The following is a 121,164-nucleotide window of genomic DNA, read 5'->3' as shown; positions in this document are numbered from 1 at the left end:
CAGCACCTCAAAAAGAGCCACCGAATGAAAGAACGACTGACTGAACTCTAGATCCACCCCATGAATCAGTAGGGTGTGGTGGCAATGGTTGAAGCTTCAAAGCAAACAAGTCAGGATTCAAATCCCAACTCTATCACTTATTGGCCTTAGGCAAGTCACTAAACCACTCTGAACATCACTTTGCTCAACTTCAAAATAAAACTGTACATATTTTATTTTAAAAATGCCTGGTGAGGGCTTCCCTGGTGGCGCAGTGGTTGAGAGTCCGCCTGCCTATGCAGGGGACATGGGTTCGTGCCCCGGTCTGGGAAGATCCCACATGCCACGGCCTGGCCCGTGAGCCGTGGCCACTGAAACTGCGCGTCCGGAGCCTGCGCTCCGCAACGGGAGAGGCCACAGCAGTGAGAGGCCCGCGTACCGCAAAAAAAAAAAAAATGCCTGGTGGAGTACCTAACACATGGTAGGCATGCGGTGAATGACAGGAAGTATTACTATCTATAGCATCCTCCTGATCCAGCTGTGTGCTAGCAAGAAAATGTTAGCCTGCCTTGTTTTTGATGAACTTGTGGTGGCTCCCAAGGATCACTGTTTTCTTTTCTAAGTGCTTTTAAACCATATGTTGAATAACGTGTTCTCCAAATTTGCTCGCCATCAATAGTCAGACTGATTGGTGAAAACAGAATTTGGTCCAGCTCCATGCTCCTGGGCCCTCTTCAGATCTCCAAAACCCTCCCAGCCTTTGGCCACGATACAGGCAGACAACCCAAGAGTTCATCATCTCAACCAGTGCCTCCCTGCTCGCCTCCCCTCTGCTGTTCTCTAAAGTCCCTCCCTGCCTTCCCTTCTTACCAGTGGAATTTCTGCCCTTTCAAGCCTAATTCTTTCTTCTCAACAGAGCAGAATGAAGCCAACACCAACAGAGCATCTCCCCCTTCTCTCTTCCTCTCCTTGTTACTCTCACCCTTTCTGCTCCAATGGCAGGCCTGCCTCATCTCATCTTTCTTGCCAAGAACACAACTTTCAAATGCATTTTGCCTGCTCTGGTTTTGCAATATTCAATTCTGGAGCCTGCCTGTTCTGGCAGTTCTGGGTCTGGGTCGCACCCTTTGTACCTCCCCATCTTTCCTCCCCTTCCTCTTACAGATATCTGATTTATACCTGAATTTATCCTAGGGCTTCCTAGGCGGCCATATCAGCCTTTTCAGACTTTTTATCTCCCTCATTAGGATTTTCAGAATTTCACAATAAGAGACTCCCATCACCCTAGAAGGATCTTCCCATTTTAGAGCTTCTGTACATGGAATCTTATATTTTCCCTGATCTGGGGGAAAAAAAAAAGGCGTCTTAAAGCCTTTGGTAGGACTTTAGATTTAGGTGGTACAAATAGAGAGAGGCTAACGGGATGGGCAGGAAGACAGGGGAATGAGGAAGAGCAAGCAAGTGGGTTGTATTTATGTTCTCAGTGAAGTCAGTGTATTCAACAAACACCTACTGGGAGGATGGGGAAAAGGAAGTGAGATTAGGAATGGGGCTGGAAGATGGGAGGAGGGTGGCAGGGATAGGAAAGAGAGTGGGAGAATTAGGAAGAGAGGATGGGATTAGGAGATAGGCAGAAGGATGAAGGCAGATGGGGTACATGGTGGTGGAAGAGAAGATGCTGGGAACCCCCATAATATGAGAGTGGGTGGTGGGCTGGTGGGAGGACAGGAGTCAACTCACTTCTTCTCCTGAGTCTTCTTGATAATGAAGGCGATTAACTTCTTAACCAGCAGGATGAAGATGAGGAGCCCAATGACCCCGCCCACAACGGCCAGGATGATGAGTGTCACTGTGTTGTCCACTTCCTCCACTTCATGGCCAGAGCAGGGAGAGAAGGGGGGTGGAAAAGGGGAGCAGGAGTCACCATGGCAGCCCAGCAGCTCCAGAGCCTCCAGCCTGGGCATCTGCGACATGCCCACCTCAGGCAGGAAGCAGGAGAAGCTAGAATATGGCATCAGGCTAAGGCATAACAGGAAGACGGCCTTCTCCCCCGACACTCTGCACACACGGCCTCCCGCAGACACCCACACAAGTTCTGGAATAACTCAGACTCAGGGACCACAGCACCCAGGTTTGACTTGACCCTCAAACATGAGACTTTCATTGCCTCTTTCTAGGTCTCCTTTGCCCATGCAGAAAAAGTTGAGAATCTCCTTGTGACATCTTTTATGTGATCAGAAGACACTGGAGCCAGGTAGTCTGGATTTCAACTATAGGATTCCATGGTCACTTACTAGGTGGTAACCTAGAACTGGTCACTTAACTCTTCTAGCCTCAGTTCCCTCAACTGAAAACTGAACCCCTGACTTCCCAAACCTTCTTCACCCACAGTCTCCCCCATCTCTGCTGAGAAAACTCTATCCTTCTAATTGCTCTGGCCCAAAACCTTGGAGTCATCCTTGACTCCTCTCTTTTTTCAAACCCCCATATCCAATCCACCTGAGAATTCTAATGGCCCTAACTTCAAAAATTCCAGGGCTTCCCTGGTGGCGCAGTGGTTGAGAGTCTGCCTGCCGATGCAGGGGACACGGGTTCGTGCCCCAGTCCGGGAAGATCCCACATGCTGCGGAGCAGCTGGGCCCGTGAGCCATGGCCGCTGAGCCTGCATGTCGGGAGCCTGTGCTCCGCAACGGGAGAGGCCACAACAGTGAGAGGCCCGCGTACCGCAAAAAAAATAAAAATAAAATAAAAATTAAAAAATTCCAGAATCATGAGCATCTCCTCTGTAGAAATTCCACACCATCTAGGGAGCAGTGGACCCTCAGGCACACAAGAAACACAGCACGATCAGGATCCTTAAGCAGATTTCCTTCCTTTTTCTCTGTTTCTGCACCTCCCTAGCCTTCCAGGCTACCCCCTCGAAGATGCCCACCCAGGCTAACTCCTCCAGCCCTTTCCCTAAACACCTCCAGTGTCTGGGATCATGTGACATCCTCATCACATGCTTCCTCGTTGTCTGTTTCACCTGTGTCAGACTGAAACCCCACCAACTGGGACTTAAGCTCCAGAGGGAGAGATCATTCTTATCAATCTGTTACCTGTGCCTCTACATGCTTTGCCCCTGTTTCAATTATGTGTTTACCTGTCTTCTGTCCTACCCTGACCTGTCAATTCCTTGAGAAAGAACACTGTGTATCATTCATAACACTCTTTGGTTTGATGCCTGGCGTCCAATCGGCTGTCGCTAACAGAATACACAAGAGTAGTAATAATCAGCACATACAGAGAACTTTACGAAACACTTCCATGTAGCTTCTGTAACTCTCACAACAACCCTAAGCGAATGCAGATTTTACAGATGAGGAAAACAAGGCTCAGAAGGCCTAAGTGTATATCACAAGCTATTCAGGGGCAGAATAAGTATTCAAGCTAAGTTATTCACGCTTCCAGATGTAACTCCAGTAGTTCTTGAAAGCATAAAATGAAAGAAAACACCAACGTGGTCCAGTTCACCATTACACTGAATTGGGTACCCACCCCCACCCCTGTCCTTCCAACTTTACTGCCCTTGTCCCAGCCCTCACTGCATACGTTTATCAACCACTTGGAGGAAGATGGTGGCCTGGTGCTGAAGATAATTCTCCTTGGGGTTCTTCACGTGGCAGGTGTATTTGCCCGTGTCGCTGAACTCCAGGTTCCTCAGCAGAATGGAAATATTGTTCACTTTCTCCTTCACAGAGCCCTCCAGAGTGATGCGGTCCTCATCTTTCAACTTCACCTTGGGGTCTGACTTCTCATTCTTCACAATCCCATCTATGAGCTGTGGGGGGAAGAGGGGAGCAAGGAGGCAGCCAAGAAAGAATCAAGGTCCTTTCAAGAGTCATGACATCACTCCAGCCCACTCCTTGGGTATCTCCCTGCCCAGGTCCAGGAAGAGCCCTCCCCCGGTGGTTTCCTTCCAGTATCGATAGCTCTGCCTGTCTAACCTGGATTATACTGGCTTCAGGCTAAACCCACTTTCTGTTATTAAGGTCTCCCTAGAATGTAGCATGCTTTTACTGTTCTCTTCGTAAAAGCCTTTTAAGTAACGAATCCTGCAAATACCACACTCGTTTCCCTCTGTCACTCCCCCCAGCCTCTGCTGACGCCACATCCCATCTGCCTGAATTCTGACCCTCCATCAGGACATGGATCAATCCCACAGCACTGTGCATTGGTACCCTCTGAATTCAGCGTTTAATTACATCCAGAGTTGGTGTCTTGTGACTTCTGGTCCCCTACTACATTGCAGAGTGAGTACTCAATAAACACCTGCTGGCTGCTCCATCCCCACCCGTGGCCACAGCCCTGGCCCCTTCTCTTCTCCAGCTTGCCCTCCCATCCTTCCAAGGCCTGTTCCCCAGCCCTCCTCCGATTTGGACTCTTCTCATTCCCCCTCTCCAAGTCTTCCAAAGGTCTTGTCTCTCCTGTTTTTTATATTAAAGTATTAATTTTTGCACAAGCTAACCACGTTTCAGGTATTTCTTCAGACCAGACAGAGGACTCTAGCCAAGAATTCCAACAGACCCCAAATTCTGGCAACACAATCTAAGCATCCTTCCCACTTAGATCCTTCTAGACAGGCTCCGAAAAGAATACTGGGAGAAAAGGTGACAAAAGGTCCTGGGGACCATCACCGTGGGGTCAGTCCAGAAATGACCAGAGCCTGGGATGGGAGGCAGGGGTGAGGCGACAAGGAATGGAGGAGGATCTGAACTGTCCTGTCCCCTCCCCGCCTACTTACAATCTTGAATGTATCACTGCTGTTGTAGGACCACCAGAAGCGCAGGTTCTCGAAGCCAAAGCAGCTGGTGAAGGTGCAGGGCAGCAGGATCTCCGTGCCGTTGACGGCGTAGATGGTGGTGGCCTTGCCCACAGATACCTCCAGCGACAGGGACACAGGGACCAGGAAGAGACCTGTGTGAGGGGCACCACCTTCCTTAAAACCCCGTCGGGGGCTTCCCTGGTGGCGCAGTGGTTGAGAGTCCGCCTGCCGATGCAGGGGACACGGGTTCGTGCCCCGGTCCTGGAAGATCCCACATGCCGCGGAGCGGCTGGGCCCGTGAGCCATGGCCGCCGAGCCTGCGCGTCCGGAGCCTGTGCTCCGCAACGGGAGAGGCCACAGCAGTGAGAGGCCCGCGTACCACAAAAAAAAAAAAAAAAAAAAAAACATCGGAACCTCCAGGCTGGAGGCCTGGAAGGGACCTCTCGGACAGGGTGGAGTGGCTTGGGCAGGCAGGGAGGTGTCTATCACCCTTGGTGTCAATATCAAGAAGATGGTTCTCTTTACTTCAACGTACACTGCCTGGGCCACCGCCGTGATTCATTCTCCCGCTTGGCCTGAGCTGGATGGACTTCCGAGCCAGTTAGCAGCCCTTGGGGCATTCTAAGTGACCACCAGGAGTCACCCCAACCCAGGAAAACCAGGCCCCTGCCTCCGTGCCGCGAGTCCGCGCCCCCTAACCTGCGGATGCTGTTCCTGCATCGCCCCCAAAGGCAGGACCCGCGCCTCCCGTTCGCGCTGGGAATTTCCCCGAGGGCTGTGCGCGGCACCCCCGTTACGTTTTCGGGATTGGGGGTGGGGTATTGGGAGACTGAGGAGGTCTCGTGAAGTGAAGAAGAGGAAAATGGCAATCGCGGTCCCTGGACACGGCCCAGCAGCCACTCATCACCGACCCTGGCGGCTCCCACCGGCCCCAAGGGGCGGAGAGGCAGAGGGGCGCCTCGCGCTGGACGTTGCTGAACCACCGAGCGGGACCCCGAGAAGAGAAGGGAGACAGGGCGGACCGGGATGGCATCCGGAGGGGTGGGGTGGAACAGAGCACGTCTGGGCATCGGTCAGCAGCAGCGAGAACCGAGCGGGTAAGGCAATAACGCAGAGAAAGTGAGGGCGGAAGACCCTTTGTGGAGGCCGACTGCGGGCAACCAGGTGCACGCAAGCGGGGTGCCTGGAGAGGGCGCTGCACACTCCGTCCCCTCGTGACCCGAAGTGGCCCATCCTGCCCCCCACTCCCCGCAGCCCCACTGCGGCCTCTTGTCCTGGGAACATCCCCCGAGCCCCACACCCGCGCCCCTGCTTCTTTCCCACACCCTCGCATCAGTACCACCCCTGCCGCTTGAGCAGGTGGCAATCGCGAATTTCCACTCGTGGCCTCCGGGCCCTGCCTCATGAGTTCTTGTAGGGAAGCCTGGTCCTCCTGTCCTACAAAGTCCTTGAGGACAGTCCACCGTACCTCAAGGTCATGGGGAAGAGGGGTGTCAGAATCAGAGAGTAGCTCTCCTTGCCCCTAGATGAAGCAGGCACCCAGGCTCACCCTGGGTGAGGACTCAGAGGGAGTCCTTCTCAGGTTTCCAGTGACCCTGAGAATAATGACCTTTCCCTGGGCCGGGATGCTTGCTAAGGCTATGTGTGACTGTAATCTCATATCACCCTCTCCTCACACCTCACCTGTAAGGTGGTCTTATTAATCACATTTTACAGGTGGGAAAAATGAAGCTCAGAAGAGCAAAGTGCCTTGTGCCTTGGCCAAAGTCATACAACTTCTAGAGGCAGTTGAAATGTGAACTGGGGTCTGACCCCAGGGCTAGTGGGCAGTTGAGAGCATCCATCTGGCTGCACCAACTCCTATGCCAAAGTTTCCCCAGCATCTCTTCCCAGACTGTAATTTCTCTCAACTACTTGGACCTCCAGCCTAGGGCTCCCAGGGTGTAAGAGCTAAAGGATCCAGACTGATCCATGTTACAGACACTAAGTTGCCACTGCCTGATTTTAGAGACAGGACAACAAAGACCTAAAATGGGAGGAAACTTGGCTGAACTGACTGGCTTTAGTGGCCGAGCCACTTGAGAAACCTTCTCAGGCCAGGTCAGCTCCCAGCTCTAAAGGCAATTCCCAGAACTGCCCTGGTTCCCAAGACAGCCAGGGTCAGTCTTTGTTTTAAAGGCCACCAACCTTGCTCTTTCTCCCATTCCACTCTCATGGAAGGACCTCTTTTGTCAAACTTAATTCCCTCATGGAACATCATAAACCAGCTTCCTCTTGTTTTGTCCACATGAGATAATGATGCCTGGTACCACCTGGGCAATGCTTTTTAAATAGGGGAGGGGGAGTTCCCGGCAGTGGGGAGCTAAGATCACACATGCTGCGCGAAGCCAAATAAATAAATAAATAAGAGGAGCTCCAAGGAGAGCTGGCAGCCCAACTGTGCTCTCGGGGCCCCTCCTCAGCTTCTTCACGTCCACTTCACTTCTGAAGGCAAAGTGGACTGCTCTTACCACGAAGCTCAGAAATAACACCCCGTCTCCAGGATCCCCTGCCACTGTCAACAACTGCTGATATTTACTCAGCAATTACTATGTGCCAGGCATATTTAACCTTCACATCCACGCTATGAGTGGTGTACTGTAATACCTCCCTATTACAGACATGGCAACTGAGCATAGAGAGGTTAGGTGACTTACCTAAGGTCAAAAAAAAAAAGAGACATTTCTAGCATCCCAAAGCCCCAAAGCAAGAAAGTCCTTGCTTACATCCTAAAACAGCAGGGTTTGCCCACCTGCTGGGTTCCAATTAGTGCCAAGAGGTCATTTCAATTAGCCTTCATTCTTTGATCAGCTCCTCTGTGCCAGGAATTGTTCTAGAGCAGTGGCTTTCAAATTCACAGAGCGTCAGAATCACCTGGAGGGCAATTACAGCTAGCTCTGCCGAGGAGTTTCTGATCTAGCACATAGAACGGAGCCTGGAAATTTGCATTTCTAAGAAGGTCCCAGGGAAGGCTGTGGTCAGGGATGACACTTAGAGAACCACTGTGCCAGAGGATTTCTACCTGTTCACTCCAAGTTTTATTAGAATGCCAAAAGGTAGGTATCATTTTTCTTATTTTACAGGCAATGAAACTGAGGCTCAGAGAGGTTAAGTCACTTGCCCAGGGCCGCATAATAAATGGTGAATCTGAATTGAGCACCTATTATAAAATAGGACAGGCATTTTACATGCACTGTCCCATTTAATCCTCATAATAATCCTATGAGGTAGTTAGTTATTATTTTTATCCCCAATATACAAAATGAAGAAAAGAGGCTGAGAGAGATTAACCTGCTCAAGGCCACACAACTGGTGAGTGGAATACGCAGTGTACAGACAGCACCCTGCTGTCCACCCCTTTGTGACGGTGCCTCTCCAAGAGAACAGTGCTATCAGGGCCAAGCTCTCCTTAGCACTCTTGGTTTTCTTTTTATCTCTCCCCTTCCCCAACCCCCTGCCCCAGAGGTCTAGGGACGGGAGCCAGACATGAGATTCCACCCTCCAGCCTAGAAGATGGCCTTCTGATCGGAGATCCCAGCTTTGCTTCTCACCCCCTACCGCCCCCGCAAACCAAGGAACAGAGTGCAGAGCTGTGACAGGGAAGCTCTCGGGAGAAGGCAGCTTCCTGATGGCTACAGTGCTCCCTTGGGGCCTGAGCACATGCTCCAAGGATCACCACACCGCCAGCCTCCAGTTCCAGTGTTCGGGATCCTGGGGAAGGTGGCGGGGAATGCAAGTCAGGGGCCAAATCCCTCTCCCCAACCTCAGCCAGAATGGGCTATCCAAGAGCACCAAAGATACACATCAAAAGTGAAATTATTTGACTGCTTTAAATAGAAGCAAAAAAAAAAAAAAACGAGAAAAAAAAAAGTCCAGAACAGAGGAGAAAAGTATTTCTTTAAGGTCTGGCTGATGACAGTGCACATTTCTGCCTGATTAGTGTGTGCCTGTGTGGATGACTTAACTCTAATACACTCGGAACTCCCTGACTCCCAGAGTGAAGCATTACCATTTCCATCGTAGCCTGGAAGGGACAAAGGAAAGGCATGTTTCCACGGAGAAGTTCAGAGCCCTGCCCGAGTTAAGGCATCAGAGAGGCCAAGCAAGCCTGGCTTCTCCACAGCACTCCCTCCCAGCAGGCAAAAGTCCTGCCGGCTGTGTCTGGGAGACTCGTGCACAGGAAAGCCCAGGGGCCTGCCTCTGGTACCTTCTCCCCTGTGAGCCTGAGCTAGGGGGAGAGGAGGGAGCAGGGGCAGGTATAAATCCACTAGAGGACCCCGAGAGGTACTTCAGCAGGATGACCGAGCCAGGGGGGATGGGTCAGCAGACACAAGGCAGGCCTCAATCTGCCCGCTGACCTTGAGAAAGTCAGAGGTACCACAGCCCCAAACCAGGGATGGCTGTCTTTCCTACCTTCTGAGCTTGGTATAAAGCTAAAACATGAGCTTATAAAACACAAGAAGGGGGCTTCCATGGTGGCGCAGTGGTTGAGAGTCTGCCTGCCGATGCAGGGGACACGGGTTCGTGCCCCAGTCCGGGAAGATCCCACATGCCGCGGAGCGGCTGGGCCCGTGAGCCATGGCCTCTGAGCCTGCACGTCCGGAGCCTGTGCTCCGCAATGGGAGAGGCCACAACAGTGAGAGGCCCGCGTACCGCAAAAAAAAAAAAAAAAAAACACACACAAGAAGGGCTTCAGTGACCAAGGCACCCCAACTTAATGACCAGTGTCAGTCAACAATACCTCCAGGCCATTCACATGCTGTTTTATACTTTCACCTTGTATTATTTCTTGGAGGTAATTATTTCCATGTGGTTATTTCCTTAGATAAAGAAGGACTTCCTTTGCTTTGTCCCAAACTAAACTCTTTAGAATTTCTTGTGTGTGTTTCAGACTGAGGGCCTCTTTCTGGCATCATGGGATTGATGAACAAGTCCTCCTACTCATGATCTTGTGGAATTCAGTCCTAAGCCCCTAAGCCTTGCCTTTGCTCACTGAAAGACCCTAACCACTGAGCCACTCTCAGAGCAGCCATTTTCTTTGCTATTTACTGATCGGCCCCTTCCTATATCATCTGGGTGCTGCGGTTTCGTCTAAGGATTGACTCAGGCCACCCATTTAAAGTAAAAATGTGTTTGGTACATGCAAATGTTATCATTAAATACACCGGCAGGGATCTCAGGGCTACCATCAGACATTCCAAGGCAAATGCCAAGGCGGAAACATTCTGCCACCTTTTCCCACATCCGGGGACAGTGACACCCACCTTGGGGTGGAGGGAGGAAAGAGGGGCAGCGTGGCGCCCTCTCTAAGTTTAGCTCCCAGGGCTCTCCTGGCAGGGCAGGCGGAATCACAGCTGCCTTTAATAAGGAAGCTGATACACTCTGGCCCCCGGGGGAGTCAGACAGGCTCAAAGTTAGAGCTGGGAGGCAGAAAGTGGGCCGAGGTCAGCAGAACAAGACCCCTCCTGGGGTGCAGGCCCTGGGGGCCGTGGGGGGGTGGGGGGCAAGGCTGAGCCAGGAAGGACCCTGGGCCCAGAGACAGAGGAAAGATTTCAGCTCCCTCTCCCTAGGCAAACTGCCTCCTTCCCGCCCACACCCAGGGGCTTTGCAGGGATAGAAACATGCCCCTGCGACAACACTGGATGCTCAACAAAACCAGCTTTGCAAACAAGTCCAAGCAGAGTGTCCATCCCTCCTCTTGCAGGCCACGGAACGGGTGCGTTGGTGCAGCCAGCCCGTGGCTTATGCAGAGAGCCCTACACCCACAGCAACAGGGCAAAGTGGGAGGATCTGTACCTGGGGTCTACTTAGCACGCTGGTCCCACCAGCCACGGCAGGCATTAGGGCTTGGGAGACCCCACAGGCCTGCATCTCCAGAAGAAGCACAAATCCCTGGTTGCAGATTAAAACCTGGGGTCTTTCTCCATTTCCCCCCTTTCCCATCTTCTTCTCCATGAACTCCTTACTTACCCTTTCCTTTATCCTTCCTCTGAGTGGGACTCAGCACCCTCTCCTTAATTGCCTTCTCATTAAACAAGCCCTTAATAAATACATACCAAGGGAAAGAGGGTGGGGCAACACAGCACCCTCACAAGTGATAATTACACAGAGATCACAGTAATTAAGCAAATCAGGGAACAGGAAGGGGTGGGTAGGACACACACATTACCAGTTACATGCTTAGGAAGGGACTGGCACCCATTTTATCCCCAACTTCGCAGTTGAGGATAAAATGGCCATGGCCACAGTGGGAACTCGGGCTGATCAGGGATGGGGTTAGGGGCAGCTAGTGTAGAGTGGCACTGTGCCTAGCCCATGAAGAGGAGCCTCAGTCCTCACAGAGGCCCACTTCCTAGGGTCACTGTGAAACCAGCACATCTGTGCCTAAGGTACAAGAGAGAACACCAGTGACTTCTATCCAGCTGTGGGCATGTAATAAAATCAGTGGCTCCTGAGTGCAAGACATACTCTATCCCCCCTCCTCCACCAGGTGCCAAGTCTGCACACAGATTACATTTGCAGAGGCAGCAGTGACCGCCCTTAAAGACTCCTGTCTCCCTGTTTTCAGCCCAAATGCCTACATGGTGTGCCTGACCCGATGAGCGGGGAGCTGCCAAAAGCCAAATGTGACAAATATAAACAGGAAGCGGTGCAGGTGCCAGAGATGGAGTCGGCTTACATTGAAATCCAACTATAATTTGTGAGGCGATTACATTCTGGACTAATAAATATCTCCCAATCTGTTGGAGTTTGATGCTCAAAACTATCGTGTGCATATTAATAGATAATAATCTGTTCCTTCTGTGTCCTCTGGATGTGCCCCCTCCGTCTTCATACTCATACCAAAAATGAAGAGCCAGGAGCAGGTTAAACAGGTTCCCCCACCACCACCACCCCCATGGAATCTTTACCTAAGAAGAGAGATAAGATCCTTCCTAAAAGGGGGCTTGGGGAATTCCCTGGCGGTCCAGTGGTTACGACTCCGCGCTTTCTCTGCCAAGGGTGCTGGTTCAATCCCTGGTTGGGGAAATAAGATCCCGCAAGCAGGCGCGGGCCATAAATAAATAAATAAATAGGGGCTTGAACTGTCCTCCAAGTCCCTTCAACCCCAGCCAGTCTGCAGGGAAGGCAATGGGCACTGGGGGAAGTAGAAAGCAGAGGAGTCAAACAGAAAAAGGACCAGGAGGAAGGGGAGCTCCCCCACCCCCAAGTGGTGCACGCTACTGCCTGGGCAACAAGCATCCAAGTTGCAAACGGCTCTGGGCAGAGGTAGAAACCAGCATCCCAACAATCACACGTTGGGATGCAAACCCACCTGGCATCCCCTACACCCAAGGCAAAGACACCGTCCCCCAGCACGCTTAAACCTCCGAACACTGGGCCCCAAGATTCAGCTTTAGAAGCCCGGAGCTGAAGGCACCACAGACAGCAAAGAACTAATCTCGGGGCTGGCTGGCCGGATGGGGCAGGGGACGGCGCACGGTCCCCAGGGAGCTCAGCAGTCCGAGCCCGAGTCCGGCAAGAAGCGGTGGCCGCGATGCTCATTCTGTGCCGCACTCCAAAGCCCACCCCGTCCAAGGCGCTGCTCTTCTAAGTGTCTCCTCCTCTGGGGGACGGTGGGGGAAGGGTGGGGGGAAGAGGCAAGAAGAAACCAAGCCGGGGCTGCCTTACCCAAAAGGCCAGTGCCCAGCCATCTCGCCCGGGCTGCACCTCGGTGCCCAGCCCCGGGCATCGTGCTGTTCTCTGCGGAGCGCACCAGGGGCGCGGGGACAGGATACACAGGTCACAGCCGCTCGCAGCCCTCGGTCTGCAGTCGGCCCCGAGGCTGCCGGGGAGCCGTGCGCCGCCGGCCGGGGCTCGGGAAAGTTGGCGCGGAAAGGGCGAAGAGGGGGAGGGAGGGAGAGAGAGGAGGAGCCGGCTGCGGGAGCAGCCGCGGAGGGCAAGGGGAGGAGAAGGAGGGGCCCGAGGAGGAGGACCCGGAGCAGGAGGACCTCCGAGCTAGTGCAGAGGCGAGCGACGCTGCTCCTCTGCTTTGGAAGCGCTCCAGCCGCAGGAGGGGCGGTGGCCGCCGCGGAGCCCGGGGCGCCCCCGCCTCGTGGTCCCCGAGCCCCGGGAGCCTGCCGTACCGGCCGCCCCCACCACCACCCCTGCTTCCGCTCCGGCTCGGGCTGGGCGGCTGCGGCTTCGCACTGCAGGGCCGCCCTCAGCCGCGCGCATCATCCCGTGCGCTGAGCTGCCAATTAGGAGGATAGTTTGGGGAGGAGTAGAGATGGAGCTTTTCGGGTGTTGGAAGGCTGTGATGTTCTGCTTTGAGGAACACGAGTAGGGTAGCGGCTCCCTCTCCCGGGGCCGCGAAGGGACCGCTCGGATGCCCGCAGCCAACACTGCAGCAGCCGGCGGGCGTGTGCGGGCTTGCCCGCCGCGGCCGCCGACCCGCGAGTGTACAGCCTCGCGGAGCCCCGCTGTGCAGGGTCCCGGGAACCCGGCTTCCAACTGTAAACTGCCCCCGTCACCGCCCACCATCCTCTCCCACTGCTTCATGGACTCCTCGAAAATCATGATGCTCCTGGTTAGGGAATCGGCCAGATATCACCGATCGGGTCCAAGCCCCGCTTCAGCCTCCCGCGGTACCCCTATTTCTCATTTCTCCCACCTAGGCCACCCCCCCCTCAGACCCTCCCCTTTTACCCCCCTCCAAGGGTGTCCTGAGTCCTTCAGAATCCTGGAAGACTCCCTTGGCCTCGCCTCCCTTTTGGGGTGGGGGTCGAGGAGCCCAGGGCAGGCGTCCGGGCCTGGGGGGTCACAGCCAGGTCAGAGGGCTTTTTCCCAGACCCTCTTGAGTTACAAGTGACTAGTGCTACTTGGGGTGGTTTGGTGACTCATGTCTGCTATCCTCCTCAGCAGCCCCTTCCCGGCCATCCCAGCCCCCTCCCGCCACCACAGGGCCTGTCTGAGGTCCTGACCCTCCAACCTTTGCCTGTCTGGAGCCTGGTTCAGACCTGGAAACCTACTCCCACTTCATGGCCTGACCTCTGCTACTGCCCCCGCACCGCCCACCTTCTTAACCTGGGGTCCCTGGGGGGCTTCAGAGATCATGGACCCCTTGAGGTTGTACTGGAAATGCTGAATGTCTCTCTTTTTTTCCAGGAGAGAGGCTTGCTCAGTATAGCTCTGACAGTGGGATAGGGGCTCTGGAGTTAGGCACTGGGGAATCAAGTCCCAGCTCCAGCGTTTATTGTCGTATGACCTTGAGCAAGTTATGCAATCTTCTGCAGCGGCTTCCTCTGTAATATGGTGAAAGTGATGATATTCACCTCATGCAATTGTTAAGAGCAATGCCACCCTTAGACCTGGGCAACAGGGGCCTCAGCCCTGGGCTCCTGAGCTTGGAGGGCCTCACTCTGGCCCTCCTCTGGCCCTACGCCTCCTCACCGGAAAAGTGGTTCCTGGGACAGAAGGGAGGGTAGTCTATCCACCTCCTCTTCTAGACCATGCTCCGAACATCCGGGACCCTGGAATTCCCTGTTCACATGACCCGATTCCGAGCAGGCCTCTTCCCCGGGTCAATCCTCTCAGGAGTTGCCCATGCCGGATGTGCACTCACAGGCCTAGGGAGTGGGCAAAGGGCAGCTGTTTACAGAGGGTGGGAAGCGGATGGAACTTGACATGCAGGTGGAGGGTTCCCAGGCGTGCACGAGAGACCCTGTCCCAGCAAGACCAGGGAAGAGTGGACCAGGGAATGGCTTTTGGGCCTGGTCTTAAAATTAAGACTGAGGAAAATTCATCAAAGGTGGAGGATAATAGATGAGTTTTAACACTTCGTTATCTTGATTCATAACTTATATTTAGACATATATGTAATTATCATTTGTGCAGTTGCCCCAGGCCTCACAAACATCAGATGTGGACCTATGAAGACTGGATGAGATATTATCACACGTAAAAGTGCTAACAGAGTTCTAGGTGTAGGGTCAGCCCGCAGTACATTTCAGCTCTTATTATTCTCAAAGAGGTCTAGGGCCCTAAAAAGGTTAAGACTCTTCCTGTCTCCAAGTTTGCACGTTTTCCCCCTCCTTCTCCAGGAGGTCCCAGACACCAGATCCACAGGGCCAGACATCTACACTGCCCACTTTATTTTTACAGCAGGGGTCAAGTTTCTCAGAGCCGGAGGCTGATTTGAGACAGGAGGTGAGCCAAAGGGAAGGAAAGTGACCCCTGCCCAGAGAAAGGGGAAGGGAGGGGACAGCAGTCACTGGATATCTTTAGACCCTGGTGACACGAAAAGTGCCAGCTTCCTCCGTGCCCTCCACCTTCTCAGCTGCCTCGCTGCTCACCAATTCTTGGAGCCAGAAGGGTCCTTAGGAAACCCACACGCCTCCCAAATGAAGAAACAGGCCCAGAGAGGTAGAATGTGTGGCCCAAGGTCACAGAGAAAGTGATTCTTAAAGTCAGAATTAGAACTTCCCCCACTATTTGATTCCCTCCCTCCACACCCCCAGCTTTCCTCTAAAGAACATCATGAGGGTTCCACAGCTGGGCAGAAAAAGTGCTTGAAAGATGCATTAGCGGCTAGAGGAGTTTTACATTTAGAGAGCACTTTCCTCAAAAATTCTCAAAACCCTAGTCCATCGATCAGATGGACGGGCACTTTGGCTCTTTCTCCTCCTCTGGCTGGAAGTCCCTAGAGGGCAGGATGGTGGTTTGGACACAGCCCCGCGCTGTGCCCAGCAGGCTGGATTCGTGGTGGTGGGGTCCTGCACACTCAGGTCTTGGGCAGCCTGGCTCAGAAATACCTTGAAGAGCAAGTTTTCAGGGATGCAGAGATGGACTGGACCCTGAGCCAAGGAGCTGCCAGGAAGCTGTTCTCAGGTGGGAGGAGATAGGGCCTAGATTTAAGGGGAAAGGAGATTTTTCCAGGGGGGTGGGTGTGCGGGGGAGGGCTCGGGTTCTTTGAAGCAGTTAGTCCAACAGTCGTCTCTGAGACCAGGCAAGCCTCTCGGTTCCTGCCCTCCGCCTCCACCCCGGGCCCTCCGGGGAGCAGGATGGGAGCTAGGAAGCAGCGCAGGTATGAGGTTCAGTGTGTGGTAGGGAAGTGGCTCGGGCAGAAATGGGGGCAGAGCTCCAGCTCCCAGCCTCCGGGAGTTGCTTTTACCCAGGAAGGTACTCAGCCCTGGGGGTGGTCCCACCTTCCACCTCCACCAGGGCGGGTAGACGGAAGATTCCATCTCCTGTCAATTCTCAGAAAGCTAGCCAAGACCCCGGCAGGGGAGGAAGGGAGAGCTCCGGTGAGGTCTCCAGAGCTATTTTGAGAGGAGTTCCTTCTAAGTAATAAGATCCTGGCAGGGAGCCTCCTCCTCCTCTGGCTCCCCTATTGCCCTTGCCCTTGCCTGCCTCTCCCCCTCCCCCATAAGCCCTCTCGGCTCCTGTCGGGGCATTGCAGGTAATGGAGCTGGACAGCAGCCGCGCTGACCTGGCTCAGAGAGGCAGAGGAGAGGAGGCTCTGCAGGGATTCCCCCCCCACCGCAATGTCCCCACCTCCCAGCCCCTCTCCCTCTGACCTCAGATCACTCAGATCGACACCAGGAGCTTATAACCCTGTTATAAACAGGGCCCCAACCTCAGGACAGTGGAACTGCAGGAGCCGGGATGCTCTGCATACAGTAACTTAAAGTTGAATGCTCCCAAATCCTTCTGCCTCTGGGGTTGGGGTTGGGTGGATGCTACCTGGCCAGGCGTTTGGGAGTCTCCTTCTAATGCACCTAGGTCTGTTCCCTGCCCATCCCGACTCACCATTCCTGCCCTCCAGCTCAGTGCTCACTTGCCTCAGCCACAGTCTCAGCATCCACTGAAGTTTGGCTGGTGCTGAGGGGGTTAACAGGACAGCATGCACCAAACCAACCCGCAGGCACGTGGCCCAGCAGCCCAGCAAGGAACCAGTACTGGCCCCCTTGCCCGCTGCTCCCCAGCCCAGCTCGCATCCGACTTGGAGCAGCGATGAACTCTTCCTGAGCTCTCCTCACCCATCTCCGCTTTCTCTAAGGGCTCTGGGCGCACCTCCTCCATCCCTCCCTTCCTCTTTTTCTGTTTTCTGCCAGGTTCTTTCCAAACATCCTTTCAGGCAAAGGGGGGTGGGGAGCCCCAGACAGATGAGCTCATTGGGGGGAGGAGGGCAGAGGGAGGAGGGAGCTAAAACATCCTGACCAGAGAGATGCTCACTGGACAGTCCCAAGCTGGAGAGGGGCATGTGCCCCCTTGCAGGAGCAGGCGTCTGCTTCCCTCACTGCAGCTCAGAGATGGGGTGAGTCCTGGGCATCCCTTTATTCTGGGCCACTTTGGGGTAGGGCGTGAAGCCCCATGGCAGGGTCTCAGCCACCCTACCCAGCACCCCAGAGCTGTGTTTACCTCTGTGTTTCGTGGATTACCATGCCCCACCGCTTGTCCATCATGGGAGGATGGGGGCTCAGGAGGGCTGGGGGTCGGAGGCACTGGGAGGGTTTGTCATTCATTGTAGGGGGACTGCCTAGTCAGCAGAATGGTTAGACGTCCTCCTGGAACCGTAGACCTGGTCCTGCCGCTGAACTGGGCACTAGGACAGACTGACCAAACCAGAAGCGTAACATGGTGCCGAGCGCCAGGCAGGGCTCCCCGAGCGTTCTGGTCCCATCCGCTCTGAACATTTTAGTGTGAGGGCAGCGGATCTTGCAAAGTGAGAGGAGGGAGAGGATGTGGAGTAGAAGAGGAGATGTGGCGGGGGCAGGAGGTCAGGAGACATGGCCAAGGGGGAGGGAAGAGGCAGGGGAGCAGGGGAGAGTCGGCCTGGAGTGAAGGGGAACCTGGGGACGGCGGAGTGAGACACAGGCCGAGGAGGAGGCGTGGGGATGGAGACAACTGGTCAGCAGGTGAAGAAGGGGTTTTGTAGGTTTTCAGAAACCAGGAGAGGAGAGGGTGGCCAGCGGGGGCCAGAGCTGTTTGCACAGAGCTGTGGGGTTGGGGGTCAGTCCAGGCAGGAGGTGGGATGTTAGAGACCCACTGGGAAGCCTTTGCCTCTGCTTCCAGACACTTTGGCCCATCTCTGGCTGCCCACAGTCATTTTGAGATTGGCTCCCAGTCACCCTTCCCCCACCCACTCCTAAGTCTCTGGGCTGCAAGAGGCCAGTTCCCTGACCTTTCCCAATCACAGCCGGATGTGATTGATGGCTTTGGCATCGCTCCTCCCTGGGTTTGAATTCTCTGCTATTTTCTAACTGTGTCACCTTGAGTGTACACATAACTTAGTATAACAGGTCTCCTCATCCGTAAAAGTGAGAAAAGAATGCATATCTGGGGAGTTGTCCTGAGTACTGTCAGCCGATACACATAGAATATTGAGCTCAGGGCCAGGCACAGAGTAGCTACTCAGTACATGGTGGTCATCCTGATTAGTCTAGCCGACTGTCACTCACCCTGCCACCACCCCGGCCCCACCCTCTAAACCCTTTGAGGCTGGATATGAGCCCGCCCATCCCACTGCCCTTCTCAAGAGCATCAGCTCCTGTGGAGAGCCCACAGGGTGTGAGCCTGCTATGGGGCAAGGATGGGAAGGCTGAAGACTTTGACAAAGCTGGGAGGGTGAAGGGAGGACAAGACTGAAAAGATGGTCGCCATTCTCTAAGGTCTTGTTTGAAGGAGAGGGTAAGCTTTGCCCCAGCTGGAGGGTCAAAGATACAAGTTAGACTTGGCCTGATCTTTGGAAAGAAGTTCCTGAGGGCTCCTAACTCCGAATTTCCACCCTCTTCCAGCCTATTTCTCACTGTGAATAGGGGCTCGCCACCTACCCTCTCCCCACCACCATTGCTAAGTCAGGTAAAGATGAATAGGGCAAGCAGGTAGAAGAGTGCAGAGGCAGCCTGGGGTAGAGCGTGACTGAGTAACAAGGCAGAGGGACAGGAGTTTGCCCATTCATGTGTCCTGTTTATCTTCAGGCAAGCAAGAGTTAATCCTACTCCTATCATTTGAATCCTAAAATGAGGGCTGCAGAGGGCCATTGTCAGTAAATTTAGAAAGCGTCTAAAAGTATGCCCTGACATATGAATCTTCTCGACAACACCCCCAAGCTATGCTTGAATACCTTCCGGGATGGGGAGCTCATTACCTCAGAGAAACTCAACTCCCTGCACAGCTCTGACTTCCACTGGATCAATATCTGCCTCTGTCCGCCAGCCCTAATGCTTCGCTTTGGGGCAGAATGGGTCAAGGCGAATCCCTCTCCTTGTGGCCACAGCCCCACCCGCTGTATTAGCCATCAGCTGTGACACACACTTCCCCTCCAGAAGGAACACACCCCTTCTTTTGCCCATTTGCCCACGGGAGGGTCTCAGTCTGTTGAGGCAAACAGTTCTAGTCCTATGCCACCTGTTTACAGGGAATTTGTCGCAGTTGAGAAGCAGAGGCAGCTGCAGTTGGGATAAAAGTGACTTTGCCAAGGCTGTAAGGGACAACCCTTCTCCTGGACTCCAAAGTAGCCAAGCTGAGCACCCAGTGTCCACTTGTCCCCCTTCCCAGCACCTCGTGGACTCTCAAAGTCATTGTTGCCAGAGAAAAGGAGAAGCTGCTTCACAGGCTACCTACTCCCAGCTCATCTATTCCCACCACCTCTCTCCCACAGTCTTTCTCCCTTTTCTAGGCAGAGGCCCTCCTCAGCCCTGCAGAGGAGTGCGGTCCTAGGCTAATCTGTTTTAGGACCAAATTTATGGGCCATGTCACGATGCCAGGATACAGTTCTAAGATGAGCTTCCTTCCCCGTGGCTCTCTGGAGCTCTCAACCACTGGGTGGCCGGAGCCTGTCCTAAAAGGTGGTTGGTGCCCTGCGCATCAGCATGGTAGCAGGCAGCCAGGAATGACTAGAACCTGGCAGGCTTCAGGGTCAATTTCACCACGGCCATCCAAGAAGGGTGCCCGCAGAGCCCTGCCAGCATGGACCTTCTGAGCCAAAGGAGGAGGGCAGGAGACCTCAGTGGGGACCCATGCTCCTGTGCACCCAGCTGCCCAACCCATATCCCACCAGGCACTGCCCCAGCTTCCTCTCACCTGAAGTTTTTTAGCACAACACCTGCAAGATAGGAGGGAGACAAGTGGCCTAAGATGGACCATATACAAACCAGCATGAGGAAAGGCACTCTACTGTGGTGTGGAATGGGACTTGGAATGGAGACTAAAACCAAGCTCTGTCATTAGCGTACTGTGTGACTTTGGGAGAATTACTTTCCCTCTCTGAACCTCAGCTTTCAAAACTGTGCCCTTACAAGAAGCATGGGGGCCTCTTTTTGTTCAACTCAAGCCCACTGGGAAGGGGCAGGCAGAAGCCTGGGCTGGTGTGGGCTGCTGTGCCGAGCTGTGCCGAGCGCTAGGCTCAGACGGGCTGTGGGCTGTGGGAAGAACAGGTGGCCTGGAGCCAGCTGGGAGATCCTGGACTGTCCTTGACTCATCTTGTGGCCTTAAGCAAATCACTTCCCCGATCTGGTCCTCAGTTTCCCCTTCAGGATAATCAGGAGACTTGGCCAAGTAGTCCCCGGGATCCCTCTCGTCTCTGATGTTGTAAAGATCTACTCTTCCCCCTCCCCCTCTCCTTTTGGGCCTCAAAACCTGTCCTAGGGACTCTGAGAGGCTCCGCATACAGACTACTATTCCGGGGCAGCCGGCCATGGGCAGGCCGATGGCTGTGCCTGAGCCCTGCAGGGGCTCCGGCGGGAAGCAAAGGAGCGGTGGGAGTGGAGAAGCACCAGCACCTCAGGTGGGGGACACAGGAAGCCGGTGAGCAATTCTGAGTTGCAGGGTGGGAGCTAGCCCTTCCCGCACACGGCAGCTTCTTCCTCAATCAGAACTACCTCACCAGGCCCCAGGCAGGCTGGGCCCCAAAACATCAGTTTAGGGGAGACACCTGAGCCCAACCCAGTCCTCCCAGAAGCCAGGACCTGCTCCAAAGTGTCCTCCAAGTGTTCTGGGGGAAAAGCCTTGGACTGAGTTAGATGCTGGTTCCACCGGGAAGGAACCAGCCAGAATCTCCAGCACCTGAGTCCACATCCCCTGCCTCAGTTTCCTATCTGTTAAGTAGGGAAGCATCCTCTCTGACATCCCATCCTTGGAAGGACTCAGGGGCTCCGAGGGCAGACATCCTTTTAAACCAAGGTACCTTTGGTTCTGTCAAATACCAGCCACCTCTGTTTAATGCTGCCACCTTCTATCTGGCTTCTTTCTCGGGTAGCAGCTGCCGGCATTAGGACTACGAATGTTAGGCTACTCCTAGAATATTCTAAAATGCATCTGACCACTAAACCAGTGGTGAAGGTCTCTGGGTTACCAGGGAGCAGGCAGAAATGACAAAGAAACGATGAGAAAAGTAGAAACCAAGCACTTCAGCATTTCCTTGCATTCAGAAAGCTGAGGATTTTCTTATCGGGTGAGCCTCCTAGGCAAGGGTGTGTGGGTGTGTGTGTAAGAAAGAGAAAAATGCAAAGAGATACAAAACCAGAAGGCAAGAGAGAAAAAGACTGGGTTGTCTGGGAGAGCAGAGTCCCTGGGCCAGGTGGTTGCCTTTGGTGCTGAATTGAGGGCCGATTCAGCAGCACGTAACTAGGATAGAGCAGTTCGCAGATGGGACATGAGCGGCCTGATTCTTCCCTGCAGCCACCCTCATCCGTGAAGTTGCATGAGGGCCGACTCTGCACCAGCTGTCAGCTATTTCTCTTGAGCCCAGAGCAGATGAAACAGATGTCTGCCTAGTCAGACACAGCTTAGAAACAGAGGGAAGGAAGGATGGCCCGTCCACCCATGGAAAGAATAGACATCATCGGCATGACGGTTAGCCTTGGGGGCATAAAGGGTTGTCCTCTTCCAGAAATAACCAAGAGCCCTCCAGGAAGTCGGTGTTTAGCCACCCTGTCCCCAGGGTGCTTTCAAGGTGGATGGAGTCCCCCAGGATTCTGTGAGGGCGATGAGGGAAAAAGAGGAAGCATCTAACAAGGGGGGAGCAGAATGATCTCATCCTTGATGGGGACCCAGCAGTGTCAATGGCATCTCCAGGAAAGGAACAACAGGACTCCCTGTGACCATCCTGGCACCGCCTCAACTTGCCCCACTCTGCACCCCTGAAAAAAGTCACACTCCAGGGATGTTCAGGGGAGACCATCTGTTTATTGCAGCCAATAAATCCAAGCAATGAGACAAACTGCAACAGAAACAGTCTGCTCCCCAAAGCAGACACATCACAGCAGTTGGGTCACAGAGGACCATTTCAGTTTCTCTCTCCACCACCTCTTCCATTACCACAGAGCACATAAATCCTAGAAAGTGCATAAGTAGTTGTGTTTTCCCCTCCAAGTGCACAAACAGCAATAAGAACATTCCATAATTTGCCTTTGGTGAATCAACTCAAAACACTGAGAAATGATTGTTTCCCCCTCCACGTAACCTTCAGGGTGGATGTAGTGAGATGTTTTATATTTGTATATATAATATATCTCTACCTATATATAGACTATGTCCAAACAAGCATCAGCAAGCTTCAATAAAGGAAGACATCAGCAAGAGGCACAGCAAGAGACACAGGCTGTCTATCCTTAAGACGTATGTAGGAAGAAAAATGTCTCCATTCATCACCCGTTCCAACTGCACCAAGCCATTCCTATGGCCTGGGACTGTCTTTTGGACCTGGCCAGCATTTTCAATTGTCCATCTGCTTAACCTGACCTTGCAAATACTTACCAGCCTAACCTCACCAAGGAGACTCACAGGGAGAAATATGGATCCAGCTTTTCCTTTTTTTAAGTCGGGAATAACTGTGATTAGTCCAGAGCTAGGGGGCAGATAGCTATTTCCAAAGCCAGTTCCAAGGCACCTCAAGGCATTTCAGTCCTGAAAAAATGTGCTTTGTTCTTATCAGCTAAATCCCATGGGTTGGCAAGCCCATCTCTCTTTACAGGGGCCCTTAATTAGGAGAAAGGGACAGACAGGGGGTTCCAAGAGAGGAGGAGAGGCAGAGGCAGTTGAGAAAACCAGCAGACAGAACCCAGCAGAGCGCAGTGATGGGAACATGCAGCCAGAAGTAGGGCTTGAGCCCCACGGTGCAGGAAGAGGTATACACTAGAAAGCAGGGTGCTGTGGAAACATCTCACCAGTCTCCCACCTCTACTCACAGAAGCCCCATTTTGTTCCCAGCCTCATTGCCCTGGGGGAGGCAGCTCTATGAGGCCTCTGGAAGAGACTCTAAGAGGCTCGGGAAGAAAGTGCATATGAGGATGTGTACCTGAGACAAAGGTGGTTCCTGGCCCATCCCCATCTGCTTGGGCGCCTGAGGCCCCTGGAGAGGCGTTGCTCTCCCTAGGACCCTCTAGGTCAGGGCAGAGAAAGGAAGGAACCCAGAAGTCTTGGGCTTCTTTATAGAGAGCTAGGACTTCTTAGAATAAGCCTAGGGAATCTTGCAAACAATTTCCCTAAATGTTATGAGTCCTAGAAAGAGAAAAGTTCCCAGCATCCACACAGATCCTCACTCATCCTGGAAGAGGAGGGCACTTAAGAAGTTGCCAAAGAGTGAAATCTGCAAGCTGCAGACATGTTATTACAACCACCCTTGGTCTCAGCTGGAGCGAGGGTGCCCACTATCCATCTCTCCCCTCTCAGCTGGTTGGCTCCAAGGATGGGCAATGTCCACCTACCCCAGGCATCCTGGGGGCTTAGCCCACCCCCACTGGCAGTGTGTTGATTGGCAGTTAGGTACTGATGGGCTAGAATTTCCAGGTGAGCTGGACTCATCCCACCCAGGAGCTCTCAGGCTGGTTGCCCACCCTCCACTCTGTGCCCACTCTGTCTGGCCTCTCACCCTCTTCCCTATTGCATCTTCCCTCTTTCCTTCCTTTCCTCCCTTCCCAGGGCCCAGATTCTGGAATTTCTTCCTTTTTCTCCTACTCCAGCCCTGGAAGCAGTGGCTGCAGAGGTGGAATTAGATGCACACACACAAAAAATTCATCTTGGTCCCCACAGTGCTGACCTAGCAGTTCCCAGCTCTGTTATGGCTTTGTGTGCATCTCCAGTACCTGGCCCAGTGCCTGGCACATAGGAGATGCTCAATAAATGGATGTTGAATTGAAGTGAATTAAACTGAGTCGCCCATATGCTATTACTCTCTCCCCAAAAAGGCCATCTGCTGGGCAGAGGCAGAGAGGGGTCCCAGAAGCTGTCAGAGTCCCATCTCTACCCCATTTCCCCAGACTCCTGCCCTGGGCTCTGACCCCCTGAGCCCAGGCATGGCCTGAGCTCTGAGAAAGGCTGGGAAGTGCTGCAGAGGGTCAGCCTGGGGTGGACGTGGGGCATTCCAGCAGCTCTGCCCTTCCACTCCCATCACCCCATCCCTGCCTCAGTCACAGCCTGGAGGGGCTGGGCTCCAGGGAGGTGAGCAGGGCTGGAGTAGCTCACCTCCCTCTCCTCACCTCCTTCATCTCTCTGTCTGCAGAGGCCCCTCCCACTGGGCAAAGTGTGGCTCTATTCATCCAAACTGGAGACTGAGGAACCAGAGGAGAAGCAGGCCGCTCAGTTGTGAGTTTGAACGTCAGTCTCCCGGTCTGTAGTATGGGTGACTTGGCTAGCTGATCTCTGAGGATCTTCCAAGGCAGTTTCTCTCTGTCTCTCTCCCGCTCCTAAGGCTTGAGCAATTCCCTCTTCATGTGAGTAAAATGGCAGTAAAAGTTGGCTCCGCACAAATGCTACTTTCCTCCCCCCAGAGAGAACTGTCGGGGCAGGGGAGGGTGTGACATGGCTCCAGATGTGACATGGCCACAGGGTCTCAGAGGCTACAAGGCTCCCCTCATGCTTCCCTCAGGGCGAAAAGCCAGATGAATCCCTGCTGCACACCTACTCCTCTGACGTGGCTCCCACCCCCTCCCTCCTTATCTCCGTACCTCAGCTGCTCCTGGCCCAGGCAATGGTGGCCACCCTGGGGGAGAAGGCAGTCAACCTTGAACTCCATTTTACAACACAGTCCCCAGCCCCTCGTCCCTCAGCTAACTTTGCAATTGTCTCCTGTGAGTGGGTAGCTGTAGTGAAAAATGACCACCACCTGGAGAAACACGACTCCCCGCCCCCCACGGCCTAGCTCAGCAGCCCTTTGGTACTTTCCCTGCCAAAAATCCCAAGGGCTTAGCAAGCCCACAGAAACCCAGAGGCTTCTGTGGTAGCAGCTATCGAAGGAGAAAGGTGAGAGCAGAGCTCCCTGGGCCAAGGCTTGTCTCCAGCTGCCTCCAGCTTCCTTCCCTTCAAGGCCCAGGAAATGCACAGTCATCCCTTCAACACACACCCCAAGTTATAGGAACCCATCACCACCCCCGTGACAAGGCTGCCCAGGGCTAGGGGCAGCTCAGAGAGCAGAGGCATGCCACACCCCAGGCCTTCTAGAGGCAGCCAGCAGAGCCCCGTCCCACCTGCAGGTCCCCTCTGAAGCTGCCACCAGACCAGTCCACGCACTGGGCAGCCTGGACAGCTGGCCTCCTCCTCCTCCACTGCCCACCCTCCCCCTTCTCTCTCTGCGCCCCTCCCACAGGCCTCCTGCCTCTTCTCAGAGGCTGGCAGTTTTGAGCCCGCTTCTCCCTCCCCCCAGGGCCCACACATCCCAGACGCCAGGGCAGGTTTCTCCAATCAAAGAGAGGTGAGTCTCTCTTGGTGCAGGGTGGCGGATACGAAGGGAGGGGTGCAGGAGGCCCCAGGTCAGCCCTGGGATCCTGGTTCGAGAGAAGCACACCAAGAGAGGGTAGGCGGGGGCACACTGTGCGGGGCGGAGGGTGGGAGGGAGACAGGATGCAAGGGAGGGGCTGCAGGGCCTCCGCCCGCCCGTTACTTGGTGCCATCGTCCGCGTTGCCCTCTCCATCCGTCTTGCCCTCCTCCTCCGTCTTCAGGTCATCCGTGCTCAGTTTCTGCTCTTTTTTCCTCCTCACACACTTTACTACCATCAGCACCAAGATGACCACAGCCAGAAAGCCCCCGACGGAGGCGCCCACGATCACGGCCACAGTGGAATCCCGCTCAGGGGGCTCTGGAGAAGGAGAGGAAACAGACCCGCTGAGCCCTAGGGCTGGAAGAGGGAGCCTTGTCCACTGGCCCCTGCTCCCTGCAGTAGGTGTGGGGTGGTCCTGACTTTACTCTCCTCCGTGGAAAGCACTCTAGTCAAAGCAAAAAATCAACCCAGGCCATGGACCTCTAAGCGCCTCACCCACCCCATAATCCCAGGGCACCTAAAAGCCCCAGGGGAGGGCAATATAATGCAGTATCCAAGAGGATGGACTTTGAGGTCAAGTGGACCCAATTTGAGTCCTGATTGTACTATTTATTAAGTGTGTGACCTTAGGTACCTTACGTAGCCTCAGTTTCCTCATCTGTAAAATGGGAATAATCATAGTACCTCCTTCATAGGGTTGTATGAGGATGAAGTGAGATATTGCATCTAGAGAGTTTAGCCTTAGCTGTAACTGAGACATAGCAAGTGTCCAATAAATGAAAGCTGCTCTTGGGATTCTTAAGATGGTGATCACGCTGGATAGCATCATCAGGACTCCCTGAGACATAGTCCTCAAGGACGGGAAGGAGTAAAACAGATGTCTTCCACCCAGCACATGCTGTTGCTCCCACCCCTCAGGAGGGCACAGCCTCTCCCAAGGAGCCCCAGCTAGTCCTGCTGGAGAGTAGCTGGGTGGGAACGGGCAGGGCCCCCCAGCAGCCCCTCACCTTCCATGAGGACTTGCAGATAGATCTTGCCGTGGCCACGGTGGCGGTCGGGTGGGTTCATGATGTAGCAGTTGTAGGTGCCCTCATCCTCCAGCTGCACGTTTCTCAGTGTGACTGACACGTCATACTTGCTGGGGTTCCCTGAGAACTCCACGCGGTCTCGGAACCGCTCCAGCTTCAGGTTAATGATCTTCATGCGGAACTGGAGAAACTGGTGGGGGGGCAGGAGGCGAGGGACAGGATAGGGGGCTGGATGAGCAAGGAGCTGCAAGGACAGCAGGATGCTCCTCCTCCCATGCCCCCTTTTACCTGGAAGAGAGGCAGTCACCTCTAGATCTCTGCCACCCTCCCAGGGCCACCCAGGCACCCAGCACACCTCTGCCAATGCCCTCAGGAGCAGATAGCCCACCAGGGTATGCTAGGGTCCTGGTACGGTGCAGGGGCAGGTGGTGGGAAAGGGGAGCTTCATGCTGTGGGGCTCCTGCCTCCCCACCCCTGCCTCCATCTGAGAACTCACCATCTCCTCGGAGCAGTTACTACACTCCTGGTAAGTCCAGTTCAGGGAGAACTGTTTGTGGTTCACGGTGTAGCAGGAGTTGAAGGTGCAGGACAGGCGGGCATCAGAGCCATTGAGGACGTTGAGGGTGGTAGGTACTGTGACTTCCATGCTTCGCCCGGGTGGCACTGTGGGAAAAGCCACAAGCTGGTGAGGATTCTGGCAGACCAGGCCAGGGAGGGGGCAGAGCGGAGCAGGGCTAGGACAGCTGGCGGGGCCCCTCATGGCTGAAATCACGGGGTAGGGTGGAGTGGGGTGGGCGAAGCTCCTGAGCGGTAACTGATGTGGCCCTTGGGGTGGAGAGAGAGCACATCGTCTGTCAAGCCAGGGACAGACAGATGGCCTCAAGCCTTCCCTCCACCTGGCTGTCCTGCCACAGGCCTGTCATGGCCACCTGATGGCTTGGACAAGGGGCCGCACGGTGCTGGCCTCGGTTCCCCCTTCTTCCCACCACTTTCACCCATCTCGGCTGAGCCAAAGCCCTTCCAGCTGAAGCTGCAGTGTCCCCCGGGGGCAGGCAGCCTTGAGGACAGATGCAGATTCAGAAGGCCTCGCTCTCTATACCGCAGTGCAGAGTCAAGCCGTATGCCCAGTCCAGCCCAGTCAGCCCCCTTCTCTTCCTCAGGCTCCCGGCAGGGACAGCAGATGAGCAACGGGAAGGAAGAGATGCCCCAGAAGAATAGGCACAATTCGAAGGGACCAAGTGATGGGTCTATAAGGACAGGAGTCCTTTTGGAGATGCCAGGCCTGGACACACCACAGCAAGGAGCTGATACAGGCTGCAGGGACAGCAGGGTGCAGAGTCCTCTGGGGAGCACTGGACCTGGTCCAGGAGCCCTGGGTGTGTGGCCGGAGAAGGCCCATCCCACTCTGACATTCCAAGCAGGACGGAGTCTAGGGTGAGGGGAGTGAGCCACAGCCCTCCCAGCTGAAGCTGCAGTGCCCATCCCACCCCCTGCCCACAGAGGGGCAGAAAGCCTTGGGCACAAGACTTAAGGGGGTGCCCACCCTCAGGGTCATGCAGACACCTCCTTAAATTTTGCCCTAGGCACTGCGCTCACCTCACCCTAGCCCTGGGCTGAATTCTAAAATTCTCTGCCAATATGGTCGAAACCTCATCCCAAAAGATGAATATTCTTTATAAAGGAGAAGCAGTAATGCTCAGTATCAATCATTCATTCACTCATTTACCAAATATTTATAAATCACCTCCTGTGCCCCAGGCACTTAGTCTAAGCCCCAGGGATAATTGCTATGATGGAGGCAGGCAGAGATACTGAAACATGGAGCCTATATTCTAGGGAGGGGGACAGACATTAACAGGGAAAAGAAATAACGTAACTTTAGCTATTGATTCACAGGCAAGGGCTGTAAAAAATAAAGCAAGGTGCAGGGTGTGTTTGACATCGGGTGGTCAGGGAAAGCTGCTCCAAGCGGTGCCCTGTAGGTGGCTCCCCACTAAAGTGAAGGAGTGAGCCATTTGAAATTTTGAAAGAATCCAAGGCAGCAGAACATCAAGAGGAAAGTTCTAGAGGTTAGAATGAGCATCACGTATCTGAAGCACAACCAGCAGAGTGATCAAGGGGGCAACTGGAGAGAGCTGAGGTCCCAGAGTTAGGCCAGGACCAGGCCACTATCCTTCTGAGTGAGAGAAGAAGCCGCTAGGGGACGGCAGGGGGGCAGCTAGGAGGCACGGAGACCCCATTAGATGTGGTTCAATCCCAGCTCTGCCTTCTATCGGCTGGGAGAACATGGGCAAGTTTCTCCATCTTCTGAGCCTCAGGCCCCTCCTCTGTAAAACACAGCTGATGATACCTACCTCCTGGGGTTACGGTAATAATTAAATAAGATAAAATATGTAGGGCTTCCCTGGTGGCGCAGTGGTTGAGAGTCCGCCTGCCGATGCAGGGGACACGGGTTCGTGCCCCGGTCCGGGAGGATCCCACATGCCGCAGAGCGGCTGGGCCCGTGAGCCATGGCCGCTGGGCCTGCACGTCCGGAGCCTGTGCTCCGCAACGGGAGAGGCCACAGCAGTGAGAGGCCCGCGTACCGCAAAAAAAAAAAAAAAGATAAAATATGTAAAGCAAAGGGTAGGGGAATCCCTGGCGGTCCAGTGGTTAGGACTCAGCACTTTCACTGAGGTGGCCCTGGGTTCAATCCCTGTTGGGGGAACTAAGATCCCGCAAGCTTCAAGGCACAGCCAACAAAAAATACAAAAGGGCTTCCCTGGTGGCGCAGTGGTTGAGAGTCCGCCTGCCGATGCAGGGGACACGGGCTCGTGCCCCGGTCCGGGAAGATCCCACATGCCGCGGAGCGGCTGGGCCCGTGAGCCAATGGCCGCTGAGCCTGCGTGTCCGGAGCCTGTGCTCCGCAATGGGAGAGGCCACCAAAAAAAAACAAAACAAAATAAAAATAAGGCAAAGGGTAGCCTAAATTCTCCTCAAGTTCTGCCCCCTAAGCAGGAAGGGCTTCTGGGGCAGTCTCCCGGCAGGGGCACGTTGGAGCCTGACCCCTCAGGGCAGCCCCTTGGAATTCCCCCGGATTGCACAGGGCTCGCGTTTTGCAAAAGATTTCATTGTGCAAAGCTGCCGGGCCCCACCCCAGGAACAGCACTGCAGCTTGGAAGCAGGGACAGCGAAGCCCTTCTACTCGGCTCATCCCTTTGGATGAGTGGCCAGGGCCAGTAGGCAGGACAAGAGCAGGAGATGCTCTGAACTGCTGGCCAGGGAGGTCAGGACCCGGCCCTAGATAGAGGGACAGGCACACGGCTCCACCTGCAAGGCCAAGCTTCCAGGTGTGCTGAAGTGCTCGTCAGGGAAATAGGAACGGGAGAGGCTGAGCGGCGCCCCCAGGAGAACAAAGCCCAGTTCCCATCTCCTCACCCTCAGCGCGTTATGAAAGCACTGAGCACAGCGCCAGGCGAGGAGGAGGTGCGCTGCAAATGCCATCTCCGCCCCCGCTCTGCAGAGGCGGAGGTATCTTCAGGGAAGGAGCCCGGCAGGGCCTTGTCCTGAGCTTACCTCACATCCCAGGAACACCTTGCTTCTCTAGCACCTTCCCTGGGAAGGTTCTGCGACCTTCCTAGGGCACCTGAGCAAAAGGAGCCTCCAAGTGGCATTAGGAAGTAGGTCCCACACGTCTGGCTGACCCATCCCTGCCTCTGTCCCGTCCCAGGCCACAACATCACTCCAGAGACAGAACTTGAACCCTACCAGGAGCTCCCTCCATCTTGAAGGAGCGAGCACTCTGCTGTGCGGGAGGGCAGGGCCCCGGGGAGCGAGGGGGCTTTTCTGGCCGGCAGGAGGGGTCAGACTGAGAGGTGCAATGCGGGTCCTTCCCCGCATCCCTATGGCACAGCCTGCAGGAGGCACCAGGCGGACACGTGTGCCCTCTAGTGGTCAGAGAGGGCAACCGTCAAGTCCCAACTGCAGAGAGAGGCACAGAAGTCACCAAAGCAGGGGTTCGGAACCTCAGGAATTGTAGATCCAGCGCCATCATCTTACCAGTGAGGAAAGTGAGGCCTGAGAGAGACACACGGCAGGGAGGGACAAGCCGGGTTCCGAATCACGGCTCCTGACTCCCAGTACAGCGCCCACTCCCGCCTGAGGTGTCCCAGGGTCCCAGCTCAGGGCAAGGGCCTTAGGCCTTTCACCAATCCAGGCCCTCATTAAAGAGGAGGAAATCATCATGCAACAAGGACAGAGCTGTGAGCAAAATCCTGGGCTCCTGAGGAGCTCTGCTGCTTCGGGAAATTAGCCGAATCCACGGCTAGGGCCACAAAAGGACTTCATAGTAACAACAGGGTGCTTACTGTGTGCCAGGCGCTGTTTACACACCCTACAGATATCACCTCATTTAATACAACAACCCTATTATCACCCCCACTTTCCAGGTGAGGAAATGGAGCACAAAGAAGTTAAATGAATAGCCCAAGTTCACAGCTGGTAAGTGACAAAGCTAGATTGGAACCCAGGCTGCCAGGCTGCAGGCTCTAGACAGCAGGTTGAGGGGTGGAGGCTGGGTCAGGGGGTGAGTTTTGTACCAAGGGGTCCCAGGGCTCAGTCCTCCTGCTGTCTACATGGCAGGTCCAGCCCCCATGTCAGCCCCCAGCCAGTCAGGCTGGCCAGAGGGGAATGGTCTTCTTTAAAGGAACCTCCATACAAGGGGGGCTCGCAGTCTTCCTGGTTGTCCCATTTGGGACCAGGTCTGGAGCCTGAGTCTCTGATCTCCAACTCACAGAAAGGCAATGATTCAACAAGGGTACCGTAAGGATGTGGCTTTTGAGCTCAGTTCCAAAACTGCACCAATGCCCAGGGCCCCTCACTCTCTCTAAGACGTATAGGGGCACCTCAGGCCCCATGTCATATACTTTTCTAACTGGCCCGTCTTGCAGAGATCACAAAAATTTGCTCATCTCCTGTCAAAGGCTATTTCCTACAGAGACTAGAAGTTAATTCTCTTCACGCCTCTTTCCAACCCTACAGCAACCTATGAGGTAGGTTAATTTTCTTCTTGGTTAAAAAAAAAAAGAACAGAGTTTGTCTAAGCAGAGAAATTAGTCCCCACCCTTCTGGAGCACGCTGTGTCCCAGGGCAGCCCCTGCCACCCAGGTGACTGTGACACGCAGCCCAACTCCTGGGCTGCCTTACCATTCAGACCCACTGCCTCAGGTCTCCCTCCCAGGCCAGGCCACCCCCATGCAGCCAGGTGAGCACCTGTCCTTGTCACCCCTCACCCCCAGTCGCCATTGGCTCCCTGCTGCTTTCAGGATCTCGTCCAGGCTCCTGGGCTTCTGAGCCCTTTGCCATCTGGGACCATCCAGCATCCCAGCCTCATTTCCTGTCCTGCTTCCAACCCTTCACGCTTCCTCCACTCCAGTGGCCCCGGAGTTCTTACTTTCCTGAAAACGCCGCCTTCTTCCACTCCTCCATGCCTTTGCACGTGTTTTGCTGCAGGTTGGAAAGCTCATTCACCCTGCTGCCCCCTGAGCCCTCCTGCTTACCCCGCAGATCCCAGCTAACAAGGCATCGCCCCCGTGGCAGCTTCTCCAGTGCCTGTGCCCTCTCCCCAGACCGGGAGGTTTCTGTCACTCCCAGACCGGGAGGCAGAATGGCATAGTGGCCAAGACCAGCACTCTAGAGCCGTGGTCTGATCTTAGGCAAGGTGGTTCACCTCCCAGCACCTCAGTTTCCTCATCCATAAAATGGGAGACAACAATAGGCCTACCTCCTGGGGCTGTTGTGAGGATTGAATACTAAAACATAAAACTCACAGCAGTGCCTGGCACATGGTCAGCCCCCACCAAAGGCTAGCTGCTAACAGCACATGGGATGCTGCATTACTATTTTTTGTTTAAGTTCCCTAGTCCCTCGGGAGGCTCTGGGGAGCTGATTCTTATTTATCTTGGCATCCCTGGCCCCAGAACAGCATGTGACACACAGAGGGCACTCGATAAAAGTCTGTAGAGGGAAGGGAAGGCGTTTTCCCCTGTGTGTCCGTGTGCACTGGGGTTGAGTGAGGACCAGACTCCACTTTCTAAGCCTCGCCTAACATAACCCAGACTTTGGTAACCAGGCCAGTGACCGTGGAGCCAAGAGTTTTGAGAAAAACTCTAAGGAAAACCAATCATTTGGATTGCTTCTAACTGAAAACTAGTCTCATCTGCTTCTGTCGTGTGTACAGCACGTTGGCCAGCTGTCCCCTGTCCCTTTGTCAGCTCTATAGTCATCCTCACAAACCCAGGCCCTGTCTCAGTCCCCTCCCTTGTCACTTGGGACATCCCTCCATCTTGGGGACTGATGCTGCTACAACCACCAAGGTTCCATTGTCCACTTGAGCCCTCGGCCTTGAAGTACCAGGGCATGTCTCATCACAGCACCAATCAAGTTCAAGTTCAAGGTCCCTACTCCTGCACCCTCCCCCCATCCAGGTTTGCAGAGGCTTTAGCTTCCTTCCACCACCGCCTCACAGCCCCCATGCCCTGACCTCTTCACCCTAGATTCCATCTTCCTCTAAGCCACACCCTGGTCCTGGTCCCCGAGCCCCCTTGCTTTCTTCACTTAGATAAGGCCCTCCCTCCCGCAGAAAGCTCTCCCTAACTCCCCAACCAGGTTGCCTGTCCTCCATCCTCATTTCCTTGCACACTGGTCACTCACCCAACTCCCCTCTTTTGCCTGTTCTTAAGATTCTTTGATCCAAATGATTGTTACTATAGCAGCATCATTTCTTAAATATCGGGGGCAGTAGAATTCAGTGGTTAAGAATGGGGTGAAGCAAAAATAAACTCAAAATGGATTAAAGACCTAAATGTAAAGCCAGACACTATAAAACTCTTAAAGGAAAACATAGGCAGAACACTCGATGACATAAATCACAGCAAGATCCTTTTTGACCCACCTCCTAGAGAAATAGAAATAAAAACAAAAATAAACAAATGGGACTTAATGAAACTTAAAGCTTTTGCACAGCAAAGGAAACCATAAACAAGACGAAAAGACAGCCCTCAGAATGGGAGAAAATATTTGCACTGAAGCAACTGACAAAGGATTAATCTCCAAAATATACAAGCAGCTCATGCAGCTCAATAGCAAAAAAACAAACAATCCAATCCAAAAATGGGCAGAAGACCTAAATAGACATTTCTCCAAAGGTATACAGATTGCCAACAAACACATGAAAGGGTGCTCAACATCACTAATCGTTAGAGAAATGCAAGTCAAAACTACAATGAGGTATCACCTCACACCGGTCAGAATGGCCATCATCAAAAAATCTGCAAACAATAAATGCTGGAGAGGGTGTGGAGAAAAGGGAACCCTCTTGCATTGTTGGTGGGAATGTAAATTGATACAGCCACTATGGAGAACAGTATGGAGTTTCCTTAAAAAACTAAAAATAGAACTACCATACGACCCAGCGATCCCACTACTGGGCATATACCCTGAGAAAACCATAATTCAAAAAGAGTCATGTACCACAATGTTCACTGCAGCTCTATTTACAATAGCCAGGACATGGAAGCAACCTAAGTGTCCATCGACAGATGAATGGATAAAGAAGATGTGGCACATATATGCAATGGAATATTACTCAGCCATAAAAAGAAACGAAATTGAGTTATTTATAATGAGGTGGATGGACCTAGAGCCTGTCATACAGAGTGAAGTAAGTCAGAAAGAGAAAATCAAGTACCATATGCTAACACATATATATGGAATCTTAAAAAAAAAATGGTCATGAAGAACCTAGAGAGAATGGACTTGAGGATACGGGAAGGGGGAAGGGTAAGCTGGGACAAAGCGAGAGAGAGGCATGGACATATATACACTACCAAACCGATAGCTAGTGGGAAGCAGCCGCATAGCACAGTGAGATCAGCTCGGTGCTTTGTGACCACCTAGAGGGGTGGGACAGGGAGGGTGGGAGGGAGACGCAAGAGGGAAGGGATATGGGGATATATGTATACATATAGCTGATTCACTTTGTTATACAGCAGAAAGTAACACGCCATTGTAAAGCAATTATACTCCAATAAAGATGTTTAAAAAAATGAATGGGGTGAAGTCAGACAACCAGGGGTTCAAATCTCAGCTCCCCTTAAACTACTGTGACCTTATTGGGCAAGTTACTTAACTTCTCGTGCCTGTTTCCTCATCTGTAACGTGAGGATCATAATGTATCTGCCCCATATGGTTACCAATTGCCGTGAGGACTAAACAAGATACACAGCGCGTGGGCAAGTGAAAAGAGCTCATAAAGGGTAGCTATTATTAAGCACTTGCTATGTGCCAGACTCACAAAAAACCCAGGCAGTAAGTATTCTCCAGTTCACCCAGGAAAGAACTGAAGCTCAGAGGGGAGTCACTTGCCGATAGTATGAAGTAAATGACAAAGGTGGCTTTAAACCCAGATCCAGTCCAAGGCTCATGCTGGCTCTACTGCCTAAGCTTCCCTAACACTCCTGCTCTGTTGTTAATATGTTCAGTAACTCAGCAAAGCTCATAGGCCTTATCATGCAGGCTGTCAGGGGCCCTGGGCTGTCTCTAGCACTCCAGCCCAATATCCAGCACAGCATGCCAGAGAAGGAGAGAAAAAGAGGGAGAGAGAGACTTTGTGGTGGGGAATATTCCCACTGACAGCCGTTGGACTGGATCCTCAATTGCTATGCCAGCAATGAGTAAGTTTAAGAGCAAGAAGGAAACTACCTATAAAGCAGGCTTGCAAGAAGGAAACTACCTATAAAGCAGGCTTGCAAGAAGGAAACTACCTATAAAGCAGGATCCCTAGCCCACCTACCCACCAGGAAGTCCACGAGTGGCCATGTATGAAATTAGCATTTGGATCTCTTGACAGTCGGCAAGGTGGGGCTGGACAGTTCGGAGACATGATCCAAAGGGCCACAACCACACTCATGTGTTCCTTTTTTTTCTTTCTTTTTTTTTTTTTCTGATCCCTTCACCTGTCTCCTCCTCCACTCCATCTGGCCCAAGCCAGAGAGCTTCTCCACCAGTGCCTGCTTCAGCAGTTCTCTTCCCAATGCAGAGATCATTCCTCAAGCCTGCTTCCCACCTACGCCTCCACACACTGCAACAAATCCGTGGTACAGATTTCCAGGAAGCCAGACCCAGACTCAACTTTCTGCCCCCCTACTCCCCCGTACACTCTTTTCTGATATCCTAAATCCACCAGATTCCAAAGATCAAGGTTCACAGAAGAAGCCCCTTAAGGGAGCATTAAGTCCCGGGAGATCTGTAGCAGCTAAAAGAAAAAATCCATGAAGAGGCTCTGCACATCAGCCTACCCTCGGCCCCCAGCCCCACATACGTCCATTTCAGGGAAATCCAAAGAAAAATCACCTCCCTTGACAATGACACCTCCGAGGAACACTCAGATCCCTTGACCCAACGTTTCTGCGACCAAGTCGTCTCAGCGTTATGCAGTCCCCAGCCACATCTCCCCCCATCCCCGCGCCTCCCTTCCCAAGGACAACGCCGAAGGGAAGCTCAAGCGATGTCTTCTTTGCTACCCCCGGCCCCCATCCTCCTCCTGTTGCGGCTGCACTTCTGGACCCTCAGGAGCATGCAGATGTGCAGTCTAACTTACCCAAAGAGAAAAAGAGACTGAGCCCCGTGAGACTGAAGGCAGGGCGAGGTAGCCAGGCATCTTTGTGCATTTTCAGAGACTGAGATGTTAGTCGGGTGGGATAGGGGAGAGGGTGATTTGAGGGGCCGAGGGCTACAGGGGAGGAATGGTTAGATGCTAAAAGAAAAATGCACGGATGTACTTCAAAGACACATACAACATTAAGGAAGCTTTATTTCCATCTCTCTAATATGGCCGGCTTGTATGTTGCTGCTAAAAAGAGAGAGGGAGTGTGGAAGGGAGAGAGAAAAAAGTGGATGGAGTAAATTTTGTGGTTGGTGGATTTCGAAATGCAGGTGGCAGGGCATAAAAATTCTGTCTGCAAAGAGCAAAGTTCCTCGGAAATTTTTACCCTCCAAAACCAGAACTAAAGCACGGCCTGCCTTTCTTCTTCACTTGGGTGATTGTTGGAGTTGGAAAGTTGTTTGAGGAACCCATTTATTTCAAAGCTGCTGTGAGGGGTGAATTCTTTTTGTCATTTAAAAACACCCAAAAAAGGAGATGCTAATTTTTATTTGGTTTGAAAAGGGTTCAGGGAAGTGAGGTGAGAGACTTTCAGGAAGTAAGAACTTCCTCATTTTTCTAGCATTTCCACTGAAAACAGAACAGCAGGTTGGTGTCAAAATACCTAAGAGCTCTTACAATCATTTGTAACATGAACTTTTGGGGAATCCTGATTCAATCAAATCAACAGTAAAAAGACATTGTTGAGATAATTGGGAAGAAAATAAATATGGACTGGGTGTTAGATTATATTAATGAATAACTCTTGATTTGGTGTGTGGGGGGGTGGCGTTAAAAATTTTTTGTGGTTGGGACTTCCCTGGCCATCCAGTGGTTAAGACTCTGTGCTTCCACTGCAGGGGGCGCGAGTTCGATCCCTGGTCGGGGAACCATTATCCCGCATGCCCCACGGTATGGCCAAAAAAAAAAAAATTTTGTGGTTATGTCCTTTAACATCTTTATCTATTATACCCATTGGAGTGCTTATAGGTGAAATGATACGATCGTTGAAATTTGCTTTAAAATATTCCAAGAGCGCTTCCCTGGTGGCTCAGTGGTTGGGAATCCACCTGCCAATACAGGGGACACGGGTTCAAGCCCTGGTCCGGGAAGATCCCACATGCCGCGGAGCAACTAAGCCCATGCGCCACAACTGCTTAGCCTGCGCTCTAGAGCCTGCGAGCCACAACTACTGAGCTCGCATGCTACAATTAAAAAATATATATAAAAAATAAAAAAATAAAATATTCCAAGAAAAAAAGTGGGGGGGAGGTAGGTGACACAAGACCAGATGTTGAAACTTGTTGTTTCAACAGATGTTGAAAAAGGGAGAAAACAATAGGCTAGTATCACAAGTAGGAGAACTTGGGGTGGAGTACCCACGTGGCCCTAAGCAGATAAGGTGACCCCCACTCCTCTGGGGAGACATTTGAGGAGAACACAGGTTCTCACGCAGCCACTACCTGCACTTGCGATGGGCCACTGATACAGCAAGGAGGGAGCCACCCACATCCTAGAGCATTAACTCTGTGCCAAGCCTTTAAAAGTCTGTACTTAATTGTAAGCCTGGAAGAGGTGATTTCTTCTCTCTTTTTTTTAAATTGCAATGAGGAAACAGAGGCTGACAGGGCCTAACCCACTCAAGTTACCTAGGATGGTTAAGGGCAGAGTCAGAGCCAGGACTCAAACTGAGGTCTGTGTGAAACACTGGGTATGTCCAGTATTCCACATCACCTGTTGCCAAGGGGAGGAGACACGACACCTTCCCTTGGGTTGTTTAGAGACACAGGGAAGAGAAGACTGGACTAGATGAAGCAAGGGGCCTCTGCGTGTGTGTGTGTGTGTGTGTGTGTATAAAAGAAGGTGCTAAGAGGCAGGGCATGGAGGAAACAAATGAGAGGCCAACACAGTGCTTGGTTCAAAGCAGACACTCAGTAAACAGGTGCCGCATAGCTGCACGGGGGCACCCTGAATGAACGAATGAATGAGTTTGGAGAGGAGTGAGCCATCGTCCACATCATCGTGAAGGCAGTAAAATCCTCCCGAGGCCACTGAGGCTGTCCTAGGCTGGGGAGGAGTGAAGTGGGCCACATTTGGGTGGCAGTTGCTAAAGGCAGAAAGGCGGAGAGGAGGCCTCTGTGCTTCTCCACACCAGAGGTGGATGTCCACGCCTGGATCCTGCACAGACTCCGTCGCCAAAGTTTCTCTGTCACTTCACCGGAGTCTGGCTGCAGCTGGCTCGTGCATTCACAGAGCTCACAGCCCAAGGGAAGGAAGATCAGAGAAGAAGAGATGGGGCAGCCTAGGGAGAAAAGTGTCTTCCGGTTGCCACAACCCTCAGGCCCCAGGCCTCCTCCGCTGGCAGCAGTGGTCTGGCTCGCAGGTGTGCCCGGAGGGATAGATGGGCACCAGCCCGTGCCCTGGCTCCCGCACAGCCCCTCGGCCAGGTCTGCAGCACCATGTCAGCCCGAGAGTTTTGGTTTGACATAGCCGGCCTCCTCCTTTTTCTTAATGCAGCTGAGCGTGCCTGTGAGGCCCAGGGAAACTGATTACCAGGCTCACTTGGTCTCACACTGGGTCCAGACGCTTCTGTTTTGGGGACATCTGAGACAAGTAGGGGATCCAGAAGTTCCTTTGCCTCTGTCCAGAATTTGGCTAAGAGAAACCAAGTATATGACTTTATAGTCTTGGTCCAACTCAGCTCTCTCCAGGACCAAGGGTCAGAAGGCGCCAGATCAGGGGAGAGACACCCTGGCAGGGTGAGTCAGGAGGAGAGCTACCCCAGAACCTCCCCTCAACTCACGTGGGCCTGCAGATGCCCATTTGCTCCAAAAGAATACGCTTTCCCCAGGAGCCAATAAAAGCCTGGGAAGCAGAAACTTGAAGAGGTATTTTGCAGAATGAAGACACCACTGTTGAAGACTGGCCATTTGGGAAATGAAGCCGTATTTTCAGCATTTCTACCCAGTGCCATTCATCTGTGAAGATTTTATTAGACAACACTCAATTACCTACCCTGCTGGGGAAGACTGTTACAAATAATCTAAAGGAAGGTAGTTTCCTTTTGCCTTTGGAATTTGTGGTTGAAGCTACAAAGAGCTTCCCTAGGTACCACCGCCTTACTGGACCAGCATCCTCAGCATCACCTGGGATCTCCTTTGAAATGTACAGTCACAGGCCCCACCTCAGACCCAAAGAATCAGAATCTGCATGTTTAACAAGATCTTTAGGTGTTTCTTGAGCACAGTAAAGTTTGAGAAGTAACACCTTCAGCTAATACTAAAAGGTTTGCATCCCAGGAGCAAGGGGCAAGGCAGAGGCCAGGTTTGCGGGGTTGGGGAGAAGGCACCAGCAAGCAGGAGCTAACTTAGGGTTAAATGGGCAGAGCAACCGGCGGCCTGCTCAGGGATAACTATCTCACTCTCCTCTCTCCTCTGCCCGGGCCCTTCCCAAGCCATTCCACACCAAGCGAGGTTTCTCTTACCCCGCACAGGGCTTCACATCATGGTGTCTCTGCCTTTGCAGTTTCCTCTTCTAGGAATGGCCTTCCTCCCTTGTCTACTCAGCCAGCTCCTAGTCCTTCAAAAATCTGCTACAAAGTAACCCCTTCTTTGTCGTACCTACATACCTCTCCTCTCTCTGCTGCTGTGACCCTGGGTCCATTCACTCATTTATCAGTTCCCTCAGTCAACAAACTCAAATATCTATTTAATGTCCCCTATGTGCCAGACACTAGGCTAGAAACCAGAGACCCTGAAACGAGTGATATACAGCTCACCCTTTGAGAACTTACCTTCTAAATAGGGAGACAAATGTATCAATTCCCATCTACAGTACACCTGGGTTGCCCGGGTCAGGGAGTATTGTCATTTTTTGTTTATACATCTTATCTCCCCAACTAGACTGTAGCTTCTTAAAGACAGGGGTTGTGTCTTATTCTTTTTAGTTTGCGCTGGGCCACTACTGGTCCCTGAGCAGATGAAAATGAATGAATGAATGAATGAATGTCTATTTTACATCTGGGGAAAGAGCAGAAACTCCATCAGCCTGACCTTCCACAGCCAAAGTGTGGTAGAACCAGGACTGGGAGCCAGGTCCAGCCACTCCACACCCTAGGAATTCCACTCAACAAGGGACTGTCCCACATGGGGTCAGATGCTGCAAAGCTCACAGAACAGACCTAAACAGGATCTCTAAGAGTTTAAGATCTCTCACAGAAAAGAAAGCCTCACACCCATGAAACAATTAGAGAACATCAGAAGATAAAATCTGGTAAGCGTAGAGGCATCTAGGAAGATGTGAGAAATAGATCACCCAGGCGAGACTCAAGCAGGGCCTTGAAGGAATGTTGATTTGGGCAGGCAAGAAGGAAAAGGGAATTCCAGGCAGGGGAACACCAAGAGCAAAGGCTCAGAAACACAAAAGACAAAGGTATATGGAGCAGAGGGTTTCTGTCATGGAAAAAAAAAAAAAATGAGAGATGTGGATGGGTAGACAAGATGGCACCCAACACCCAACCTCAGAAGGCCATGAACATATGATGTGGAGTTCAGACAAGGGCTTTGAAAGCTCTGGGACAAGTAAATCACTATTGCTCTCACCATCTATGAAATAAGAAAGGGTTTAGCTTTCTGAGAAAACTCCAAGTTCCCTTATTTTTTGATAAAGAAGGGGTGTTTCGAAAGTTGGGCTTTATAGAAGTGGTAATGGATCGCCTGATCTCCCTTGAGGAAGACCAAACCACATTTGCAAACCAGCTGGCCAGGACAGAAGGTCAGGAGTCTTGAGAAACTTTGTTTATTCTCAGTAAGAAGATAACTGGTCTGTGTTGGGATAAAACTTGCAGCCTAAGGTTCTTTGGGTCTAAGCAACTGAGCCAAATCAGTGGCAGTGTGACCCCTTACACACACACACACACACACACACACACACATACACACACACACACAGAGCTAGTGTTTTATAAAAGAAAATTGCCAGTACAGACATGCAAGCATATGGACTAGCCAAAAGGAGAAAGAGCGGGGTGGCAAAGAGAAACAAAAGACCAAAGGGCTGGCGGAAGGCTGCAGCCTTTAATAGGAGGCACATCTTCTGCAGGTCCACAGTGGACAGACAGGCTGAACTGTTTTCAATTCCAATAGCCAAACTCTGAGGGTGCCAGATTATCCATGATTCTTGGGTGGGCCCACCCCCTCTACCCTTATGCTGCTTTCTGTTGGCAAAAGCTTGCTTGCTTCTGGAAGCCTTTGAATATGGGAGCATCTGGTGTCCTAGAGACTTAAAATACTACAAATTTGAGTAACAAAACTGCTTGGATCTACCAGGAGATCCAGCTTGCTCTATCTCCAGCGGTTTCATACCCTTCAGAATGTCACCCCTTGGAGCTATGCAAAGCCCTTCCCTGAGCTCAGCTTCCTAACTCTTTCTTTGAATGGGAAGAGAGACTTAGGTATTTAGGGTTGCAAGGGCTTCCTGCCCACAGAAATAAAAATTAGTGGGAGATGGGGACTGAATCATCAGAAGACTAATCCACTGGGGGAAACACACTGGAAGAGGATGGAGGGCCCAGACCAGGCTCCAGCCCCTAACTGACCTCATTGAGTCCCTACAATATATTGTCTATCTGGGAAATAGCCTCAAAGAATTGACATAAACTTTGCAATACTGAAGAGAGAGTAAGAGGCAGAGCCAAGATTTAAACCAGGCCTATTTGACCTTGAAGCCATTCCCTACGCCATATGCCTTCATGGCCCTGGATTTAGTAGACAACCACCCCTAGGTGAAGGGCATGAGGGAGCAAGCAGGTCTTTTCCATGGTCCCCTGCAAGGCTGTTTTGGTTTGGGGCAAAATTATATTTGACAGCTGTGGACTTGCACTCTCAACTTCGACTCCATGCCTGTGTATAAGAGGAAGATTTGTGGAGAGGTAGGCTTGTGGGAGAGAGGTGGGCTTCTTCTTCCTCCTCCTTAGAATGGAAGCCAAACCTTGGATGAATCAAATTCAGATTTGATGTGGGCAAGTCAAACTCTGGAGGGGCATGCCCACACTCCCCGGGGGAAAGCACCCTCTGCAGGAAGGAACGTATGGAGAAGCTGCCCAGCCCATCCTCCAGCTCTTATCCCAAGTATCCCCTTCCACCCAGAACAACAGATGTACAATCAACATCCATCCATCTCACTAGGTATCCTGAAGTTCATCATCCTATGAAAACAATAATTGAGGAAATGGAAAAGGGCCCCTTAGCCCAGGAGAGCATGTTACCTTATAGCCCAGAAATGAAACCACTTCCTCCCCATGAACTCTTAGTATATGAAAGACTCCTCCTCCCCCCTCTCCTTATCCTGTCAACACGTGTCCCCTCTCTGGTATGTCTTGGACAGGATATTGCCTTCAATCCACATACTGTAAATTATTGACATACTCCTTATTGAGAGCTGACAGGTGACAGGGAAACATTTAATGACTCTTAGCCATGGCTGAACAAAAAGAGGCTTCAGGCCTCCAAGTGGAGACCTGAGAGCCATTGGTAAAAGAGAAAGTTAATGATGAGTGTGTTATAGAGGGTTCTTGATATTTGCAGAGTTAAGGAAACTCTTCAAAAATGTAGCTCCACTTACAGCTACATGTAAAAGAATGAAATAAGAACACTCCCTAACACTATACACAAAAATAAACTCAAAATGGATTAAAGACCTAAATGTAAGGCTAGACACTATAAAGCTCTTAGAGGAAAACATAGGCAGAACACTCGATGACATAAATCACAGCAAGATCCTTTTTGACCCACCTCCTAGAGAAATGGGAATTAAAAACAAAAATAAACAAATGGGACCTAATGAAACTTAAAAGATTTTGCACAGCAAAGGAAACCATAAACAAGACGAAAAGACAACCCTCAGAATGGGAGAAAATATTTGCAAATGGAGCAACTGACAAAGGATTAATCTCCAAAATATACAAGCAGCTCATGCAACTCAATATCAAAAACAAACAACCCAATCCAAAAATGGGCAGAAGACCTAAATAGACATTTCTCCAAAGAAGATATACGGATTGCCAACAAACATATGAAAGGATGTTCAACATCACTAATCATTAGAGAACTGCAAATCAAAACTACAATGAGGTATCACCTCACACCAGTCAGAATGGCCATCATCAAAAAATCTGCAAACAATAAATGCTGGAGAGGATGTGGAGAAAAGGGAACCCTCTTGCATTGTTGGTGGGAACGTAAGTTGACACAGCCACTATGGAGAACAGTATGGAGGTTCCTTAAAAAACTAAAAGTAGAACTACCATATGACCCAGCAATACCATTACCGGGCATACACCCTGAGAAAACCATAATTCAAAAAGAGTCATGTACCACAATGTTCACTGCAGCTCTATTTACAATAGCCAGGACATGGAAGCAACCTAAGTGTCCATCGACAGATGAATGGATAAAGAAGATGTGGCACATATATGCAATGGAATATTACTCAGCCATAAAAAGAAACGAAATTGAGTTATTTATAGTGAGGTGGATGGACCTAGAGTCTGTCATACAGAGTGAAGTAACTCAGAAAGAGAAAATCAAATACTGTATGCTAACACATGTATATGGAATCTAAAAAAAAATGGTCATGAAGAACCTAGGGGCAGGATGGGAATAAAGACACAGACCTACTAGAGAATGGACTTGAGGATATGGGGAGGGGGAAGGGTAAGCTGTGACAAAGTGAGAGAGTGGCATGGACATATATACACTACCAAACGTAAAATAGATAGCTAGTGGGAAGCAGCCGCATAGCACAGGGAGATCAGCTCGGTGCTTTGTGACCACCTAGAGGGGTGGGATAGGGAGGGTGGGAGGGAGACACAAGAGGGAAGAGATATGGGAATATATGTATATGTATAACTGATTCACTTTGTTATAAAGCAGAAACTAACACACCACTGTAAAGCTTTTATACTCCAATAAAGATGTTTAAAAAAAATCTAAATTTAGAAAACCCATTATAAAAAATAAATAAATAAACAAACTCAAAATGGATTAAAGATCTAAAGCTAAGGCCTGACACTATAAATCCCTTAGAGGAAAACACAGGCAGAACACCCTTTGACATAAATCACAACAAGATATTTTTTGACCCACCTCCTAGGGTAATGAAAATAAGAACAAAAATAAACAAATGGGACCTAATGAAACTTCAAAGCTTTTGCACAGCAAAGGAAACCATAAACAAGATGAAAAGACAACCCTCAGAAAGGGAGAAAATATTTTCAAATGAATCAACTGACAAGGGATTAATCTCTAAAATATAACAGCTCATGCAGCTCAATATCAAAAAAACAAACAACCCAATCAAGAAATGGGCAGAAGACCTAAATAGACATTGCTCCAAAGAAGACATACAGATGGGCAACAAGCACGTGAAAAGCTGCTCAACATCATTAATCATTGGAGAAATGCAAATCAAAACTACAGTGAGGTATCACCTCACACCAGTCAGAATGGTCATCATCAAAAAATCTGCAAACAATAAATGCTGGAGAGGGTGTGGAGAAAAGGGAACCCTCTTACACTGTTGGTGGGAATATAAATTGATACAGCCACTATGGAGAACAGTATGGAGGTTCCTTAAAAAACTAAAAATTGAACTACCATATGACCCAACAATCCCACTCCTGGGCATATATCCGGAGAAAACCATAATTCAAAAAGATACGTGCACCCCAGTGTTCATTGCAGCACTATTTACAATAGCCAGGACATGGAAACAACCTAAATGTCCATCAACAGGTGAATGGATAAAGAAGATGTGGTACATACATATACAATAGAATACTACTCAGTGGAACGAAACTGGGTCACTTGTAGAGACGTGTATGGACCTAGAGACTGTCATACAGGGTGAAGTAAGGCAGAAAGAGAAAAACAAATATTGTGTATTAATGCATATATGTGGAGTCTAGAAAAATGGTATAGATGAACTTATTTGCAAAGCAGAAGTAGAGATACAGATGTAGAGAATAAATGTATGGATACCAAGGCGGAAAACGAGGGTGGGATGGATTGGGAGAGGGGGATTGACATATATACACTACCATGTGTAAAATAGATAACTAATGAGAACGGAATGTATAGCACAGGGAGCTCTACTCAATGCTCTGTGGTGACCTAAATGGGAAGGAAATCCAAGGAAGAGGGGATATACGTATACATGTGGCTTATTCACTTTGCTGTACAGCAGAAACTAGCACAACATTGTAAAGCAACTATACTCCAATTTTTAAAAATGTAGCTCACTTAAGATTGGATCAGAAATCAGAGACCCACAAAAGACCTGCTCTTTATCCAGGCCCTGAATGGCTAAGAGGAAAAAGTGGGATGCAGAGAATGAGGAAGGCCCTGTGGCAATAAAGACGAGGAGATCCGAGCTGGGCCCAGACTAGAAATAGGAGTTCAGAACCAAAGGATTTTAAAAACGAACCTCATTAAATCTTACAATAGTAACCCAAAGGTAAGGGAGCCTCACATTTCAGACCAAGAGTTAAATCAGTGGCTGTCCACTTTGGCACCGCCTGAGTGTCACTTTTGAAAAAGGCAAGTGCCCCAGCTCCACCCATGAATTCCAAACCAGAACACCTCTGGTGGAGTCCAGCCAAGAGCCACCAGCCACACTGATACCCAGCCAGAATCAAGTAGCACTGCGTTAAATCAAAGAGCTGTATTTATACCCCACTTCCAACCCCATTCACCCCCTCAAAACTTTCCCAGGCCTCAAACCAGTCCCCAGTGTGTAAGTCACAGCGGGGCTTTCCTCCAGTCACTTCAATTGTTTCAGGAGTTCCAGACCATAGATTCCTCACCAAGACTCCACTTGCCCCTCAGCCAGGGTAGAAACACAGGATGATTTCCACAAACTGCATTTATTTAGGGATAATTGGCCAACGAAATCGTTTGGGTTGGTTTTTATCTCTGTGATTCTTCCCTGTAACCATCCACAAAGAGCACCGTCCAAGCAGAGGGTCTGACCTGATGGGATGCTTGAGGCCGCTGGGGCAGCTCAGTCAGGGTCCCCAGGGCCAGTGTCCCACTCCAGAGGGACCAAGTCTGTGCTCCCCCTAATCAGGGCCTGTTCCTCCAGAGCTGTCCCGTCTCTCTGCCAAGCTTCAAGCCCTCCATCTTCAGCCCTTTGCCCAAGCAATGAGGCCGGAGGAGGACTGGGAGGGCAGGGGGTCTGACATAACTGGTACATGGACTCAGGACACAAGGAAAAGAGAGTCTGCGTCATGGCCAAGGGCAAAGGGAACTTCCCCTTCTTTTCAAAAGGCTTGCTCTGTCCTGGGCATTCCCCCGTCTGACTTTTTGTCAGATGGGCTAGTTGGTGCTGACCCCAGAGAAGGCCAAACTGGGTGCTGTGGGGAGAAAGAAACAAAGCACATTTGTAAGAAGCGTTTCAATCATAATAGTTTCCATTTATTGAGCTCTTTCCATCTGTCTGGCCCAATTCTGAATTTCACACGCACTGTCTCATTTGATCCTCACCACCCGAGAGATAGGTTTTATTATTCCCATTAAGGATTAGGAAACTGAAGTTCAGAGAAGCTAAGTTACCTGCCTAAGATTGAGCTAGCTTCTAAGTCAGGGTAAAGATTTGGACCCTGGTGTGTCCAACTCCAAAACCTGTTATCTTAACCATTGTACTATACAGCCTCAGAAAGGGGACACGGCGTGGTGCCCCCTTCATTTAAGTAAATTTAATCAAGAAGCAAAGGTTCTTTGTTACCCTGCTCTCTTTCAGATAACACCTCCCTACCTGAGGTCTCAAACAAGTGGTATGCAGGCCAGAATTCACCCACGGGCTTGTTTAATTTGGTACATAGTGTTTTAAAATAACTTGACAACCCCTGAAGGACTTTGAGTTTGTGGCCCTGGCTTCTCATCACACTCGCTTTATTGAAACCGTTTCAAGGGGACAGGCGTGCCATTTTCTGCAAAGTTTCAGTCGCAAGCACCTGGCAGTGAACATGGGGAAGCTGGCTTGGAAGCTGGCTTTGGAGCTGGCTTTCCCTCCTCCATCATCTCTGCGCCAAAGACTATCTGCAAACAGTACCACCCAGGTGGCTGACACACTCAGCAGCAGCCACTGTGCAGCTGTATCAGCAGGTCTCTAAGATGAGGTTCTGGCAGTTACTGTAGCATCACATGGCTATAACAGGAGAAGGATTGGGGGAGGGGAATGACTATATTCAACTTCAGAGGGGAGCTTATGTTTCCCTTGGTGGAGCCAGGCCAGGGCTCTGATCTCACACTTCCCTGGCAGAACCTTTCTCTGCTGTAATCATCTGGAAGTCATGTGTCCTTAGCGCTGGTGTGACAGGAACAAACAGAAGCCATCATCCTATAAGCAGAGGAGGCCAGCCTTCCTGAACCCAGCAGAACACGGCTCCCTCCATGGCTGGGGTGTCTATCATTAGTCTACAAATAGCATCATAGCCCTCGCCAGCTCAGTCCTTTTATCCTTATCCCTACTCACTACACAGCCAGTGTCTTTTCTAGGTGCTGGACTTCCCTGGAGAGTTGAGCAAAGAGAAAGTAAGAATCAGACTCTGTATTATTACATGAAATTCAGCATGCAGCCTTGCTAGCAATTAGATTATGTCAAGGTATAATAAGTCACAGAATTTAAAAATCTAAGAGTTGGAAGGCACATTTTGAAAGGAAGGAAAACTATCCCTTGTGACACGATGCTTGTGCAAGGATCTTACAGCCCCCTCTTTACTATGCTGTGTTAAACCAGTATTGTACTGATGAGGCAGAGATCTTGCCTACCCTCATGAAGGCACTTCCTTTTACCTCTAAGATCAATCCTCTCCAGCCCTAGAGATACTCATAATACGCGAAGTTGGTTATAAGGACAAGTTTGATATTACTTTTCTATCCAGCAGAGCTTCAGCTTCTCACCCTTTCCTACTACCTAGAAAAATCTCTGCCCTCAGCAGAGTGGCCTCCCCAGGGGACCTAGCAATGTGCATCCCCCATGAGTTTGCCATATCCTTCCCAGCTCCTTTTCCTGCCTCCAGATGCATGGCTTGGCTGGACCCAGAATATTCCTCACCATGGTCATGTAGGTGGCCTCCGACTTCCCACTTGATTCTTCATCAGTCACCTCTTGCATGGTTATTGAGGAGTAGATATGTTTCTAGAGGGGAGAAAAACATGTAAATATTCCTAAAACTCAACAAGTCTTACATACCAGAGAAAAGGCTATCTACCACTCTTCAAGGGGACAGGGGTCCTCCAGGGCATCAACCACCAAAATCAGTAGGTCAGAGGGTTACTAAGAGCTAGAGAATTATCATAGGTCATGATAATCCAGTCCTCAGACTTCCTGGAAATTAAGAAAATTAGCTCATCAGCAAAGAGCACTATCTTAAGAACCAAATTCTTTGGTTCAAAAGTCAAACATCTGGGACTTCACTGGCAGTCCAGTGGTTAAGACTCCACGCTCCTAATGCAGGGGGCGTGGGTTCACTCCCTGGTCAGGGAACTAAGATCCCACGTGCTGCATGGCGTGGCCAAAAAAAAAAAATCAAACATCTTCGTTTGGATGGGCATTGAGGTAGCAGAAGAAAATTCTTATCTTGCCAGATTACTTGTACTTTGTGATTATTTCCTCCTCATTAGAGTCATGGCAGGACGGCATTCAGCAGCAGCTAATTGTCATCATCTCTTCCAGAGGGTTTATATGCCAGGAAGAGCCCTCACTGAACTTCACATCTGTGAGGTCAGAGGTACTATGTGACTCCTATTCCTGGCACTATTTGGAGAAGTGATATCATCCATTGACAAAGTCTTGGACTTCTGGAGTCCCCTGCACTATGTTGTGAGAAAATCCTACTCTTGGGTCACAAACAGCCCAAAAGGTGGAAAGGTAAATATTATAAGAGGAGTTTTTCAAAGGAAAGAGAGAGAGAGAGAGAGAGAGAGAAAGTGAGAGAGAGGGAGGGAGGGAGGGAGGAAGGAAGGGAGGGGGAAAGAAAGGAGGGAGGAAGGCGGAAGAAGGGAAGGAGGAGGGAAGAAAAGAAAGAACAAAAGGGGAAAAAAAGAGTTCAAGGAAACTAATCCATTTCTCAGTCCCTGGTAGCAATTATTTACCACAAACTAATATGGTTGAAAAAGTTCTTGATCCTCTCTTTCTAAAGGTCCCCGGATATTTAATCTGAACAATTAACTCCTTCACTTAACTCTGGAATGGATCATAATCATCCTTTATATGGATACAGTGCCTCATAGATTACAAAGCACTTGCCTATCATCATGTTATTTGAACCTTATAACGGGGCAAATATGTTTGTCCTTAAACTCATTTTACTGATGAGAAAACTGAGGCTCAGGGAGGTGGCAGACCTGGGCTTGAACTAGGACTTTCCCAGGGCCCTCCAAGGATGTACTGGGCTGCTGGACTGGCCCTGTCCGCCCCATGCCACTCACTCTCCCAGGGACTCATTGCAGTGATGGAGATTTCCTGAGCTGCTGCTCTGTGCCAGGCACTGGATGCGCCGAGACATAATGAGACACAGTTCACAGGGGAATGATAAGGACACCACCTGGATCCTGGAGCAGTCTCCACCTTGCCCTCACTGGGCACAGCAGCAAAATGGCAGAGTTCTTCTCTTACCTCTGGATTTGCCTTCTTTGTGTTCTCCAGGTTTTTGACCAAGGTCGTGGAAGCTACTGAACTGCAAAGGCATGAAAAGCATGTGGAATTACCCAGCCAGCACTGTATATTCAAGGGTGACAACATGAGACCACACAGAGTTTTATGAAGAGAGAGACCCCAGGTTAGGAATTACTCCCAGACACCTACAGCCCACGCTCCCCAGCTCCGCTTGATATCTGAGAGATGCATCTCTTTCACGGAAAGCAGAAAAGCATCTGGAGATAGTTTAGGCTGAACGACAGCTTCAACCTCTCTATTGTCACACTAACAAGTTTTCTGTCCATAACAATTTAAAGTGAATTAATAGAGAGGGGCCATGGGATTCGATTTTATCATTTCCGAGGACTGGGAAAATGGAGCTGAACCAGCAGGGAGCAGCAGAAGCTCAGCGAGACACCGGTTCAAAGGCTCCCGGCTTCTTTCTTCCAGGGAGGATGCCAAGCAGAATTATCCCCTCAAACACCCAGGGCTGGGAGCTCTGGCCCCTTCCCTGCCCTTGGCCTTTGATTGCTTGACCATCTGCCTTCTGCATTTGTCACTAAATAGGCTTCCTTTTTTTCCTATTTTGTCCTAAGGTGGAGCGAAGAAAGAAAAATAACAACAACAACCAGGGTTAAAGCTAGAAAGGAATGTACATTTTTTTGTCTCAGAGTAGAAATATTTTAATCATATTTTCTGATTATAAAGTTATATGCTCTGATTGTAAAATAACTCAAATAATACAGAAATGTAGACAGTCTGAAGTTGAGGTTCCAGTAAACCCCCTACCCTCCTAGCACCCAACTTTCCTTTTATCCCAAATAGCACTATTAATATTTTAGAATTATCCTTCCAAACCTCTCTCAGTGCAAGCATAAGTATACTCACACAAAATATATTTAGTATATATGCTGCTGAAGAGAGAATTACATAATATGCTTTTTTATTAAAATGAGATCATACTATATATTGTATAATACTACTCCTTGGACATCTTTCTCCATCATTACATACAGAGCCATGCGGTATTTCATTGAATGGAATACCAGTTTATTGAATCATTACCTTTCTGACAGACACTGAGAATGCTTTCAGTTTTTAATTATAATCTTTGCTACAGCAACCATGTTTATGCACAAGTCTCAGCACATCCGTCTGACTATTTCTTTAGAATAAACTAGTAGACAGACATGGGAGTGCTGCTCTTCATTTTGAGGGAAACTGAGGCCCAGAGCAGGGAAGTGAGCTGAAAGGGAAGCCAGGTTGTCTAACTCTCGGTTCAGTGCTGTCCACATGCCGAAAGCAAAGACCTTCAAGTTCAAAACCAAGTCAGTGAGCCCCTGGGGGGTCAAGTGCAAACCTAGCAGGCAGCAGGAGTTTCTGTACAATACATGTCCCATGGGGAAAGGAGTCCCAAAAGTCATCACTACTCAGTCTTAATGGGGGTTCTTGCCCATTGACACTATTTCAAAAAGAGAGTCAATTTGCCCTAGCAACATAGTTCATCAATATTTGGATAAACGGAAGGATATGAGCCTGTCAACAGCCAGTGAAACACTAGAGCCCGTGCCCAGAGCATCGGTGTATTTCTGAGGTACTGGTAGAATTTCAAGCCTTTAAAAACACATTTCAACAATAAATAATTTAGGACCTGAGGCCATTCATTCAAAAGTAGCTTCTCATAATTAAAATGTGGTCCTTCAGATAAAGCCACTGACAACCCTCAAAATCTGAGCTTCTCTACGAAGTATATACATACTGTGGATAATTCAAAAATCGTTTCTCTCAGGCATTGAATAGCACCATTATGGTTCTTGCATAAGATGTATACTCTTAATTGTGCTCTACTTGGACCAACATTTGTAAGTCTTTGTAATCTTTGTAAAATGAGGATGGTGTGGGAATGTGCAAGGCCTTTCAGGATAACAGGGAGCAAAGGGGGTGGGGTCGCTATACAATGACGTCTAATGTGGTAACCACAGATGATTCTGGTTTAAAACACCCTCTTCTGTGAAAATGGCACACTTAGAGCCTTATCACTCTCTTCCACTTCGGGCTAGAGGCATCTCCAGCCCCCCAGCCCAAGAGATGCGAGCAGCCCTGTACCTCTTATTCCCATAGGTCCTCTTCACAATCAATATCAGAACAGGAAGCAGCAGGATAGTGGCGCAGATAATCCCCACAATGATCACCAGCTGATTACCGCCCAGGATCTCAGGTCCGAGGGTTACTGAGGTCACCAATGCTTGGGAAAGGAGAAAAGTAATGACAGGGCCTCAATATTCCAGAAAAGAGCTGGGAGCCTAACCAGTTCTAGACCAAGTAGCAACAGCCACGTCAGAAGCGGGAGGAGAAGGTCAGACTCCACTCCATGTTGAAACACTAGGACTCCAGCTGTCCCCATTAGACTGAGAACCAAAGTCCGCTGACACACCCCACCCCCACCCCCAGTTACTGTTAAAATGTAGATTAAGGTCGGTGGGAAAAGAGAATATCACCTCACCTACAGTAGAGTTTCCTTTCACATTAATAATTCTATCTTAAAATGTGGTTTACCAAATGACAGAAATAACAGACATGTTAGAGCCTGCTCTAGGCTACAACACTCAGCCCCATAGTCATGATACAAAGTAAAGCACTTCCACCCTTATGGTACCCTTCACTCATTTCCTCAGTTCACTCTGAACATACACACCAAACACCTCCTGGGTGCCAGATATCACTAGGCACAGAAGATGCAAAGACAAATAGTGCATGGTCCCTGCCTTCAAGGAGAGAGACAATGTAAACAGAAAACCACAGACTGCTTATAGATGCTTTGAGAGCAGTCCATATAGAGTACAGAGCAGCATAGAGAAAAGGGTACCCAATTCTATGGGGAGCAGAACCTGAGAATTTGTCAGCAAAAGTTTTAAAGTTTAAGCTGAGTCTTAAAGGAAACATCAAGGTTTTGTTGGCAAAAAATATGGGGAAGGATGGTAGGGACCTTATACCCAAGGTCTGGAGCTCTTAGTTGCTTTTAGGTGACAGGATGGTGTTTTTAGAAACTAGCAAGAGTTCCATGGGTCTGGTTCAAAGGTTGTGTTTGTCGGTGTGGCGGGGAATGAGGCTGGATAAATAACAGGATGTAAGTCATGAAGGACCTTGATTATCTCAATGAGGAGTTTGGATTTTTTTTACGTAGGAAACGGAGAAGACATTGAGAGATTATAAGCAGTTGAGATTTGTTACTGAGAAAGATGGCACTCAGAGCTGCATGAAGAATGAGGGGTAGTGACTGAGAATGAAAGCAGAGACTTGTGAGGGGCCTACAGTCCAAGACAGGGATGAGACAGCCAGAATAAGGTGGTGGTGACAGATGGGAAAGAAGGCAGATCCAGTCAGTAGTAGACAGGCATAAAAAGGAACGAAACTGAATTATCTGTAATGAGGTGGATGGACCTAGAATCTGTCATACAGAGTGAAGTAAGTCAGAAAGAGAAAAGCAAATACGGGTTGCTAATGCACATATATGGAATCTAAAAAAAACGGTATGATGAACCTAGCGGCAGAGCAGAAATAAAGACGCAGACGTAGGGAACAGACTTGAAGACACAGTGGAGGAAGGGGAAGCTGGGATGAAGTGAGAGAGTAGCACTGACATATATACACGACCAAGTGTAAAATGGATGGCTAGTGGGAAGCTGCTGCATAGCACTGGGAGATCAGCTCGGTGCTCTGTGATGACCTAGAGGGGTGGGATAGGGAGGGTGGGAGGGAGGCTCAAGAGGGAGAGGATATGCAGATATATGTATACACATAGCTGATTCAATTTGTTGTACAGCAGAAACTAACACAATATTGTAAAGCAATTATACTCCAATAAAGATATTTTTTTAAGTCAGTAGTAGAAATGACAGGACTTGTTGACTTGTTAGACTGGGGGTCATGGGAAAGGGAAGAATCAAGTACAACCCCCAGGCATCCAGTTGGATAACTGTGTAGATGGTGGTAGCATTAACTGAGATGGAAGAGATGGACTGGGGAGAGGTGAGAGGGGTAGGTTTGGATATGTTGTATTTGAGTATTTGTGGAATATTTGGGTGGAGCTCATATAATACATAGAGATAGAGAGATGCATAGATAGGCAGACAGATCAAGTTGTATGTAACGTAGAATATATTGAATGTATATAGAACAATACTACTGAGGTAGAGAAGGTCGAGGATGTGCCATTAGAGTACCATTGGTGATCTACGCTAGAGTAGAGGAAGAAGCAGAAGGCTGAATGCAGTGTGCTATCAATTAATGGGAGATGAGATAGGAGACACCATGTCCAGCCCTTTAGCAAGCTATCTGGCTGTGTAAAGAAAGAAATACATAATGTATTGTGGGGAAGGTTGCACAACTCGGAATATACTAAAAACCATCAAGGTGTACACTTTAAATGGGTAAATTGTAAGGTATGTGAGTTGTATCTCAATAAAGCTGTTTCAAGAAAAATAAAGATATAGGATGAGAGCTAAAGGACACAAGGACACAGGTAAGAGGAAGAGTGAAGTGTATGTTTGTGCTGAGTGGTAGAAGCCCTTGGAAAGTACGAGCTTAAAGAGCCATGCTGGGGCTTCCCTGGTGGCGCAGTGGTTGGGAGTCCGCCTGCCGATGCAGGGGACACGGGTTCGTGCCCCGGTCAGGGAAGATCCCACATGCCACGGAGCGGCTGGGCCCGTGAGCCATGGCCACTGAGCCTGCGCATCCGGAGCCTGTGCTCCGCAACGGGAGAGGCCACAACAGTGAAAGGCCCGCGTACCGCAAGAAAAAAAAAAGAGCCATGCTGTGAGGATCCTAAGAAGGAAGAGAGAGCACCACCTGAGCACAGGGGCTCAGATAAGCCCTGGGTGGAAGGGAGCTCAGGATGGCAGGGCAGGCATGAGGATGGGAGCAGATGTAGGTCCGTTTGTGGGTGGGGAGGGCTCCAAAGTTGAATGAGCTCCCGCTAATGGCTTCTATTTTCTCTGTGGAGTGGAGCTAAGACTTCTGAGAGTGAAGAAAGCCATCTGTCTGCTTCCCTCTCCAGCTGGGATTCTTTGCTATTGGCAAGAAGGTGCCTCCATAGACTTAAGTCTCTGGCCAGAGGTACTGGGGTGTGTTGCACCCTCACCTCTATCCCTGCCCCCAACCAACCACAGCCAACCCCTGGGTCCCTAGCAAAAGGCAAAGTCCACAGGCCACATCCTGACTGCTAACTGGGTTATGGTTTAACTTTAACTCCTCACTTATCAACCTCTATCAGTCAACACAATTGAGTCTTTACTCTCCTACACACCAATGGCCTTAATACACAGTGTTTCGCCAGAATACAGAATCTTTGATCAGAAAACCCCTCTGTTTTTGGTTTTGGCCCCTTCCTGTTTTCTCTCTGTTCTTTGCTGTCTCTCACCAGCTCGGGATCATCTTCCTTTCCACTACAGAGCATAGAGCATCTCCCTTGAAGCCAAGTCAAAACAACTCCAATCCATCTCTGAGCTCCTGTACCTTTAACTTAGTATATTACACTAATGATGAGTGAGGTCTGGCAGAGGGGTGGTGTTCACTCAATATTAGCTTTTTTTTCCTTGACCTGCCAGCAGGGAAGAACTAGGGTGAGGCCAATAAGGTGCATAAGGCACCAAATTTAAAGAGGTATCACTCTCAAGGTCATGCAAGTACAGGGTACAAGTGCTTGGTAAGTGCTGGGCTTATCAGGGTCAGGCAAGTACAGCACCTGAGAGTAATGCCTCCTTAAATTTTGCACCCTGGAAGCCTCTCAAGCCTCACCCTAGTCCTGGCCCTGCCTACCGGCTATGAGGTCCCTCCTCCCTCTCCAGCCAAATGTTAGATACTTCGAGGCTCTTTCAGGATCACGTGCAGCACAGTGGTTGTCTTGACTGTCAGGTTCCCCAGGTGGATACTGCAGGTGTAGCTTCCTCCATCAGACGCCTTCACTCTGTGGAGCATAATGGAGCCATCATTGCGGGAAGTGTCTCCCACCAGGTTTACACGGTTCTGGAAGCGGCCCCAGTTCTGGGGGTATCCCATGGGTGCCTTGAGTTTGGGGTAATAGCGCAACACAATCTCCTCCTAGAAGGGAAAGGCAAAACGTATGAGACTGAAGGGCTGGGGTAGAGGGGCGTGGGGAAGGTTGCGAGGGGAGCTCTCAGGACTCACAGGCTCTGTGTGTGGAAACAGTAAGGGTATTATCAGAATGTACGAAGTAACACAAATCCATGGACACGCGTGTCTGCGGGCACATAGTTGTGCAGGACGCCACCAAACCACAAACAACTCTTCCATCTCAAGAGAGGGATGAGGAAAGTGGGAATGAGGGACTTTCAGTTTTTTGCACTTCTCCAGTAAAAAAAGTAAAAGTACACCTTTACTTTTTATGACATATCCAGTTGGATTTCCAATAGGCACCTGAAACATGTCTAAAACTGAACTCCAAAATTCTCCCCCAAACCAGTTCCTTCTTATCCATCCCATTTTGGTAAATGGCAACGTCTTCTTTCTTAAGCTCTGGTTAAGAATCTTGGAGTCATCCTTAACTCCTCTATTTCTTGAACAACTCACATCTAATCCCACAACAAATCCTCTACCCTCGAAATACATCCCAAATCTAGCCACTTCTCACCTCTTCCACAGTCTGGTCCAAGCCACCATCTCTCACCTGGATTCCTACAAGAGCTTCTCAACTTGTATCCCTCTATACTCCCCACTACAGTCTATTCTCAGCAGATGAACCTTTAGAAATATAAGTTAAATCATATCACTCCTCTGCTCAAAACCCTCTAACAGCCCTCCATTTCTCCTAAAAGTACAAAGTCCTCCATGAGCTGCCCCACCCCCATCTCCTCTCTGACTTCATCTTCTACTGGCTTTTTCCTCACCTACTTGGGTGACTTCACTCCAACCACACCAGTCTCCTTGCTGCTCCTTGAGTACTGGCCTCAGGGCCTTTGCACTTGCTGCTTCCTTTGCCTGGAACACTCTTCCCCCCTAGACAGATGCACGGTTGCCTCCTTCACTTCCTTGAGACCTCTGCTCAAATGTTACCTTTTTGGTGAGGTCTCCCTGACCACCTACATAAAATAACAACCACAAAACCCTGTTTTCTTGTTCTCCATAGCTCTTACTATTACCTGACATATCATGTATTTATTTCTTCATTGTTTTACTATGTATATCGCTCCATCTTTTTTTTAACATCTTTATTGGAGTATAATTGCTTTACAATGGTGTGTTAGTTTCTGATTTATAACAAAGTGAATCATCTATACATATATATATATCCCCATATCTCCTCCCTCTTGCATCTCCCTCCCACTGCTCTAGGTAGTCACAAAGCACCGAGCTGATCTCCCTGTGCTATGTGGCTGCTTCCGACTAGCTATCTATTTTACATTTGGTAGTATATATATGTCCATGCCACTCTCTCACTTTGTCCCAGCTTACCCTTCCCCCTCCCCGTGTCCTCAAGTCCATTCTCTATGTCTACGTCTTTATTCCTGTCCTGCCCCTAGGTTCTATCCCTCCATCTTGATTGTAAGTCCCCCATCAGGGCAGGAGCTTTGAGTATTCACTGCATAGCAGATGCTTTAAGAACACTTGTTAAATAAATGTGTTGGAATTTTTTATAAAGTTATATAAATATTATTATTTTTAAAAGCTTTTAAGAAAAGGAAATGGGTATACAGACAGAAACATGAATGAAGAGACCTGGCTTGTCTCTTGTGATTCAAATTCACAACCCAACATGTCAACTCTCATCCTATTTTCTGCAGTGTCTCAATTGGTGGATGACATATAAATGCATGACGAGTTCCCAGAGGTGAATCTGGAACTACATGTAATTCCCCAGACCCCACCATGATGCCACCATTTCTTTTTTTGTTTTTTTTTGAATTTTTGAATTTTATTTTTTATATGGCAGGTTCTTATTAGTTATGTATTTTATACATATTAGTGTATACATGTCAATTCCAATCTCCCAATTCAGCCCACCACCACCCCCCGCCACTTTCCCCCATTGGTGTCCATACGTTTGTTCTCTACATCTGGATGCCACCATTTCTGACCCACTCAGCATATAGGAATCAAGTGAATATAAATGACTTTTTGTAGGGATGACCTGGAATATGTCTTCATTTATAAAAGTTAAATCTTTTCTAAACTTTGTACCTTAACTTTTATTAACAATAAGTTACCTGAGATGTCTCTTACAACACACCTTGACTCATCAGGATATCACCATGCCATAGTTGACATCTACTGGTCTAATGAACCAACTTGCTGTTTACTACTTCAGAGTTCCCATGAAGTACTCCTCAACCTGGCCCTCAGGACCTACTAATCCCAACATTCGAAGCATCCATGAAGACAAAGAAAATTCCCTCCATCACATAAATGGGGCAATGGGGCACAGAAGAAAACTCACAAAAATAACCCAAATAAGAATAAGAGGGCTTCCCTGGTGGTGCAGTGGTTAAGAATCCGCCTGCCATTGCAGGGGACACGGGTCCGGGAAGATCCCACATGCCACGGAGCAACTAAGCCCATGTGCCACAACTACTGAAGCCCGTGCACCTAGAGCCCGTGCTCGGCAACAAGAGAAGCCACCTCAATGAGAAGCCCGCACACCACAACAAAGAGTAGCCCCCGCTCGCCGCAACTAGAGAAAGCCCAAGCACAGCAACGAAGACCCAGTGCAGCCAAAAATAAATAAATTAAATTAATTAATTTTTTTAAAAAAGAATAAGAATGCAAAATGGTCTAGATGATCTTATTTGCAAAGCATAAATAGAGACACAGATGTAGAGAATAAACGCATGGATACCAAGGGGGAAGCGAGGATGGGATGAGCTGGGAGATTGGGATCGACATATATACACTATTGATACTATGTATAAAATAGATAACTAATGAGAACCTACTGTATAGCACAGGAACTCTACTCAATGCTCTGTGGTGACCTAAATGGGAAGGAAATCCCAAACAGAGGGGATATATGTATACATAGAGCTGATTCACTTTGCTGTACAGTAGAAACTAACACAACATTGTAAAGCAACTATACTCCAATAAGAATTAATTAAAAATAAAAATTAAAAACATTTTTTAATTTTAAAAAAAGAATACGAATGCAATTGTGCTTATGCCTAGCCCATTGCTTTCCTGGCTAGGCCACCAAAATCATCCCCCTTGCTATCCCATGGACTCTACAAAAAGGGGAAAGGAGAAGAAGAATTAAACTAAAATGCAGTGGCCAAGTCATGTACAAATGCTTTACACCAGCTGTCTCCTGTGTGTGTCTTGACAACCTGAAAAGCTGAGCAGCAGCAGCATCTACTTCTTCTTCTTTATCATCTTCATTAGAGTCATTTTTCCCAACCGGAAGGTGAAATTGCCCAGCCAAGTGGCTGAGCTGAGAGGCCCAGCTTTGCCAAGGTCCAACGCCCAAGCCCTCACAACACCACCACATGGCACCTGCTGCCTGGATTCTTGATCTCCCCACTGTGTCCTGACAGCATCGGCCAGGGGCTTCTTATACACAATGAGGGTTTCTCCTCCTTACCTTGGTGTGTTCTCCTGATGAGAACATCCAGTCTACCCTGGTCATGTGTTTCTCTTCTGTGCTGTGGAAAACACATCCCATCTGAGTCGAATCACCCACATGAGCCGTGAGCTCTGGGGATAAAATGGTAAATCAAGTCAAACTCAAGGTATAATCTATAGAAGCCAAAGAACTTCCAGAAGAGATCATATTTAGCCAAAGATACTCAACAGTAAAATTAATGTCACCACCAAATACTACACACTTTCCCTCCACAGATGATCCAGATTATTCTGTGTGGTCAAAGTACTCAGAGGTCTCTCACTCAAATCCACACAATACCCCAAGGATAAGACAATACCCTCTAGCTACCAACATACACCAAGTCTGAGGGGTCCCACTGACTTCAGTAAACACTTTCTGGTTCTCTTTAATTCCTTTCTCCTTCTCCTTTTCTAGAACTTCTCCCACAAGCCCCAACTCCACTTCAAGCTTGTAATAAAGAAAGTACAGAAAACCTTGAAGCCCCCCACTTTCTGTTCACCAACTTAGATACCCACACCTGCTTAACATAAACAGGAAGTGGAAAGTTATATAACTCTCATTCTTATAAATAATCCACTGGCTCTCCTAGCTGAAAAACTGAATCATGGGTAAGTCTCTTCAATTTCTTTTATTCTTCTACAAGTTGTCTTAGGACTTGCTTAGGACAATTCTGGCTAGAGTACAGGTCACAGGACTGCTTGCTAATTAGGCCAAGGCAACAGACAGATTTCTTCTTGGCTTTTCTTTCTGTTTTAATCCCTGCCCCCACTTCCCCATCTGCTCCCCCTTCCCCTGCTCCTGGCTTTCCAACACATAGTCTCTTCCTCCTGCGTATTTGTATAAGCAGCTGACCCCATCATATGTTTGCTGCTTTAGTCATTTCAAGAAGTCCCTGAAAAAGAAAACAATTAGAAAGATGCTTCTGATTTTTCAATAGTGCTCTATACAAATCGACCACAAGTCAATTAAGAAAAGAAAGGCAGGATGATATTTAAGGGAGACACAAGCCTAGGTCTTAACTGGACAGAGTTCCTTCAAAAGAGCATTAAGCGGAGCTCATAAAGGAACACAGCACATCAGCTAACCTTTTCATCCAAATTGTGTCCCTGGGAGAACGTTAACTTCCCACCCAGGAGGAAAGACGCACAATGGGAGGAAAGCAAAAGAAAATATTATGAACTCAAAACTCTATGGAGGGAATTATTTTGGAAGTAATAAAAATTCACTGCAAAGAATACCAATAGGGAAGGAAACACCCTCTAAATCTATGAGTATATTAAGAATTGAACCCTATTTTTTAAATGTAATAATAAGAACTGAACATTCTGAGTTCCTTCAACACACCAGGCATGTGCTAGACACCTAGGATATCACCTAGTCATTACAATATTTTGAGATATGCACTATTACTCTCCCATTTCACAGAGGAAGAAAGTGAAAGAGCCCAGAGCTTCATGGCCAGTAAAAGGCAGAGCCAGCACTCAAACCCAGGCCTGAGTGAAAACAAAGCCCACGCTTTCTCACTCCCTTTACTGTTACCACCGCACACAAGTGGAAGGATGGCTGATTCTAGAGCAAAAATGTGGGAAGTTAATATTATTTTTATTTGTAAGAAAATGGTCTATACCACTGAAATTTTGTTTCCCAAATATTAGGAACTTTCTCTAAATTAGGATTTAAAGCACTGTTGGGTGTGATTCCAAAACATGGGCTTTTAATTATTTCATTATATTGCCTCCCTTCTAGAATCATAGAACTTTATAAATTGAGAAGAGATTAGAATAGAATAAAAATAATAGAGTAATGAAGTTAGGGGTCCAGAAGCCACCTAAACTCACATACTATACGACCTACCATGTGCACGAATCCCTTCAATAAGAATATTTTCTCTCCTTGAACGACATATTTTCCAAAATGTTAAACCAAACTCAAAACATTGTTCAAGCAATTCATCTGATATGAAAACTTTAATTCAATTTTGAATCTTAAAAATGAAGATCATCTGACTGAAATTATATGCACAAGTTTGAATAAAAATTAATTTTTGTTCTCTTTATACTTTTCATTAACTATTATACAATATATCTATATAGTATAATTATATAATCTGTGAACACACACACTCAGATGCCTTAAAATCCTTTCACAGAATAAAATGGAAGCAAATTCCTAAGAAAGAAAGAAAGAAAGAAAGAAAGGGAAAGAAAGAAAAAAGAAAATTGTCTATACTGTTTAAAATAAGAACTATGAATAAAAGAGTTGAAGTAGTAGAAACACAGAAAAATTACAAACTGAAGGATAAACTTTGTGGAGGAAATCTAGATGAGTTTTCACATGGAAGGAGATGGCCACCAGGCAAATGGTCAGGAGTTAGAGCTATTCCCACGCTGGCTGGAAAGGAAAAGTAAATACAAGTTGCTCCACTGGCTACTGGGAAATATCTGACTACCCCTAAAATTGCTCTAGCCTGCTCCCATGGACTCAGTTCTTAAAACTGCCTCCTTTGGGCTCCTTCCCTCTGCGTCTCTTCTAAGCGGGAATAGGCACCCATTTTGTAGGACATGCTTGTAGTCCTCAGGCCCAGCATCAGAGAACAAAGTAGAAAGGGGTAACTCAAAGATAATCCTTGGGGGACACAGGCAGTTGGTTCATTTCTTCTTCCTGGAGAGCCATACATTTAAAATCAAAAGAAAAATGCAATTGAAAAAAATTAGGAAAAATTAGGAGAGAGGCCAGAGGCCACCTTCTACAATTCCTTCTACCATTCCATTTTTTAGAAGTCAGATTCAAGTGAGGGATGCTAATTTAAGAATTTCCTTCATTTGACAAATGTTTACTGAATGCTTACTCTATGCCAGGCATTGTGTCTAGGGCTGGTCATGGGACCAAGAACACAGATCCAGGTGAGCAGGGGAGACACAACTGAACAGGTGTGTTGAATATCACCAGAGAGGAGGACAGGGTGCTCCAAAGGAGCTCACTGAAAGAATGGACCTAACCTAGCTGGCAGGGAGAGGGGCGTCTAGATTCTAGTTCACTCACTAAACAGCAAGCTCTCCTGAGGCCAAAGACTGTTCCTTCTATCTCACACTTTTAAAGAATGTATCTAATTCTTTGGTTTTCAAACTTTTTAAAGCAGCAGAATTCTTTCTTCAAACAAATCTTATCTGGCAGCCCAGTGAATACAACAGGAAAAAGGAAAAGGACTTTGGTTGTAGTGGAGGTGGAAGCCAGAGGTCCTGCCCAACTAGATCCTCTATCAATCCCCTGCCCTGTTCTCACCCTTTGTGTGGCCCACCAGGTTCCTTGGACCTTGAGTGTTCTATAGAACATGTTTTTTAAAACCAACAATCTACTGAAGCCATTTATAAATGGGAACATGAGGTCCTAGGAAGTCAGAGAGATCTGCTCATTTCTTTTATATCCCCCAGAACACCTAACATAGTTACCTACAAAATATGGACACGACATCAACATGGATAACTGATGGGAAGCATCAGGGTATAGTGAAAAACACATGGACTTTGTTGACAGAGGTACCAGGGTCCAAGTACTGGATATGCCATTTAATAAATATATGTCCTTAGGCAAGTCACTTAATCTCTCTAAGCCTCAGTTAACTCATCTGTAAAATGAAGAGGAGAATACAGTACTTCCTTCACAGCATTTTCATGAGGTTGAAACATGTTAAAGTAATAATAAAATAATGATCATCATTATTTTTATTTTATTGAGGACTCACTCCGTGGTAAGTACACAGCACAATGGCTGGCACTTGCTCAACAAAATCAGTTCGCTTCCCTCACTGCACACCAAATCTCTTGCCCCTTCGCCCTTCTCTGAGTAAGCATTTATGTACCTTTGGGCTCCTCTGGCAGTACACGCAGGACCACTGCTTTTTTGAACACCAGGCTCTCCATTTTGAAGCGGATTTCACAGGTATAGTTTCCCTGGTCAGCCTCTTCCACATTTTGCAGCAGGAGAGAACCGTCATGGTGTAAGATGTCCCCCACCAAGCTCACACGATTCTGGAAACGCCCCACAGGCACACTGATGTTGGCATAATAGAAGAGCACGTAATCATCCTGGAGGGCAATACAATATCAGAGAAAATGTAAAGTCCATGGCACCAGACCCAGGAGTCTGGACTCAAAAGCCCCTGTTCTGTGGAGGCAGCATAGTCATCAACACCACTATGATCAAAAAGTACTTGGGGGCTTCCCTGGTGGCGCAGTGGTTGAGAGTCCGCCTGCTGATGCAGGGGACGAGGGTTCGTGCCCCGTTCCGGGAAGATCCCACATGCCGCGGAGCGGCTGGGCCTATGAGCCATGGCCGCTGAGCCTGCACATCCGGAGCCTGTGCTCCTCAATGGGAGAGGCCACAACAGTGAGAGGCCCGCGTACCGCAAAAAAAAAAAAAAAAAAAGTACTTGGTATCCAATTCATCATCAACATCATCATCATCATCATCATCATCATCATCATCATCATGTGCCAGGCAATACACTGACTTGCACAAGGCTCTGTGGCTCATTTTGTACAAAGACAACTGGAGAAACAGGGTCAACACATTTCCATTTCTTACAGTTTAAGGTAAAATGTAACACCCACTCTGAAGATCACTCTGGGGATTCAAACTCACAACTTTTGAAAAGCATCTCCCATCTTCACCCTGTGTTCTGCCATGGCCTCCGCATTCAATGGCATCCAAATGTAATCCCACAGACTGGCTGTTGTGAGAATCCCCAGCATGTTGGCTGTTACCGCTGTCCTTTCTGCCCTCCTCCAGGCAGCTTATCATAAGGCATGAGAAGGAGTCGTCAACAGGGAATGGTTTACGGACTGGGAGGGGGAGCCACGGGGAATTCTTATTTTCACTTAGACCATGGGCGTTTCCCTCTTATAACAATAAATAGTAATAAACATTTGAGTGACAGTCGCATTGTAGGGATAACATGCTCTGAGCTACAAAAGCAACATTACATTTGCAAACGTTGGAACTTTATTGTCAACAATATATTACTGAGGACATATTTCGCAAATGATCCTGACATACAAGTATCTCCACAGAATCTCAGATGAGGCTTAATACACTGTTTCCTAATCCAAAGAGCTCCCGTGAAAGGCCTTCACTCAGCCATGCTGAGTCTGCTAATGCCAACACTTTAAGCAGCCATGAAGGAGAAAGAGATGGTTCCCCAGCACATAAATGGGTCACTGGAGTGCTAAAAGAATCTGCCCCCTCCCCAAAGAAGAGATTACTGTGACACCATTCCTGTGCCTAGGCCATAACTCTTTTTGTCTAGACCAATGCATTTTCACTCTTCTCACCCTCACACCCACCTATGCTACTCTACAAATGGGAGAAATAGAGGAAAGGAACTAAAGAACTTTATGTGCATGTCTCCCATTAGTTTCTCAAGGTCCTGAAAAGTAAGCATTACCATTATTATAATCACCTTCATCTTCACAGATGGGGAAGTTGAATGTCAGAAGTTTGAGTAATTTACCCAGCTGATTACACAGCCAAGAGGCGAGACTAGGAGGAGGCTCAGTTCTGGCAAGCTCCAGAGCCCAAGCTCCTGCAACCCCATCTCATGGCACTGGATGACCTGATTCTCCCTCTCCCCACATTCTGACACCATTGGCCAGGGGCTTTTAATACACAGCAGTGTTTCCTCCTTCTTACCTTGAAGTGCTCTCCTGATGAGAATATCCAGTCTACCTTGGTCACAAGTTTCTCTTCTGTGCTCTGGAAAATACATCCCAACAGGGCTGAATCACCCACATGGACTGTTAGCTCCGCGGAGGAAACAATCAAGTCATTCAGGCCCAAGGAATAACCTACAGAAGTCAAAAAGGCAAGAGGAGGCATCATTCAGACAAATACACTCAACAACAAAAATTAGTATTAATCTCCAAGTATATGCACCTTTCCACCCCAGATGACCCAAGGTGGACAAAGTATTCAGAGGCCCTTCATTCAAACCAGCATGGCATTCCCAAGGGTAAGAGAAACACCCTGTAGTTCCCCCCACGTAGCTCAAGTCAGAGGGGTTCTACAATCTTCATGCTATATAGATGCTAACTGGTCCTGTGCTCCTAGCCAGTCCCTTCCCCTTTTCTAGAATTCATCCCTGCAATCTCCTTTCTAAAGAAAGAAGAGAGGGAATTCCCTGGTGGTCCAGTGGTTAGGACTCTGCGCTTTCACTGCCGAGGGAGGAGGTTCAGTCCCTGGTCAGGGAACTAAGATCCTGCAAGCCACGTGGTGTGGCCAGAGAAACAAAACAAAACAAAAACAAAAACAAAACAAGAAGAAAAGAGAAGGGAAACCCTGAAGTCCCTCCTTTCAGGTCATGAATTTAGACACCCATAAACAGGAAATGGGATGTCTCTGGCTCCTAGTTTCCCACCCATTCCCTAACTGAAAAACCAGTTCACAGGTATTTTTGCTTCCCTCTGCTTTTCTCCTTCTTTAGTTCCTTTACAAAAGCTTATCTCTGAATTTGCTGGCTGATTCTGGCTGTAGTGCAGGTCCTTGTAATTAGGCCAGTACAGAGCACAGCTCCTCCCTTGAATTTCCTTTGTGTTTGCCTTCTCCCCACCTCCCTCCTCCAGTTCTGCCCTCAGCCCTGGCTTTCCAGTCTCTAGGGTTAGCCCATGCGGTACCCCTCCACTATCTGTCCATTGCTCAAGTAATTTCTCTTTTCCCTTAAAGAGAAAACCATTTCTAAAGAGAAAACCATGACATGGATATTTCTGTTTTCACAAGACATGCTCTATGCAAAGAGATAACCATAGCAAGAAAGACACATTTAGATGCTGGCCGGTTCCTATCAAAGCAGAGCCAAGTGAACGAATTTGGGAATAAACAGAAAATGTGCCAACCTCTCCATCCAAGCTGTTGCCCCGAAAGAAGAGTGTTAACTTCCTGCCCACAGCAGGCAACACGCAGTGGGGAGGACGTGAAAGAAAACATGAACTCTCCACCCTCTGGAGGGAATTATTTTTTGAAAGAAATCAAAAGTACCTGCAAAAGCGACCTGGAATTTTCCTGTAAGGAAGAACTGAGCAACTTTAAGTGTGGTTAAAGGTATAAGAAGCTTATTTAATGTAATATGAAGAGCACTGTCTGTAGAATTAAATGAGTTTGCCAGAAAGCAAGAGCAGCAACCAAAGCAAAGAGAAACTTATACCTGATGGGTAACCTTTGTACAGAAATGGCTGAAGAAATTGAGACTTTCTACAGAGGAGGAAAACCTCTCCACCAAGAAGTACAATACCCCCTGATGTCACCAGGCCACTCCACACGGGGTTGGATTGTTAAGTCTCTGGATGGAAGGGCAAAAACCTGCAGGCTGCTTCACCCAGGAAATGTCTAAATAGCCTCTGAGATTTTTATAACCCTGATTCTATGGGGAAAAAAATTCTCTAATACATACAAGTTTCATGTGTGTGTGTCTGTCTGACTGCATGTTTGTGCACATGCTATGTTGCCTGGAATTAGAGCAAAGACAATTCTTTTGTGCACTTTGCTGAGTCAGTGTTTAGGTCACCATTCAAAGTTTAAAAAACTAATAATAAAGAGAAAAATAGAATAGATAAACAACAAGGTCCTACTGCATATAGTAGGAACTATAGTCAATATCCTGTGATAAACCATAATGGAATATAAAAAAGAATGTACATATATGTATAACTGAATCTCTTTGCTGTACAGCAGAAATTACCACAACATTGTAAATCAACCATACTTTAAAAAGACAAAAAAATAGGGACTTCCCTGGTGGCACAGTGGTTAAGACTCCATGCTCCCAATGCAGGGGGCCCGGGTTCAATCCCTGGTCAGGGAACTAGATCCCACATGCATGCCACAACTAAGAGTTCACATGCCACAACTAAGGAGCCCACCTGCCGCAACTAAGACCCAGAGCAACCAAATAATTTTTTAAAGTTTTTTAAGAAAGAGAAAAAAATTAAAAGCCATGAGAGCAAAGCATCTAATTAACTTATTCTTCCAACAGAGCTATATCCATGGGATAAAGAGAAGACAAGGGGACAAAAGGATGAAAAAGTTAGAAAGAGATGGGATTAGCAAGAAGAAGCAGCCCTGAGCACTGTAGAAACAGGAGACTCCAACCTGGTCTGCTGAGCCAGCCAGAGCAGGCTTTTTAAAAGTGGAGCTTAAGGAGAAGCCTGAAGAATAAGGAAGGCTTAGGCACGCTCGCTAGGGTGAGGTGGGGAGAGAAGGTTCCAGGCAGAAGAAACCATCCAAAATTGGGAAAGAGCTCAGTGCATTTGAGGAACTGCAAGAAGACTAGTGTAGCTAAAGCATGAAAACAATTACAGAGATTCTGGGGCTCCCTCTGGTAATTTCATTTCCTGATCTGAGACCAGCTATGGTTTTAAAGATAACAATTTAAAGTGCAGGAATACCAGTGAGAAACTATCTTTGTATCCCATAGGAAGGTCCTAAAATACCCAGTCAGGACCCAAAGGCATTCTGTTTCTAATAGCAGCAGAGGAATATTCAGCTTTCCAAGAAAGAGTCTCCTACTTGGCTTCTAAAACAGCTGTTGCAGCAAAACGGCTGTTTCAACAAAACTATGAAGTTCCAGGTTGGGGTTTCCATTTTCAACAAAGCAAGGGGAAATGAAAATATATAAAACTGGCTTCTGAACATGCATGAGACTTACAAGAAATCAAATACCCTCCTTGGTCCCTTGGTTTCTACTTACTGAGTAACACTGTCATCAGGATGAGTTTCAGTGGGTAAAACATGCTGCTCTCAATTTTTCAACCTTAAAAGAAAAAAAATGTCAGAAAATAGTGTCAAGAGAAGTTCATTAATTTAACAAATCAATGGAGAGTTCTTCTGTGGGTCAGCCTCTGTCTGAGGCACTGGGCTGCAGCATGTAGCAAGGAAGACAAGGTCCCGGCTCGTGAGCAGCTTGCACGTTGAGGGGCGATGGAGAGGGAAAAAAAGCAGCAAATGAATGAATAAGAAACAGTGGATGCTGGTAACTGCTATGATGAAACAAAACAGAGTGGTGTTTGGAGAGTCACTTGCGGGCTGCCTCAGACTGGCTATAAGGGAAGATTAGATGAAAGTTGCTTTTAAAGAGAAAAAAAGCAAACAATTCCAGGATAGCCTTGAGATGACAACCCTAGACAATCTACAACCTGAGAGTTTCACATAAACAAAAGATTACAGGATACTCAGCCTGAAATTTTTACCTATCTCTCCAATTCAATTAAAATGACTACCTTTAAATATATAAAGAATGTTCTGGACATGTAAGAAAAGAGATATACAAATACAAGGAAATTTTTTAAACTCAGTTATGACACAAAGAAGCCACATGAAAGGTCCACAGTGAGATTTTTTTTTCTATTTTCTTACTTTTTTAGGCAGGATAGCATGGATAGAATGAGAACTGGGTTGTGCATGGGCAAAAGTACTTTTAAAACATCTATATTATCTCTGTGGTATTAATTTCACTGCATCCGCCAGCTCCTGGGAAAGAATTCACTGTCTGCACAATGCCCTGCAATTTTCTTAACAAAACAGAAGAACCCTAACTTCAAGGAGTTACAATTCAACAAGCCTTGGGTTCCTACCTACTACTGTGGCTGGTCTCAGTCATGATCCCTGCACCCCTAACATCTTGGAGTAATTCCACCTCAGAATATGCTAGGAGGAAAGGTCTTCTTTGTGTATTAACATCATAGTACCCTACCCAGCTCTGCTGGAAGTCCAGCACGTATGGTGGCCATTTTAATGTATAAAAAATGATTACCTAAGAGATTTTTAAAAAAATAATTTGTCTGTTTGATGTTTGCTGTTTTGTCTTTCTTTCTGGCTGCATTGGGTATTCGTTGCTGTGCACGGGCTTTCTCTAGTTGTGGCGAGCGGGGGCTACTCTTCGTTGCAGTGCACGGGCTTCTTATTGCGGTGGCTTCTCTTGTTACAGAGCACGAGCTCTAGGTGTGCAGACTTCAGTAGCTGTGGCACACAGGCTCAGTAGTTGTGGTTTGCGGGCTCTACAACACAGTAAGAGATTTCTTACCTGTATTCTAATCAACAAAGTCCTCTATCTGGAAAATCAGGGTCAAACTGTTTAAGGTGGCCCTACCTAGGTCTCACTTATGCAGAAAGTCCATTGACCTTGCTGAACCACAGTTTCCTCGCCTATAACATGGGGGTAACAACACAAGGATCAACTGTGATAATGCAGATAACAGTGCTTTGAAAAATAGAAAGCATTACCACATAAGATCCTATTTTTATAGCCTAAAAGTCAGATAGGAAACAGAGTTTGTAGCTTTAGAGGAGATTTTGGGTTCTGAGAATCTACCTTTATGAGAATGGCAAATGATGAATCAGAATGAACTGGAAACATTTTAAGTTTCAGTTCTTGAATTCCATTACAACAATGTAGATAACAATTACATTGACTCAGATATACCAAAAGTCACATTAAATTTCCCCAAATATGAGTACTTTTAATGAAAATACAAGCTCTCTCTCAGGATAGCCACAGCTTTATTCCTGCTGCATGACACATACCTTACCCTACGCATACATGGGTGAGCATGATAAAGGGCTTCCTTAATATCATAACTTTAATTCATCATATCTCGGATATCTAAGATCCCTGTTGTGTTCTGGATGAATTCTTCTCCAGGGAGTTGGTTGTGCTCCCTTCACTGCCCAGCAAACAGCTCTCATATATTCCCCAAAGCAGTGTGCCATTTGCATAGAGGAGTAATCATTGATTACAGTGTAGACTTATCTATACTCTCAGGGGCAGGGTCATATGTGTCTCATTTATGAGTGTCCCACGCCCATGTCACAGTATCAGTGAAGTGCCTGGCATATACTGGACAATAGCTGATAGCTGCCAATACAACCATCAAACTGAAATCAACTTAATCATCATGCAAATGCACCACTCTATTCTAAGAGGAAACCGGTGACCCCAAAAAGACTCTGAATCTAGTCACCAACCTCAAGACACACAGAGCCACACCCAAACCATTTTCAAACAAATTCTAAGAAATGTGCAAAAATCTGATAAATAGAAGATACCCATTTTCAGTCCTAAGTACTCAAGTGTACCACTAGCACTCTGTGTGAATGAATAGAGAAGCAATGATTTAACATAAAAAGCATTAAGTTTTTAAAAAATTCTCTTCCCAGATCAGACATTCCATTAACTAATTCTTTGATATTTGGGAAACCACTCAGTCTCCCCAGGCCTCATTTTTAACATTAAAGGGTCGGACTTTTTCCCCCTAGTTAATATAGCACCACACTAGAAATCAGTAGTGGATACTCAATAAACTAGAGAAGGTAATATGCCAGGCACTGTCTGAGCGCTCTGCACATTAACCAATTTAATTCTCACAACCCCCTATGAGGTTTTACAAAGGAGGAAACTGAGGCACAGATTGGTAAAGTGACTTGCCTAATAACACAGAGCAAGTGGTGGGCCAGGATTCAAACCCGGGCATTCTGGATCAGAGCCTGTCTCCTTACTAGCCTGTACTGCTCTTCCATGTGTGTGAAAGTAATCAATGTTTTACAGCAAAGCTTCCCTGAACTTCATTTACCAAAACAAGATTAATCTGCTCCCCCTGACTGAATGCTCTTCCCACTCCCTTCCCCTAGTTAACTGCTGTTCATCTTTCAGATCTCAAATTCAATGTAATTTCCTCAGGAAAACCTCTCCTGGAACCACCCTTCCGAGGGCAGACCTAGCCACATGTTTTAAGAGTACCATTTCTCTTTCCTTTAGGGCATTTGTCACCACTTCTAATTATCTATTTACTTATATGATTGTTTGATTAAAGTCTTGCTCTCCACCCTCACCCCCATGAGGTCAAGAGCTGTGGCTATGGGCCAGTGCATCTCCAACACCAGCGCAGGGTAAGACCCAGAGTGGGCGCCCAGGGACCACTCATCAGATGAACTAATAACACCTAACCAGGCCAAGAACACTAGTCAAATTTCAAGATTCCTAGTTAGTTGGCAAATATTCAGAAATTCCTACCATATAATACAGATAGATAGATATTACACACATATATATATATAGTTCAGAATTTTATCATTCAGATATATAACTCAGAATATATATATATATTAATCTCAGTCTCTAAAAATCTAACCAAAGCATTCAGATGCACCTTCAGCACCTTGACAGACTCCAATTGAATCCTCAACTTAGCCTGCTTCCTTTCCCAGATACTGACTTATCTCTTCACCAGCATGTTCTTGAGATAATTCTGCGTAGTAAGTTATCTCACGTGTTGGCCAAATGTTTGGACCTGAGCTTATGGCTCTTTCATAGTATAACTCTTGGCAAATACCTTCTATCACTCCTGGGGAGTTGTAAGTATCAGGATCCCCTTTTCCCCAGTGTACAGGAATTGTTGTCCTTGGCACAATTATAATAGAAAAAAAAGATCTTCAGAAAAGAGACTCATGACAATGAGACTACAACACAGGATGTGGAAATGACCCCCAAATATTACAATATTACAACACAAAATAAGGGAGAGGCACTCTCTCTCTCAGTCAAAGCATTTGCCCCTAGTGAGGACAAGCAACCACTGAGCACACAGACAATCTCACTGCCCTCCCTCACTCAGGCAGCTGCTCTACCTGCAATGCTACCCCTCAATTTACACATCACTGTGTACCTCCAGGCTTTTGGATGTTTTTAGGTATACGAGTCCACATAACCACTCTGAGGCATGAACCTCTTAAAATTCATCCTTGTTTTTCCTTCCAAGACCATTTAATACAGACTGGTAGGTTACATGGCTTCTTATAATACAGTCTCAGTTACATCGGTCAACCCTGTACTTGAAGGGGACCTTGAGAGTCATTACTCCTGCTCCCTCCTTTAGAGTGGGTTCTATCTAAACCATCCTACTTCATCTTTCCTGAGATCAGGGCTATGCAGAGGGTGTGGTAAGTATGGACAACAGGCTAGCTCTCTATGGAGGTTTAACTTCCTGACTTCTTAAGGTTAAATATTGGCCTGTCTAGGACTGGGAGAAGAGAAACAGTGCAGGAAGAGTTCTGCCATGAGTCCAAGGACAGCTAGTCACAGCTCTACCCAAAGCCACAAGCAACTTAAAAGCTAAAGCCTTGAAGAAGGAGTAGGAACCATTTAAAGATGCGTAGAGCAGGTGATAAACTAAGATGTGATGTGAGAAAACATGGAAGAAGGAGTAAGCACCATAGCTGAGTTTGAGAGTGTTCTGCTGACTAAGGACAAATCTGATGTGAGTTCATTTTGAGATTTCAATGAAGATCATAGTGTAAGGCGGTTGCTGAACTCAAGCTGTGTTAAACTGCCTGACTGCCCTGCTTTATTGTTTGTAACTAGAGCCATGTGGCTGACAGAGTCTTTGTGCTCTGATCGGGTGTCAGGCCTGTGCCTCTGAGGTGGGAGAGCCGAGTTCAGGACACTGGTCCACCAGAGACCTCCTGGCTCCACGTAATATCAAACTGCGAAAGCTCTCCCAGAGATCTCCATCTCAACTCTAAGACCCAACTCCACTCAAAGACCAGCAAGCTATAGTGCTGGACATCCTATGCCAAACAACTAGCAAGACAGGAACACAACCCCACCCGTTATTAGAGAGGCTGCCTAAAATCATAATAAGGTCACAGGCACCCCAAAAGATACCACCAGATGCAGTCTTGCCCACCAGAAAGACAAGATCCTGCATCATCCACCAGAACACAGGCACCAGTCCCCTCCACCAGGAGGGCTACACAACCCACTGAACCAACCTTACCCACTGGGGGAAGACAACAAAAACAACGGGAACTACGAACCTGTAGCCTGGGAAAAGGAGACCCCAAACACAGTAAGCTAAGCAAAATGAGAAGACAGAGGAACACACAGCAGATGAAGGAGCAAGGTAAAAACCCACCAGACCAAACAAATGAAGAGGAAAGAGGCAGTCTACCTGGAAAAGAATTCAGAGTAATGATAGTAAAGATGATCCAAAATCTTGGAAATAGAATGGAGAAAATACAAGAAACAGTTAACAAGGACCTAGACCAAACAAACAATGATGAACAACACAATAAATGAAATTACAAAATCTCTAGAAGGAATCAATAGCAGAATAACTGAGGCAGAAGAATGGATAAGTGACCTGGAAGGTAAAATAGTGGAAATAACTACCACAGAGCAGAATAAAGAAAAAAGAATGAAAAGAATTGAGGACAGTTTCAGAGACCTCTGTGACAACATTAAATGCACCAACATTCAATCTATAGGAGTACCAGAAGAAGAGAAAAAGAAAGGGACTGAGAAAATATTTGAAGACATTATAGTTGAAAACTTCCCTAATATGGGAAAGCAAATAGTCAATCAGCTCCAGGAAGTGCAGAGAGTCCCATACAGGATAAATCCAAGGAGAAACATGCCAAGACACATATTAATCAAACTATCAAAAATTAAATACAGGGCTTCCCTGGTGGCGAAGTGGTTGAGAGTCCACCTGCCGATGCAGGGGACATGGTTCGTGCCCCAGTCCGGGAAGATCCCACATGCCATGGAACAGCTGGGTCTGTGAGCCATGGCCACTGAGCCTGCATGTCCGGAGCCTGTGCTCCGCAACAGGAGAGGCCACAACAGTGAGAGGCCCACGTACCACAAAAAAAAAAAAAAAAAATTAAATACAAAGAAAAAATATTAAAAGCAACGAGGGAAAAGCAACAAATAACAAACAAGGGAATCCCCATAAGGTTAACAACTGATCTTTCAGCAGAAACTCTGCAAGCCAGAAGGGAGTGGCAGGACATATTTAAAGTGATAAAAGAGAAAAACCTACACCCAAGATTACTCTACTCAGCAAGGATCTCATTCAGATTCAATGGAGAAATTAAAATCTTTACAGACAAGCAAAAGCTAAGGGAATTCAGCACCACCAAACCAGCTCTACAACAAATGCTAAAGGAACTACTCTAGGCAGGAAACACAAGAGAAGGAAAAGACCTACAATAACAAACCCAAAACAATTAAGAAAATGGTAATAGGAACATACATATTGATAATTACCTTAAATGTAAATAGATTAAATGCTCCAACCAAAAGACATAGACTGGCTGAATGGATACAAAAACAAGACCTGTATATATGCTGTCTACAAGAGACCCACTTCAGACCTAGGGACACATACATACTTAAAGTGAGGGCATGAAAAAAGATATTCCATGAAAATGGAAATCAAAAGAAAGCTGGAGTAGCAAATTTCATATCAGACAAAATAGTCTTTACAAGGGACAAAGAAGGACACTACATAATGATCAAGGGATCAATCCAAGAAGATATAACAATTGTAAATATTTATGCACCCAACATAGGAGCACCTCAATACTTAAGGCAAATGCTAACAGCCATGAAAGGGGAAATTGACAGTAACACAATCATAGGAGGGGACTTTAACACCCCACTTTCACCACTGGACAGATCATCCGAAATGATAATAAATAAGGAAATACAAGCTTTAAATGATACATTAAACAAGATGGACTTAAATGATATTTATAGGACATTCCATCCAAAAATAACAGAACACACTTTCTTCTCAAGTGCTCATGGGACATTCTCCAGGATAGATCATATCTTGGGTCACAAATCAAGCCTTGGTAAATTTAAGAAAATTGAAATTGTATCAAGTATCTTTTCTGACCACAACGCTATAAGACTAAACATCAATTACAGGGAAAAAATCTGTAAAAAATACAAACATATGGAGGCTAAACAATACACTAGTAAGTAACCAAGAGATCACTGAAGAAATCAAAGGGGAAATCAAAAACTACCTAGAAACAAATGACAATGAAAACACGGTAACCCAAAACCTTTGGGATGCAGCAAAAGTAGTTCTAAGAGGGAAGTTTATAGTGATACAATCCTACCTCAAGAAACAACAAACATCTCAAATAAACAACCTAACCTTACACCTAAAGCAATTAGAGAAAGAAGAACAAAAATACCCAAAGTTAGCAAAAGGAAAGAAATCATAAGATCAGATCAGAAATAAATGAAAAAGAAATGAAGGAAACAATAGCTAAGATTAAGAAAACTAAAAGCTGGTTCTTTGAGAAGATAAACAAAATTGATAAACCACTAGCCAGACTCATCAAGAAAAAAAGGAAGAAGACTCAAATCAGTAGAATTAGAAATGAAAAAGGAGAAGTAACAACTGACACTTAAGAAATACATCAGATCAAGAGAGATTACTACAAGCAACGATATGCCACTAAAATGGACAACCTGGAAGAAATGGACAAATTCTTAGACAGGCACAACCTTCCAAGACTGAACCAGGAAGAAATAGAAAATATAAACAGATCAAACACAAGTAATGAAATTTAAACTGTGATTGAATATCTTCCAACAAACAAAAGCCCAGGACCAGATGGCTTCACAGGCGAATTCTATCAAACATTTAGAGAACAGCTAACACCTATCCTTCTCAAACTCTTCCAAAATATAGCAGAGGGAGGAACACTCCCAAACTCATTCTACCAGGTCACCATCACCCTGATACCAAAGCCAGACAAAGACGTGACAAAGAAAGAAAACTACAGGCCAATATCACTGATGAACATAGATGCAAAAATCCTCAACAAAATACTAGCAAACAGAATCCAACAGTACATTAAAAAGATCATACACCATGATCAAGTGGGGTTTATCCCAGGAATGCAAGGATTCTTCAATATATACAAATCAATCAATGTGATAAGCCATATTAACAAATTGAAGGAGAAAAACCATATGACCATCTCAATAGATGCAGAAAAAGCTTTTGACAAAATTCAACACCCATTTATGATAAAAAAAAAAACCTCCAGAAAGTAGGCATAGAGGGAACTTACCTCAACATAATAAAGTCCATATATGACAAACCCACAGCTAACATCATTCTCAGTGGTGAAAACCTGAAACCATTTCCTCTAAGATCAGGAACAAGACAAGAATGTCCACTCTCACCACTATTAGTCAACATAGCTTTGGAACTTTTAGTCACAGCAATCAGAGAAGAAAAAGAAATAAAAGGAATCCAAATCAGAAAAGAAGGAGTAAACCCGCCACTGTTCACAGATGACATGATACTATACATAGAGAATCCTAAAGATGCTACCAGGAAACTACTAGAGCTAATCAATGAATCTGGTAAAGTTGCAGGATACAAAATTAATGCACAGAAATCTCTTGCATCCCTATACACTAATGATGAAAAATCTGAAAGATAAACTAAGGAAACACTCTCATTTACCACTACAACAAAAAGAATAAAATACCTAGGAATAAACCTACCTAAGGAGACAAAAGAGCTGTATGCAGAAAACTATAAGACACTGATGAAAGAAATTAAAGATGATACAAACAGATGGAAAGATATACCACTTTCTTGGATTGGAAGAATCAACAATGCGAAAATGACTCTACTACCCAAAGCAATCTACAGATTCAATGCAATCCCTATCAAACTACCACTGGCTTTTTTCACAGAACTAGAACAAAAATTTTCACAATTTGTATGGAAACACAAAAGACCCCAAATAGCCAAAGCAATCTTGAGAAAGAAAAACGGAGCTGGAGGAATCAGGCTTCCGGACTTCAGACTATGCTACAAAGCTACAGTAATCAAGGCAGTATGGTACTGGCACAAAAACAGAAATATAGATCAATGGAACAAGATAGAAAGCCCAGAGATAAACCCATGCACATATGGTCACCTTATCTTTGATAAAGGAGGCAAGAATATACAATGGAGAAAAGACAGCCTCTTCAATAAGTGGTACTGGGAAAACTGGACAGCTACATGTAAAAGAATGAAATTAGAACACTCCTTAACACCATACACAAAAATAAACTCAAAATGGATTAAAGTCCTAAGTGTAGGGCCAGACACTATGAAACTCTTAGAGGAAAACATAGACAGAACACTCTATGACATAAATCACAGCAAGATCCTTTTTGACCCACCTCCTAGAGAAATGGAAATAAAAACAAAAATAAACAAATGGGACCTAATGAAACTTAAAAGCTTTTGCACAACAAAGGCAACCATAAACAAGACAAAAAGACAACCCTCAGAATGGGAGAAGATATTTACAAATGAAGCAACTGACAAAGGATTAATCTCCAAAATATACAAGCAGCTCATGCAGCTCAATAGCAAAAAAACAAAGAACCCAATCCAAAAGTGGGCAGAAGACCTAAATAGACATTTCTCCAAAGAAGATATACAGATGGCCGACAAACACATGAAAGGATGCTCAACATCACTAATCATTAGAGAAATGCAAATCAAAACTACAATGAGGTATTACCTCACACTGGTCAGAATGGCCATCATCAAAAAACCTACAAACAATAAATGCTGGAGAGGGTGTGGAGAAAAGGAAACCCTCTTGCACTGTTGGCGGGAATGTAAACTGATACAGCCACTATGGAGAACAGTGTGGAGGTTCCTTAAAAAACTAAAGATAGAGTACCATATGACCCAGCAATCCCACTCCTGGGCATATACCCTGAGAAAACCGTAATTCAAAAAGAAACATATACCACAATGTTCACTGCAGCTCTATTTACAATAGCCAGGACATGGAAGCCACCTTAGTGTCCATCGACAGATGAATGGATAAATATGTGGCACATATATACAATGGAATATTATACAGCCATAAAAAGAAACGAAATTGAGTTATTTGTAGTGAGGTGGATGGACCTAGAGTCTGTCATACAGAGTGAAGAAAGTCAAAAAGAGAAAAACAAATACTGTATGCTAACACATATATATGGAATCTAAAAAAAAAATTGTTCTGAAGAACCTAGGGGCAGGACAGGAATAAAGACGTAGACATAGAGAATGGACTTGAGGACACGGGGAGGGGGAAGGATAAGCTAGGACGAAGTGAGAGAGAGGCATGGACATATATACACTACCAAATGTAAAATAGATAGCTAGTGGGAAGCAGCCACATAGCACAGGGAGATCAGCTCGGTGCTTCGTGACCACCTAGAGGGGTGGGATAGGGAGGGTGGGAAGGAGACACAAGAGGGAGGAGATATGGGGATATATGTATATGTACAGCTGATTCACTTTGTTATAAACCAGAAACTAACACACCATTGTAATGCAATTATACTGCAATAAAGATGTTAAAAAAAAAAAGCTAAAGCCTTATCACCGTCATCATCATTATCATTATCATTTACTCTTTTATTATGAGCAAGTCTTCCTCCTTTTTTCTCTGAGCATCTTAACACAAGTTACTCTACACTACAGAAACGAAACGTGCCCCATTAGACTACCTTATGGCAGTCCTCCTGCAGAAACTGACAGCTCTGTGATTGTGGTCTCACAATCCAAAAGGATCGCCATTAAATGAATACTTTTAGAACCAGCCTTCTTCCGAGTGAGAAAAGTTCAAGTCACTGTTTAAGAAATACAAAGAAACTGCTTACCTAAGATGAGGAATGCCAGGAGAAGCAATGCACTGAGCTCTCCCACAACTGCAGTTGCCAAGTCCAACTGAAGACACTTCTGTCTGCACAGAAGTTCAAGCTCAGAGCAAACCAATGCGTGCATTCTGAGTTGGCTGCAGAGACACAAACAGGAACCTTTAAATCAAGGTTCTTGTTTCAGTCATCTGGCCTATTACCCACTTTTTATTTACACTTTCATTCTAAAATGAGTTAACAAATTCACCTTACTGAGGAGAGCCTCATATTCCAGACCTCTGCAGGTGTCATCTCCCCTTCTAGATTACAAACTCTCCAAGGGTGGGATCTCAAATGGTCCCATGCAAACATGCTGAGAAAGAAATCAGCCTCTTGCAAACAAAATAAATTTAAGATTAACACAAAACATTTTGCTCTGTATCTAAAATACAGCAACCTTTCATTTTTTTTCTCTCAACACAGAGGGGCAATATAGCCAATCACTCAATCCCTGCTTCCAAAGATGTGCCTGCCCAGTCCTCCAACTCACCACCTGGGCATGTCAGTCTCCACTGACCATGTGATATCAGCATTTCTAGAATACAAGAAGCATTTTCTTCCCCCAGAGAATACTGTGGGTGACTAGATAAAAACTCAAAGCTTCTTCACGTTGAGGTATCTTTTGCTTTTAAGTCGCCACTTCAAAATAAGTGTTCTCAGTGTACATGCCTTCAACCTTGCCTGCACTGGCTTGACTTACACATGGGCATACTTGTTTTTTGGAACTTGTCCTGTATCATTTGAAAAGTTGTTGAATGCTTGCTCTTTACCAGGGTTATGCTGCATGGTTCTTGAAAACTGGTGTGCTGATAAGCCAGCAATTGAGTAAATACCCCCACCATGGCCTATTTCAAGCTACCAACACTTTAACAATTGGCCTGCAAAATTCCCAAAAATTTAACAATCAGCTCTTATGGTGTGAGTTGGCTGCAGCACTCCTCGGAATCTATGCAGATTCTTGCTGGGGTACAGCTCAGAGATGAATGGTTACGTGATACTGAAAATCACAAACCACCCCCCTTCTCTTTCACAGGACAGCTCTCATATAATATGTAGATATACACCAAAAAGTAGCTAGAAGTTGCAAAGAAGTTTATTAACTGTGACGTGGTAAAGATCTCAAGAGTTATACGTCTGTGTGCATGACCCAGTAGTGCATACCCTCCTACAAAAACAAACAAACAAAAAAAAAACACAGTGAAATGCAGCAATTAACAGTCCAACACTGGAGTCAAAGGGTTGGAGCTGCCTCGTCTTGCAGCAAAGTTCTAAATTGTGCATTAAATGAGAGTCTTGGTCCATGCCCTACTGGTCTTCTTACAGGTCCCCTTTGGAACCATAACTGAGTGACACACAAGAATATTCAGATTCAGGATTTGGCCGCCAGAATTTTTTCTAAACAAGGACGTGCAACAGCCCCTCATGAAGCACCAGAGTCCAGATTGAGAGCTGCAGAGAATGTGCCCCCAAGAAGCTTGAGGTAACAGGCCACATGGGAAACACAAAGCACTTTATAAGTTCACATTTGGTAACAAAATTAAGAGTTCAATGGACAAAACTCATAAGGTAATGTAACCCCAAGTAAAGACTTCAGCAGGCAAAGAAAAATTCTGAAAGGCTTTTAAGCCTCTCTGAAGCTTTCAGAATTCAATTCCCTTTCTAGACAAGGCTGGTCTCAATACAATGTGATAAGAACTCATGGAGCAGCAAAAAGAAAAATAGAATAGCACCTTAGAAGATATTAAAACAGTAAGTTAAAAAAAAGAAAAAACTTAATCTTCCTTCCATCCTTAAAAGGCATGTGTCCCAGCACTGCTTTGTGCTCCTTTGAAGAAAAAAAGCTGTAACCCAGACCTCAATATAAGGACTGAAGAAGGATACTGAGAGCAGCCCTAAGACTGTGATAAACATATCCCACTGTATTAATCCTCATAACATGCCTGAAAAGAAATTACAAGAAAACTCAGCCAAAACTCGTTCTTTATTCAATGGGATGTGACTTTACCTGGGTTCCTATAACATCATCTCTTTCTCAAAGAAATGAGGATCCACAAAAATTTCACCTCACAGGTAGATCTCTATCTTCAAATGTCCTAGAGCCCAAATTATTTACTTTCATTGCTCAAATTGTTTTCCTCTCTGTGTTGAGGTGTCAGATTGTCTCACTAGATTGGCCCTAGACATTCACATACTTAACAAGTGGCCCAAGACTGTGAGATTTAACCACTGGAAATGTAGACCGCCAATCTTGCCTTTGCCTCTTCTTCTTTATATGACCAGGGGTAAATCATAACATCTATTAACTAATCAGACTCTCTAATCGATGGACTAGATTAACAAAAGAGGCCAGGCCAAATCTATGAGAACTGATAACCCAAATTTTTAAAAATAGATCTTAGCAAAAAAATATACAAGTGATTTTTGTACAGCATACAGTGTACTATGCTATAATATGGAAACCTCCGGAGCCACCTAGCAAAAAATCATGGAAATGGGCTATCCTGTTAAAAAATCAAAGATGGGAAGAGAGGATAATTTTTGTCTCTCATAATTAAGAAGTGAACTCTATCCCTCTATTACAGAGGACTGCACAGTCAACCCTTCCTGATATGTCATACATTTTTTTTAAATTTATTTTTATTTTTGGCTGCGTCGGGTCTTCATTGCTGGGCTTTCTCTAGTTGCAGTGAGCGGGGGCTACTCTTTGTTGCGGTGCACGGGCTTCTCAATGTGGTGGCTTCTCTTATTATGGAGCACGGGCTCTAGGCGGGCTCAGTAGTTGTGGCGCACAGGCTCAGTAGTTGTTGCTCATACATATTTCTTAATGGCTTATAGAAAATCCCATGTAAATTAAAATTTGAAATATGTTGCTGCAGTAGAATGGAGGAAGCTAATAGAAGGTATCAAGAGAACAGAAGGAGGAAGTATAGGTTATTCACACCCTCACTTCCTTATCTCAAATATTATGCAAAAACAATTTGTAAATACATTAGTTTGCTCATATTTTCTGCATTTTAGAAATCAAACAACTTTTGAAGAACAGCATAGGTTAAAAGACGATTTCATTGCAAATTACTGGTAAAATAGTCTACTTAGCCCCACTAAAAACCTTTTGAAGAGTTTTTCTTGCCTCTGATCTGAAAAGTCAAGAAGGAAATCATAAATCAGTCAGCTGTAAGAAAGTAAAATAACAAATTGCACCTAGTAAGACAAAAGAAAGGAATCCCTCTATCTCATCATTTCTTTCCTTAATTGTAAACTGAATGCACTTTAACACTTTAAAAACCCAGTCAAAGTAAACCACTGACTCCCGAGCCTACCAACTCTAAAAAAAAACTGGGGTTATGCACTCCAAGCCTCCCAAACACAATTGATGATGAGATAATTAAACCAACGAGTATATGCTGTATGCTAACTCACAGCTGAAAATGTTCATGGAGCAAAAAATAAAGAATAGCTATCCCAGACAAACATTTTGCCTGGGAGCACATCAGGAAGCTCCAAGCTCCATTTCATTAAATATATGTACATATTTGGCATCAGCAGTGTGGCCAACATCTAGGATTCTCCCTCAAAAAATTGGAAGAAAACATGTAATACATTCGAGAGCAAAGGCAAAACAAAAAGTATCTTTCTATTTAGGAAAAGAATTCCTGCATTCAATTAGAATATAAGTTATTAAAAGGGGTAGTTATGAGTTTCTTCTGAGAGTTTTTGAACAGTTTATAAATACAAAAAGAACATTTCTTCAATAAATAAATGGCTCCTAAAGTCTTCACTGATGGCTTCCAGAATTCTCCATCACTACTGTCCAAGCCAGCTCCACTTCTCCAGGAGGCTTTAGCTGCCAGTGGAATGGGATATTTTCTGTTATTAGGTGACTCTTCTTCTATCATGCAGACTTTCATCAATATGCCTCTTCATAGTCCGAATCCTGGAGGGGAAAGAACAGTAGTTGTGGTGTGTATATGAAGCACAATGCCACAGTCAGAATTCAGGCAAAGACCACACGTTAGGGTCCCCCAAATGGAACTTGGCTAGGGGAGACATCAACAGTGAAATGGCACTGACTCAACCCACCTAAATTCCCAAGAAGCATCATAGGACCTCATTATAATTGGTATCTATTGGGCTAATTTCTGCTTTGAAACCCTAAGGGTTCCCTTTTCCTTGGTGACTATTTTTTAAAACCTCAATGCACATGAAAAGATGCCCGTCTGTAGCAAAATGTGCAAGACTGTAGCTAGGAGTTTAGGCTAGGAGTCAGTCTACCTCTGGGTTCCAATCCCAGCTCCACCCCTTGCTGGCTATGTGACCTTGAGTAAAGTTATTTAACTTCTTTAAACCTCAGTTTCCATCACTGTGCCTGGCAATTTGTAAGCACTCATTCATGATGAACTACCATCACTATTATTCTTATTCTTATCTTTATTGTTCAAACTTGTATTCATTACTTCTAAGCTCAAGTAGGCCATTAGTACTACCTGGCATACCCCATTTCTCTAGTCCACTCATTCTCCTAGATGACTATTTTCATATCTTTCCCTCTTTCTCCAAACCTCCAACACCTTCGGCTCACTTCATTCTCAGCTGATGACCTTATTTTCTCCCATCATTGGGAACAGAGAAACAGTCAGTAGGGAACTTCCACAAGCTCCCATCATATTTACCCACCCACTTGCATCTGGGCCCACCTACTTGGCCTTCCTTACTCTTCGTATGGATACATTCTCGCTGCTTTTATCTAAGGCCAACATCTCCACTGGTGCACTAGATCCTGAAGTCACTCCAGCAATCCTCCCCCCTCTCCTGTAACATCAAATTTTCCTTTTCTACTGGCTCATTCCCATCAGCATACAAATGTACTGTAATTTCTCCCATCGTGAAAAGAAGAGCAACTCTTGACACACACCTCTCTCTACCTATTGCCCTATTTCTCTCCATCCCTCCACAGCAAAACTCCTTGAAAGTGTCATTTATACCCACTCTCACCAATACGTCTCTTTGTATTCTTTCTTGACCCTACCTCGGTCAGGCTTTCATCCCCACTATTCCACTGAAGCTGCTTTTGCCAAGGCCGCCAATGACTTCCACATTACCAGATCATCCAGTAATCAAGTCTCAGTTCTCATTTTACTTGACCTGACTCAGGAACAATTGACACAGTTAATCACTTTCTTTTCCTTGAAACGCTTTCTTCATTTGGCTCCCAGGATACAGAGCTCTCCAGGTTTTCCTCCCACCTCACTGGACATTCCTTCTCAGCCTCCTTTGATAATTTCTCCTCATCTCCCCCATCTATAAACCTTGGAGAGCTCCAGGGCTCAGTTCTTTGAGTTCCTCTCTATCTACTCTCATTTCCCTGGTGGAAATATCTCTACCAATCTCTATATACTAATAACTCCTAAATTTATATCTCCATTCTAGACCTCTCTTCTGAACTCCACACCCATATAACCAATTGCTTACTCCACATCTCCACTTGAATGTTTAATAAGTATTTCAAATTTAATATATCCTAACTCAGCTCCCCTAAAGCTTGTTCCACCCACAGGCTTGTACATATTAGAAAGTGGCAACTCTGTTCTACTAGTTGCTCAAGTCAAGAACCTTGGATTTATCCTTAACTCCTCTCATTCTTTCACACACACACGCAACTCGTCAAGAAGTCCTTCTGGCTTTACCTACAAACTATAACCAGAAAACAACTGCTTCTCACCACCTCCACCACCACCACCTTGGTCCAAATCATCACCCTCTTCCCTTACTTGCATTATTGCTAAAGTCTCTTAATTGCACTGTTTCTGTCATGGTCCATCACCACCTGTTTTCAACAGAGAAGCCAGAATTATCCTTTTAAAACATACATCGGTTCAAAGTGTTCTCTTCTCAAAAACTTCCAGTGGATTCTGTTTCATTAAGAATAAAATTCTAGGGCTTCCCTGATGGCACAATGGTTAAGAATCTGCCTGCCAAGGCAGGGGACATGGGTTCGAGCCCTGGTCCGGGAAGATCCCACATGCCGCGGAGCAACTAAGCCCATGTGCCACAACTACTAAGCCTGTGCTCTAGAGCTCGTGAGCCACAACTACTGAACCCACGTGCCACAACTACTGAAGCCCGCGCGCCACAACTACTGAAGCCCGCGCGCCACAACTACTGAAGCCCGCGCGCCTAGAGCTGTGCTCCACAACAAGAGAAGCCACCACAATGAGAAGCCTGCGCACCGCAACAAAGAGTAGCCCCCACTCGCCTCAACCAGAGAAAGCCCATGCACAGCAACAAAGACCCAACGCAGCCAAAAATAAAATAAATAAAATAAAATAAATTTATTTTAAGAAAAGAATAAAATTCTAGGTGATTACAATCACTATAATGTTCTATAAGATACGACATTATCTCTCTGAAGAAATACTATTCTTTGCCTTGCTCACTTCATTCCTGCCACACTGGCCTCTGTGCTGCTCCTAGAACATGCCAATCATGGCCTCTCCCCAGAGACTTTGCACCAACCACTTCCTCTGCCTGAAATGTTCCTCCATGATAGCCATGTCGCTTGCTTCTACTTTTAGGTGTTTGTTCAAATATCATTTCAGTGAGGGTGTCCCCAACCATCCTATTTATTTATTTATTTAGGTCACACCTTGTGCCTTGTGGGATCTTAGTTTCCGGACCAGGGACTGAACACGGGCTCCAGCAGTGAAAGCACAGAGTCCTAACCACTGGACCTCCAGGGAACTCCCCCAACCATCCTATTTGGTATCATACTCCCTTATCCAGCCATTCTATCTCCCTTTCCTATTTTATTTTTTCTCTACAGCAATAAGCACAATCTGACATACTATATATTTTACTAATTTTTAAAGATTTAGTTTGTTATTGTTTGTACCCCAATTTAAGAGAAGGTAACATTTCAACTGTGTCTCAGACGACGAGAGTTTTCCAGGAATGGAAAGAATGTAATTTCTTCTGAGGGCAGGGATTTTTGTCAGTTTTGTTCACTGTTGTTTCCTAAGTACCTAAAATCACAGCTGGGGCATGTCAGATACATGCTCGAAGAATAACTGTTGAACAAATCAATATCTGAAACGTGGACAATAATCTTATGAACATTAGCTTATTTAGTTTTTTTATTTACTTAAAAAATTTTTTTTATATTGGAGTATAGTTGATTAACAATGTTGTGTTAATTTCAGATGTACAGCAAAGTGATTCTTTTTTCTTTGTTTTTTAATTTTTATTTTATATCGGAGTATAGTTGATTAATAATGTTGTATTAGTTTCAGGACATTAGCTTATTTTTTGTTATCAAAATATTCAAATCCCAAAGGGTTGGAATTAGATCCTATCCACTGGCACTATCAACCTTTCTCTCATCTTACCTATAATACTCAAGTACGTGAGAGAAAGAGAAAAAGGAACACTGTGGTGAGTAATTGGGCTGCGGTCGTCCGGCCAAATGCTGAATTTGGCAGTAAGTACAAAGAAGGCTCAAGTTTAGGGCTTCCCTGGTGGCGCAGTGGTTGAGAGTCCGCCTGCCGATGCAGGGGACACGGGTTCGTGCCCCGGTCTGGGAAGATCCCACATGCCGCAGAGCGGCTAGGCCCGTGAGCCATGGCTGCTGAGCCTGCGCATCCGGAGCCTGTGCTCTGCAAGGGGAGAGGCCACAACAGTGAGAGGCCCGCCTACCGCAAAAAAAAAAAAAAAAAAAAAAAAAAAAAAAAAAAAGAAGGCTCAAGTTTAAACCCTGACATGACAGGTATGCTTTGTATTAGATCATGAGTTGCTTTTGACCTGTTTCCAACAGTACCACATCAGAGAGTCTCTCTCCCTCCTAGGATCCTGGAACAGCTACACAAGCCTACCAGTCACAGCAAGCACCCAAAGGAGAAGGGATGACAGTTTTCTGAAATGTAAATAAAAACTCAAGCCTTCCAACATGGGTATTTCTTATTGACAAACGCCATCAAGTCACCTAAAAGTTTATACCACTCTAGGGCTTCCCTGGTGGCGCAGTGGTTGTGAGTCCACCTGCCGATGCAGGGGACGCGGTTCGTGCCCCGGTCCGGGAGGGTCCCACGTGCCGCGGAGCGGCTGGGCCCGTGAGCCATGGCCGCTGAGCCTGCGCATACGGAGCCTGTGCTCTGCAATGGGAGAGGCCACAGCAGTGAGAGGCCCACGTACCGCAAAAAAAAAAAAAAAAAAAAAAAGTTTATATCACTCTAAATTCCCTGGCGAAAACTGAGGCTCAGAAGAAAAGTTCAATTTAGGGTTTTAGGTTCAGCCAGTCCAGCCAGGTCTCCTAGTATGACCTCAGCAGCATAGGACACTCCTCTTTCAGGATGTTCCCTGTCAGTCAGCAGAGGCTGCCTATGCAATCCCCTTCCCTAACCTAAGGACACCACTCTCTGCCTGTAAGACAGAAAATAAAATAATGGTTAGAATTGGTGGGGGTCCCCTGAGACCAAAATGCTTTGGGGAAAGACCTTGGCTCATACTTTGCTTTAGACCTATCTTCATATCCTCTGCTGCCTCTGAGGGTGAAGGATTTCATTAATTAAGCAGGAAAATGAAGCATGAACAGCAAACAGAAGAAATGGCATGGACTTACCAGGCACTCGGCACAACGGACACAAAGCTTTGCCATGCAGTCATCCTTCTCCTGGTCAGAGCTGTAGAAAGAGGACAAACCAAATGTGAACAATCACTATCCTCAGTGTGGTAGAGCAGTTAAGAGGACAAGTGTTGAAGTCAGACAGGTCTGTTTTTAAATTTCAGTTCTGCCACTTACTAGCAGGATGACTGGGCAAATTACTCTAAGCTCCAGGAACTTACTTCCTCATCTACAAAATGCAGATATTACCAGCTACACTTAAAGGGTCACGGTTAGGAGTAAATGCAAAATAAACACATGTAAAACAGGTACCACAGTGCTTGGCACATAGTAAGTGCTCAATAAGTAGGAGCCAGTCACAGTCGTTCATTTAGAAATGTACTGAGCACCAACCATGACAGAGGCATTGTGCTGGCCTGGGGATAAAGACATAAATAAAACATGGTCCCTTGAGCTCATTTTGTTAGAATACAATGTGGTAAATGTTTTCATAGAGTTAAGGTCAAACCGCTGTGGCAGCAAAAAGGAGGGAGTGATCAGTTTTCCCTGAAAGAGTCAGGGAAACTCTTGAGAAGCGGACATTTCATCAGAGTCTTGGAAGATAAGGAAGAGTTTTCCAGGCAAACAAGGGAAGGAGGGAGGGGATGCTAGGTAAGAGGAAAGCATGTTGAAAATTTTTAAAAAGGCCTAAATGAGTATAGTATGTTTGGAGAAGGAAACGGCTCACTGTAGTTTGGAATGTGGAGCAAATGAGAAGAAATGGCAAGAAACAATGGGACTTAGGGTTAGATCACAAAGGATCTTGTTAGACCATGCTTCGAAATAGACGTTTTAGTATTTTTACCAAGAGTTCTGTGCCTTTTTGTGGGGCCACAGATTCCTTGTAAAGGGCACTCTTACTCCCATTAATGTGCACATGCACACACATGCACACACACACGCACACACACACAGAAAGATTTTAGACTCTCTCAAAGTAAGACTTCTCTCCCCAGGTTAAGAGCCCCTGATATAGATAATGGAGAATCAACAGGGTTTTATGTAGACTTTTGTTACCTTTTTTTTAGTGGATTTGTTCTTAGGGAAAATACTGGATCACACCTGCTCACTGGCAAATGCTTTTGATAACCACAATCCAATTAGCCCCTTCCGAGCATCTGCTGACCAAGAATAGTTCTCACTTATTTAAACTGTTTTGCTCTCCCTGGCTGTTCTAAAGCCTCTCTCACTGCTCAGGCACTTCTGTCAGGAGACATCAGCTCAGTGCCAAAACAAGGAAAAGGAGAAAATAACTGACTTGTTGGAATTTCCTGTCCATTTTGAAGGAATGAGAGATTCACTTCAGAATTTATGTTCAGAACCACAGCACTACACAATCTCATTTCAAAAAAAAAAATAGACTAGGACTATGCTATCAATCCCTCCATCTCTCTCTCCAAATTAACATCCACACATTTCCCTTTCAGCACAACTAAATTCAGCCTGGAAGAAAGGAAGGCATGACGCAGAAGCCTGGGTACTGTCCACAAACCAGGTCTCTGAAGAGGGTTGATTGCTCAGGACTGCAGCTGGACTTACTCAGCTGAAACCTCAATAGATGACTTCTTAGAGCCAGACTTGCTCCTCTTCTTCAGCCCCGCAGCCTTCCTCCCCATTCTCACTAGCAGCAGCACACCCACCACAGCTGAGGGAATGAAGACAAGAATGGAAAGAAGGGCCACGGAGGACAGCATCATGCCAAAACCTGGAGGAGGAAAAAGAGGTCAAAGAGAGGGACATGCAAAGTGCTTCCTTTGACATGAGATAGTCTTACTTTTGCTCTTGTATTTCTTCTGGTTACAAAGGGCATAAATTCATTGTAGAAACAGTAGAAAATACACAAAAGGACAAAGAAGAATTAAAATTTACCCATAATCCCACTCCCTAGGATCAATATGTCAATATCTACCCGTTCAATCTTCTTTCTAGGAGTATGTGGCTATGAGTCTGAATATAGGGAGGAGAGTACATGTTCAGAAGTATTGATCATAGTTTACATAGTATTTCTAGCCTCTTTTTTATATACCATATTATAAATTTTTTCCATAAGTATTCCTTCCAGGTGTGATTTTTAATGGCTGCATAGTATTCTACCATATTAAATAATTTATTGAATCAATCTTCTATTGCTGGATATTCAAATTATTTCCAATTCTTTGAATCTATGAGTTATATAATGATGATCAGCCTTGTATATAAATATTTAGCTCTATTTTTTAAAATAAATTTTAAATTGAATTACTGGATCAAAGGGTATATAATTTTAAGGCATCTGATTTATACTACCAAACTGTCTTCCAGAAAAACTATACCAGTTTCTACTTCTACCAGCAGTATGAACATTCCTATATCTTTGAAACCTATGAGTTGCCTTAAAAAAATAAAGAAAAAAGAAAGAGGAAGGGGAGGGAGAGAGAGAGAGACATACAGAAAGACTTGAGAAATGACAAGGTATCTATAATGAACCATAGATACCTTGTCATTTCTAAATCTCTAAATCTTTGGCTCAAATTCAAATAAGGACTAGAATGACCACTCAACAGTCACCAGGGAATAGTGTAGAAAAAAAGGTCAACCCTTAACCCACTCTCCTCATGTTTCACACTAAAAGGAAACAGTTGCTCTTTGCAACATAAAAGAAATGTGCTGCCTCCATCTTTAGAGGAGGTACCCTTTCAAGAAACAGGCAAGAACACAGTCTCATAACTGAGGGTATGAACATATTAGGGAAACCAGAATGACTTCTATTTCACACAGACAGCAACCCTCCATTTATTCAGGGGTTTGCCATACATTCCACAAGACCTCTGGTCACCTGAAATTAAAATTTTAAAAGGATAATGGAGAAGCTATGACGATATTTTTTTAAAAAGTCAGTTTGAAAAATAAAGATAAAAAAACTCATCCTCAGACAATTCAAAATGGCACAATGTCCCAATGACCAACCGGCTTACGAAGATAGGTAGTTTTGCTTCTCACTGATCTCCCCACAAACCACCACAGTAGTCAGAGAGCACTCACTACAGAAGAAGGTTGGTGGCAGTTAGCTTACCCCTTTCTGTGACTGTTAGCTCTGTCCCTGGAATATTATGGTACACATCCGGGGGATTCTTCACAGCACAGCTGAAGGTCCCATTGTCCTTTATGGTAGGGTTGATTATGCTTATGGACGCATCCCCCTTGTATACATCTCCAACCCAGGAAATTCGATTCCGAAAAGTGCCCACTGTGGTTGGGTAGTGGAAAGACTGATAATGAAAAATCTAAGAAAGCAACACCATGAGAAAAAAGTTAATTTGGAAAATGTAATGCAAACGTAAAGCTAAGTAGGTCCAAAATAAAATACAAATGTGTAGTGGGTTTTCCCAGTTGGACAATTTTTTTTGTTTTGTTCACTTCCATCCTATAGATTAAAAGACAGCCTAATAAAACTTGTCCAAAAAAAGGCCTGATGAAAGAATCCAGGGATCCTAATTCTTGAACCCCTTTTAAATTCTCCCCAAAGTCCTAAAGTAGCAGTTCTCAACCAGGGGCAATTTTGCCCTCAAGACACTTGGCAATATCTGGAGATAATTTTGTTTGTCTCAACTGGGAGGAGTGCTACTGGCTTCTAGTGGATAGAGGCCAGGGATATTGCTGAAAATCCTACAAAGCAGAGGACAGCCCCCACAAAAAAGAATTATCTGTATCAAAATGCCAGCAGTGCCAAAGCTGAGAAACCCTATGCTAAAGCGGCATCTAATTCATATGGTACTTTATAGTGTGCAAACTACTTCTATACATTTACTCATTTGAGCTTCACAACAACACTGAACTATACATGGAGCAGGCAGAAAGGGAAACAAGGACAAAAACAAGAAATTAAATGAGTTACTCGAAGGCACACAGCTAATAAGTGGGAAAGGGGAGATTTTTGTTTATTCTCAAGATCACCAGGAGGCTGTAACATAAGCCTCTCTCAAGTTATCTATCTTGGCAATTAATAAAAACCTCAAGTCAGATGCATGATTGGCATTCAATGAATATACATTGAATTAAAACAATACTACTTCAGATTGGTAATCATATACTTCATCACCAAAAACACCTAATTATATTTGGTGGTAGGCTGGGCAAGCACTACAATACAATATGATCTTTCTCTCTCTCTCTTATGCAAGATTCAAGCCTTTCCTAGTTCTTTTCTTACTTGGTACCTCCCCACTTAAGAACCCAGGCACTTACAAACACTGAATTGCCCAATTTTGAAAAGCAACTTCCCAGAGAAGATGCTGAATCACTTCTTGGTTCATTTGTTCATACATTCATTCAACAAATATTTACTGCACACCTACTATGTGCCCTTAGGCACTGTATTAAGCAAAATGATACAGTGGGAGCCAATCAGGCACAGTCCCTGCTCTCATGGAATTTACCATCTAGTGGGAAATACAGATATTAGTAAATAATAAAATGTGTAGAATGTTCCAAAGAGGGAGGTAAAGAATACCTATATCTGATTATCAGCATCAGTATAAAAGGGTTTGAAACTCCTTATTGACAAAACAAAGCCTGCTGTGAATCTTCAAGATTAATCTGACCTGTGAGTTTCAAGTTAAACTAGTGATACTCAAATCCTGTTAACTGGTTAGTTTGACAGAATCCTGACTGATCACATAACTGCAACATAGTGTTATGCAACTTTAAGGGTCCACTAATTCCAACTTAGATGAGTTTGCTGATTTCCCAACTAGCCTCACAGAGAACAGCGCCCTATGAGAACTGCTGTTTGCATTTAAGGTTTCTGCCCCAGGAAGATCCCCACTGTTTGTTCTGTCCTACTTTTGGCCAAGGAGGAAGAGCCATATGAAGCCAGCCATAGTTTCCTGACTACTCAAAATAAAGTGACCTATTTTAAGTCTAAAGAAAAAAGGACCAGAAACTAACACAACATTGTTAATCAACTATGCTTCAATATAAAAAATTTTTTTAAGTTGAAAGAAAGGAAGGGTGGGAGGGAGGGAGGGAGGAAGGAAGGGAGGGAGGGAGGGAGGAAGGGAGGGAGGGAGGAAGGAAGGAAGGAAGGAAAGAAGGGAGGAAGGAAGGAAAGAAGGGAGGGAGGAAGGAAGGAGGGAGGGAGGAAAGAAGGGAGGGAGGGAGGGAGGAAGGAAGGAAGGAAGGGAAGAAGGAAGGAAGGAAGGAAGGAAAGAAGGGAGGGAGGGAGGAAGGAAGGAAGGAAGGAAGGAAGGAAAGAAGGGAGGGAGGGAGGGAGGAAGGAAGGAAGGAAGGAAGGGAGGAAGGGAGGAAGGAAGGAAGGGAGGAAGGAAGGAAGGAAGGAAAGAAGGGAGGGAGGGAGGAAGGAAGGAAGGAAAGAAGGGAGGGAGGGAGGAAGGAAGGAAAGAAGGGAGGGAGGGAGGAAGGAAGGAAGGGAGGGAGGGAGGAAGGAAGGAAAGAAGGGAGGGAGGGAGGGAGGAAGGAAGGGAGGGAGGGAGGGAGAGCATCGCAGGTGGTGGGGCGGGGAATGGCGTGCTGTGCTGCGCAGGGCGGTTGGCACAAACGGCGGCCCCGGGGCCGGAGGAAAAACCTCGCCACCGTTGACAGGTCCTTTCCCAAGCTCCTAGGGACAGCAGAGGACTTGGGGACAAGCAAGCAGCCCCAGGGCACGAGAAAGGCCTCTGCCACCTGCCCTGCCTCATCCTGCTCCACGCCAGGTCCAGCCGCCCCGGCCCGCGGCTGCATCAAGTGGAGAAGGAGGAGGGGGAGGAGGGTGGCACCACGGGCCTGGGCCGCGCCCTCCACGCCCGGGGGATGCAGACACTGCTGCCGTGGACAGCCCGCGCCAGCCGCAGCCCCTGAGTCGGGCTCTCCCTCAGTTGCCGGGTTCGGTGTCAGAGCCCTTGGAGCCTAGCAGGGCCAGGATGGGGGTGGAGAGTTACCTGCCCTGTCCCCTGCTGTCCTCCTACCACCGTCCGGGAGCGCCTGCTGAGGCCTCGGCGGGGAGTGGGACGCCCAGAGCCACAGCTGCTTCCACCACAGCCAGCCCCCTGCGGGAGGGCTTCGGTGGGCAGGATGGCGGCGAGCTGCGGCCGCTGCAGAGTGACGGTGCTTCGGCACTGGTCACCAAGGGGTGCCAGCGACTGGCAGCCCAGGGCGCCCGGCCGAGGCCCCCAAACGGAAATGGGCAGAGGATGGTGGGGATGCCCCCGCCCCCAGCAAGCGGCCCTGGGCCAGGCAGGAGAACCAGGAGGCGGATGCAGAAGGGGAGGGCTGCAGCAGTGGCAGAGGGGAGGCCAGCGCCGGGCTGAGGGAGGAGGTGTTGCCCGCTGCACCTGAGCGCCTGGCCCTGGGCTATATTGTGCCCTGCTTGCGGTACTATGGCATCTGCGTCAAGGACCGCTTCCTGGGGGCGGCACTGGGTGGCCGAGTGCTGGCAGAGGTGGAGGCCCTGAAGCGGGGCGGGCGCCTGCGTGATAAGCCAGCGGGCTATCCTGCCACGCAGCTTCCGTGGGGAGCAGATCGCCTGGGTGGAAGGCCATGAGCCAGGCTGCCGAAGCATCGGTGCCCTCATGGCCCACGTGGATGCTGTAATCCGCCACTGTGCTGGGAGGCTGGGCAGCTACGCATCAATGGGCGCACCAAGGCCATGGTGGCCTGTTACCCAGGTAACAGGTTGGGGTACGTGAGCCACGTTGACAATCCGCATGGCGATGGGTGCTGCATCACCTGCATCTACTAACTGAATCAGAACTGGGACGTCAAGGTGCATGGCGGCCTGCTGCAGATATTCCCTGAGGGCCGTCCTGTGGTAGCCAACATTGAGCCACTCTTTGACCGGCTGCTCATTTTCTGGTCTGATCGGCAGAACCCCCATGAGGTGAAACCAGCCCACGCCACCAGGTACGCCATCACTGTCTGGTATTTTGATGCCAAGGAGCGAGCAGCAGCCAAAGACAAGTATCAGCTAGCATCAGGACGGAAAGGTGTCCAAGTACCCGTATCACAGCCGACTACGCCCACCTAGTGTCTAGCCCCAGAGCTGCCTGGACAGACAGCTTGCCCTGACTTTGGGAGAGCCCTGGGCCCCGGTGCCACCAGTCTCGGTGCCTGCTCCTTCCCCGCCACTGCCGCTGCTTCTGTCTTTGCCTCTGTTCTGCCTGGTGTGGAGGGCTCCATCCATCGCTGAGGACCAAGGAGGAGGAGAGACCTCTGCTGCCCTGGGATGGGGGCTGAGGTTGTGACCTGTGGGCAGAGGCTGGTGTTGGGGACTGCCATTACTGGAGCTGGGGGTCTGTGTCCTGCCCTGTCTGGTCATGCATGCCCCTCTCAGGTTTGGAGAGCTGGAAGGAGGCACTGCCACCTCCTACCAGAATGCAGGATTTGGGGTTGGGGTGACTCATGGCCTCTTGCTGGCAAAGGTTTGTGGGGGAGTATCCCCAAGCCCCCCCACTCCTCCAGCCTGGAATGGGAAGTGACTCCCCAACCCCTTTGGCCATGGCACCTTTTGGACTAGGCTGCCGCTGCTTGGGCAGGATAAAAGGTGCTGGGAGAAGCATGGGTCTGCAAGTCCTGTCAGCCAAGAAATAAAAGTTTACCTCAGAAAAAAAAGAAAGAAAGAAAGAGAGAGAGAGAGAAAGAAAGGAAGGAAGGAAGGATGGAAGGAAGGAAGGAAGGATGGAAGGAAGGAAGGAAGGGAGGGAGAGAGAGAGAGAGAGAGAGAAAGAAAGAAAGAAAGAAAGAAAGAAAGAAAGAAAGAAAGAAAGAAAGAAAGAAAGAAAGAAAGAAAGAAAGAAATAGGGAAGAAGGGAGGGAGGGAGGAAGAAAGGAAGGAAGGGAGAAAAAGGGACCACAAATACAGCCTAGCTCACTGGAGCCACCTTCACTAGGACAACTGGAGCACCTACTGTAGTTACTGAGAGATGCTACATGGCATTCCATAATGGTTCCTAAAGCAAAATCCAAAGCTTGTACATTAAAATCAAAGAGAAAGTACTTCTAATGAAGGAAACAGGATAACCAAATCAAGGATACTTTCAAAAATACAATCTTACATACCACTCTGATATTCACATTCTTGATAAAAAGTATCCTGACCTAGGATATTGCTGGAAGCGTACAGAAAAAGGGTTTTTTAATAGCATTCAATTAGACATCCACAATGGGATCTGAGCCATAAATGGGTTTTATCTGTGTGATTAAAATATATTGCTTCTAATATTGCAAGACCATCTGTCATCAACAGCATCTGTCATCAACATAAGGTGCCCTATAATTTCCTTCAAAGGGAGCTGTATAAATCAGTGCAGATGTTTATACACTGGGAGAAGATGCCAAGATAAATCTACAAGTACCGATATACAAACAGAAACACCCACTGAGACAGCTTCACATGACAGGAAATGAGCAGCTTTGAGCAAAAGGATGTCTAAGACTGGGACCTATAGAATTTCTCTGTCCAACAGCCTGGAGGTACCCTTTTTAGTACAACAAATCTGAAACTCAAGCTATGAAGCCAAGCAAAAAGAAACAACAAAGGAGAAACAAAACTAAACCACATTTCCTCTGAGTTTCTGACTTTTTTTTCCTATAGCTTATTTGCAAGATTCTTACACAGAAGAAGAAAAAGCCCTACATGACCAGATGAATGTGATATAGGGTAGAAGCTCATCTCCTTCTATTTGATAGAAGCTCATCTTCTATTTTAAGATGAGAAGGCCTAAGGTGTACCTGTGACATAGAATAAAAGGATTCCAGAGCTGTTGACCACAGAAGGCTCAAAGAAATATCCTTAAAATTATACACTTACTGATTCTGTGCGACTGCTGCTTGGAGGTCGATATGTCCAGTCTATGGTGAGTTTGTCAGTGATAGATGAGGTTGACTTGAAGGTGCATTTCAACTTGATATTTTCTCCAACATAACCCCGGACATGGGCATCTGCTTTAATCTCCAGGGAAAGGACGATGTAAACACCTAATCAAAGCAAGCCCAAACATTTAAAATGTGTACAATGGGTGGAATATATAGACGTGAGTGAACAATATAGAAACCCTATTTTTAAATTTATTTATTTTATTTATTTATTTTTGGCTGCATTGGGTCTTCGTTTTTGTGCACAGGCTTTCTCTAGTTGCAGCGAGTAGGGGCTACTCTTCGTTGCGGTGCGCAGGCTTCTCACTGCGGTGGCTTCTCTTGTTGCGGAGCGCGGGCTCTAGGCGCAAGGGCTTCAGTAGTTGTGGCACACGGGCTTAGTTGATCCACAGCATGTGGGATCTTCCTGGACCAGGGCTCGAACCCGTGTCCCCTGCACTGGCAGGCGGATTCTTAATCACTGCACCACCAGGGAAGCCCTAGAAACACTATTTATCATTTTTAGGGCTCTCATCAGAAAGCCGTAGCAATAAATATCTTCTCAGGCAGGCCCAAAAGGATAAGGAGCAGATATCTGCATTAATCAAGGGTGGTATTTTTGTCATTTTACGATATTAAATCATAGAATGAATGTTAGGGTAAAAATTTAAAAGCTGGTCACATCAGCACTTTTTCCAAATACAGAGTTGTGGTTAAATTAACTACAACCAAGCGGGTCAGCCCACAGAAGACTAAAAGGCAACACCACCCACTCCCTTGACACACTTATACTCCAGGAATATGGCAGTTGCTGTGGTCTGAGGGATTTACCCCAAGTACAGCACGACTGTAACCTGAAGCTATCAGTGCCTCATCCACCAGCAAAATAGGAGTAGAAAACAAGAATAGGAATTTTTTTTCAAAGGAAAAATAATTTTTATAAATCTACCCCAAGTTTCTATCTAGTTTTGTTTTGTTTTTCCCTTTCTTAAAGCTGGTTAATGAATCACTCATCCATTAAAAGTAAATCATGGGGAGGAAAAAGTTTATTAAATTTACAATTTAATGCATTTTAAAATGTAAAAATAAGATATCATTTTTAAACTCTCTAGAGACTTCCTCTTTCCAAAACCACCTCGTATATCCAACTTTTTAAAAAATTTATTTATTTTATTTGTTTCTTTTTGGCTGCACTGGGTCTTTGTTGCTGCACGTGGGCTTTCTCTAGTTGCGGCGAGTGGAGGCTACTCTCCGTTGTGGTGTGCGGGCTTCCTGTGGTGGCTTCTCTTGTTGTGGAGCATGGGCTCTAGGCACACGGGCTTCAGTAGTTGTAGCACGTGGGCTCAGTAGTTGTGGCTCACAGGCTCTAGAGCACAGGCTCAGTAGTTGTAGCTTGCGGGCTTAGTTGCTCCGCGGCATGTGGGATCTTCCCAGACCAGGGATCGAACCCATGACCCCTGCATTGGCAGGCGGATTCTTAACCACTGTGCCACCAGGGAAGCCCCCTCGTATATCCAACTTTGACATCCCATCTCCCCCAAAAGAGTTAGCACTTTCTTCTGACCATTCCCTCTGCTTTCAGAGAACAGTGGTAGAAATTTCTCTTCCATTAGGGAGCCATTTTTTAGGAAAGTAAGCCACCAGCACTTTGTTTTTCCTGCTTCCTTCTCCACTACAATGAGCCATGATTCATCTGGCAGGCCAAAGGCAAACAGAGCAGCAAGGTTTCAGAAGAGAGCAAACCCACACACCATCCTGGAAAACAGCAGTCCCTCTGGTTGAGAAAGGATGCAAATCCCAGCCCTATCACTTGCTGACTCTGTGGTCTTCGTAGGTTTACTTGATTTCTTCAGTTTCTCATCCTGGTAGGAATGATAATAATAACACTTACCTCAGAAGGTCACTGTGAAGAATAAATGAATTAAAACATGTACCACACTAAGAAGCCTACCTAACCCAGAGTAAGTGCTCAATGCACGTTAGATAGCTTCATCAGCGTTACTGACACGTCGTTAGTTCTGTCCTTAGTCTCTCAAACTTTCCTATCAGACATACTTATGAGTCATCATTTCCACTGCCTTTACCTCTGCTGCTTTGAATCATGTTTCTTGCTCCTCTCTAGACAATCCAGGCTGTTCACATTTCTCTTAAAAGCAGGAGACCAAGACTGAGCTCACAACTCTACTAAGAATATGACCATCCCAAAGATGAGGACTACCTCTGGTTCATCCAAGACATCCTCTCTGACTTTGCCATGCTAAACTTGTTATTCCTCCTATGGCTTTGCAAATGCTGTTCCTCTGCCTGGAAAGCCTTCATCCCTCAATCCCTACTCTCTCCTAAGCCCTCACTCCTGACCCACCTTACTCATGACTTAAGGTAAAGCTCTAAAAAATGGAAGGCAGAAATGAATGGATAATCTTCACACTCCCCATACTCTTTATATATCCTTTATATATCAAGGATATATATCCTTTATATATCCTTTATATACTCTTTATATATTCTAAAACATAAGTATAGCAAAGAGACTTTAAAGTTTAGATTTAGAATTAGACAGACCTGAACTTGAGTTCTAGCCCAACTGCTTTCTGGCTGTGAGACCTTGATCATAGTTACCTAACCTGTTCAAGATTCAATTTCCTCACTTGGTAAGTGGGATTAATTAAAAGACCTACTTCATTGTGTCACTGTGAGGATCTAATAAGATTAAAGAAGGTAACACATAAAATGCTTAGCATAGTACCTGAAATCGAAACTTTCAATAAATGTTAACTATTATCATTAAAATGAACACCACAAACATTCAAAAACCTTCAGCAATTCTCTACTGGGCTATAACATAAAATCTAAATAGGGCCAATCTGGCCCCCAACTTCTGCTACTCTGCCCACCTACCCATCCCATCCCCTTCACTATGCCCAGAATGTCCTGCCATTTCCCAAATTTACTATGTCCTTCATGCCACTGTGACTTTCTTTGAATATGTCTTTATCTGGAAGTTTCTCCCCATCCCTACCAATGCTGCCTGGTAACCACATCCCCAATACTCACGCCCTTCAAAACCCATCTCAAATATCACCCCCCTTGTGATGCCTTCCCAAATTCTCTGATGCAGTTTATTACTATTTTTCAATTTTCACATAACATTTAGTACATAATGCTACTTGAGCACACAGACCATTGCTTGCACTCAATTTGTAAAGACGATTTCCTCCATTAAATTAAAGGAAGTACCTTAAGAGCAAAAGTCAGAGGGAAGGGAGAAGGCAGAGAGAGACCAAGAAAAAGAGGTGGACAGGTCACCAAAAGTTCTCATGTAGGAACAAAGTGTGCTTATTAGTCACCCACTCTCTTCCTATCCCCATTCTTACAGTATTTTCAACATTCTTAAATCCCCCAGACACATACCTTTCCATTGCACTGAATCAGGAGAAGCTCAGCCCTAGATGACCACTTCTAGACTGTGGCTGGTGTGAGCTGAAGGAGAAAAATCACACCACTGCACCGATAGTTACCATAAGAAATTCATCAGTTCCATCCACAGCTAAGTCCTTAATGAGGCATGATGACTCTTTAACCAGCCTTGGTCATCTCCTCTTTCTGACTCCTCAAACTTTGCCATTCTCTTTTATCCTCTGTGCAACCTAGAAACCCCTCATTCTCAGAAGAAAATGTCTCTCTTCTTCAAGAAACTTGAAGCCATACAAACTGCTTAGTCACATATTTTCCTGCATCTGCACCCATTCTTACCTCCAATCTGAAAGGATGTGGTGTCCCTTTTTCTATGCAAGGTCAAGCCCTTCTTCTCTGCCTGGATCCCTCCCTTCCAGGAAGAAAGAAGAAAAAAAAAAAACCCTCTCTATTATCTTCAACATTTCCCTTTCAAGAGGGGCTTTCTCCCCTCAGCCTCTAAATACACAGAATTCTCTCCCATCTGTAAAAACAAATATATAACAATAAAACAAAACAATAACAAATTTTCCTTAACCCTGTAATCCTACTCATTACCAACTACTGCCCTCTCTATCCTAAGCCAAGTTTGTGACAGAGTTGTTTATATCTGATATTTCCCTTTCCTCCCTTCCCATCCACTTCTGGACACCTACAGCACAATTTGGACTCCACTACCACTTCTAGTAAAAGGCATTATTGTCTTAAAACAGCAAAATCCAAGGGACAAAAACTCCAATAGGCAGTTTTCTCTCCTGATTTTACTGGATCCCTCTGCAGCAGTAACTGTTTGCTCCTTGACCTTCTCTGTCTCAAGGCTTCCAGGATGATACACTCATTCATTCACTCATTCTTCAAACAAAGATTTATTGAGCATCTGTTTTGTGCCACCCTCTAAGTTCAGGATTAAATGTGAGCAAAATACATACACTCCCTGTTTTGGAGCTTAAAATGCAGCAGAAGTTCAATACACTAATCAAACAATCATAAAGACAAATGTATAATTACAAACTCTGATAAGCACTGTGAAGAAAAGACAGAGTGGTTATGAGAACTGTACCAGTTATGATAGGGGAGCAGGGAGTGGTTAATGAAAGCTTGCCTGAAAAAAGTTACTTTTGAGTTGAGTTCTGAAGGAAGGATAACAAGGTGAGGAGAGAGCGAGCATTCCGGGCAGAGGATACTGCATATGCAAAGGTCCTGTGTCAGGAAGGAGCACAGTCAGTCAAGGAACTGAAAAAAAGGCAGAATGGCAGCAACACAAACAGCATGAGAGAGAAGACTGAGACATGGCTAGGAGGTAAGCAGAAACTAGATCAGGCAGGACCTTAGAGATTTGGGTCCTTATTCTTAGAGTAATGGGAAGCCATGGAAAATACTTAAGTAAGGGACTGAGTGAGAAGGGGCATGAAGAAGTTTGCATTTTTAAAACCTCACTCTAGGGAAGATGATTAGGAGGCACTAAGAGTATATATAAAGAGATTACTTAGGAAGCTACTACAATAGTCAAGTGAGAAATAAGGGGAGATTGAACTAAGTTGGTGGCAGTGGACATGGAGAGAACTAGGAAGACAAAAATACAAGGTAAAATCAGCAAGAACTGGTTTTAGATCATATGTGGAATGTTTGGGAAAGAGAGGCATTGAGGATGACTCCCATATTTCTGGCCTGGATGATACCTTTCACTGACACAGGAAGGACTAGAAAAGTACCAGGCTTGGCAGGGAAGAACATGAGTTTGATTTTGGATAAGTTTAAGGTGCCTTTGAGATATCCAAGGGATAATGTCAAGGGCGCAGTTGATTTAGGGCAGGGATGGGCAAACTATGGACCATGGGCCAAATCTAGCCCACAACATCTTTTTATAAATAAAGTTTTATTAGAACACAGCCAACTTTATTCATTTATGTATTGTCTAGGGCTCCTTTTGTGCTACTCCATCAAAGTTGAATACTTGCAACAGAGATCATGTGGCCCACAAAGCCTAAAATATTATCTGGCCCTTTACAAAAGTTTGCCAACCCTGGTTTATAGCAAAAAAGAACTATGGATTAGAGTTATAAATCAGAATCTCATTAGTCTCCCTCCAACCAACTCTCCACACTGATTGTGTTACATACACACACACGCACACACTTGACATCTCTGCTAGTTTCTATCAAATCTCTTTCTAAGGCTCCTCCTTTCCTACCCATCCCTTAAACACTGGTGTTCCTCAGAGTTCCACCCTGAGCCTATGGTCCTTCTTTCAACATGTTCTCTTTGGACAATCCTACCCACTTTTATAGATTTCACAACCACTAATAGGCTAATGATTCCCCAAACTATGTTGCTAGCCATGACCTGTCTCTGAGTGTCCAAATATTACTGGATATACCCACTTGACTATCACCACCCCAGGAATCCAAACTGAAGGTAGTGAACTCTTGTTTGTTACCAGCTCAATATCCATTCCCCTCATCTCCTTTCCTAACAATACCCAGATTTTCTTTAGATATCCACCCTTTCCTACATAGCCCATGAGCTTGGGAGTAGAGGCCTCTGTCAGGGTCCAGGCAGGAAACAGAAGGCAAAATCAGCTAAAACTTTGAAGAGTGTATGGGTCACTTTTCAAATGGACTTTTCTCAGCATCAAGGAAGCCAACAAAGGCACAAAGCCTTTACCACTCCACGCCTGAAGGGGCAAAGGGAGGAAATGGTGTTACTGAAGCCTGGTAAGAGGTGGATCTGTGGGCCATTTGACAGAAGCTGTAGCCACAGAGGAACACAGCCAGTATCAACCATGGCACCATGACAGGGAGGGAGCAGGGAAGAAAAATGGCTTTCTCCTCCTGCCCTCCAATCTCCTGCCAATGCCTCCCACTGACCAAACCTAACTGGAACCCAGAGGATGGGAGCCTCGATGATGTGGTTTATAGGTCAGCTTTCCAGGGAGTAGGTAAAACAGAGAAGTGAATGGATCTAGTGAGAGAGGAGCAAACCAAGAATAACTAGACCCTACTCCCAGCTCTGGAAGGTGACTCAGATTGGCCTAAACTAATCATTACATCCAGAGGTGTGCTGGTGAACAGCTAAAAATAGAAAATCCAAATATGTAGGTTTGACAATTTCTGTGGTACAAATACTCCCACCATGGCTAATTTCAAGCTATGAAGGTAAAAGTCTCTGAATGCTGAGTTAGGAAGACATGTGCATGATTGGCTCTTGAGAGCCAGTAGAAAGTAGCTCCAGCACACCATTCTCCTGACCACAGAGATATACTTGGTGTCAACACGGGATTTAAGTTAATCTAATCAAAGTAAGTTTCAGAAAATTTTCTTGTAACGTTACCTCCATGCCTTGTTTATGTTCTTCTCTATGTCTGGAATTTTCCTCATTCCCTTTCTCTAACTAACTCTTATCCTTCTTTCAGATTTAACTTTGGAGACACCTCCAGGAAGTCTTCCCTGTATCCTCTTGGCAGATTAAGGGCACTTCCTCTGTGATGCCATGGTTTCTAGTGCATTTCTCTCTTAGTACTAGGTTTTAAAATTATCTGCTGACTTGTCTGTCTTCTTTGATAGACCCTAAGCTCATTGAAATAGAACGTAGCACATTATGGATGCTCAGTAATACTTATTCAACTGAACCAAACCAAGAGTTTCCTTTTATAAAACAAAAATTTTTATAAAATAAGCATACAAATTACAAGTTCTGAGCAAATTTTGGTTACCGAATTACAGCAAGTACACCTTTAATCAAACTACCTACTAGCAGCTTCTTCCTTCTTTATATAAACTCCATATTCATGAACATAATTTTGCCACAAAGTTATCAATACGTAAAGTCACTTCACTGAAATCTAAACACTGGATAAGCAGGTCTTAAATGTATAGTTACAGAAAAGTAACCATAACATCCATGGATGAACTAAACAAATCTACACTACCAATCTATACATCAGGATATTGGTTCCCCCTGGAGGAGAAGGAAGAATGCCTGAAAGGAGGCACAGGGAAAGTTTCTGGAATGCCAGTAACAATCTACATGCTGATTTGGGTGCTGGTTGCCCAGGTGTGTTCAGTTTCTGAAAATTCATTAAGCTGTACACTTATAAGCACTTTTCTCTGTTTTATTGAAATTAAAAGTATTCTGAAATCAATGGATATAAAATAATTTGCCTCTTCCACTCAAAAAATAAAATAAGAAAAAAATATCAATCCAATGTTACATTCATTCAGAAACTTTCACCCTAGGCCTAATGTGCTAATGTATATTTATCTCTTCCCCAGAGGGAAAAAGCATTCTTGCCAGGTAAAAACAGCCAACTATAGAAATAATTATATTAAAAAAATTTTTAATCTGGGAAGAAAACAAGAAAATCACATTTAACCATAAGTAATTTTATACATGGAAGAAATGGAAAAAAATGACAAAAACTCCCAATTTTATACACCCAATTTTCCAAAATACAAATCTGTCAAATTGATTCATAAAATTGCACACTCAAGTGGAAAAGAGAAAAGTGTAAGAGCCCTAGGCTTGTTAATCTACTGGTTTTACATACTTAGACAACTGATATAGCAGGACCATACTTATAACTTAGGAAGAATTCAAACAAGCTAATAATTTAACAGGTCCTAAATATGAAGAGGAAAGGCAAATAAACTGGAATGAAACCAAAGTCTATTACCTAAGAGACTCAAAAGACCCCCTCAAAAATGGATGAACCTTGGGCTTCCCTGGTGGCGCAGTGGTTGAGAATCTGCCTGCCAATGCAGGGGACACGGGTTCGAGCCCTGGTCCGGGAAGATCCCACGTGCCGCGGAGCAACTGGGCCCGTGAGCCACAACTACTGAGCCTGCGTGCCTGGAGCCTGTGCTCCGCAACAAGAGAGGCCGCGACAGCGAGAGGCCCGCGCACCGCGATGAAGAGTGGCCCCCGCTTGCCACAACTAGAGAAAGCCCTCGCACAGAAACGAAGACCCAACACAGCCATAAATAAATAAATAAATAAATAAAGCAAACTGTCAACAAGTAAAAATAAACAAACACTATTATATTAAAAAAAAATGGATGAACCTTGAAAACATGCTAAGTGAAAAAAGCTAGTCACAAAAGAACACATATTGTACAATTCCATTTCTATGAAATGTGCAGATTTGGCAAATACACAGCAATAAAAAGTAAATTGGTGCTTGCCAGGGGCAGGGGGGAGGGAAGAATGAGGAGTGACTGTTAATGACTATGGAGTTTCTTTGGGAAGATGAAAATGTTCTAAAACTGATTGTCATAATAATTGCACAACTGTGAATATACTAAAAACTATTGAATGGTACGCTTTTTTTTTTTTTGGCCATGCCGTGCCATGTATAAAATCCCATCATGAGGGATCTTAGTTCCCCAACCAGGGATCGAAACCATGACCCCCTGCAGTGGAAGCAAGGAATCCTAACCACTGGACCACCAGGGAATTCCCTGAATGGTACACTTTAAATGGGTAAATTGTTAGGCATGTGAACTATATCTCAATAAAGCTGGGGGTTTTGGGGGTTTTTTTTAGGCAAAAGATAAATCAACAAATACATACAGATCATAGACTCAACTTTTAACATTTGAATTATTTGGTTGCTGAACTGATGGACTCTTTTCAATGTGAAATGACATCAGGTTTGTGAAACCACCCACCATTTCTAGAATTTTTTTTCAGTAGGACAATATTTGAGCATTTCTCTGTGTGTGTGAGAGAGACAGGCAGACAGACAGAGAGAGGAAACTAGGATGATTTGGAGTGACAGGAGTTCAGCCTAAATAGTATATTGAAAAAGAATTTAGGATTATTTGGAGTGACAGTAGGTCTGCCTAAATAGTATATTGCAAAATAATTTAGCTGAAAAACTGGACACCTGTTATGACACAGGCAGCTGGGAGGGATCAGGGAGTATGCTGGCAGCATAAATACTAGTCATCAAATAAACTACAACTCCCTAGCCCTACCTGCTGAGACACACCCGAAGCCTTTACATCAAAGATCCCCTTCAGAAATTCCCATTACCCACAGGGAAATTTTATGAAGTTAACAATACACTCCTATGCTAGCTCTACTAACATATGATTTCCTGGGGAAGACACACACACACACACTCACACAAATCCAGGGAATAATTGCACCCTAAATGAAGGTAATTAGGTTGACTGAAATTTATGCAACTTGAAAACCGCATGAAAGCAAAACTTATCCAAATTTTAAGATTATGTGATAGTGTGAATACTATACTTCTGGTATCGGTTAATAGATTAAAATCTTAACAGAATTGATATTCCCTTCCTTGTATTAAAAAAAAAAAACTGTTATTAAAATACCAAAGCAGTTGCTTTTCCTCAACACATGCATCTCTGTTACAATGAAATCAAAGCACATCCTTTCTGTGACTCATAAACGTTTTACTTCATAGGCCCTGACAAGCACCTACAAAAAAAAAAAAATTACCAACAGTCATCATTTTATTTCCCAAAATTACTGGAACTCCTGAAGACTAGAATTGTCCTTTCCTAATCAGGATATACGGCCCACAAAACCACAGCCGAGTCAACAACCACTGATAACTCATAAGACAACACCGGATGCCCCCAAACCCAGTGCCCTCCGTGATTCTATCTAGCCGTGCCATCACCACAATACAACGCACAGTGATCGAGCTGCCAGGGGCTCAGGAAAGTACGGAGAAGCTACCGACACCCCTCAGTGGGTGGTGATTACGAGAAGAGAACATCCTCCCCACGCCCTCCCGCTTCCTTCCTTCCCAGAAGCGCAGTAGGGTCTTTCCTGAGACCCCCCACCGGAACCGGAAAAGCGACCATCTTCCCTAAGCCCCCGGCCGGAAGTGCGACCGAGCCCGCCGCCGACTCACTTACCCTGGAAGAATAGAACGCCCAGCAGTGGGCACAGAGCACAGCCACGGCCTCCAGCCGCCCCGCTCTGCAGCATCCCGACAGCTCTCCAGAAGTTTGCACACCTGTTTACGGCTCCCCGTAACCACACAGGTGACACCGGAAGTGACGTGAGGGCGGGAGGCCGCGAGAAGACCTAAAATGGCGATTCGAAGTTGCCATAGTAACGTGGCTTCTTTCCAGAACCACACCTGGACTTGCTCACTTCAAGTCAGCGATTCTTAACTCTCAAGTAGGAGTTCATTATTCCCTTTTGCTCGAAAATGAAGTCGGACGGGCTTTGGAGAACTTACTATTTATTTTTACGGAATTCTGCAGGACTTAATCGTCTTGATCCCCTTGACTTTAAGCCAGAAGTCCTTTTTACTCCCTACAAATTATTTTATTTGAATGCTCTCAGAATAGATTTCTATAAATTTAAAGTTCAGAGGGATCTAGGAGATCATACAGGATCAGTCAGTGAATAGATAAATATGTATTAGGCCTTCCTGTCAATTTGTGCCTCAAGACTGTTTGGTTCATGTTCTTTTTTTGTGTGTGTAGCTCTTACAGCATCCAGTTCAGTACTTACCTAAATTGGGTATTTATTAAATTGCTGTTGACAGTGGCAATCATTACAAAAAGGAGCTGAGATTTGTGGCACTTTTGGTTGGAACAGTGAGGAAGTGCTTGAAGTGAAATGAAGAGATGGTGTCACATTCTTCTGAAAAAGAGATGGGATGGTACCCTGCTCTAATCATTAGTCAACCTATTCTCCTGGAATCTATGTGTATTTAATGAAAGCAAGAGAGGAACGAAAATATGCTTCAGCTTTTGGGAAAGTTAATAACTTTCCGTTTTTCAACTCCCATTCCTTTACTAGACTTGAAAGCTGGTAGTTTTCTCTATTAAGAAGGTAATGCAAGAGTATCAAATGGAAGAGACAATACTGTTCCTTCAAAAGAGTCCCCAAACTAAGTAGTTGGTTGTGCCCAATTCTCAGTTATTTGAAGCAATGTGGAAATTCATACAGGTTTATTTATCCAGTAGAAACTAATTCTATCCATTATTGACTTCCAGGCTGCCTCTAAGAAAATTTTTCTGTGAAAATAAAATGTATTCCCATCAGTTTTCTGTGACCTGCTATGTAAAAATTTCAGATTTGCATAAAAGCAAATTATATAATTGTAACGCTTTATTACTGAAGGTTATTTACATAGTGTTTAAGGCACAATAAAAAATAAGTTACAATACATAAGTTCTCTTCAAGTAAAAGACACTGAACAGCCGGGCTATATTAACCCTTGAATATTTAGCCAAGACACAAAAGCTACAAGTTTTGCTGGAAACACCTTCCATGAGTTTTTAACTACCTCTTTACACTTATGGAACATCACCCAGGCCATCTGTTTGAAGAAATACCCAGTTACTATATTTTCAAAGGTTGAATTACAGAGAAAAATAGAAAGTGTGAAAGGTAATATAGACTTTAAATCTAATTTTTACTTTCAGAACTGGGTACTGAAACTGTACTTTTTTAGACAGTATAAAAGGCAAAATGAGACAGGTATGGAATGCATTTCAGAATCAAGGTTCACATGTAAATTATACCAGGTTTTTTTTTAGTATTGGAAAAAATATCAAAGTTCATCATCTTTAAATACAGATAAACTATTTGGAAATTCCAGTTTTAAAAGAAATAACATCTTCAGCCTAGTTGGTGAAAACTGAAAATATCAAGCTGTAAACAGGGTGGGCAGGGGGTAGGGGGAGAGGTTCCTAAACATTTAGATGTTTTCTATTCTTTAAATAAGTGCTGCAGTAGCTTAAGTTTGGAAAGACACTGGGAGACTAGACACTTTTTCAAAAGCACTCTTCTTTCCATGACCCACTTATAAAGTTTGTTTTATCTACTAGTATAAGAGAAAAAAAAAGTTGGTTTCATTCTGTTAGTTTTGGTATTTCTTTGCCCCCATACCAAATCCTCCCCCCAAATAAGCAACTGAATTAAACAATAAATAAAAGAAAAAAATTTAATGTCTTCCAGTTCTCAGAGCTTTGTATAACACTATACAAAATTATTATCATTTAGGGTGATTTTTTTCACTAGCTCTAAATATTTTAATTGTAATATACTCCTTCAGAAACCTTCCATTTAACTGCTTAATGATTCCAGTCTACAAATGAGCATAGATTTTGCTCTGTTGTTATAAATAATTGAATTGGGGGAAAAACTATAGTAAGCTAAACAGTCATTCACTGCTCATGAAAGATCTGAGCTGTTGATTGCTTGTCACAGCAGAGAAAAAAGGTGACAAGCAATTCATCTTGAGGTGGCATTTGTCAATCTACTAGCATTTCTGTAACCGTCCCTAGTTACTCTGTGGTTTAGACTGGTACTACTGTAAACCTTGGATCAATTGACCAAAAACAAACAAAAACAAAAACCTGCCATCTAGGGTACTGAAAGAAATTCGATAAAATAAGATGTGTCCCATACTTAAGGAGAGCCATAAAAATCAAACTGTTCTTTAACAGGTTGAATTTAGGATTTTCTGTTAATCAGTCAAAAACAGTTGGGAGAATCAGCTCACCTTTTAATTGAGAGTGTGAGAAGGAAAGAATAAACATGTTAACTTTAGTAGCAAGAATGCTGCTCTAAGGAAACTAATATATTAAAGGAAATGTTATGACACACAAGTTGACTTTTATCCCATTTGATGCCAATATATATGTATACAAGTCATAATCCACAAGGAGTGTTTAAGGGCAAAAATGTAGCTTCCTAGTATATAAAAGCTAATGAGCATTTGAAAAAAATACAATATTTGTACTCTGAAATTAAATAAAACCTTAGTAACAGGGCTGTGTGTGAGTCTGCTGGTATCTGCTCAAGAAGGGCCCTATGCTGGCACCAGAGGAATGTTGCTTGTCTAGGTGGTTATATACTGCAGAGCTGGTTGGAAGACAGGTCACAACTGGAAAAGCCAAAGAAAAGCTTCCATTAATTCCAACTTATCTCAGGGTTCTTGTTCTTGGAAATCTTCAGCTTCCTAAAATACAAAACAAAAGTTTAAATGGATAATGTATATGGCAAGAGTGCAATAGGAGTACCTGGCATTATGAATACATATATATATATATATATATACATATATATATATATATATATATATATATATATATATATATATATATATATAAAATCTATTCTCCATCGTGAAGGAAAATATCCTTAAGTATATCTGTCCTCTTCTAACTTAACTTTCAAAAGAAATTTCCTGATCCTTATTACATATTTCTCTGGGTCAATGTCCTTAATTCATAGTCTCTGCCTTGCATGGACACTTGGATGATCCATAGCTGCTCACTCACATGCATTCATTCCTCTCTCTCTCTCTCTCTCTCTCCCCGCCCCCAGCATCACCCCAACCCCTTTATTATAAACAAAATCAAATGTACAGGGGCTTCCTTGGTGGCGCAGTGGTTGAGAGTCCGACTGCCGATGCAGGGGACATGGGTTTGTGCCCCGGTCCAGGAAGATCCCACATGCCGCGGAGTGGCTGGGCCCGTGAGCCATGGCTGCTGAGCCTGCACATCCGGAGCCTGTGCTCCGCTCCGCAACGGGAGAAGCCACAACAGTGAGAGGCCCGCGTACCGAAAAAAAAAAAAAAAAATCAAATACACAGAAAAGTACAGAAGGCAGTGTATGGAATTCACTGGCACTTAATTTTAAAGTTGTTTTTTTTTTTGCCTTATTTGCTATAAATACATATATTGGTGAGGGCTAAAGTTTTTAAAACAAATTACTGACATTTTAACCCTAAATGCTCCAATATGCATTTTAAAAATAGAGACATCTTCCTGTGTAACCACAATACCCTTATTATACCTCATAAAAGTTAACAATAATTCCCTATTATCCAGATTGAAATTTTTCATATTAAGACTTTCCCATTGTCCCCCCAAATCTTTTTTATAGCTAGTTTATTCAAATTAGTATCCATCCAGTCAGGGATCGTACACTGCACTTGATTGTGTTACTTCCTTAAATTTCTTTTTTTTTTTAATTGTGGTGTAATTGCTTTACAATATTGCGTTAGTTTCTGCTGTACAGCAAAGTGAATCAGATATATATACATATATCCCCTCTTTTATGGAATCTTTAAATTTTTTTCAGTCTTAAACAACCTCCATCTTTATTTTCCATGACTCTGGCTTATTAGAAAATCTGCTTGATTTTAAAAATAGCCCTTGGTAAAAATGTCTCTGACACCACATTTTTTTTTTCTAGGTTTACAATAGAACCATTTTTCTCCATATTCTATTTTATAAATCCTTGAGAACTTTCACTGGAGCTTTAGGCTATAAAAATGTGGCTCCTGGGCTCCCCTGGTGGCGCAGTGGTTGAGAGTCCGCCTGCCGATGCAGGGAACACGGGTTCGTGCCCCATTCCGGGAAGATCCCACGTGCCGCGGAGCGGCTGGGCCCGTGAGCCATGGCCGCTGAGCCTGCGCGTCCGGAGCCTGTGCTCCGCAACAGGAGAGGCCACAACAGTGAGAGGCCCGCATACCGCAAAAAAAAAAAAATGTGGCTCTTTTTGCAAATAATAATACTGGACCTACTTCAGAGAACAGAAGAAATTGTGATCATATGAAAAATAAATCATCCTACCTTTTAAGCCTAATAAACTGAAAAACTGGAAAAACAAAACTACACACCACTAAAATTGGATTCATAGTCCCAATAACTAAATGAGAGGAGTAGAAATCAATTCCAAATAATACAAAAGTTCTCCTGTCAAAATGTCAAGCATATCTATTGAGTCACTCTCTTAAATGCCATTAGTTTACAATAAAACAAAAGAATAAAAGCAGATATTAATTCTTTCATTTAAAAAAAATTTATTTACATGTTGAAAGTTAATTTATTATTCTTTGTGGTGGTAAATATAACCCCAAAGCCTCAAATAATCATAGAATTCTCTCAGCTTTACTGGTAGTAGGGTCTAGCTTCCTGTCCTTTGCACAAAACACACTCAAAGGGGAAGCCATCGATAACACAAGAGAAACCTTTTATCTCTCTGCCCAACTCCTCTAATTTCATACAGGAAACATGTATCATATAATCTGGGAGATCCACAGTAGAAATGAGCCATATAAGAAAGCTAAGGAGGGACTCCCCTGGTGGCACAGTGGTTAACAATCCGCCTGCCAATGCAGGGGACACGGGTTTGATCCCTGGTCCAGGAAGATCCCACATGCCGCAGAGCAACTAAGCCTGTGAGCCACAACTACTGAGCCTGCACTCTAGAGCCTGAGAGCCACAACTACTGAGCTCACGTGCTGCAACTTATGAAGCCCATGTGCTCTAGGGCCCACGTCCTGCGACTACTGAAGCCCTTGCCCTAGAGCCCGTGCTCCACAATAAGAGAAGCCACTGCAATGAGAAACCCGCACACCGCGAGGAAGAGTAGGCCCTGCTCACCGCAACTAGAGAAAGCCCACGCACAGCAACGAAGACCCAATGCAGCCAAAAAAAGCTAAGGAAAGAAATGAACCCATTTGTGAGCCTTACCATATAATAATGTTAGTCTGTGTCTTCTAAATAAACAGAAACCTTTTTTTCTTGGTTGAGCTTTTCTTCTTCTTTTCTGTAACATAGAAGCAGAAACCAATGTCAGGGGAACAAGGCAAGAAGCAAGGGAGGCAAATCCTACAAAGGTTCAGGTGAGATATATTCCCCCAAATTTGGGGGAGAATTGTATGCACCTGGGAGTAGATCGAAGCTTACAGAGCGCTAAACCTATTAGCGCTATCTAATAATACTCATACCTCCACATGACTCTGGGTATCTGAACTTAGACACTTTTCAGAATATTTCTAGAAGAGAATATTATTTGGGAACTCCAGGTTTAAAGCAGACACCTTAGTTTACCATTAGTATTCTACCTCTAATTCTACTTCCTATTCAAAAAGAAAAGCATAAAATAAAAAATAGAACAAACAAAAACAAAAAAAGACTAACCTAGAAGTCAACTTTATTGATTGTATTCTATTCAAACCAACTCAGAGTTGGGTTCATTAGTCTCCTTAAAAATCAATTCTATTTACTATAGTAAATATTTCTTGGGGAAAAGAAACAAATGGTGCTGGGACAGCTGAAAAATTACAACTGCAAAAGAATAAATTTGACTTCCTACTTCACACCATATACACGAATTGATTCAAAATGAATCAAAGACCTAAATGTAAGAACTAAACTGTAAAACTCTTAGAAGAAAATATAGGCATAAATCTTTTTGACCTTGGATTAGACAGTGATTTCTTAGATATGACACCAACAAAACAAGCAACAAAAGAAAAAAAGATAAATTGGACTTCTTCAAAATTTAAAGGACACTAATCAAGATAGTGTAGGGGCTTCCCTGGTGGCGCAGTGGTTGAGAGTCCGCCTGCCGATGCAGGGGACACGGGTTCGTGCCCCGGTCCAGGAAGATCCCACATGCCGCGGAGCGGCTGGGCCCGTGAGCCATGGCTGCTGAGCCTGCGCGTCCAGAGCCTGTGCTCCGCAACGGGAGAGGCCACAACAGTGAGAGGCTCGCGTACCGCAAAAAAAAAAAAAAAAAAAACTCTTAAAACTTAACAATAAAAAGACAAATAACCTAAGTGGGCAAAATATTTGAATAAATGCATCTCCAAATTAGATATTTAAATAGCCAGTCAACACATGGAAAGCTCAGCGTCATTAGGAAAATGCAAATGAAAACCTCAATGAGATACCACTTCACGCCCACTAGATGGCTATAATCAAAAGCACAGACAATACAAGTGCTGCTGAGGATGTAGACAAACTGGAACCCTCATATCATACATTGCTGGTGGGAATATAAAATGGTGCAGCTGCTTTGGAAAACTGCTAGCAATTCCTCCAGAAGGTAACACAGAGTTACTACGTATCCCAGTAATTCCGCTCCTAGTTATATACACGGGAGAACTGAAAACATATGCCCATGAAACTTGCAGATGAATGTTCATAGTAGCATTAATCGAAATAGTCAAAAAGTGGGAAAAACCTAAATGTCCATCAACTGAATGGATAAACAAAACGTGGTATATGCATTCAATGGAATATTATGCAGCCACAGGAAGAATGAAGTACCATAACATGGATGAACTTTGAAAGCATTAGACTAAGTCAAAAAAGCCAGGCAGGGCTTCCCTGGTGGTAAAGCGGTTAAGAATCCGCCTGCCAACGCAGGGGACAAGGGTTCAAAGCCCTGGTCCGGGAAGATCCCACATGCTGCGGAGCAAATGAGCCCGTGCGCCACAGCTACTGAGCCTGTGCTCTAGAGCCCGTGAGCCACAACTACTGAATCCCGTGCGCCTAGAGTCCCTGCTCTGCGACAAAGAGGAGCCACGGCAATGAGAAGCCCGCGCACCGCGATGAGGAGTAGCCCCCACTTGCCGCAACTAGAGAAAGCCCGCGCGCAGCAACCAAGACCCAGCGCAGCCAAAAATAAATAAATAAATAAATAAATAAATAAATAAATAGGAAGCCAGACATAAAAGGTCACATACTGTATGATCCCCTTTATATGAAATGTCCAGAACAGGCAAATCCATAGAGACAGAAAGCAGATTAGTAGTTGTCAGGGGCAGGTGAGAGAGGAAAATAGGGAGTCATGGTTAAAGGGTATGGAGTTTCTTTTGTGGAGGTGATGAAAATATTCTGGACTTAGTGGTGATGGTTATGCAACTTTGTGAACATTAAATAATGAATTCTATTATATGTAAATTTTATCACAAAAAATATATATATTATGCACCTTATATCAGCATGGCTGACTTTGCTAGGCACTGATTCATAGAGCCCCTGCTGACAGCCCAGGGGTTCTTAGAAATGTATGCTTTACATTAAAAGTGAGGAATACCCAGGACTTCCCTGGTGGCGCAGTGGTTAAGAATCCGCCTGCCAAAGCAGGGGACAAGGGTTCAAGCCCTGGTCCGGGAAGATCCCACATGCTGCAGAGCAACTAAGCGGGTGTGCCACAACTACTGAGCCTGCGCTCTAGAATCTGAGAGCCACAACTACTGAGCCCACCTGACACAACCACTGAAGCCCGTGCGCCTAGAGCCCGTGCTCCACAACACAGAGGAGCCACCGCAATGAGAAGCCTGCGTGCAGCAACAAAGAGTAGCCCCCGCTCGACGCAGCTAGAGAAAGCCCGTGTGCAGCAACGAAGACCCAACACAGCCAAACATTAACTAATTAATTAATTTTTTTTAAGTGAGGAATCTCCTAGAAAAGCTTTACATAAGTAAATTTTTATAATATCAAATCCTGCATAGTAAAGAAAGCTTATAATAAAATCTTCTGTAAAATTAAGAAACTAAAGTTACTAGACCCACAGACATAAAAAATAAACTTACGGTGTGTTTGTTTGAAAGAGTGGGGAGGGATAAATTAGGAGATTGGGATTAACATATACACGCTATAATATATAAAATAGAGAACCAACAAGGACCTACTGTATAGCACAGAGAACTATATTCAGTATTTTGTATTAACCTATAAGGGAAAAGAATCTGAAAAAGAATACATATATATATATAAATCACTTTACTGTACACCTTAAACTAACAAAACATTGTAAATCAACTACACTTCAATTTAAAAAAAGCTAAAGTTACTAATTCACACCCTAATTTATCCATCCTGTGGATTTGAATTCTTTTATGTAAGATTAACTCAAGAGGAAGAACATCTGTTCAACAATTATTTAGCCCCACTATAAAATACCAAGAGTTGCCATAAAACAGTGTTAAAAGAAGACTTTCCCAGAACTGCCCAGCCTTACGATTTTATCTCCACCACTTTATGAGCTCTTTCAGCCCGTCGCTTTTTCCGGAAATGCTGGAAGAGGACCACCACAATTACTATTATGACCATCAGTGCACAGGCGGAGCCAATGGCCAGAGCCAGGAAGTGGATCTCAGAGAAGCGTACTGTAAGGAGAAAAGATCAAGTTGGGGTTCTGAAAAGAGGAAGACTATAATGAAATCTAAAGATATTCATCCTTTTTTTTAAAAATAAATTTATTTATTTTATTTATTTATTTTTGGCTGCATTGTGTCTTTGTTGCTGTGTGCGGGCTTTCTCTAGTTGCGGCGAACAGGGCCTGTTCTTTGTTGCGGTGCACAGACTTCTCATTGCAGTGGCTTCTCTTGTTGCGGAGCACAGGCTCTAGGTGCGTGGGCTTCAGTAGTTGTGGCACGCGGGCTCAGTAGTTGTGGCTCACAGGCTTAGTTGCTCCACGGCATGTGGGATCTTCCTGGACCAGGGCTCAAACCAGTGTCTCCTGCATTGGCAGGTGGATTCTTAGCCATTGCACCACCAGGGAAGTCCCAAGATATTCATCCTTAAATGGAATCATTTAAGGGGTGTATTTTCATCTTTAAATAAAATCTTTCTTCTACGATATTAATTTTGTAAAGCCTAGTAGCAGTAGAAAAGCCATACAGGGATTTCCCTAGCAGTCCAGTGATTAAGACTCCATGTTTCCAATGCAGGGAGCACAGGTTCAATCCCTGGTTGGGGAACTAAGATCCCATATGCTGCGTGGTGTGGCCAAAAGAAAAAAAAGTAGGAAAAACATACAGACTACTTTAGTGGTTCTCAAACTTTGGTTCTAGGAGTAGCAGCTACAGAATTACTTGAAAACTTTGAAATGCGAGTTCTATCAGGCCCCACCCTGGACCTACTGAATTACAGGGGGCACCCAGCAATCTGTTTTAATTTGTCCTCCAGATGATTCTGATGCATGCTATAAGTTTGAGAACCACTTGGCCAGTTGATCTACCTAGTGGGGTAAGGTTATTGCTGACCTAATCAAATCCAGTGTCTAATCTATTTCTCCCCGAATCCTTCTCCCCTCTGTCATGCAGTCAGTCATTTATTCAGGCTTATTAAGGGCCTATTATGTTCTAGGGAGTCTGATAGAAATACAAAGCCAAAAGAGACATTACCTTCAAGAAACTCATGCCCACTGGAAAGATAGACAAGTAAATCAGTAACTATAGTCTAGTGGATATATAAGGCAAGAGAGAACCCAAAGGGAAGGGTCCCTAAACCAGGCTAGAGTCTGTGAAGCCTGGGTCTCTTAATTTTTACCTTGATTTCTGATTTAAATTTCAATAAACCCTCAGAGCCAGAAAAGACATTAGAAAATATCTAGCCCAGGGGTTCCCAGCCTGGAGTCTATGAAGGAAGATGGGGGGGCAGGGCACAAGCCCACAAAATCCATGTCATATTGTGTGTGTACATTGTTTGTGGTAAACAGGGGTTATGGCATTCATTAGGTTCTCAAAGAGTAGTGACCCCAATATGTTGAAGAACCATGTGTTCTTATCTACCTGTTCATTTTGCAGGATAAGAAACTGAGAGCCAAGGACATTACATTACTTCTTTCAATACTCAAATGACTTCTCCAAGGTCATACAGCTCTCTATTGATAGGGCCTTGAAGGATGATACTAGGAATGAAAGGAGGAAATGATACCACTTTATAGGCTTTTACGTTTTGGGTAGTAATGTTGTGTGTTGGTTAAGAGCATACAGCAGAGACAGCTAGGTTAAAGTACCAGGTCCTGTGTGATTTGGGGTAATCAACTTCTTTGAGCCTCAGTTTCTTCAATGTATAAAATAGAGATAACAATATTCACTTCTTGAGTTCTTATAAAAAATAAAATTGCTTATGTAAATTGTTCCACGCTGTGCCTGCACATAATAAATTTTCAATATATGGTAATTATTATAATTTTCAGTACAATTCAAGAGTTTGGGGGGTTTTATTTTCATTACTTCATTTTACCCTCACTTTACAGGAGAAAAAGAAAAGTTATTTACAGCTGGTGAACTGTAGCAGTGACTCAAACCCAAATTTACAACTTGTAAGTTTTATGCTCTTTGCTTTTGGTTGTCTGGCAGTTTTCCAGGTTGTCCTTTATAGGACTGCAGGCAATACAGTGCCTTAGTTTGGAGCACAATTTTGGAGACAGAGATGCTTGGGTTTGAGTTCTGACTCCATTTATGAGCTCCATGACTTTGGACAAGTGACTTAACCTCTATGAGCATCGATTTCCTCATTAGTAAAATGGGGGGGGAGCACACTATGAGCACAATAAATTGATATGATATGTAAAGATTAGATATGATACGTAAATCCCCTAGCACATGGGAAGTGTTCAATAAACAATAACTACCCTTATTGGTATCTGCCTCCAACAGTGGTTGCGAGAATTAAATGAGATAGTACATGTCAAGAGCTTTAGACAGTGCCTGATGTAGAGTAGGTACTCAATAGTACCTTGTGAATAAATGAGTGAATGAATGGACCTATTGTGTTAGCCTTTTATCAGAGGGTTGCTTCCTCTCCCTTTCACCATCTCAATGCCATTTTCGTAACAGACTCCTTAGGTCCCTTTATTTTCTGTTTCTTTCCACAGCCAAACAAAGCCTGTCTCTTTTTTACCCCAGGACTCTTCACTCTCCCTCTGCAGTTTCCAGATCCAAAGGGTTGGTCCTTCTCTCTACTCTTTCAGCCATCACAACAGTTTGCCCCTCTCTTTTCTACAAGCTCTCACGCTTTCCAAAACGATTTTTCTCTGCATCACCTACCAGTGTGCACAACGCTGAGCTGGATCTCCCCTATCAGCCCATCAACATCAGGTGGGTTCTTCACCTGGCAGGTGTATGTCCCATTGTCATCAAACTGTAGCTTCCAGAGGAGGATGGAGACATCATACCGCTCAGGGTTCCCATCCCAGACCACCCGGTCCTTGAAACGCCCACTCATGGGTCTGAAGGGATCCACATGGTAGTAGAAAACCTAGAGAGGAGAAATGGCCAAAGGTCTTATTTGGTACCTGGGCAGGGAGGCTGAGATGGCAGGACCAGGAGAGAAACGCCAGCAAGCCTGCCTGCCCCGTCTGCAGCTCTCCTGAAAGAACCTCTTGCTTTCCCCTTTGCCAGGCTCTCAGTTCTGTCTGTTGATTTGTTTCCCAGCTTTACCCTGTGCTTGTTGCTAAGAAAAATACAGGAAGGGCAAGGAGAAATGGACTGGCTTATTTTCCTAACCAAGGGACCCTTACTTACAAACTGCTCAGGGCCCCCATCTCGAGGACGGAAATTCCAGGTCACTGTTAGAGCATCACCCACAGGGGCAAAGCTGGAGAAAGTGCATTTTAACCGAACATCGGTCCCATTGACAGCCTCCAGCACACGGGGAGTGTAAATTTCCACAGCTGCTATTGGCCAAAGAGCTGCAATGAAAAAAAGGGAAAGGAAGGGTTACCAGGAGATGTGTATTAAGAGAATTTCTGCTGACACTACCAAAATAAAGGTCTGAGTAGGGCATCAAACAGAACTGAGATGCCCCAGCTCTCACTCAAACTCACTTCACCCAGAGTCTACATACTCCTACCTACATGCAGCCTTCACCCTCCCATTCCTTAAACAACTAAAAATACCACACAGTGCTCTCACTTTCCAAAGCATGATACCTTAGCCTCATGGTACCCACTTCAAAACTGCTGTAACAAACTACAAACATCGGCAAATAAAATTGAAAGCAGAAACAAAACATCAGAACTAATCAGAATATGAATTAGACATGTATTCAGATTAAGCATTGTATGTTATGTGTCTGATGGTCCCCTAGCAGGTACGTTTTCCAGAAAGTGTCCTTGTTATGTGAATTTCACACTGTTCCTAGTCTTCTGCAGAAACTGAGTTAATCAGTCCCAGACAGTTTAGCTTGCCTGCGCCGCTGGAACCTTTATACCCCATGGCATTTTTCTAGCATGATATTTACTTTTTTTTTTTTTTTGCGGTTCGCGGGCCTCTCACTGCCGTGGCCTCTCCCGTTGCGGAGCACAGGCTCCGGACGCGCAGGCTCAGCGGCCATGGCTCACGGGCCCAGCCGCTCCGCGACATGTGGGATCTTCCCGGACCGGGGCACGAACCCGTGTCCCCTGCATCGGCAGGCGGACTCTCAACCATTGCGCCACCAGGGAAGCCCGATATTTACGTTTAGAATATGCATGTTGGGGCAGTTACAAAGCCACAGTGGGTCTCTCTCCTTAACAATCTCAGCTTTCCCAGAGCTGCCGAGAGCCCCAGACAAGACCCACACACAGAAATCGAAGTGCCAGGTTCTGCCAGCAGTGGGAGGCTGAGAGTAGCCACAAAAAATGGTGTGTAACCTGAGATTAGAAAACCCTCTCTGTGCCTGAATCACTGGCACCTGAGAACACACCTAAACCTGTTTTTCCAAAAGCAACTCCCCAAAACAACCCACCACTTCAGTTTCACTAAAGTCAAAACTAAAACGAAATGCACCTGTGGCTCAGGCTCCAAAAAAAGACTCTTGCAACTTCTTCGACAATTAGCTAACTTTATAGGGTAGGCAGTGAAGGAGGTAGGCTCAGAGAAGCCCGCAAGCTCTTACCTGTGAGCTGTATGCCGAGGAGAAAAAGCACAGCACGCGTAGGGCTCTTGCCATACATGAGGGAAACCCAGCCCTGGCCCCAGAGACCAGACCGGGCAGACCGAGCGTTCCAGCACCCTGCCAAGGCCACTCCAGGAGGAAAGCACACGGCGTTTTTCTGGAGAGGGGAGTCAGTCCCTCACCTATGGGAACCTGAGCACCCGTGCCTGTGAGTCATTCCTGCTCTGCCGGTGCTGGAATGAAAGGTGGGGCCTCAGCTCCCAACCCCCTCCTTCCCTCCTTCCTTTCCTCCCTCCCACCCTCTGTGCTACAAGCGCGTCTGCTGAAAGTCCCATGCAGTCCTGTCTTAACTTTTCAGTTTATCTGGACCCTGGCCTCTGGATGGCTTTGAAAACAGCCAGAGGAGGTGGTGCCCGTCTGAAATGTCCCAGGCTGCTTTGGTCCTGGCCCACACACACACGTTTTTTTTTAAAAACAGGTTTCAGGCTCGCCTGAGAAGTGAATGTTGAACCTACCTGCAGTGATTCCACTTATCAAAGCACCTCCCTTGGGCCACAGCAGTGGAACTGGGTTCCCAAATCCAAAGTAATCAGAATTCCTTAGGACCCTCTGTGTTCAAGAAGTCCTACAGTTTATACCCTCAATTTTAGCCAAATGTTACCACAAGGATTGCTGTACCTTT

The 121,164-nt window shown here is 46.0% G+C and overlaps 5 protein-coding genes and 1 pseudogene across 8 annotated transcripts in view; 1 reads left to right on the top strand and 5 right to left on the bottom strand.

Annotated features, from left to right (window-relative positions):
* Positions 1–12,935, bottom strand: part of SCN4B (sodium voltage-gated channel beta subunit 4) — a 19,262-nt gene extending 6,327 nt beyond the window's left edge. Inside the window, exons 1-4 of the mRNA XM_081239667.1 lie at positions 12,494–12,935; positions 4,763–4,935; positions 3,571–3,799; positions 1,720–1,849 (exon numbers count right to left, since the gene is read on the bottom strand). Of these exons, the coding sequence (XP_081095793.1) occupies positions 1,720–1,849; positions 3,571–3,799; positions 4,763–4,935; positions 12,494–12,554 (593 nt within the window). The 5' untranslated portion in view covers positions 12,555–12,935. The remainder of the gene's footprint in view (positions 1–1,719; positions 1,850–3,570; positions 3,800–4,762; positions 4,936–12,493) is intronic.
* Positions 12,936–25,678: 12,743 nt separating this feature from the next.
* On the bottom strand, positions 25,679–36,364 carry SCN2B (sodium voltage-gated channel beta subunit 2; the record flags this gene model as incomplete). The annotated part of the gene is made up of 4 exons (XM_081240619.1): positions 36,226–36,364; positions 27,085–27,251; positions 26,568–26,778; positions 25,679–25,878 (listed from the first exon to the last, which is right to left on the bottom strand). The coding sequence occupies exons 1-4, from the start codon at positions 36,293–36,295 to the stop codon at positions 25,679–25,681; spliced, it is 648 nt and encodes a 215-aa protein (XP_081096745.1). The 5' UTR covers positions 36,296–36,364.
* A 9,628-nt stretch (positions 36,365–45,992) lies between these two features.
* On the bottom strand, positions 45,993–79,205 carry JAML (junction adhesion molecule like). Its single transcript, XM_081240181.1, has 10 exons — positions 79,098–79,205; positions 68,316–68,378; positions 65,267–65,421; positions 63,438–63,663; positions 59,555–59,667; positions 55,827–56,064; positions 52,072–52,210; positions 49,945–50,005; positions 48,382–48,465; positions 45,993–46,678 (listed from the first exon to the last, which is right to left on the bottom strand). Exons 2-10 carry the CDS (start codon positions 68,356–68,358, stop codon positions 46,586–46,588), a joined length of 1,152 nt encoding a protein of 383 aa, XP_081096307.1. The 5' UTR covers positions 68,359–68,378; positions 79,098–79,205; the 3' UTR covers positions 45,993–46,585.
* A 1,891-nt stretch (positions 79,206–81,096) lies between these two features.
* Positions 81,097–107,178, bottom strand: MPZL3 (myelin protein zero like 3). The gene is made up of 6 exons (XM_081240180.1): positions 106,959–107,178; positions 96,569–96,735; positions 90,839–91,049; positions 89,326–89,491; positions 87,745–87,805; positions 81,097–83,067 (listed from the first exon to the last, which is right to left on the bottom strand). The coding sequence occupies exons 1-6, from the start codon at positions 107,029–107,031 to the stop codon at positions 83,041–83,043; spliced, it is 705 nt and encodes a 234-aa protein (XP_081096306.1). The 5' UTR covers positions 107,032–107,178; the 3' UTR covers positions 81,097–83,040.
* Positions 92,541–94,987, top strand: LOC308620043 (prolyl hydroxylase EGLN2-like; annotated as a pseudogene). Its single transcript has 2 exons — positions 92,541–92,552; positions 93,387–94,987. The product of its transcript is annotated as a prolyl hydroxylase EGLN2-like (transcript).
* Positions 107,179–108,150: 972 nt separating the features above from the next.
* On the bottom strand, positions 108,151–120,723 carry MPZL2 (myelin protein zero like 2). 3 transcript variants are annotated; one of them, XM_081238722.1, is made up of 6 exons: positions 120,483–120,719; positions 119,129–119,295; positions 118,652–118,862; positions 115,834–115,981; positions 112,551–112,626; positions 108,151–109,951 (listed from the first exon to the last, which is right to left on the bottom strand). In XM_081238722.1, exons 1-5 carry the CDS (start codon positions 120,538–120,540, stop codon positions 112,563–112,565), a joined length of 648 nt encoding a protein of 215 aa, XP_081094848.1. In that variant the 5' UTR covers positions 120,541–120,719; the 3' UTR covers positions 108,151–109,951; positions 112,551–112,562. The 3 variants fall into 3 exon arrangements, with proteins under 3 accessions (XP_081094848.1, XP_081094847.1, XP_081094849.1); XM_081238721.1 differs by having other exon boundaries at positions 108,151–110,026; positions 120,483–120,718; XM_081238723.1 differs by lacking the exons at positions 108,151–109,951; positions 112,551–112,626; positions 115,834–115,981 and adding an exon at positions 116,349–116,590 and having other exon boundaries at positions 120,483–120,723.
* Between the last annotated feature and the right edge of the window lie 441 nt (positions 120,724–121,164).

Source organism: Mesoplodon bidens, assembly GCF_964165515.1.
Source record: "Mesoplodon bidens genome assembly, chromosome: 7".
Lineage (NCBI taxonomy): Eukaryota > Metazoa > Chordata > Mammalia > Artiodactyla > Ziphiidae > Mesoplodon > Mesoplodon bidens.
Note: the sequence above shows the minus strand (reverse complement) of the source record. Positions and strands in the feature narration are given on the sequence as shown.

Excerpts from the sequence above, each read along its gene's own strand:
- JAML (XM_081240181.1), bottom strand. The coding sequence starts at position 68,358 with ATGTTTTACCCACTGAAACTCATCCTGATGACAGTGTTACTCA. Across the intron at positions 59,668-63,437 it reads ACTGCCAGAGGAGCCCAAAG|AGCTCACGGCTCATGTGGGT; the intron begins GTACATAAATGC and ends TTTTATCCCCAG. Across the intron at positions 50,006-52,071 it reads AGGACCTATGGGAATAAGAG|TTCAGTAGCTTCCACGACCT; the intron begins GTACAGGGCTGC and ends ATGCCTTTGCAG.
- MPZL3 (XM_081240180.1), bottom strand. The coding sequence starts at position 107,031 with ATGCTGCAGAGCGGGGCGGCTGGAGGCCGTGGCTGTGCTCTGTGCCCA. Across the intron at positions 87,806-89,325 it reads TCTATTGAGGTTTCAGCTGA|CTCTGACCAGGAGAAGGATG; the intron begins GTAAGTCCAGCT and ends CTCTTTCTACAG. Across the intron at positions 83,068-87,744 it reads TCCGTTGTGCCGAGTGCCTG|GATTCGGACTATGAAGAGGC; the intron begins GTAAGTCCATGC and ends TTTCCCCTCCAG.
- MPZL2 (XM_081238722.1), bottom strand. The coding sequence starts at position 120,540 with ATGTATGGCAAGAGCCCTACGCGTGCTGTGCTTTTTCTCCTCGGCATA. Across the intron at positions 118,863-119,128 it reads ATGGGGGCCCTGAGCAGTTT|GTTTTCTACTACCATGTGGA; the intron begins GTAAGTAAGGGT and ends TCTCCTCTCTAG. Across the intron at positions 115,982-118,651 it reads GCTCAGCGTTGTGCACACTG|TACGCTTCTCTGAGATCCAC; the intron begins GTAGGTGATGCA and ends TTCTCCTTACAG.